The sequence below is a fragment of the Stegodyphus dumicola genome, chromosome 7, assembly GCF_044657685.1.
Source record: "Stegodyphus dumicola isolate Sdum_Otavi_A_Nest chromosome 7, ASM4465768v1".
Lineage (NCBI taxonomy): Eukaryota > Metazoa > Arthropoda > Arachnida > Araneae > Eresidae > Stegodyphus > Stegodyphus dumicola.
Genome location: NC_140774.1, coordinates 54921189 through 55065367, shown reverse-complemented (window position 1 = coordinate 55065367; position 144179 = coordinate 54921189). Strand labels below are relative to the sequence as shown.

The window sequence follows — 144179 nt, the reverse complement described above, 5'->3', positions numbered from 1 at the left end:
GTGCATTCATTTCATAACGAACCCGTACGCACGCAACAATACATAACGGCAATCGAAAATACTTAAATTTAGTAAAAAATAAAACCTAATTTCCAACATTCATTTATTGAGATAATCTAATAAACATACAATAACTGCAATATTTAAAAAAACGCGAATTACACAGTGTTTTGAAGAATAGATACCAAATGAAAAGTAATAAAACTGCAATTTGCAATCAAAAAAATTATTTAGTGTTTTTTTAATATTACACAATTAAATATCACATAATTATAGATTACAATATTTTATAGAAATGCTAATGTTTCTTTAACACTATTTTTTCGATCATAAATTTCATACACTGTTTAAAATCATTAAACTTTTCTGCATACTATACAAAAGACAACATAGTATAGAATGCGCATTATTATTAATTTTAATGTATTGCTTCTTGCTGTTACATATATCTAATTCATCTTCAACAGTCATATTAAGTACTGGTACCAGTCCAATAATTTCTTTGTATTTTGAAAATAATGAACATACCATAACAGCTTGAATTGTTGTTGCTTCTGCACTGATTGCATTTGCAGCAAAACCGGAAAGTGCTTTACCGTTGTATGTTATTTTTGGTTTTATATGAATTAATTCTGAGAACAAACATTTCAATATGAAAGCAATAATCCATTAATATGCATGATATACGATATAGCACTTAGGACATTATAACCGAGCCACAAACCACCATATAACTTTTTAATCACCCGCAACACATAAAACACCAAAACAGAACACAATTTCACGAATGTTATATTCACGATTAACATTGTAGCTTATTGCATTCAATATTTTTTAAATGATGTGTCCAAAATTTTGGTGTCTTCTTGTACAGCACATATTCACAAACAAAATAAGCAAAAATTGCACACTCTCACGATGATTTTTCCACAGTTCAAAGGCTTCCAAACAGAAGCTCACAGCAATGCAAATTCACTTGCTCCTTCAGCAATAGAAGTAAATAGATAGGGACAGAACAATGAGAAGATTCACAGTGCGTTCTTTAATTGACAGTGATATTGATATTTACTTTTAATATAAGCAATATTATTTATATCAGTCATTGCTTGATTCAATTTCATACATGAAGTCAGTCTTTTCGAATGCCTTATAGATTGCACCTTTACCAAATTACTTGAAAGAATTGCTGGAATCTTTCCGTTCCGTTTACCGTGCTCGACACTCAGCTAGAAAGTCTAGCTTTCAAGTAAGTGCGCAGTTAAATTTTTCGAACTTGAACTTGGAATTTGGCAGTTAGCCAAAGCGCGCAAAACCTCGAGACGTTCGTTTATATAAGCATCCAGTAAAGTAAATAATGTACATGGAATGTCACCGGTTGAAGAGCAACGTACAGTTTCTCTAATTTTTATGCAAACATTTATTAGTAATTTATCAACTCAATTTTGTTGTTTTCCATGAAAAGTGTTAATAGTTCTTTCTCTTTTTCCATTAATTTTTCAGTTCTGTCACCATATTAATTCAAATAAATTCGTCCTTACTTCAAAAATAATAATAAATAAGTCTTTCAGTAGTGAAGTAATTGCTAACATGTGATTTGCATTGATTTCGGAAACACAATTTTTTTAATATATAAAATACATAACTTAATAACTTACTTTATAGATTAGTTTCATTTTTAAATATTTTGTTATAATATTTATAAAAAATATTTAAGTATTCATTATTTTAACAAAATGTTAAACAATAATTTAGCACGCATTTTTAGTACTAATTAAATTTAATAATTCAAAAGTATTTATATTAAATTTATATTTCATTAGATGAATCTACCTTAGATTAATATATTTAGATGAAATAAAGTAATAAAACATTGCAAAGTAAATCCTTTGCGGACTTCAGATTCTTAAAAGGGCAGATTTAGTCTCTTTTCATTCTAAAAAGAACGTTGATGAATTATGAGAAAATTGCTAAAACGACCACGTCTAAAAGCGATCATATCATGAGGTTTCAGCGACGTCGTCAAATTGCGAAGATGCAACGGCAAATACTTTGCTCCGTCGCAACGTTGTAAAGACGTCGTAGAAGTTACCACGACCACTTTGCAACCTCTCGGATCAGTTTGCAACGTCGTGTGCTACTTGGGATGTCGGCTTTTTTAACAAATCCCAGTTCTGCGTACGACGCATAATGGACGCATCCTAATGGGAAGGCATCGTGAAGAAGGAATGCTGCCGTTTGTATTCATCATCGTTCTGCGAGCTCAGCATCTTGCGTGCTGGTATGTGGTGTCATTGTGTAAACATCCCATTCAACCTCATGTTCACATAGCCTGTAATTTGGACAGCTGCCATTGCATTTTTCGCGTGTATTCTGTGCCCTATCATCGAGACTTTCGTGACGCTATCTTTCAGTGGATGGAGCGCTAGAGCACTAGAACTTGCCGGTGATTCTATAGGTAATGCTTCGCGGCAGTACCATACCTATCAGACGCACAGTCGGGCGGCACTAGAAGCTGGCCTAACGCAGGATCGTGTTTTGCCCGTGCCTTGACATTCCTCGAAACAGAGGGCCAGGACGTTCTCCAGATCTCTCAAACACCGAGAACATCTGGTTATGAGTTGCCGAGAAACTGGTGCTCCACTAAATGCCAACCACTGCGGTTGATGTATTTCTGACATAGAGTTGAAGCCGCATAGTATCTATATCTGTTACCCAAGTCAGAGGTTCTCAATCAGTGGGAGATGCCCTAGTTCCAGCGAAGGAATGCGTCTAGCCTTTTATTTTCCTGTTAAGTATTTAGTTTTAATTTATGAACAAAAAATCTACTTTTATTCATGTTTTGGTATTTATCAACATTTCCGATACCTTTTCTTGTTTAATTTATAAAGCACCTTAAAAAATAATCTGAATTAAAATAAATGTGTATGTATTTTTCGAGTCTGAAAAAGGAGAGAGGGAAATAATCGTCTAGCTATGGTAAAAGGGTACATGGGGCCAAAAAAGGTTGAAAACCGCTGATCAAAGCTAAGCTCAGCTCGATGTCCAGCCCGTTGTTGTTGCCAGAGGTGGAAACTCTGTGCACTAAACTCTGCACGCTGTGTACCTCCAAACAGCTTGCAAATTTAATCATCCCGTTATACTCCCATTTTGCTGAGAGTATTTACAATGAATAAGATTCAGGTATTTTTTTCCTTCCCTGGTTTAGCAATTTTAATGGCCAGCACAGCATGTTCCCTCCCCTTCATTCGGAACGATTTACATTCCGAATAACCATTCCTACCATGAATTTGATCGTAACAAATTTGGAATTTGTTCGTTACAAAGTTATTTACTCATTTACACATATCTCCTAACAATGTTCATGAAATAAGAGCTATCAATACTATAAAATAAACAATTAGAAGTGCTAAAAAAATAAATTATGCATTGAAAGTTTTAAATGCAGTATATTATAAATAAAAAATTATAATGAAAGAAAAAAATTACTGCTGTACAGTAAATGCCTTGGATTTCCGTCTTTGAGGCATGTACGAATGAAGTGAAGAGGTGTGGTTTCGTGTATTTAATTATGGCAAAGCACATTAGGGCTATCTGCCTAAGGGGAGGGATGTCTTCGTGGATGACTTTCTAAGGGAAACTGGCTCGTATACACGTTACACATGCGGAAAACCACGAAAACACCCATGCAGCCAGTTCGTTCGCGGGATTCGAACCTCAATGGATGACGCTACTTACATGCGTGAGTGTGAGCCAAAGTCTAACTCGCCCTCTGAAGACTCATCGACAAGCAAAGGGAACATTTGTGATGAGAAAACTGCATGAGAGATGCAGGAGTTACATATTATATGGGACTGCAACACCGATTTATGAAGTATCTTTTACAAAAAAATAAATGTCTGAGCATGTTTCTTTTTCTTTTGCTGTAAATAAAACGAATAGCACTCTGTGGCATCATTCATAACGGTTTCTTTATTTTTTTCTATGAACAAATTTCATTCTTTGAGAACAGCTTTTTTTCGTATCGTATAAAGTTCGTAAAGTGGGGAGCGTATGCACATGGAAATTAGAAAACGCGTTTTCTTCTAAGCTTTGAGTACTAGCAATATTTTTGTGTTTTAATTATTAACAGAATAACTTTTTTAACATTAGAATGTTCGAACGGTGTTTATTTTATCCATGTCAGCAAAGATAGAAATGGATATCACACCCTTGTTCGCCGAATTAGTGAAACTAGTAGCTGAGCTAGAATTCAATGCATTTTCTTAAAATATCCTGTAATTTGACGAATGGCTTTAAGAAAACTGATACTGCCATCATAGTTTACAAAAAGGAAACTGAAGTAATTACAGCATTTTAGTGTTATTCTTTTCATTACTCTTGAACGAAATTTACCTCATTATTATTTTGAGCTCTCAGATCATTTCACGCAATGCGCTTGAAGTCGATTCACATGAATGATAAAATAAGTGGAAGTTGTGCCATTGCTCGGCACTTCCTTTGTACTGCTTCAGCGATTGCTCAGAATACCATAAGTCTCAAATTTCGTAAATTTTAGCAACGTTATCTTTAGCAATATTTCTCACACTTCAAAAATTAATAGCATTATATTAGAGCACAGTTTTCAATTGGTTGACCGTGTATCACTCCAGTTTAATTTAATATTAATTAATAACAAAATTCGTATTTCTCGATACCCAATAGGCCATTTAAGATAATGTGAAGGGGACGTAAATACCTATGTATTATCTCATGATTTATTCCAGCAATTTCCAAATACGGTGTAAAGTGTCCGTGATCTAAATCGGTGGGAAGTGCAAATTTTTCGTAAGAAATTTGACTGTATTTCGTCACGTTTTTATGATTATAAACAATGTTTAGTAAACTATATCCAGTATTTCCTTTAAGTCTAATAATGCTCAATGAGAAATCTGCTATTTCCGTTCTAGTATTATCAACATTGATTTTATCAGAATTTAATGCTCTAAAGCTAGTTTAATAAATAGAGAGTTAAAGTGTCCCATCATTTGGATAAAAATAATTCATCAAAAAAGTTCTTTGGTTCAAACTTTTCTAAGTTAAGCCGAGGCTTTGGGTGCTTCTGTTTAGTAATATAGTTGTTAGAGAGTGAGATCCGTCGAAAGAATGATGGACTGTAGTCAATTATAAAACTTTATTCATCAGTGGAAAGGCTACAGAGGCCTTAAGGATCAGAGCTGTATGCTTTTGCTAGCACTGATGGCTATTACAAAAGATGGCATAGGAGCCCAAAGGATCAACCGCTCTGCTCGCGGAGCGCGTGATGAATATTAAAAGAAAGCTAAGCCGGAAAATTGAAAATACAAGAGCGCGTGCATATAACATTTAATAAATATCTCTTTTTGATTTCTAGAAAGTACTAGAAAATTCTCGCTCGCGATTTTAAAATCTTATAAAAGAAGGAAAACCTCTCAGTTCGTTATAGTTACTTTGTTTGTTGTTGTTTAGAAAACTGCTCTTGTTGACTGTAGCGAATTAGCTTTATTTAACTGTTTTGAATTAAGTTATCTTAAACGTTTGAGTAGTTAAAAGATAACTGTTGTGAGATATTGTAATACTGTACGAATATTTTAGGAAATTTAAGCATAATTATTGTAAAAATAATAAATTAGTTCATTTTTCATCGGACTTGTGTATTCATTTCGTAACGAACCCGCACGCACGCAACAATATAATACTATTAAAATGAGAATATCCATTACGACATAGTGCATTCTGAGATATAATAAAATAAAATAAAATAAACATTCATACAGTTACAAAATTGATGATATCTAATATAATATGATTCTACATTAATGAGGTTCATCAAATAAACATAAGTATTATTATTCAATAGGTAGCAGACATATTTTAGATATTCATCTTTCAAACGTGCTGGTACGAGTTCTAACCATAACTACTCTGACCTTTCCATCAGGCCCCGTTATAACTTCTTGTATACGGCATGTAGCCCATTTACAAGGAGGCAGAATATCTTCCTTCAGTAAAGCAAGGGTACCAGGTTTTACGTTTGGCTTGGCAAATTGCCAGTTATTGCGCTGCTGCAAATGGTTAACGAAGTCTCGATGCCACTTTTTTCAAACTGACTGAACCATCTTAGTAGTTTTTTGCCAACGAGACAGCCTATTTTCTTTTAGAGGCAATACATCAGGTTTTAAATACATCAGGAAAACTTAACAATGTTTGCAAATTTGAATGACTGTATTAAAACTTACAAGGCTAAAGAACAACATGTAAAAGTTGTTTTTGTAACCATTGAAAATCATTTAGCAATGCCAGCAAAGAATTTTAAAAAGTACTTTCTTGCTGACGATAAACTGATATCAAGTGGGTGAGGGATCCGTTTCAAAATACTCCCGAAGGACTCTCAATTGAAGAGGAAGAAACCTTCATTAGACTTTACGGCAAGCGGCGAAACCAAAAGACAATTTAGTAATAAATTACTCTTTGAATTTTGGGCAGGAGTGGATGATGAGTTTTCTGCACTAAAAACAAGGGCATTTCGCATACTACTACCATTTTCAACATCTTACCTTTGTGAAACTGGATTTTCTGCGGTGGCTTCTTTGAAGACAAAATATAGATCTCAGCTAAATATAGAAAAAAAAAATGAGAGTGTCTATTTCTAATATTAAACCCTCCTTCGAAAAACTTTGCTCTGCAAGACAGGCCCAAGGAAGTCCCTAATAATTATTAAATTTGTTTCTAATTTAGTAAGTTGTTTTAATTTAATTAGTTAATTATTAAATATGTCGAAATGTATTTTGTTTTGTATGTGTGTGTGCGTTCTTTCCTTTCAGTCACGTAATCAATTTTTTTAAATAACATTTTCTCTTGGGTATGCTCGCGCCCACCTAGGGAGGCGCGCCCCACAGTTTGAGAATCACTGAGCTAGTTGATGTAAGGTTCTGGTTGCCTAATAAGGAGCACACGCGATTCCATATGTTACAGTCTTATGCGCGTAACATTTGCTAGGTTCATTTATGCCTGTCTTCCACAGAATTCTTTGGAGATCAAGTTGAAAAGGATCGATTTCAATTTGGCGATACATCTTTTCAATGTCCGCAGTAAATGCATATACATGCTTTCTAAAACGCAGCATAATTGAAAATAAATCATCTCGGATTGTGTCACTTTTTAGTAAAATGTCATTTAATGAACGTCCATTTGTGGTTTTACAGCTAGCATTACAAAACCCCCGAAATTTAGTGCTACTCTTTTCCGGTTTATAAACCCCAGTAATAGGCCGCCTCAGTTTCAGTTTCAATTTCCGTTATGTGATTTAGCTGTTTGTATTCGTTCATAAATTCTGTATACAGCTTCTTCATTTGTGGTTGGCATTCCAGACGATTCCATAAGTGATCTAAGTGTTTTGACGGGATTTCCTTAGAGCTTCCAACAGTTATATTTTCTTCATCATCAGTTTTTACAGGTATCTTTACTACGTAACGTCCATCCGATTTTTTGCTATGGGTTTTTGCGTAATGTTCTTCGCAGAATTGCAGTTCCTTACTAGGCGGAGATTTATTATCTTCTATGCTTTCCACTTCCCAAAATTGTTTCACCGTTTCATTTAACGACTCTTGTTGTCAGATAACAGTATTGCTTTGGTGAAACGATACCTTTAGTTTTTAATGCACCCGAAACTATGTATCTGAAAACTGTTTCGTAGAAAAGCAATCCGATATCTTCGGATCGAATTTTTCCCGTCTCTAGAAATCCAAAAAATAGCTCGGCACCTATTAATACGTCTATTTTTTTAGGTTGAAAAATATTGAGGATCAGACAATTTTATTTATTTTGGAATAACATTATTTGAAATCATTAGAGGTTTTGAAGGAGTGATATCCGTAGTTTTGGGGACAATGAAAAAATCCAAATTCCATTCAGATGTGTGTTCTTTATTTGATATTTTAGCACTTATTTTTTACTTTATGTTTATAATTGTTTCGTTTATTCCAGAGATTGGTGCCTAAGTTCTCTGTTTTGGTAAACCCAATGCATTAGCGCATGATGCAGAAATAAAGTTGGCTTGCAAAGCGGAATCCAAAACACTACTGCACGTGCACAGGTTCCAGTATCGCGAATGTAAACGACAGCTGTACTTAGTACTTAGTGGTTTCAGTAGAAACGATCAATGAGCTTTGTCCGGGAGAACTCTGAAACTGAGAAGATTCACATCTCTGTCCCTTTGATAAATTAGGATAGTTCAAAACAGTTCTGCCGAGTCAAACGGAGCACTTCGTCACGATCACGATTTATGCAATAATACAACACCCAGAGTCCTCCTCCTTAACAACTTTCTTGCTAAATTTTAAACACAAACATTTCTAAATCTTGTAAACTAACACTTTTAACTAACCCTGACCTATAAATTGAGACTCTGCAAAATTTTCTTCGTCTCAGTCAAACAAAGGTTATGCATTTCTAAATAGAGCTTGCATAGGGTACTTCGAAATTTTAAACACACTGTAAAAAAAAAACCTCGAAGTTTACAGACAAAAGTCTTGTATAGTTACAGAAATGCGAACAATTACGAAGGAAATACCTGTAACGAACACAGAACCAAACGAAACTGTAAACTCTACAGGAATTTTTCAAGAAGTTTTGCTTGGATTTTGTCCGTAGCGTGTGATCACGTGGCTTAAAACGGCTGAGAGAGAAGAACCAATCAGGAAGAAGGTGGAAAAACAGCGTCTTAGCGGGAGAGTTCAACGATAATCGCCATGTTAGCCATTATTTTTGCTATGGTCGAGGTAAGTTCGAAATAGTGTTTGACGTGTATTTTACTAATTTTATGTAATGTATTTGTTATGTTCTTTACACTATCTATAATTAAATTCTTTTAATGTTTAGCTTATAATTCTAATGCTCCTAAATAAACCTGTGTTGAATTATTGTTAGAGTTCAAATCACAGAGCTTGTGTTCCATTTAGTAAAATAACAACTTTTATTCGTTACATCTGCAGGTCTCTGCAGTTAAACTGCTCATATTTATAAACAGAAACAAATTTGTTAATATGTTAGTTTAAAAACAAATAAGCTTAATATTAATGTTCTATCTATAGTCTAATAATTTCTCATGTTAAATATTTATGTATCTTTTAAAACATATCGCGTTAGAATATTCATATTTTTCATTTTGTTGACAGATGTAACATTATTATTCCATACATATTATCATTAATCCCAGCGTGAACTGCTTTAGAATATTTTTCAGAGCATTATTACACTATGTATGTTATTATTAATCTCAACGAAAAAGAAAAAATAAATGTAATATATTTAAAAAATTCGACAAAATAACTTAACATACATTAAAAATGGAATATCATTTCATTAATACATGCGATAAGTTAGCCTTAAAAGATTATATAGTCGTATAGCAATTACATATTTGTAAAAGTATTCAATGTATATTATTTTTTGTGTTAAAGATAGTTTTAATCCAGGACAGTCTTTACCAACTTATAAAGCATCTATTAAGTTACATTATAACCAACATTTACAAAAGGCAATCGAAATGCCGTGACTTTGACATATTTTTAACTCATGATGTAACATACTAGGAACATAAAGAAAAAAAAATTCTATTTTTTCCTTTATGCTTGTTGAAAAGTAAAATATTAATAAAATGGTACAACATTCATTCTAGTACTTACAATGTAAATTTACATATAAATTTACTATAAATTTTGGTGAAAAGTTCATTATAAAATGCATTTGCTAATATTTAATAGTTATAGCATTCAATATCAAATCATGGAAATATTAGTAATGATACGTCAGTTGCATATATTAATTTCAATACTCAGCTCAATGCCAAATTTCTTCTATGTCTGAGATAACACGTATTTTTTGAGAATAATTCTTTTGTCATCTTTTCATTTAAAAATCTCTTTGAGATATATTTTAATGTGAATTATTTTCAAAATTATTCTCATTAGAATGAATGTTGTTCTCTTCATTATGTTTGAAACTGCCGTTACGCTAAAAAATATATTCAGAAAACTATTTATTGCTGAATGTTTAAAATAAGTTCTACTGCTCCTTTTTGACAAAGAGTATCCATTTGAATTGCAGTTGGTTTTAATTAATCGTTGGTTGTATTTTTAAGAACTACTTGATAAAATTCAACAAATTAGTTCAATCTATGAGTTCATCTGAAAAACCTAAAATTTTTATTCCAATTCTGTCATGTGTATATATTTCAAGAATGAAAAAGAATTACAAATTCACTATCCAACAATACTGAGTAATATGTTGTTGATATAGCCAAACTTAAAATGACCCATTTTAAAACCAGATTAAATAAATCATCGCGTATTTTCAGTCATCGAATTTCTTTGGCGTTAAAAGTGTCATAGATTTAGTAAATCCAAGGGTCAAGGTAAGCTCAAATATTTTTTTTCATAGTTCATATTTGCTAAGTTATAAATTTTGCTGATGCAAAAGTTATGTAACTTATGCAAACATATGCTTAGAGTATTTGAACTACTGTTGAAAAATCACTGGAATTTAAAATGTAATTGACAGTATGCCTCAAAGCTTGTTTTGGTAAAAGCATATTTATGGGTGCCCCTTGGCAAAATTTGGCGATTTTTGGCAGTACATGGATACCGAGTTTGTGCAATTCTTTGACCATGTTATTTTGGCTTGTGTAGCGATGATTTGTGTGCCAAAAACCGCCGCTACACGAAGACAAGAGATTGCACATACTCGGTATCCATGTACACATCGACCTATTTTCACTTAAAAAAAATCTGTGAATTGTACAAACTTGGCATCGCGCACTCCCTTGACTTTATCCATGTACACATCGACCTATTTTTACTTAAGAAAACATCAGAGAATTGCACAAACTTGCGCTCCCTTGATAATACAGGGAGCACCCTTCAATATACTCTAACTGCTGTTTTTCATAAATTAAAACATTTTAGGCATTTAAGATATCTTCCTGTAAGTTACAACTAAATGAATGACTCTTAAGCATAAAAATTTGAAATTTTTAAGAGTAGAAGGAGTTATACACTTTTTAAATAACAGTGTCAGAAAAATATACTTTTTAAAATATGTAAACCATTGTTTGAAGTATAGAAAAACCTTCCTTAGCAACTATACCTCTTTAAGTGACTATGTCAAGTATTCTGGTGATACAAACATTGATGTTAATTATCACTGAGAATCATGCTTTGTGAAGTAACCACCTCCGTTAAATATCAAAATTGTACAAAATTATGGAAGGTTATAGAGTGGTTTTACTGTATACTTAAAGTATATCATATCACTGTTAGATATTGATGATGTAAAAGATATTATCTAATCATAAATATTTCAAGCATTAAATAGCTTAGTGTAAGTCAATAAGTTTTCAGATTCTGACTTTGTACCCTGTCTTTCACTATGTAATTTTTTTCTAGCAACTGTGTTAAGTACCAGTAAGTAAGTTTCTGTCTTAAATACCACTTAATGTAATCAGGTATCATCTGTTCTGTCTGTAAAACTTAATCGTAATAAGTGAACAAATGAATATCTGTAAAACTAAAGATGACACTCTATGTAAAAAATACAAGTATTAAAATGTCTATGAGAGGAACATTTAAAATATTAAATCCACGATCAATTTTTGCGACATCTAAGATAGAAAATACCCAAACTGACTGGTTAATTCAGAGGATGAATGCATGTAACATCATTATTTATGTGTTTGTTAATTGTGTAAGTATTGAAGTTCATGCATTAATTGTTGATAACTATATTATTGGCCTTATATATATATACTTGCATTTCAAAATTTTGTATATTTTGCCAGTGAGCTAAGTATTAAATGCTGTTACGTATAAGTTCATATTATGTGGAAAAGTAGTTTTTGATCTAACACTTTCTGAGAATTTTTTAATGTTGATCATCAAGCTTAAAGCATACGGCTGAAATTACCAGTATTAACCATAATTTAATTATTCTCCTGTTTCAGCGTTTCTCAAACTTTTTTCGAATAGAGATTATGTGAATTATCATAATTTGTGAATCACCTTGCTGCTGTTCCCTCCGAAAGCAATTTTTTAGCATATATTACTACTAGTACACTTATATTTTTAATATATAATTAAAATCCGTTATATTTCATAATTAAGTCCATTGAAGAAAAGTTATATTTCTAATATTTCAAGATTATTAATGAGAAGGATGATTTGTAATTCTTGCATGGCTCTTCTATATTTGGATATATGATGGTAAGACCACAGTCTTAGTGGATATATGATAGTATATTTGGATATATGGTGGTAAGTACCACAGTTATAGTGCTTTAAATCCATCTTTTACTGCTAAGACTGAGTGGGAAGTCTGTAAGTAGGGTAACCAATAATAAATTTCATAAAATGTCTATCTTACGAGAAAAGGTGATAGATGATTGTCATATGTAACTTTTTAAACTCTGAGATTTTTCAACTAAATTTTTTTGTCTCCTTTGGAAACTTCGGAGGACCATGAGCGCAAGCTGTATGATCCACAGATTGAGAAGTGCTACCTTAATACATTTCAATTTCTAGAGAAATTAATCTTAAAAAAAAATCTGATCATTATTAAAACTACTTTACAGATTTATTTTATATTACAAATAAATATAGTAAATATCTAATAAACCTCAAATTATTTTCTGCAAAAGGAATTATTTAAATTTGTACTGCTTTTTAAAGCATGTATCTGCCTGTAACAAAATACATAAATATTCATTAAATTATTTATAGATGTATTTGAAATGAAGAATTTATTCATTTATGAACAACTGTGAAGAAATCTAATTATTAAATGTATCTAATTTATAATGATTATAAATGTTATCTAAATATATAATAACCTTAATATTGAATTGTAAACATAAATTGAAATCCTGTTCACAAATACGTTATAAAACTATTTAAGCAAGAATTGTTCGTACTGGAAAGCAATCTGTTAAAAGTCATTGTAAAGCAAATGCTATGAGATGCGCACTTAAGAAAGTAATAAAGAGTTTTGGAATATGTAAGAAAGTAATAAAGAGTTTTGGGAGAAGACTCTTCACTTAAGAAAGTAATAAAGAGATTTGGAATTATTGAAATTAATGATAAAAAAAATCTGATAAGTATAATTAAAATAATTATTCCCCTTACATTTTATAATAACTCAGTTACAAGTTTTAAATAATACTTTAAAAAAATCCTTATTTTATTCCCTTTCAGAAATGTTCAGAGAAAGTTAAGTACTGTTTAAAGTATTTCGCTAATTTCTAATAATTCTCTAATTTAAAATGGACCGAATAGAGCATTAATTATAAATTGACTTATATTTTTCGATTTAAAAGATGCCTCAGAAGCCAAAAAATCATTTCGTATTTAAGAAAGTATTTTAGGAAGAAGCTCTATAAATAGAAAAGAAATAATGCATAATTTTAATATTAATAATGCAATAAACTTTGATCTTAATTTTTGTACCTTAACCGAATAAAATCGAATTACCTTAATTTTTTCTAATGTATTTAACGAAAACGTGGGAAAATATTTCATTCAAGTTAAACCATTCTGAGAAAACTGTTCTGCGAAAAGTATAGCATTTAATTCCATTCAGAATGAAATGTTGTTTAAAAATATGTTGTTTTCATATACTGTTAAAAATACTGTTAAAAATATGTTGTTTCATATACTTAGGACTCTGAAGTGTTGTAGAAAAAGAAAATATATACATTTATATGTATATTTACGACGTAATTACAAAATATTTACATCCGATCGCGTCAAAACCCATTGAACTTAATGGTAAATGACCCAATGTTTTGGTCACCACGTACCGATCGCCGGTGCTTCAGCAGAGCAGGGTACGGGAGAAACTTGTTTAGGGCTATTGGCATCGTACTTCCTACCTCCATGTCCATAACAGCTGATCCAAGAGCCCCCAGTGAAGGTACACAACAGTTTTTCGAGCCCACGGGAAAAAGTTAAAAAGGCCAGGTGAGTCTTTTGGTTATGTTAGTTATGGTTATAGCTGACCACCCAACGCGCGGCCCGATTGATTTATCCAGTTGAGAAAAAAAATCATGTTTTGTTTACGATTCCAGGACATCGACTCATATTTTTTCCCAGGTTTTGGGTACAACTTCCACCAGCGAAGATTTGGAAACTGCGTAAAGTATCGGTTTCATCTTCCCCCGAAGATTATTTTGCAAATCGTATGAAGTATCGGTTTCATCTTCACCCGAAGATAACAGATAAAAATTTTCATTTAATAAACAATTAATTTAATAAGAAGATAACAGATTTTCGCTTAATAAGCAATATAAAAGTCTAACTATAACGTCGTTAATAATTTAATAATGTGGAATGGAATGTGTCGTTAAAAACGAAACAGAGTCATATATAAAGTATAATAAGCTCTAGATGCTTCCTCTTAGAAATGTTGCACTGTAAGAATTTATAATGTCTTACATTGTTTAAATAATTGATTTTATTTGAATTTCCTGCGTTTTAATTCAACGTTCTAATTGAAGTTTAATTTTGATTTCATTGGAAGTCAACACAAGCAAAATTTCGTTTCTGTTCTGAACGAAAATTGTTTACATGGCAAAATGTTATTTTTATTCCGATTGATCTATGTTTCCGTTGTGCATAATTCTTTTAGTATTTTTATAACTGTATTGCTATCAATGAATGAGTTGTGTATTTTGTTTTATTTTATTTTATGAATAATATTAACGGATACTTTTTTTTCCTCTTTGAGAATAGAAATGATTAAAAAGTGAAAAGGGTTTTATCTAGTATATTATTTAAACCGTGCCACTAATGTTTTGTTTTTATGCAATAAGAATACTTCTTTTGAATTAATATTTTAGTTGCCGTTATTCTGAAAAGGCATTCTAAAAATTGCTGCATTTTCGAATTGTGTATTTATCAAATTGTAAATTATTATTTCGTAATATTGGAGAAAAACTTATACATCTAATTGTGTTTTCAAAGAGAACTACAGTTGAAAATTAGTTTCTTAGAACATTTGGAATTTGGTAGACATCACAAGCATTACTAATAAAGGATTTATCAAAGTTAAGTTCTATTTTGGGGATTTTATGTTCACTAAATTTGTGTATTTTATTGTCCATTGGCAAGTGTACCAATCCTTGTAAAATGTAAGTTTCGTTTTCGAAGTAATCTCAGATTAATGATTTTGTTTGATGCTGTTTTCAAATATTATGTAATTGTTAAGGATAATTAAGAAATTCATAAAATTTTTGAACATATAATTTTTTTTCCAAACAAATATTGAACTTTTCAACGAACATTGAAAGTACGATAATATGGCATTTTAAGGACTAACCGGAAAAAATGGTTATGTTGGTTTATGTGGTGCCTCCGCTACGTTTCAACGAGCTATGGACATTATTCTTCGGCCAGTGCTTAGAAAATCCACTTTCATCTATTTAGATGACATTATATTTACCAGTAATACGATAGATCCGTCAATTTGGCTGAAGTCTTTACACTTTTACAAGAGGCTGTTTTAAAAGTGAATCCTAACAAGTGTAAATTCGAGGCAAAGGAATTGAAATATTTAGGATATAAAATTTTCGCTAAAAGTATTGAAACCAATTACTAAAAAATTATCGCCATTAAAAACTACCTCCACCAAATGCCGCGAAAAAACTTGCATCATTTCTCGGAATGAGCATTACAGCTCCTTAAAATTTTGCACATATATAGCTGATCAGCTCCTAACACCAAAACGAAAAAGAGCAAAATTTTGTTTGTTGGCGGAAGCCAATACTACTTTTAACCCTTTAACGGTTTGACCCGGATTATCTCGTTCTTTTATGCAGGTCTCTTAACGGTTCGTTACGGATTATTGTAAGTTTAAATGTACCCTCGAAAACGGATCTTCCCATGTTTTTGTATTAGCGAAAAAATACGCCAAAAACGACTAGCCCCTATTTTTGTACGTCTTCCAACCCCTATTGCTTAAGGGGACAAGGGTCCACTCAACCCCTGACGACAATGGGTAATGGCTGTCATTATCGCGGGGAGAAGTCTTCTTGGTGTTTTGAGATAAAGGCCTTACACTGACTCTAAGGAAACAAATTTATTACCAGTTACAAAGTGAATGTATATATAAAAGGAATTAAGAATTTTCGTTTTAGAACAATTATTGAATAAAATAAACAAGTTTTTACAAAATAAACTTTTATTTATGACTCATAAAATTATTAATGAATTGAAATGAGAAAAATAATGTATTATATAATTACTTACGTGATTAAATAATTCTCTTTAAAAAAATTTCGACAAATTTATATCACGAATAACAAACGTGCGGTTCTCTTCATAAATTTATAAATCTTATACTTTTGACAATGCGATTCGATATTTGATCTCGTTATTTAAGAATCTATTATTCTTCTTATAAAACTGTACAGGAATTTTTCAAAGGGGCTCTTATTCCCATTATATACGAAACCCTTTATTTTTCACTCTTTACAATAATTTCCGTACTTCGGAATACAGAGACCAACTACTTGTGGTCTGAACGTAAGAATATAAAAATATTTAACTAAACTCTAACTTAACTTTGGAATAATAAACAAGGGCCTACGTGGAAGATTGGCCTTATATTAACAAGAAGCCGTATGTGGTACAGAGAACTGTTAACACTACAATACGTTTAAAAATTATCACGAGGATTAAACCTCTGGCCTGGAAGGCAGCCAGCAACTGATTAAAACTGCTAAGGTAAGCGGCCTGCTTCGACTAACTCCTTCCTCTCTCTTGCTTGGTAAAAAGCCACAACTTAAGTACTTGGCGTTCGCCAGACAAATTTGCATAAATAAGTTAAAGCTTTTAATTCTGGCCGGAAGTAGAAAATAAAAAGTGATAGTAAAGATTTAAAATAAAAATAAACGTTAGTAAAACTTAAGATCCTTACATACTTCCCGCCAGAGTTAATTAGTTTGAAACTGAAGTCTAAAATGACCTTGTTGAAAACTTTTAGCTCTAGAATCTAACGCTAGGCCAATCTTTTACAAACATTTCTCACTAGAAACTAGAAATTTAAAAAAAAAAAAATTTGTTTTTACCATATCAGCTCCATGGACAACCAATTTTTCATCTGTACTGCATCTAAACAGGAGCTTTTATTCAAATCTGGTTCCTTCCAGAGATCTGGAAGGAAAACTAGTTTAATGAAATGTTACACAATGAAATGGCAAGTCACATAAATATTTATATTTCTCTTAACATTCTTATTTCATTCATGACTTTATTTTAATTATCTCTCCCCGTGCTCTCTGACATGTGTTGTAATAGAACACCAAACACGAATGTGTTTATGTATACGTGTTCAACACTGCCTCCTACAATCAAAACACTAACGTGTTAAAATTCAACATAACAAGACCTCGTAACACACCCTATCTTCAACTCTAAACCCTGAGGTACTATTCTGAAAGTGGCTAACTCTGAAGTGTAGCGTCAGAGAGCCTAACTACATTCATTCAACCTTTAACACATATTCGCCATAATTTGGTCTTTTTACAGTCACACGAATAAGTTTAAAATTTTTTGACATTACTTTCACTTTTACCATATCACAGTATTTCTTAACATTTAAAATAACAGTTCACATTGTATATAAGAACATATTAACATGCTGTTAATTTTACGCATTTTAAAAACATACATTAGTAGTACATTGTTAAATTCTATTCTTTTCCAAGCAAGTGCCAATTCTTCTACATTGAAATACTGCATTTCAAAAGTCTTTCAGACTAAAACTTCTTTCTTGCCAGAATGTTTTAAATAAAATTTATCCCATAACTTTTACAATATTTAAGTATTTACACATTCCTATTATACATCAACTTTAGTTTTACGCGCGAGTAATTGAAAAACATAATACCAAAATCGGTAACAACTCATTTCTCGCCTTTTTGGCGATAAAGGTAGACCTCACATGAGGTAAAACTTCTTGAAATCTGCCACTTGCAGTAAGAATGAAAGATTAACTTAAGTTTGCAAAGTAACATAAAATTTTACTTATCTTTGTGATATTCGGACATTCTTTTCTGAGGCCAGTCCTGGAAGGTAGCGCCGATTCTAGTTTGATTTATCCTCCTTCTTGTGCGGGCTCGCCTCTGCCTGTGGTCATGGCCGTTTGATGGCAGCTGGTCTTGGCGGAACCGGGACACTTCTTTCGCGTTCCTGCTTGGACCACGTTGCTGGCCGTTCAAATTTTCCTTGTACCTTTTCCTCCGCCGCTGGTGGCCCTTCCGCAGTTCGGCGACATTTGCTGCGGAGAGTCCTGTCCGATGAATAGATCTTCCGTTTGCGAGCCGGGTTATAGTTGCCGTTATTTCTCCTGGCTTTCTTTGCATTCGTCGTACTTCTCCCTTCTTCATTCTGGGGGTGTTCGCGAGCTCTCTTTTCTGGACGGTGGAACGGCTTCTTTTTCTTGTTACCTTCAATTTTCCAGCGGGGAAACTTTCTTTTCAATTGCTCCTGCCTCCTAATGCCTTGCCCTTGTACTTGTCGTTGTTCCACCTCTGGAGCTTGTGCCTGCCGTGCTGGATCCTGCAAAAGATCTTTGAAAATTTGCATTTTATTACGATCATAGTAGGGTTTTATTTGATCAATGTTTGCGGAGCATGTTTCACCATTCCTGGTTTTTAACACCACTACAGCGTGAGTTATTTTTTCTATGACATATGGTCCTTCAAATCGTGGAAAAAATTTGGCGGTTTTATCTTCTGGTGCTGAAGAAAGTGAATGCTTAATTTTTAACACTTCATTCCCTACTTTATAAGTTACTCCCCGTCGTTTCAAATCATAATAAAGTTTTTGTTTTCTCTGTGCTACTTCAGTATTCTTTTTTGCTAGTTCAATTAATTTTTCTATATCACCCATTTTAAATTCTGGGGCTCTTTGTTGCACATAAAATAATTTATCTAACGGCGTTATAATCTTTCTGCCTAAAAATAACTCAGCAGGAGTTTTGCCCGTTGTATCATGTTTTGCGGTCCTAAGGGCGAAAGCAAATTCATTGACATAGTTATCCCAGCTTTTATGAAAATTTTTAACATAACTACGGATAATTTTCACTCTATTTCTATTGACCCGTTCCGCTATATTTGATTGCGGCCGATACGGGACCATTTTTAAATGACGTATGCCCAGTTTTTGGCACATGTCTTCAAATACATTACTTACAAATTGAGGACCATTATCCGATATAACTTTTAGGGGCGCCCCGTATTTTAAAATATATTTATTTAAAATAGAATCAGTAACTAATTTCGTGGAGGCTCGTTTTAAGGGAACGAGCGGAAATTAATATAATTAACTGCTTGACATGTTGGGCAGGACTGGACATACGCCCTTGTTAACTTTTGCAGTTCAGGAAAATAGACTGCCTCGCGTACGCGGTGGATAGTTTTTCGAATACCAGCATGAGAAGCTAAAGGGCTGTCATGGAGCTCCTGCAGGATATTTAATCTAAGACTAGCTGGGATAACAGGTCGAAATTCGTTGTTGGAATTTGTAGTTTTTGTAAAAAATAATAGACCATCTATTAGTTCGTAATGTGCCGCCCTATTTCTTATCGCCACAATATCTTGATGGCTAAAATTTTCAGGATCCTTTAAATACTCATAAATGCTTCCAAACTCAGGATCCTTACCCAGTTCGGTTATTACAGTTTCTCGGGAATTTATTGTACATGCTGTGAGCATTGCCACCTTTACAATATTACCTTCTTCATCTATTTTAATTCTGGATAGGGCATCTGCTACGATATTTTCCTTTCCGACGGTATGCTTGATTACCAGATTATATTCTTTAAGCTTGAGTGCCCATCTTATTAACCCTGGGGATACGTTTTTCCCTGAGTACAATCTAGTTACCGCCGCATGATCAGAGTACGCTGTTATTGGCGCGTTTCCAAAATAGACTCGGAACTTTTGCACTGCTAACAGAACTGCAAGTGCCTCTCTCTCGGTCGCGGAATAGTTTCTTTGTGTTTGATTTAAAGTTCGGCTAAAAAATGCCACGGGCTGCTGATTTTGCGAAAGTACCGCTCCTACCGCATAATCGGAAGCATCCGCTGAAATTTCTAAATTCTCATCCTTTTCAGGAAATTTCAACACAGGGGCTTGCATTAATGCTTGCTTAAATTTTTCGAACGCACTATTGGCTTCGGCCGTCCACGAGAATCTTGCCCTTTTTCCTTTTTAATTTTAACAATGGTTCAGCAACAGCTGCAAAATCTTTTATAAAGGACCTATAATATGAACAATGTCCTAGAAAAGAAGAGAGCTTCTTCGCCGTGTTTGGAGTCGGATACTTTTGTACAGCGATTATTTTTGATTCGTCTGTCTCGATTCCTTTCTGAGATATTTTGTAACCTAAATATTTTAATTCAGGGGCTGCAAATTTGCACTTTTCGACATTAACTTTTAGACCGGCCTCATTTAATAAAGAAAACATCTGTCTTAAATCCCGTACATGTTGGTCGAGATTATCACTAGTAATAATGGTATCGTCTAAATAGATAAATGTGGACTTTCCAAGAACAGGCCTTAACACAATGTCCATACATCGCTGAAATGTTGCCGGTGCCCCTGAAAGGCCAAACGGCATACGCAGGAATGCATAAGTGCCAGACTTGGTTATAAAAGCAGTCTTAGGCACGTCTTCCGGTCTAACCCCTATTTGAAAATAACCAGTCGTTAAGTCTAAAGTCGTCATGTATTTGGTAGACGTTATGTTCCTTAGAATTTCTTCAATAATAGGTAACGGATATACCGGATATTTAGTCATGGAGTTTAATTTACGATAGTCAATCGCAAAACGCCACCTTTTTGGATGTGTTACTGGATAGTCATTGTTTTTCTTACAGAAAACCACCGGGCTAGCATAACTACTTGAGATGGGCGTTATGATCTTTTTACGTAACATATCTCTAATGTGCCACTCTATAATTTTTTCTTTATTCTTATCATACCGGTATGGTTAGTGGCGAACTGGCAGTGAATCTCCGGTGTCGATACTATGGTTAGTAACTTGAGTAAATCCTGGAATATCACTAAATAACGAAGCAAATTCACTTATCACTTGTCGGATTTTTTGTTGCTCTTCCTTAGGCAGGTGGTCAAGGTTTAACATCGGCGGTTCAGCCTTTTCTTCTCGAACTGGTTTCATCGTCAGCTTAAGGGACGCTTCATTAAAATCCAGCGTTGCTTGTGCCTCTGAAAGAAAATCTATTCCTAAGATAATAGGTGCTTGCAGATTCTTTACTATGAAAAACATAACCTTTACTTGTTCGTCCTTGATACGGACGTATAGCGGTAATTTACCTATGCACTTACATCTTTCTCCTTGCGCAGCTAACACTGTCTTATTATCCGAATTATATATGCGATATTTACGAAAATACTTCCTAAAAAAATCTTCTGAATAGGACTGGAACACTGCGCGCCTGTATCCAGGAGTGCGGTGGCTGGGATATTATTCACCAACACTTCAATCTTCGGAAGAGTCAAATTTTTCACCATTACTGTATTTAACTTGAAGGAAGAGGGGTTTTCTTGGCCTTCGGATTTTCGCACCCTCCCGTCAGCAGAAATCCGTTTTATTTTAAATCATTTTTCATTTCCATGCTTTCCTTCTTTTTCCACTGGCCTTGAGACTTTTTTCCTGGATTGCTATTGAACTGTCGACGTTCGCCAGCTGTTTTTGAATGCTCGGGTTTCCTTGCCCACTGATTCGCTTTGCTTCCGTAGCCGTGTGCTTGACTTTGCTGTGGTCTTGGCGCACCAAATTGGTTTCGTTGTTGATATTGGCGTCTTCTCTCAATGTCCGCCGTTCTTCTACTTTCAAACTGGATTGCTAGCTGAAATAACTTTTCCAGAGTAGTCGGATTCCTTAATTCAATAAAGTCTTGCACTTGGGGAAGTAACCTCGGCAAAATCACTTGAATTATCTCAGGATCCGGACGGTTTCCATACAAGAGTTTGAAGACGTGAATTTTTCTTAAAATAAAGCTTGAGAGATTTTCGATTCTTTGCTGATATATGCTGAAAAGTTCCGTTTCTAATTTCGCACGATCCCTTACGACAGGGAAGGCTTTTAGTAGGGCAGTCTTGAAATTTTCGTAAGTATAGGTGGGACTTCCTGCTTGACCCAAAAGACTTCTGCCTATACATTTGAACCAGTTAAGCGCTTGGCCCCTCAAAGCGCTGGTAGCTAAGGTAACTTTCTGAAACTCGTGCACGTGGTAGAGCATGAAGTGGTCATCCACTTTTTCCAAAAAACTGGTTACCGGTGAGTTTCCATTAAATGTTGCTTCTGGTTTCATCGAAGCGCGCATGGTCTGGACGATGTAACCAAATCCTTCCAGGGCGGCAGCTGGCATTTCTGCATTCTGAGCCGCTTCTGCAGGCAGCACAGGTTCTTCTTGAAACTCGGCCATGGTTATTCTTCTTCGTCGGGCGCCACTATCAGGTTCAGTGTTCCTCCTTACTTGCTTGGGGAACATTCAATGACCTGTCTCGGAACAGGGAGCTTACTAAAGCTATGTTCAATAAATGTGGAAAGTAGACAAGATACACAGGAAGGGTATACGAAAACCTTTATTTTTCTCTCTTTACAATAATTTCTTACTTCGGAATACAGAGATCAACTACTTGTGGTCTGAACGTAAGAATATAAAAATATTTAACTAAACTCTAACTTAACTTTGGAATAATAAACAAGGGCCTACGTGGAAGATTGGCTTTATATTAACAGGAAGCCGTATGTAGTACAGAGAACTGTTAACACTACAATACGTTTAAAAATTATCACGAGGATTAAACCTCTGGCCTGGAAGGCAACCAGCAACTGAGTAAAACTGCTAAGGTAAGCGGCCTGCTTCAACTAACTTCTTCCTCTCTCTCGCTTGGCAAAAAGCCACAACTTAAGTACTTGGCGTTCGCCAGACAAATTTTGCATAAATAAGTTAACGCTTTTAATTATGGCCGGAAGTAGAAAATAAGAAGTGATAGTAAAGATTTAAAATAAAAATAAACGTTAGTAAAACTTAAGATCCTTACAACCGTACTGGTGAAATGTCTCTCCAAGTTATATTTTACACTCACCATTATACTTCAGTTGCATAAGCATGCACTTTTTACCATGTAATAAATCAGGGCTTTTTAAAGTTTTTTGATTGACACTTTTGATTTTATGGTGGTTAGAGATGAAAATGTCTCTCACTAATATGTTGCAGAAAAAGGTAAAAGTTTATGGCAGTTTCAGAAATTGTTGGAAATCTTTTGCAATTGCTAGCAAAAAATCTTCTGAAGACTTCGTATTAAAGATAAAGTTTCAATCCCGAATTATTTGATAAATCAGCAAGTTCTTCTTGTGATTTTAATGGCAAATGAGTAATATTTTCCACATTAATTCTAAATAGTTTCACAATCCATATTAGTTCTTTGACACTAAAATTTGAAGGGAAATATTTCTTAAAGTTTTTTTCAAGACATCGAAGATGTTCTTTTATCATTTTTTTCAAAAAATCAAAAAGTCATCTTTTCAATCAAAAAGTCATCTTTTTGATTTATCTATTTCATCATTTTCATTTAAAAATTCAGTTGTTGCGACAAACATTTCTAACAAACCCTTTTCCATCATAGTTTTCCATATGGTCATTTTCTTAATAAAGCATCAATTTTTAATTTGAATATGACTATGTTGCAACCTTTTCTTGAAACGACAAATTTAGATCATTTAGTTTTTTAAATATGTCACTCAAATAACGCAGCTTTTGTAGCCATAACTTGTTATGAATTAAATTCGCAAAATCAGATTTTTGTTCAGTTAGAAAGAGAACTTTATGCATTGCCTTATCTTTATCTATTTTCAGATACATTGTGTAAAAATATTTGGTAATTGTAAAATTATTGGAATAAGTTAAAGGATTATCAAAAACTGCTAAAATGTTTTGCCGACCTCCAATGGGGGTCGCGACCAACAGTTTAAGAAAATAATTTTAAGTTATAAATGAAATTGTTTTTCCCACTCAACATTAAAATATCTCGTCAGCTTCTTAAAATTTTAAAATTGTTTTGCAGGCACCAGTTTGTTGGTCCATGCTCTAGATTATAATTTGACTCAAATTCTAGAATGAACCATTTTCAATGGGAATATCTGTCGTAATGTTGTTTATGCTTTTCAGTATATTTAAATAAAATTTTCATTTATAAGAAGAGATATGATTATTTGATTTTGGAAAAATCATAATAAACATTGTTTTATAATTAGGGAGGCATCTAGCAATAGAATGTAGGAACTGCAGAGATTGCATTGGACAGCAAATTGACAACCTAGTATCAACCCTGTATAAAACACATAATGAATCTGCTAAATTGACTACCTATGGGTTCATCAAAAATTCTGCAATAGACACTTTTAGTTTTGAGTTTTCTTCAAATTAAGAAGCATATATATTCAGTTATAAAATGTTTAAACATCTTGTTTAAATGAAAATTCTGTTTCTGTGTACAAACAAGCATAAGCCCTTTTTGTTTATTGTATTATTGTTTGTACAACAACAGCTTATTTTTTAATCATTTATTTTCCAAAAATTATCAGTTTTTCTGTCTGTATGGGTATTGTGATCAAAAACATTCATTTACCCACAGTCACTTAGCTTTAATTCCATTTATTGTATCTGACACATTCATTACTTTAAAAACTTTAAATAGAATCTATGGTGTAGCTTAATCAAAAACAAAAGAGAAAAAAATGGGGAAAAATTAGATAAAAACTGAAACATAGGAACACAACCAAAATATATAAGCCCATTTTTTTATCTATTTCTTTGATGTGAATTTTATTATAACAAATGAGTAGCTAATATTCGTTGATAAAATATTTGATTTTACTATTTGCCAATATTCAAATAGCATTTTCTGCATTTATATTTTGTATTCGCATCCTTTTTTCAGTTTCATAATTAATACTTATTTTCTCATTTCGTAGACACCATACACTGCTCAGGAGTGGCAAGCCATAGAAGAAGCTTTTGCTGAAAAGTGGAACCTGCCACACTGTGTTGGTGCCATCGATGGAAAACACGTTATGATAAAAGCACCAGCAGGTGGTGGCAGCACTTTTTACAATTATAAATTTCAACAGCATTGTGCTGATGGCATCAGTTGATGCAGATTATAAATTTACATTTATTGATGTTGGATGTAATGGACGAATATCAGACGGAGGAGTTTTTGCCCAAACAAGTTTATTTTCGATGCTAGACAATAACTTGCTTGATCTGCCCAGCCCAACACCTTTGATTCCAGGTAGTGAGCCTGTGAATTATTTTATGGTTGCAGATGAGGCGTTTCCTTTGAAATGTTATCTGATGAGGCCATATCCTGGTAAAAATATCTCTCCTCAGCAAAGGATTTTCAATTATCGACTGTCCAGGGCAAGGCGTGTTGTTGAAAATGCATTCGGGATATTATCAAATAGACTTCGTATCTTGATGCAACCAATACAGCTGCCTCCTGCGACAGTTGATAAAATTGTTTCTGTATGTTGCTGTTTGCATAACTTTCTACGAGAAAGACCGTCCAGGCAATTGTATACACCAAGAGAACTAATCGATCATGAAGATGAGGACTTTAATTTTATACCTGGATCGTGGCGAAATGAGGAATCGCTAAGTAAGATGAAATCCCTGTGTAAACAAAATGGTTATAACACAGGGTCTGAAGCAAGGCTAATGCGAGAAAAAATTTGTGATATGTAAATAATGAAGGAAAAGTTGCATGGCAAGATAAATATATAAAATATTATTAATTTCTCAATATATGTTATTCAATTTATGTTCCCTGATTTCTCAATATATGTTATAATAAAAGATAAAGAAATAAAGATTATTTATAAGTATTTTTATTTTATGTTACAAAATAATGTGGTAAGTAATAAATATATCTAAGTTTCTTATTTATTCTGTGTTGTTCATGGAATCTAATACATTTTGTTCTGTCTGTGCATCTGTGAGAATTTGGTATATTTTATATTTTGTGTCTGTGAGGAGTTGAGGGTCACGGATTAGACTTAGTTCGGAACCAACAAAGGAACAGAACTGTGTAAATGTATTTGGAGTAGTGTTTTTTGATTTTAATATTGTAGAAATTTCTTCAAGTGTTGTTGTGGCTGCTGTGTAAATGTGATCGTGTTTCTGTTTTTTGTTTGAAGTTGTAGTGTTTGATGTGTGTCTTTTTAGCTGTGGTAGTGTTTGTGTATGACATAGTTCTCTCTGTGTCTCTTCAGTGTCTTCAAAATCGTTGATGTCAAACATCTCCTCAGAATGTCTGGTAACTTCTGCACTTCTTTCTTGTGTACTAGTATCATTAAAATCCTGAAAATTAAAATAACACTTTAATTTTTACTATTACAGCTATCATTCATTCACATATAACAAATCATGGTTAACAAGCTATGGGAAAACATGCAGAAATAAATATTTATAAGGATAATGAATATATTTCCTAAGCTTGATTTTTCAAGAGATATCAAAGTTGAATAATCAAATATCTTGAATAAGAATACGAAAAAACCTCGTAATTCTGCTGTCTAAGTTGTAGCGTATTTGGTATCAATAAAAACATGCAATACATATATTTAAAAGAAAATATATAAGAAGTTAATGCTTATGTTTAAGTATGTTAAAAGTAACAAAATATTGACTAACTTATGTCTGATTTAGCTGTGAATATAAGTTTATCATTGAAAATGGTATATATATATATATACAAACTGAGAAGAAAGCAAAGCTAATAATTACTACAGTAAAAAGAAATAATTTGAGTGTTTTAAAAGAACAGTATCTGTGCATGTACATCCCATATTTTTATAACTTTTCAATGTGAAGCGGGGTTGGACTTCATTTACTTGTAAAATCTTGAACAATATGAGTAAGATTTTGATAGTAATAATTACTTAAAATGCAATAAGAATTCATGTTTCTCTATTAATATTTTAAAATTAGAGGTAGTCACATATTATCTCAACCACCTTAATAAAAATTGCCATACTCTGCACATAAAAATTTCACAGGCAACCTTGTTCATAAAAATCCTTCAGTCAAGCAATGTTTCAATTGTTTATTTTTGTTGTATTTGGAATTCTAATGATTTTGACAGACATCGTAATTTTTTTTGGGAGTTGGGAACCTTTAACTTACTTTTAAAATATCACTTGTGGAATCTGCCAGCAATGGAAGAAACTGCAGTAAAAATTCTGCAGAATATAGTATTTTGTCACAAAACCGTTAACGCAAACAGCGATAAGATGTAAACAGTTGATGTGCAGTACAAGTTTATGCAATTTAATGGTTTTTTAAGTGAAAACAGATCACTGTGTACATGGAGAAAAGAATAACGCTAAAAGTTAGAGAAGTATTTTGCAAATTCATAAGTGTTTTATTTTTTAGTACTTAACATATTAGCGTAACCACCTCAAGTTTGGCAAATTTTTATAAATGAAAAAGAATGAGGGTAATGTTGCTTGACTGAAGGAATGTTTATGAGCATGGTTGCCTAAAGTATTGTTATGCTCATGGTCGACAGATTTTAGCACATTCTGGAAATTTAAAAGAGCTTGTACTAAAGTGCTTGTGATAACATGTAAGAACCTATTTTTTAATGTATCATATAATTTTTACTTAATAATTAAAATTCATATTTAGATTTCTTTTTTCGGTAGGTCAATAATACTTTGCTGACTTACTATCAGATATTTGGGAATGGTTTTTTTTAAAAAAAGTCATAAAAACCACTAACTTGTACCAGTAAGTAATTCTTACCTTTACATTTATAAAGACCACCAAATATGTGACAAGGTGGTTGTGTTAATACATGAGTACCAAAATAGACTTACGAAGAGAAATTTAAGTACCTTAACTCTCATTTCAAAATAAATTACATATGCTTTTCTGGATGTTAGACTAATTGATTAAGACAACGCAATTCAAGGACTATCTGCCTATAGAGAGGGATGCTTCATAGAAGAATTTTTAGGGAAAAATGGCTCGTATCCATGTTCTGCATAGGAAAAAACAAAAACCAACCTTACAGTCAGCTTATTTGCTGGCATTCGAACACTGGTCAAATTACCAGTTATTTAGCAGTTTTACTGCTCAGCTATTTTGGAAATTATCAATAGAATATCATTCATTGGAAAAAAGATTAAGTATTCATATAAATTCAAAATATAACTTCTACTAACTCTGACACTTCTGATTTTAGAAATTAAGCCCTGATCCTATCCACTTTTACCTATACTTTAATGGGTATTGCACCTATACTTTAATGGGAAATGGGATTATTTTCAAGTAAATGAGCTTAAGAATAGTCTTTAAATATAAAGATTTCATTTAAGAAATTAAATAGCACACATAGTTGTAAAAAGATAAATAAAATAATACTTTTGTACTGAAGTTATATAGAAATTGCTGTGAGTGTGAACTTTTGCAGATGACCCATCTGCTGCATGAGCTTGAAGATTTGGCTAATATAATTTACACAGCTAAGTATGTATAACAATATTATTTTATTTATCACAAAAACTGTTAAAGTTTTGCCTATATTAAAAACAATTCTATCAATTTTCAAATAGTAAAGGGAAATTATTTACTTTATAAGCCAAATTATATAAATTTAAAAAGTAATCACTTACCAAAGAAGTCACAGCATTCCTTAAGGACACGACATCACTTAAAAATTGTAACGATGTGTAAAACTGCCATGCCGATTTGTACTGCATTGCAGTGCTTGCACCAGATGTATAGTTTTTTTTTCTCTTTATGTTTCTCTTTTGTAAATTGAGTACGCAGATTACTCCATTTTTTTTTAAATTTCATTTTCTGGAACGCATATTTGTGTGCTTAAGTCCTGAAATGTTAAAATAACCATGCTTCAGGAAAAGTAAATAACTACTGTGCTTTAAATGATAACCTTTACTATTAAATAAATAGACAATAATGTTATGAAAACCGCAACAATATGAGTAAAAAGTACTAATAAAGAATAAAGATTACTATAGTAGAAAGGAATAGTGTAATTTCAATACAAAAATTTCAAATAAGAAATATAAATATGCAAAATCTTAAAATAGCATATCATACTGAATATTAAAAAATACTATCGGTATAGTTTAATAACTAATACAGTTCTGAAAACTGTAATCATACTGCTATATCAGTTAATCAGCTAATAAAATTGAGCAATATTATATTAAATTGAGCTGTAATTTGTTTAACCAACATAAAATAATTTTCATCACGAATAAAAAAATATTTGATGATAAAGTAACGGGAAGATAACTTACCAAAATAAGGGAATCCTTTAACTTTTTATTTTTATAATTTATGTTATTTGTGTCCCACGACACAGCATGGTCTCTATAAAAATCAATCAATTGAAAAATTTGATTTTCGCTCCAACGAAAAAGCGCCATGTTTCCAAAATGAGAGAGAAAAGCACGTGATCTCTGGAAGCAATCTAATTGGCTAGACTCGCCGATTTTATCGTCGGCTAGTGAGCGGTGAACACTAGCTCTGAAATCGTCGCAGAGAACATGACAGATTTTTAGCGCATGCGCACATCCTGAAAATTGTTCCTCTGCGAGAAAGTCGGCCGATAAAATCGGTACGTGTAGACGGGCCTTTACAACTCTCTCTTCTTGAATGCTTAACAGACGGAAAACGAATAGGGGGAAGAAATGTTTTTGCTCTAGGCAAAACCATTTTGAGACACCCTGAGTCTTAGATGCAAGCCCGTTTTGAGGACAAAAGTGAAAACTTTTGTGAGACATTTTGGTCTGTTTTTGCCGTCAAAGTGAAAACCGGCAATGGGTTAAACAGTTAAAAGCAGCTTTAATTTCAGCACCAGTACTAAGGTTCCTGAACCAGAAGGTCAGCTTGAAATAACTGCAGATTTATCAGACTTTGCCGTAGGAGCCGCCTTATCTCAAGCGGGGAAATCAGTGGCCTTCTTCAGTAAAACTTTGAATCCTACCCAGAGGAATTATACAGTTACTGAACGTGAAACACTAGCTGTCTTACTGGCCGTACAAAAATTCCGTGTATATTTCGGGAACCAGCCCGTAACAGTCTGCATTGACCATGCTGCTCTTCATGCACCATGCTTACTCCGATAAAAACTTGACACCTCGATGGATAAGGTGGGCAAGGAGCTGCAGGTATGTAATTTGGTACTGAACCATTTATCTGGTTAAGAAAATGTTGTCGCTGATTCTCTTTCTCGCGTTAAATTAGACGAACAGAGGAATCAAATTAAATGCACAATGTTAACTTCAAAAATCTTAAACGCTCGAGATATCTCTGAACTAAAAACGGATCTAGAATTTAAAAACATCTATGCTTATCTATAGGATCCAGATAACTCTGAGCATCCAGATTTAACAGCCATGAGAACTAGAGCTGCCCATTATGAAATCATCGATAATGTCTTATTTTTCTCAAAAGTTTCTAATGAAAATAAGGAGCAAGCGTCCCAACGAGTTTGAGACTTAGCATCTTGCAAGAATTACACGATGCACCGATTTTCGGACTTCTCGGTATTGCGAAAACAGTTAAACGTGTACAAGAGGCTATATTCTTTCCAAAATTTTAAGAAATTGTTAAAGAGTATGTCAAGTCCTGTCATGTCTACCAAATAGTTAATGATGTTAATTACCGACTGGCTGGATACCTACGTAGCATTAAGGCTAATTTCTCCAATGAATTGCTCTGAGTCGATCTCTTAGGACTTTATCTGAAAAGTGACACGGTTCCTTACTTGTAATTGTGGATTATTTTAGCAAATGGGTAGAAATAACTCCCCTGAAAAGGGCTTCCGGCAAAATAGTAGCAGATTCCCTTTTAAATAAATTTATTTTAAAACATGGTACACCATTAAAAATTGTATCAAAATATAAAGAATATATATGAAGAATCAAATAAACCCGAAGACGCGTCCCTTCTTATCACTTGGCAAATATAGCATACTGTGTTAATCTTTAACTGTTGGTACGAAGTTAGCAACCTTTGGCAAAATATTTATTTCACGATAATTATAAAGACACATTATAGCTTACTTCATAATCAAAAGAGAAAATTTGTGGCTAACAATCATGTAATTCAATGTTACACAACAAATTGAAGGTTCATCACCTCCTGATATGAGAAATAGCCAAATGTTTTATCGAAATTGCAAAAATGTTAACGGCTGGAACTTTTGCTGAAAACGTTTTGACATTTAAATTTCCAAAAACATTGTTCATAAACATTTTTCCTAATTAGGTTAGACAAACCATCATTATGTCGAACTGCGGTGCTTAACCACCAGGGTGCCTGGGCGCCATAGCCCTACCCCTCATCGAATAACATGATAAAAGTTTCGAATTATGAGAAATATAACTGAATGGGCTAAATAATTAAATGAGCAAGAATTTAAATTCATAATTGCTAATAGTTAAATACAAATCTAAGAAGTTTATAAATCGATGTTACGTCATTGCATCACAAGATTGTCTTCTCTTACGTTTCAAAACAACCAACTAAATATTTACAAAAGCCTAAATACAAAACCATCATTTATAAATAAACGTTACCGTCATCTTTTCTAGTAATATATCTGAAATTAGCTGTATAATAAATAATCTTACTCATGGAATGCCCGCACTTTGTTTTACAGGAAGCATTAATCCGGCTAATCTCTACACAGGCAGTCTATTTTTTAATTTCCTAGGTTTAGGAGAGCAAAAATTTCATTTTGTGTATATGTCTATATGCTTTCGTGATAGTTTAGACAGTAAATTGTGTTTAAGTGAATGTGTCAATGTGTTTAAAAATAATTGTTAAAGAACCCGCGGTCGAAAACTTAATTTTGATTTTGACTTTAGAATTTAGTACAAGTAATATGGCAGTATTCGTTAAACTCGCTCCTATGTTACGGTTTTTGTTTACATTTGACATACATAAAAGTGGATTGAAGTTGGTTGAATCGTTGAGAGTTGATTACGCAATGTTTATAGTAAATTAAATCTAAAAATTTGCATCTAGTTTCCTAGTGAGAGAGGTATATTTGTTCATTACCGTCTGACACCATGCAGATATACAAAAAATATTTTCATTTTAGCTTTCTGCTTGCAAGATGTGATGATCCATTTGCGCTGCTTTATACCACGCTAATAATTTAATAAAACGGTTTTTTGATTTCAGTTAAGAATATTTCGGCTTCTGCATACAATGTTTTCGTTCTTAATTATGGTTTATTTTTTACTGCATAAAATATACCTTTAATAGATAAGAATTAATTTGTAGACTTTACGGGCCTTATTCAAATAATATGCATAAATTTGAATAAAAGTTAACAGTTGAATAATACAAATTTTTTATTATGTCACGAGTAACTTTACCCTTTCCAACTTTCTTAATTAATCAACAAAATTTCAATCATGGGCCATATAAATTAGAGAGATCATATGTGTTGCTAGTTGTCCTTCATCAATCTAAATAATTTTATGAGCACGTCTTCTAGAAAAATCTGAATCAAATCTTATTTGCAGATCATTATGTCGTCAAAATTACAGCAGCTGAAAACAAAAGGTTTAGCAGAATATCGTAAAAGGACTGGTGTAGTTGAAAATGTTGAATCCTGCTTTTCTCGACAGTTGAAGGAATCTTCTTTGCATCCACGGATAATTAAGCAAGCACGTAAAAGTGGCATGTTGAATCTTTCAAATCGGGGAATTGCAGAATGTAAGTTCAACTGAGTTTTTTATATAGTGGGAAGAATTTTTATAAATGCATATAAATTTTGAAGTAATCAAATATTTTAAATCTACATCTTTTTATAAATAGTGAATTAGACAGTACATTCTAAAAATGTGTAATATATGTATATTAAATATATGGTTCTCAAAGTTTGTGCACATAGTAGGCTTTAATGTAGTATATAGTTTCACTTAGTTCTTATGATTACAGAGGTAAGATAGTATTTGATTAAAAAAATAACAAAAAACAAAAACAAAAAAACTTCAATGTTTGATCTAATTTTAAGGATTTGGACCTAGAATTTGATCAGTCAATAAGCAAACCTTTAGTTCATTCATTTACTTTAGTAAAAATATATTTATGCCGTAAATTGGCGATTTTTGCACGAAAAATTGCTGCTACACAAAGCCAAAATAACAAGTCAAAGAATTGCACAAACTCGGTATCCCTGTACACATCGACCTATTTTCACTTAAAAAAAATCAGAGAATTGCACAAACTTGGCATTGTGCACTCCCTTGATTTTGTCCATGTCTATAAATCGATCTATTTTCACTTAAAAAGTCAAAGGAGCAGCCAACAAAAAATATGTAATCTCAGTAAACTACATTTAAAATCAGACAATCAAACAACATAAAAAAGGAAATTCATTTTAGCACTACATAAAGGAAATATCCACTTACCTTATTTAGAAATTTCTCTGCCTTCAGTCAAACAAAATTCTATAACAGCATCCAAAAACTTCCTAAAATTATCTGAAACTAGAATCTGTATACTGGCGTTGCAACATAAATTCACAAAGATAAAGAGTAAAAATTATCCTAAGGTGTTTGATAATACGCATTTCCTTCCAACTTATAATGGCTACTAAGTAAACCTTCATTTATACATTAGTCAATCAATGTTCTTTTCCCCTTTCGTTCCAAATCATACAGAAACTCCAAATTAATCTTACGACATTCGGCCATTTTACAATCTAAATCACAAAACAGCAACGTACTTCCTAATCAACACACACCACAAGCCCTTACAAATCTTTTCTCATCATTCAAACTCATCTCACAACCAATTATGTCATAATAGGGTTTCCATAACATTCTGCTACTCAGGTTACCATAAAGGAAACAACTTCGCAATAATACAAGGGGCAACCTTAAATCTACTCTAAGCTTTATTTTTAGCATTATAAGTAAATCACTATTTTTGATTTAGTTCTGATTTGGAACATTTCTTGAACTAATCTTCAAATAGCTGTGCTGTGATTTTTGGAAGGATTTGTTAACCTACCAAAATACTGCTGGTTGATCCTTCTTGTTATTTATTATGATGTATAAATTAATGAGACTTATATTATAAATTAATGATTATATTATATTATTATAAATTAATGATTATATTATTATATATTATAAATTAATGAGACTCATCTGCACACTTGCACTCACATAAAACAAGTGGATTTTCATAATTTGTCTTCTGTTTCTTTTGATTGTATGTAATTAAAGCACGGCTAATAAAAAGCTATTGTATAAACTACACATAAGGATGTGTACATATACAGGCATATAAGCAGAATATTTAGGTCTTTAAAGAAGTGTGATTTTGTGTCTGTCTTCATCAAAATACACTGAATTTTTTCTTAAGCCTCAGTATCAGTTCTGAATTTAGATTTTAACTGATTCTGAGAAATAAGTCTTTTCAGTGTGAATTTTATATTCTAGGTATATATGTGTAATTTAACATGTATATTGGATAAATTTCTTAATTTAAAATGAAGCTCAAAATTTTCAGAAGTATTAAACTGTTACACGTTAATTCAGAAGTCAAACAACAAACATGTTAATATTGTGATTTTCATATTTATTGAAGTAAACATATTGCTATTATTAATTGAAAATTGAGTAAATATAATCTCTTTAAAATTGATATTTTACTTTTTAGTGCCTGATGTTGTGTGGAATATTAATAGTTTGACAGCTGAAGAATCTAAATCTCTGTCATTATCTTTGGATTCAAGTGATGATGAACGGTGGTGGGAGTATGTGGATCTCACAAAACTAGTTTTAGCTTCTAATACTTTGAAGTCAATATCTCCTGAGATCTCAAACTATCCTGCTCTTCAGATTCTCGATGTATGTTTTAATTTCTTTGTATTATTAATAGTGATATCATTTAGATAATTTCAGTATGGTAGTTCAGTTTAGTATTTTCTTAAAATGGCATTTTATTAGAAACCAAGAAAATAGTATTTAAGATGACTCAAACTGATGAATGTTTAATGTACTGTGTCATATATTTTATTAAATATACTTAGATGCTAGTTTCTTTGCAAGTAAAATAAATGAATAATATTTTTGTAGCCACTTAAGTAAATAGCATACAATATCTTGCTGTTGTAAAGTTAGAATTACAAATCTTCCAGAAATCTTCTTTATATGATGTTTATAATATGAGCTATATAACATGATTTCAATATCAGTGATTAAATATTTATCATATTTTATAAAAACTTCAGTTTGTTTCAGTAATTGTGCAGAAACGCTGATGTTAAAAATTATTGGAAAATTGGAATAGTAGATAGAAAATAATGTTTCTAGACTTTAGCTCATTTAGTTAATAAAAAATTTTCAAAGTAGAAATTTTGTATTATAAATATGATGTTGCTTTTATTTTATTTGTTTGGCATATGCTGGAAGATAAGATATATTTCATATATCTGAAATACTTTTTGTAAATTTAATGAAGGTGTCATGTATATGTGAGTTTGTTGAAGTTACAAAATTGTAATATATGTTTTATCCCATTTCATCTGATCTGCTAAGTATATTAAATATTCATCTGCCGACTTCATTATTGAATATTTAATTGCTATTTATTAGGTTTTAAGTAACTTGCTGCAGTACTGCTTAAGCACTTTAAGATGGCTTTTAGTTCCATGTTATGTTATCGTGTGTAACTATTTGGGTAAAAGTATAGTTTAGGATGCCCCTTGGCGATTTTTGGCGGTACATGGATACCGATTTTGTGCAATTCTTTGACTTGTTATTTTGGATTGCGAAGCGGCGATTTTTGCGCCAAACATCGCCACTTCACAAAGCCAAAATAACAAGATAAACAATTGCACAAACTCAGTATCCATGTACACATCCACTTATTTTCACTTAAAAAAAAAAATCCCCGAATTGCACAAAAATGGAATTGCGCACTCCTTTGACTTTATCCATGTACACGTGGACCTAGTTTCACTTAAAAAAAAAATCCCCAAATTGCACAAAAATGGCATTGTGCACTCTTTTAACTTTATCCATGTACACATCAACCTATTTTTACTTTAAAAAAATCCCAGAATTGCACAAACTTGCATTGCACACTCCCTTTACTTTGTCCATGTACACATTTTCACTTAAAGTCAAAGGAGCACCAAATTCTAAAATATAGGCAAACAAAAAATACATAATCTCAGTAAAATAAATTTTAAACCAAACAATAAATAACATAAAAAAGAAGAACATGTTATACATTTAAGCACTACCGAAAGCAAATATTCACTTACCATGATTTTCGAGCTCGCTTCGTAACCCATAGCCACGTAAAAATCAAAATCTCAATCATACTCAAATGACATTTTTTCAAACCAGGTATTCTTTCTGATCGAACACTTCACATAGTGACCATCTAAACCTTTCTTCCTACAAGCCCATTCAAATCCATCTAAACGGTTTTTACGTTCGACTAGACGCATATCCTTCCTACATACAGGACACTTATAATGGCTACTAAGTAAACCTTCATTTACACACCTGTCAATTAAAGCTCTTTTCCCCTTTCACTCCAAATCGTACACAAAATTCGAATTAATCGTACTACATTCAGCCATTCTACAGTCTAAAGAATCAAACCAGCACACACCACAAAAACGCTTACAAAACATCCCATGATTCGAAATTTTCCAGAATCATGCACCCGATTATGTCACAATAAGGTTTCCATAACATTCAACTACTCAGGCTACCATAAATGAAGCAACAACTTGGTGATAAATCAAAGAACAACTTTGCCATAATACAAGGGGTACCTTAAAGTCTACTCTACCCTCTATTTGTATGATTTAAAAAAAAAAAAAAAAAAAAAGCTTTAATCTGTATATCTTTAGACAGTCTGTATTTTTATATGTATTTCAAATGTATACGTATTTTTTTTTTTAGTTTACTTTCATAATGTGATTTGCTATGTTCTGTTACATGTGTGTTGTATTTTTATGCAGTTTAACAGTGAATTTTATACTTTATTTATCATAATAATATATATAAATATTATTATGATGCATATACATATATGCAGTATGTAATATGTATATATATATATATCTACAGTATATAATATGTATATATGGAGTATATAATATATACATATTATATACCGCATAGATAAAAGGATGATGTTTGAAAACAGTCATAGATATGCCACATAATAATGCCACATAATTTTTATTTCTTGATAAAGTAATTCTTTAGATGCAATATCTGATTCTGATCATTTTGGGTGCAATATGCAGCCCACAATTTTGAAAGTTTAGCCCATATCCAGATGATTGAGAAACAAGTGGTGTTTGTTGTTACCAAGAGCAAAGAAAAGAGGCTATACATTTAGAGACAAAGTTTTAGTTCTCAAAGAAGTGATTGGCTATAGCAAGCTTGCATTACTATGCATTATGTAAGATGTCATAACACAAATTAATTTTGAAATGACACAGTCCAGAAAAAGTTATTATAAACAATTATTATTTTTAGAATGGTGGAGAGATACCCAAATTAAAAAGAAGAATTAATGTGCTAATTTAAGTTATAATTTTGATTAAAATGTTTTTTATCTTACACACTTGTACACATACAGTCAAAAGTTGTTAATCCGGACTTGTCGGGACTTCAGCGATTCCGGATTATTGATTTTTCCGGATTATAGATCATGAGTTTAAATCTGGTAAGATGGCATGCAGAAATTATAAAATTAAAAATATGAAACCGTAATTTATGAAATAAAGAACAATTATGATCTAAAGGGTATCAAAATTTACAAAAAGAAAAAGCTTAATATTTATTTGTTTACTTTATTAAACATTTCTTTCAATGTAAGTTGTTTAAGTTGCTTCATTTCATGTGATAATACTTTCTCTTTAATTCTATTAAACAGACATAATTTCTTGTTTAGTTACAAAGTTTCGCTGTTCAAGTCCTATAATTGCTGTGTCGAGAATACCGACTAATTTGTCAATCGAAATTTTTTCGTTTTCAATAACCTTTGCGTCACTTTCTTTACTATCTGAAGCGAATTATAATGACGAACTTGATTTAATTCATATCAAAGATGGAGTACATCGAGATGAAATACTACATTTAGTAAGGAATTATAAGCCAAATAAAATAAAATCATCTGCCCTGAAGATGAGGATGGTGCTGACAGATCAACTTCCAATTCATTGCGCGCCGCGTTGTTTCTCTCCCCCCGCAGAGCAACATATTTCGGATTGATTAGATAATCAAAGGAAAAAGCCTTTATCCATTTTTTGCAGCAATTCCACTTTCTGTTTAATGGACTTCGAAACATACTTTCGCTTTGTAGATCCTTTACATATTAGTAAATATATATCGGAAATTCTATTTGACATAATCGAAAGTTCAAGCTTACTTTTATAAAATTGCTCTAACAGTCTGCAAAAAATAATAAGCCGGATCCAATTCGAAGATTAAGGAACAACGCAATCTGTAACATTAACTGAATTAGATAATTTTAGCTTAGCTTATACCGTCCGTTATACATTAAAAGCACACGCGTAAACGTATTATGCGCATGCGCACACGCATATTCGCAGCCGTAAAGGTCTTACGCGCACGCGTAAACGCCTATGCACATGTGTCAACGTGACGCATGCTAAAAATGTTTGTAGCTTTGAGGTCCGGATTATAGATCATTCCGGATTATGGGTGTCCGAATTAATGACTTTTGACTGTATATATATATATATATATATGTAAAGTATAAAAAATGTGATGGCTTTGCTCTTCGCAAACACACAACATTCAATTAATTTTCTGCAATTTAGTATCTTCCCCCTAGACCAGTACCTTCTAGAATTTGCTAGCCTATTACGTAAGCGCTACTTTAAATAACGAATGAGCGCCATTTTCATCAGAAGCTTCTCTTTCCCTGTGCTGTTAGAACCTATGCTGCTTCTCTTCTCATCTTTCTTTGTTAGAATGTTATGACGCAAAAAGTCAAAATTTAATCGTACTTAGTAACTCATTATTGAATATGTAATTTGGAGAACTTCGTCAAAAAAGGAAATTGATCTGCTATTTGAATTAAATAATTATGTGCAATTAAAAGTGAAATTCCTCTGTGTGTCGTCATTGGATATCCTCTGTACCACTCTGCAAAAAGCCATGCTTGAACTTTGGTGCCAAGCTTCACCACAACTGCTAAAATATCACAGTTATTTATTTATTCGGCAGGGTTTTCTGTGCGGAAAAAAGCTCCGTGGGATTAATTTAATGCGTTTAACTTTTCATTGTCTACAGTGGGTAAGGACATTGCATAATGCGTTTAACTTTTCATCATCTACAGTGGGTCAAGGACATTGCATAGAGTGTCAAATCATCTGCAGACAGAATTCTTCTGTGCTTCATTGTCTTTCCTCAGCTCCGAAATTATGCGTTTTTCAAGTGTGAAGTGTTTTGATTAGTGAAAATTCTTCAACAAAGTGTATTGCAATTAATTTTGGTGTAATGTGAAAAATTTTTTAGTGTTGATTTCATATTCAAAATTGGTATGAATACAAGATCCAAAACGACAATGTCAACTAACACAGAAGCAAGAGCCACTGTCGACGCTGCAAAATTTCAATTTCCTATTTTTGATGGATCAAAAAGTAGCTTTCCTATTGATAAATACATTCTGCTGTTTGAACAAAAATGTACTAAATAAAAATATGCAAGATAAAGTTAAACCCTTCTTCTTTGTGGACTGTTTAAGAAGAGCAAAGCCATTGTATTTTTTATATTTTATATCTTTACCTTCTAGAATTTGCTATCCTATTATGTAACCACTACTATAAATAACGAAAAAATTTTACGCACCGTTTTGCAACAGAAGCTTCTCTTTCCCTATGCTGTTAGGACCTATGCTGCTACGCTTCTCATCTTTCTTTGTTAGAATGTTATGGTGCAGAAAGTCAAAATTTAAACATACTTAGTAAAATTATTGAATATGTAATTTAAAGAACTTTGTCGAAAAAGGAAATTGATTTGCTATTTGAATTAAATAAATGTGTGCAATTAAAAGTTAAATTCCTCTGTGTGTTGTCATTGGATATCCTCTTTACCACTCTGCAAAAAGCCATGCCCGAACTTTGATGCCAAGCTTCACCACGACTGCTAAAATATGTGTGTGTGTGATATTTCTTAATATATATATATATTTTAACAAACAAGTATATACGAAAAAAAGCTAATTTAAAGTTAAAATAATGTGCAAACATATAAAAGATTTAGTTTTCGAACTAGTTTACAATATCATTTAAATTCAGATAGCATTAAAAAACTGGGAATTTAAATGCTATTGCTAATTATTTCACTAAAATGAATTAAAATTGAACTATTGTATTAAACTATTTAAATTAATTAAACTAAATTATTTAGAGAGCTAGTTCCAAATGAAAACAAAACTATTAGAATTTGAAAATTGTATTTAAAATTTATAATGAAAAGAGAAACAAACCAGGTAATTAGCACTAAAGCTGCTAAGTACAAACAAAATTTTTTCAAAAGAATTGAATAAATACAATATATATATGTGTGTGTGTGTGTGTGTGTGTAATATAAGGTTTAGCATCCTTTTAATAATGAAAATTTATCCATACAAAATACTACTGCCAATTTTACTAATTATGATTTTTTTCAGTTGCACGACAACTGCCTATCAGATTTACCTGATACAATCAGTGAGCTGCGTAATCTCACAAAATTAAATTTAAGGTATTTTGTTATTATTTTGTTAAATTTTGCATAACATTTTCGGTAACTGAAATAAGATGTTAATGTATTTTTATGTAAAGTCAAGTCTGGAATAACTGTTTTTATTTTTCATTTATTGTGATTTTACACAATATGAATTTCAGATGCTTTTCTTTAATTAAGTATATGCATAATATACAAGGTGTGGCTATTAATTTTCAGAACTGCTCTAATAAAACCAGAACAGATGATGTGAAAAACGTAACCTTTTAATATGTTTCGAAGTAATCCCCATCTGCCATAACACACTTTTGTGCTCGACTGTGTAAGTTGTGGAAACAATTTTTAAAGTCCTCTTTCGGAAGGCTCTTCAATGTCACGTCACGTTCTTCTTGATGTCTTCAACATCCACAAAGCATGTTCCTTTGATCACAGTTTTGAGTTTGGGAAAGTTCGATCATACTCTCCTGACTTGGTTCTCGCAGACTTCTTTCCTACTCTCCTGACAGGTGTCTGCCAATGACATCTCGGCAAAATCATCTCGGGCAAAAACATCGCAGTTCTAAATCATCGTGGTACAAATTATTGTCACCTAAAACAAAGCGGTTCAAAAACTTTGCAGTTTCGAAATATCGTCATCGAAAATATCGCGGTAAAAAATAAAGTATCGACAAATCATCGCAGGACGATAACATCGCAGACCTGCTTTTTTATGGCTTTAATAATTGTAAATGGATATTCCCATAATGATTTGTAAATGCAAGATGGAAAGAAAGACAATTTTTACTTTCATATTTCTTATTAACTAATAAATTTTTGCTGAAAAAAGTAAGAAGGAAACTTAATACTTAAGAATAAACTGAAGCAGAACAAGAAATAATTTTCATTATAAGAGTATTAGATTGACAAAAGTAAAGAAAATAATCTCATAATTAGCAATTTTTTATAAATAAGGACATGCAGTTACGTAGCTTCCTTTTTCTAAACTTTTTTAGATTATACTTTTAATGAAAAATTACCAGTAAAAACTTTATAAAAAATGATTTATTAATGACCTTTGTTAGTTAACTATGTCAGTTTAAAATTCTATTAAGTGGTATAAGTTGCCTTAATTTTCTATGCTTAAATTTATTTCTTACATTTTCAGAAAAATTTATTAGTTAATAAAAAATATGAAAGTAACGATTATCCTTCTTTCCATCTCGCGCTCACAAATCATTATGAAAATATCCATTTACAATTATTAAAGCCTGAGAAAAGCATGTCTGCGATGTTATCGACATGCGATGATTTGTAGATACTTTTTTTTACCACAATATTTTCGACGACGACATTTTTAAACTGCGAAATTTTTGAGCCGCTTTATTTTGGATGACGATATTTTGTCTCGCGATGTTTTAGAACTGTGATGTTTTCTCCCACGATGTTTTGTGTCACGACGTTTTCGCCTTGCATTGTTTTCTCTGCAACGTTTTCATCCGCTATGTTTTTGCCACGATGTTTTCGGCTGTAACCCTCCTGACATGGTCCCCACAGACTTTTTTTTTCCCAAACTCAAAACTGTGATCAAAGGAGCACGCTTTGTGGATGTTTAAGATATCAAGAAGAACGTGACGTCGACATTGAAGAGCCTTTTGAAAGAGGACTTTAAACGTTGTTTCCATAACTAATACAGCTAAGCACAGAAGTGTGTTATGGCAGATGGGGATTACTTCGAAACATATTAAAAGGTTATGTTTTTCATATCATCTGTTCTGGTGTTATTGGAGGAGTCCTGGAAATTAATAGCCACACCTTGTATTTTAAAGAACAATATGTGCATCCAAGATGTACAATTTATTGATTGATTAAAAGATATTTATTGCTAATCATTATTCTTTATAATAACATGAGTGACATATTTATTGGGAGTTATTTTTAGCAGTGTAAGATAGTTTCACTTAAAATATGTTAAATCAAAAGTTGTCGTTAAAATTTTTTTGAAATTAAAATTCTTGATCCCTTCATATAAGAGCACCAGTTTAGTTTACAAAATAGAAGAGGCCCCCCATGAGTTATTGAGGTTCAATATTTAAAGATTTTACTTATTAAAAATGAAACAAGGAGACAACGTGAAAGTAGAAAATTATGTTAAAACCATTAAAATAAGTAAATGACATTATAATGACAAGTGTGTTTGCATGCGTGTACGTGTAAATTATTATTTTTTAATAATTGTTACTGAAATCACAGTATTATAGTAGAATTTATGTATTGCTATATATAAGTGGAATAACCAATCTTTTAATTTTCATCAGTTAAATTATCACTTACAATCCAGTTGAAGTTTCAAGTGATATATTTTTATTAAAACAAATTTATTGGTCACTTCAGAAATAGCTACAAAACTTATAACTGTATGAATTTATTTTTGCAACAGTAAACTCAAAATATCCTGTAATTGAGGCATAAACTGTAAAAATGTTAAGGCTTATATCTTAGTGTACTGTCATTTAAATATATAACCAAATTTTGTAAAGAAATTAAATTTCACCCCATTCCTACTCTTAAGTTACCATTATTTACTCTAATTTTAATATTCTGTGGGGGCAACTTTTGTTAACATAAAAGAGTCAACCTCCATTTATTGCTATAGAAAAAATTCAAAAGTGAAACTAAGATTATTTAAATAAGATCTTGCTGTTGTGATTTATTAAATGAATGGAATAAACATTGTAGTATTTTGATATTTCTAACCTTATTTTTATACTGTATTTTATGGCATTTTTTTGTATTTTTTTGGTATATATTTGTTTTTACTCTTTTAAAGTCGTAACCAGTTTGAATGTATACCAGAATGTGTGTTTCAACTGAAGTCACTGAAAATACTTCATGCCCAGTATAATAAACTCCATTTTTTAAGTGATGATATTGGAAGCTTGTCATTTCTTGAAGAATTGGTAAAGTAGAAAATCATAGTTTCTTTTAATGTACCCAAATGACTGTAGAGTTTAACTGTATTTAGCTAATTCCTGCATGTCAATAGGCTTTGTTTCTGTAAGTGTGCATGTGTATATATATTTATGCAGCTATTATATACATATATAGAGAGAGTACAAAGTCCGAGATCTGAATTCGTCGGGACTTCACCGATTCCGAATTTGGGATTTTTCTAGTTATTAGGTCATTAGTTTAAATCTAGAAAGATGGCATGAAGAAATTATAAAATTAAAAATATGAAATCGTGATTTATGAAATAATGAAGCATTTATGATCTAAAGAGTATCAAAATTTACCAAAAATAATAATAATAATATTAATTGTTTACTTTATTAAACATTTTCTAACTTGTCAATCAAAATTTTTTCAGTAACTTCTATCAGTAGAACTATTTTGTGTATCTAGAACCATATAACAGATTTCGTCATCCATTGACTGATGATTGAGGAGCATTGTTATGACAATGAAACACTTCTTTTATATCATTTTCATTTATAACCACACTTCTTTGCAAAATCCGTTAATTGGAAAATTTTAGCTTTGGTTTGCGATATCCAAAAACCTTTAAAATTCGCAGCTGTCATCATAAAGTTTAACTTGTGCACTGAGACAATTAAGCCTGAATTATATTAGTTTTGTTATTTATTATATTTATGCACATATTTAAGGCTTATCTGAGTCCTGAATAAATAAATATACTTAAGGCTTATTGAGGGCCGGCGCATATATCTTACGCCTGGTATAGTCTCTGTGAGTCCTAAAATTCTGCCTCCCTCTGTATTCCCTTTATTCTACTACCCAATGCGGCCATACAAGCCCTGGTGCTGGTTCTGGGTTTGTGTGAATAACAAATCACTTATTCTTAATTCAAATAGCACTAAATATAATCTTTTGGCCTATGAGTATCATTAACAAAATCTATTTTTAGCATATAGCTATTGTATTTTAAGAAATTTATTTTCTAGTGCATTTCAAGAAAAAAAATTATTTTGTAAGACTGAAGTCAGTTTTGCATTTTTTAAAATTTTCTCATGGGTCAGATTTACAAAAGTCCATGCTTATGAAAGGACTTTTTGTAAATGATAAAATAATTAAATGAATAAAATATGGGAATGGAGAAGGTAAAGAGACCAATTTATTAATTTTCGTACATTTCTTTGTACTGAGTATTATTTTAGGTAACTAATGTATCACATTTGGCTATTTATTGCTGTTTTATTCTACAAAAGTTTACAAATTCATACAGAAGAAATAAAAATTAATTTTTGTAAATTTCCAGTAACGAATGAACCACTAAATGACTTAAGTAAAATTGTTTTTTTAGTGGATTCTATCCCGATGTTACAGGTCAATTTAATTAAACTAAAAAATCTGAAAGCTTTCAGATCTTATATTATGCCCAAAAAGGTGTTTTTTTAATGTTTTGTGTGTTACCTTATTAAATATCATGTTCTTCACATTTAAGCCACATAAAATTCAATTCAACAGCAATATCACAAAATATTTAAAAGCAGTATATCTTTGAAATTTTCATTACACAGTCTTGTGTGCTGGAGGTAAAAATGTTTTTTTCCCATACAGTGTTGCCATTGCTCGCTTTGAAATCGTTGAGTTTGTTAATCAAAAATTCATTAAAGTTTTACAAAATTTGAAATAGATAACAGATTCAAAATTCAGGCTTCTAAGTGTCCATGTTTGGTTGGAGGACTACATTATTAAAAATTTGATGGCTCTAGGTACCATTGTTTTTTTACAATATGAGAGACATGCAGGTACTTTGTTATTTAGTTTTTTTTAAATATAATACATGGTGATAATATTTGGTGGCAACAGTTTGAAAAGTGAATCAAAGCAGAAAGTGAAATGGCACAAAATGCTATTTTGAGACTAATAGCCCTTTGGATCTAATGCCCCTTTGAGCTATAAAAAAAAAAAAAAAAAAAAAAAAAAAAAATTAATGTGACCCAATGTTACAGTAAGTAAAACATTTTTAGCTTGAAAGCTGTGATGACACAGCACTAGTGTAAATAAGAGAAATGCTAAAAGCAGAGTGAAATAAAATCTATGACTATTGATTTAATCGATTTTGGAAAAGTGCCCAAGAACTATCTTGCACGTGGAGTAATGCCTTCGAGATGGGAAACTAGTGGCCCTTAAAGCAACTGACTCATATTGACACTGCACATGGAAAAGACTGCAAAAATCTATGTATCAACCCATTCACCAGAATCACCCATTCATTGGGTTGAATTATTGATGCTTGGTGGCCTAAGGCCCAGAATCAAATTTAACTAATTGTCTGAAATAAGCATGTGATGCATATTTACTTGGAAAGACAGTTCTAGGAGGGTTTAAGTGCTGTACATCACTATATTACACATTGTAATCATGCCGCAACTAGAAAACTGCCCCCACTCCCCCCTTTTTTTGTTGTTGTTATTGTTCTTTAGCTGTAAACTGTAAAAATAGATGCACATTTGTATCATTATCAAAATACTTTAATTCTAGAAGCTTCTTCAAAATTATGTGGCCAAGTTCAAAATAGCAGTCTGTAAAGTCAATGTGGGATAAAAGTGATTAAAAAGGGATGCGAGTGGAATATTTTTTTAAGCTGTAGCTTTTTACAAATGCTGCTTAAATGCTTAGAAGGCAATAAAAGTAAGGACATTTAAAAAGACAATACCACTTCTACGTTCATTGCATTAAGAAAGCTAGTTAAGGTATATTAATATTTATAGTTGCTATTCAGTGCTATATTGTCTTTTGAGTATGCTTCAGATATTTCCTTCTGTATGGATATAAGAGAAATTTTTATTGCAATACCTTATTTGTTAACACTGTTTATGAGTTTTGATATTTAATCTGTCTGGAAAGATGCTGATGAGGTGAAAAAAACTTGACATTAATTCTTTTTTATATTCTTCAAAGAATTTATAGCGATAAAATAGAACCTACTGATATTTTTAAGAAAATTAACATCACATAGGTGATTTTTTTGAGGAAATATTTTTATCAAAGACCATGTCACTGTAACCAGGCATTAAAATAAAGTGAAAGCTGTTTTTTATATAAAGAGGTATTATTAAGGGTTTGCAAAAATCATAACAAAATGCTTAGTTTAATGATTTGAAGCAATTATCAAAAACAGGTACTGGAAAGAAGTATTGAAAAAGAATAATTTATTCAGAAGCAAATAAAACATTTCAGATCAAGCTAAAATATATTGAACAGCGAGACATGTTGTTGCTTTGCAATCTTCTGATCTGAGAAGAGCTCATTAGGCAGTAAGATATTCGTTGGGTTCTTTCTCATATTTCTTAATGCATGAGGACATTATGATGTAATTTTTATCCATAACCAGAAATGCTGTTTTGTCTGGTAATAAAGGTTATCTGAATTCTTTGTGCCTTAGAAAACATAGGATAATTAAATGTAACCACTTTTAGTCATTTATGAATGCACTGACATTAAATATATTCAGAAAGTGAACTATAGGTAACTGCTTCTTGAATTCCCAATCTTTTTTAATGCCTATAATAAGATTTGCAAGTTTGTTTCCTTTCCATGTCATTGAATTCATATATTTTTGTGTGTCAGTAATTCAGAATTTGTAGAAAATTTTGCAAAGATTTTTAATCTTTCTTTCAGGTTTAAAGTCTAAAGTCTACATAATTTCATAATTAATTAAGTCTGCATAATTTCATTATGTTAAATTATATTATTCATATTTTTCCTACTTTTATGCTATCTATTTTTTATGCTTTTTTTAGGATTTGTCCAACAATAATTTAAAAAGGCTTTCTCATTGTATTGGTTTCTTGTCAAGAGTTTCTAATTTAAATATTTCAAACAATGAGTTAACAACTTTGCCTGTTGAAATTGGTGACTTAACTGGTAATTTTTTTTTTCTTTTGGCCTAATGCAGAGCAATAGTATTGACATTTCAATAATTATAATATGAATGTTATTAATCTTGGTACTTACATATTATCCTGTCAACCATAAAAGTTGTCTATCATCAAATCATGAAATTTGGTAGAGGTTCTGTCAGAGTAATACCTATTGTTTCTACAGAATTCTGAAGAAACATAATTTATTTATTTAATAAACAATCAGTACTCAACCTGTTTTATTTTTGAATTTTATAAAAAAGCTTTCATAGATTTCTACTATTTTATTATCCCCTCTAGCCCCCCATTTTATTAAAAGCTCTTTGTGCTGTGAGTATAAATTTCATGCAGGTAATTATTTCATTATTGTTTTATTATTCTCTGAATATGTTCTACTGTTTTGTTGACTAAATTATGCTGAACATATTGTTCCTGTTAATCCACTGTTTTTTTGATAGCAGGATTGCATAACTTTGAAATAAATCCACTGCTTGTTATTCTGTAGAAAACAGATCCCTCATGGTTTTTTTTTTTTTTTTCAAAATGGAAGGAAAAAATACAACAATAGCAGTTAATTTATATACTTGTTTATAAAAACAAAAGGTGACTTATTCAGTCGAGCATATACCAGACAAAAGCGCAGATGTTATGAATGTGTTGTTATGTCCCACTTATCCATAACTGAGGATGAATTCCTGTTTGGTTACAGTTTTTGAATCAACAGGATAATACGTAAGTGCCTTAACCTATATTTAGCTTGTAAAGTTTTAACTATTATGGATATTATTAAAAAATTTCAAACATTATTATATGTAGCACTCAGAGTCTATATATGAGATTACAAAAATTGGGATGCATATTCTGGAATATAACGTAACAGGGTGGCTAAACTTCACGTCAGTAAGAGCTACATATTAAGATTCATGAAAGTTCAGATTCGGCAGCTAGATTTTCCAAAAACCACAAGTCTTTATTTACATAATTTTTAAAATAATGAAACAGATTTTGAATAGAAAGAAACACTTGTAGTAAATCAATGTGAATTTTACATTTTTATTTGGTTATACATTAGTGTATATTTCACTTTTCTTTAGCTTTATTTTAAAGAAAATTATTTGTATAATATACAAATTTGAAACTGTTGCTAAGATACAACTGAGCATACCTTTTTGAGACAGAAATCAAGCATTTTCTTCTGATTTATTTCCTGCCTCCTTTTTGTAATTGTTAGTCTTTTTTTTATAATTGAAGAATGGCCTTTATGAGTACAGTAATAAAAAAAAAACCTTTCTGGTTTAGTGAAGATTAAAGAACTAATTCTGAAAATTAGGTCCAGTGATTTTTCTTTATTTTTAATTTATAATCTGGAATGAATAAAATAGAGAGCATGGTCTGTGATGAAATTATTTTTTGAAAAAGGAAAAATATTTTTTAAATTAGCTTCCAGATCTTTCCAGATTTTTGTTTTTTCTTTCCCTTGCAGTTAACATGTCAACTAGCATATTGGGATCAAATTTAACATTAAATATGTTATTACATATGGCTGTATTTTAAATATCAATCCAACATATAAAACAGCTCATCACACATAAACAATGATAAATAGTAAAAAAGAGCAAACATTTATAAAGTAAGAATCAGAGTAAATGAACATGGGAACAAAAGTAAAAAGTTAAAATTTTAAACAACTAGGAAAGGAACATAAGAGATGTAGTTCTTTACAAGGAGTTTATGAGAACTCTGGCATTCTAATATAGTTCACTTATCTCACCACATTTCTGAGACTCTTTATCTAGTTCTAGGCATATAAGAAGAAGCTCTGTATTCATGATGCCCAAATTGCAAATTTGTCATATACTAGACAGAAAGATGCCAGTTTTACTAAAATGATGTGCCATGCAATCGTGACTTGTCTAGGCATATGGGTCTTCACTTGGTTTGCATTTGTTCATCTAATGCACTCTATGCAATGCTTTCGTTTTAATGAATATACCAACTGCTTGTTTCTTGATTTCAGTCGCAATTGATGGGTTGGAAGTTTAGCTTTGTCTAGCTGGAATTGGGGTAGTTTTCACCGTTCCTGTGATAATTCGAAGAGCTTTGTTTTGGGCTCTTTCCAAAGATTCAATCTTCCATATGACATAATTTTGTTTCATTGCAGTGTTAAAAATAAAGAACCCAAAAGTTCCTTATTGTCATGTCAGGCTCTTTTACTTTAGAATACAATAATGTGCTAGTCAGACTGTTCATAAAATTTGCTCGGTATGTAGACAAAGTGCTGCTTCTAATGACACACACAGTTTGGAAGGTGCTGTGTGAACTTTAAAGCATGGAAATTTGAACTTTGAAGGTGATGCTCATTCTGAATTACCATCCTCTTTAAACAATGACCTATTAAGAGAAGCTATTTCTGAAAATCTTTTTTATGTAATTGAGGAATTATCACATAGACTAAATCTTCTGACAAGGACAATATATGATCATTTGAAGAATACTGAGTATGTTTGCTACTATGATCTGTAAAATAACCCATACGTTAACAGAAGAGAATGTGCTTGCTTGAACTTTGGCAATGTGATTCTTTGTTAAAATGAAATAAAAGGCTCTTTTTTTTTTTTTTTTTTAAAGGCTTATTTTTGGAGATGAGAAGTGAATACTATACAATAATGTTACAAGAAAAATATCATGGAGTCCTGCTGTAGTAATATCATGAATGAGGCTGCATCTTAAAATGTATTATTTCTACAAAAGAATTGTGTATTATAAATTGTTGCCACTAAATCAGACAATAAATTTGGAAAATGCTGCTCCCAAATGACAGTTTAAAAGAAAAAATTGAAGCACTCAGAACTGACCAATCATTGAGGTGTTGTCTTCCAGTGTAACAGTGCTTGGTCCCATAATTTTGATAAATGTCACTTGTAGCTTTGATGTTTGTGTGACCATGCTCCATATTCACCAGACCTCATTCTCTCGAATTTACATTTTTTCAGGTCACTTCAAATTCTTTTTAGGGTCTGGAGTTACTTCTTTGAAGACTGTCAAGCAGCACTTTGATAACTTTTTTATGAATAGACCTAATGACTTTTAAAGGAAGAATTTTCTAGGTGCCGGAAAAATGACAAAAAGTCATAAACAGTATGACGCTTATGTGATTCAATGAAATTTTCTTCTGTTTCTGGATTGCATCATATGTATTTATCATTAAAAAATTGCAGAACTTTGCAGATAACCTAATAAGTAAATTAATTCATTGGATGTGAATTAAATTGTCAATTACATTTTATTTTCCTAGGAAATTGGACATTCGAATTCTCAGATCCCACAAAAAATCAAAATGATATTAAATTCCAAAGCTTAAATCTTAGCGCTTTCATCATTCCAGTCTAAAGAAATCATTGTACAATTTAATTCAAAACTTTGGAAAGATTAGTTTTATTGATGCCTAAATGCATTAAGAAAAAATTTGGTTGTTTTTCAATGTGATATTCAGCAAAATTTTCCTGAATTTTCAAGATGTTTACATGCTATGCTTTCTCAAAACCAACTGCCAAATCATTTTGATTATCCTAGACATATATAAATCTACTTCTAATAAATCCTGGATGTTTCAAGCATTTCATACCTGGTATATAAAGGCTGCTTTGTGCTCATAGCTTCCATTTTTTACTAACTGAACTGTTTAATCATGGTTAAATTTTGAACTGTTACTCAACATCTCATTATGTTGAGAAAATGAATTTCAAGATTCAGTTTTTTAATTATGTACTTCATTTACTAAGTTTAATTTGTATTATTTTATAAAGACAGAGCATGTCAAAACAAAAATTGAGCTAGATTTCTGCCATAGTGAAATAAATATATTTTTATTTGGATGACGGCAAAAATTCTGATCAGGCTGTGTCATCCATATTCAGGTGACGCTTATTTGAGTACTTACAAAATGAAAGGTAAAGTATGTATTTGAAAAAAAAAATTATTTTACTTCAGTTATTAAATACTTTCAGCATGTTAAAAAAGTTTTTCTAAAATATAGTATTTTTTATGTGCTTTGCTGTATAAATATATATATACTTTGTAAGGTATTTAAAAAAATGGATTTATGAAATAGCTCTTGAATGTTGGATAATAAATCTTTATTTCAAATTTAGGAAAAGAATGAAATAAAGTAATCTTTTAGACTATTATAATTTTAATCATGTCTTAGTAAAAATATACAAAACTTAAATTTTTACATGACCCTTTTGTAAAAAAAGTGTCAGTGAGAGAACAGTTTCCCATGCTTGACTTCCTGCCTTCTTCCTCAAAAAAATTAAATTCATACAAAATATCATTAATTAAAAAATTTAGGGACTGTATGCAAATACTGCTTTAGGCCAAGGATCAGCAAGCTTTTCTTAGAAAGTGCCAGATCTTAAGAAATTTTAGGGTTTGGCCCGTTAAAAAGTGATACTTTTACATAATGTTTATACACATTTTGCTGATACAAAAAAGAATAAAATACTTCCATTTATTAATCAATGTATTATAGAACAAATTAAATTTTGTGCTAGTGTGATGAATGTAATTTCTTTTTCTCAGATAATATTTCATCAATAGTGGGAAAACCTGCTTAATGAGCAGGTTGCAGTTGAATCAAAATTTATAAGTTCTATTCTAAAAAATATTTTACTCTGTTTAGAAAAGATGGATAGCAGTTTTAAAATTCCACCTTGTATGTGCTTCAACACAGCTTGCTGAACAGCAATGAAATTCAGCAAATAAAGCAACTTGCAACGTGAAAAAAATTATTATTTTCATAGTTTTTAATTATACAGCTGATTAAAGTCATATGAAGATAAAAATGGTCAAAATGGCTTCCTGCGAATTTTTGGAATCTGGGGGGGGGGGGTACCTCTCTCAAAACTCAACTCCCCGCCATTCCGGAGGAGATGATATTACAAACAGAAAGACACACACACAGATATTAATAGCATTAATACTGGAGTTCAAAGTTAACAGTACTTCCTATTATTAACATAGTTTGTGAATTATCATCATTAATAAGAATCTGTATTGCAACTTTATGTACTTCATTTTTGAAAATGTCCTTTCACAATGGTAAGTATTTCAAAATGCAGATATAAATCGCCATGCATATGATTTTAATTGGCCATATTTATCTTACAGGGGATATGTATAGAATTGAGTTAAATCTGTTTCTTTAAACTTCATTTTTTAGCATATCATCATTTTGCAGATTAGTTAATTAATTCTGTTTGAAGATGTGATAGGAGCTCCTTATTTATGCAACAAATTAGATTTTGAAATACGGAAATGTCTCTTGCACTAGTATTGAGATATCATAAACACTGTTGTAACTATACTTTAAGTTCAGAAAATATATTCACCACAAATTTTTTTAACAATGCATATTTTGCTAATATTTGAAACTTTTTACACTGTGAAAAATGATTTAATTTGTTTAATGTGATTTGTATTTCAAGCAAAGCAAATTTTCTGCAATTGGGGATGACAACTTTGCATTAAATTTGTTAAGGTATTCCGCACTGCCTATAGCAAATGGTAATTTCCGTAGAAATTAGCACTACAGTTGAAAAATGGTTAAAGTCTTTTTTTTTTTTACCCTTTTGTTTATTTTTCTATTTAGAAGAATAGTAATTTCCATTGAAATTAGCACTATAGTTGAAAAATGGTTAAAGTTGTTATTTTGACCTTTTGTTTATTTTTCTATTACAAAGTTACGTTTTTTAAAGAAATTTTAGGAGGATAAGGAACAACATCTTGATAATATAAATTTTACTAGGATATGTAATAATATATTCATCATGAAGCACTTATTTGAAAATTATAATTTTTGTAATTTTACTAAAAAGTATCATGTAACCAACAATTATTGTAGTCTAAAAACTTATTTAATTCATTTCTTAAATTGAAGCCATGGATCTCGTAATGATCGTATTTCTCAGGCTTTAGAAATATTCAGTTTACAGTGTTTTTGAAATGCTCTGTGTATTTACTAGTGAAATGTAGTAATGAGTACATGTCTTCTATTCATTTTTTTTTTTTTTTTTTTTTTTTTTTTTTAAAAAAAAAAGCTCTGAAGCTCCTTGATGTTTCTAAGAATAAGCTTAAATCATTACCAGAATCAATTGAAATGCTTCGACATTTGGAACAGCTTTATATTCAGCATAATAATATTGCTGCTTTTCCTCCTCTATGTAATTGTGTGTTGTTAAAAGTAAGTATTAAATACTGTAATATAAAAATGCAATTTTTTTTAATCTGTTACACAAAAATGTTTCAGATTTTTTATTGTTATTAGAGCTTTCAAATAATTTTCATGAAGAAAATATATTCTCAATTTATTTCTTTCTTTTTCCCCCCTTTTATTTATTTATTTATTTTTTATGGATATGATCCTGTTTTAAATGAATATTTTTTCTTTTTAATTTTGCTTTGAACATGCTTCCCTTCTTTTTTTAATAAATGTTATTTCTAATTTTTGAAAATTTTATATAATTGTTTGGTTTTAAGATTGCCATGATATGCTCTGTAAACTTTTACTTTAATCCTGCAGCACACACTTGCATTTGTAAAACATCAGCACTCACAAGTGTTAAGTATGTACCCCAAGTTAAATGTCTTAAAATGCACCCAAAACAAAAGTTTTGTGCCTATCAAACAAAAAGTTGCAAATAAAGTTTCATATCTATAAAAAAAATTATTTTTTAGGGGTTCATGTTGAATGGTGTCATAAATGAGTTCTTTATCATGTAATAATAATTTTGAGGTTTAAGTTATACACAGCCATAACTTATAATTTTAAGATTTTACAAAGCAGGTGTTTGATACAACCTAACAAGCTCATCACCTGTCCTTTACTGAAGTCTTTCTCTGTCTACTCACCAGAGGGCATCCTCATTCCTAGAGTGATTCTACCATAGTTTATATTATCAGAAGCGGTTACATTTTGGCATTTGGAATGGAAATAATAAGTAATTTTATATTAACTGGTACAGTTATATCAACTAACTTTCATTTTCTTTTTTCCTGAGATTTTTATGTTTATTCTTTGAAACACCTTTATAGCCTAAAAATAAATATTTGTGTATAAATTCATATTTTATTACATACAGAATGTTTTGGAAAAAATTATAATACTTTTTATATTTTATACTAAAAAAATCCGAGCTCGAGATAAAATTACTCCCACACCAATCAATGATCGCCACTTCCTCCCCCCCAAAAAAAAGAGGTAAGAAAGTGACTCATGAAATATTTTTCATTACAGCATCTGGAAAATAACTCTGAAAGCTTAAAGTGATAGTTAGTGGCACTAAATATTGTTTTCATGTTTTCCTTAAAAATTCTTTCCAGCTGGGCTAATCTCAGTATGTTTGTTCCTGAATGAGTAGTAAATTCATAAATTTGTATTATGAACATTTCTTAAGTTTTTAACTTCTCCTTAATTTTTAAATGTTAAAATGCTGTTAATCAATAATACACATTTATGATCTCATGTAATTTTTTCAGGAAATTCATGCAGGTTTTAATAATATTGATGTTCTTGGGGATGATTTTGTAGAAAGCGTCATTGGCATCAAGATTTTGGATTTGAGAGATAATAAAATTTCTCAACTACCTGATAACATTTGTTCCTTGCAAGCTCTCGAAAGATTAGATGTATCAAACAATAATTTGTCAAGGTAATTTTTATTTCAATAAGTGATATGAGTTCAACAACTTTTATCTGCATTTGAATGTTTAAAATGATTAAGAAAACATTCAGAATTGTTTTTAATAGCAGATTTCAATCAAATAAATTTCTCTGTCTCTCTTTCACCTCATTTTTCTATTTATTTCTTATTTTCTTTAATAATTTAAATGTCATTTTAATGAAGGTAAGTTTATGAAAATATAGACTAAAATAAGGAATTATACGAATTTATCTAATAAAAGCTGTTTAAATGCAGGTCTTCATGACAGATCTAAAATCTTACTCTGCCCAGAGGGTTCAATAATACATTACCAGTATGCCTAGTATGTCAAAAACCTTTCTCAAATGAAGCTGTGAATCCTTTGCATAAAAAGAAGTGACATTTTCATTTGAGGCAAGAACTCAAATGCAAATGCAAGAAGAAGTTTGTAAAACTGCTCACATTAGTGAATCTCTTTTTCAACAGTATTTAAACAAGATGATGCTGGGTTGCATTCTTCATATAATATTGCTTTACTGCTAGCAAGATCAGGGAAACCATATAGTACTGGGAAAGAACTAATTCTATCAGCCATAAAGGAGGTATTGTGGACTGTGCTACCTAAGTCACCAACTGTGAAAAAAATCCCTTTGAATAATAACACAGTCCTAAGAAGAATCAATGAGGGCGTTGAAAACTCTATGTTAATTTTGTAAAAATGTCTCATTTTTCAATACATTTTGATGAGTCAGTTTGCCAGGGGCTGAAATTTATTTCTTGCTTATATACATTTTATAAAAAATCAATAAATCTTCCAAGATTTTGGCTCAAAATTTACAGATTAAAGAAAAATATTTATTTCATAACTTCTTTTTTTTAATTCTCCTCATAAGATATTGTCAGTTTTTGGTGATGGTGCTGCAGTGATAGTTGGATGCTACTATAGTTTCTTGGTACCTTTGAAAGCAGAGGTACAAAATATATGCTTTGCACATTGGAAACATCTATAGTGAAAAATCTGAGTGAACATTTACATAACTCACTTTTTTTCATCTTAGAAATACTTCTTTGAATAACAGCTTGTTCAGAAAACTCTGTATTGTAAATGATTTGTTTAGAAAGCTCTGTATTGAAAATGATGAAAACTTCTGTCATCTGCTTCGTAATACAGAAGATTACTACTAAAGGAAGCATACCAATTCAGAAGCCAAACAACAAAAATCAGCGCTATATTTACAAAATTTTCACAGGACTAGTTTCGATGGTTTTACCGAACCACCATCTTCAGCTGCAAAACCGCAATTTTTAACCGCCAAATTAGTAATCTAATCATTATTTCCTATCTGGTTCATTTCCGGTTTTGCAGCTGAAGATGGTGGTTCGGTAAAACCATCGAAACTAGTCCTGTGAAAATTTTGTAAATATAGCACTGATTTTTGTTGTTTGGCTTCTAAATTGGTATTTGTTCGGCGTGTTAGTGATTGTCTTAATTAAAGGAAGCATGTTTGAGTAGTTTTCCAAGTTTTTTAACTCGGTACTAGAATTATTGGAAGATGAAGATAATGCTTTAAAAGCAGACTTCATAAATTCAAAGTCTGATGTAACTTATCCAACATAATTTTTGTTAATAAATTCAGTAACCTCAGAGGTCTCTAGGTCTCAGAGGCTCTTTTCTATAACCTTCTCAGAGGGGGCAACTTGAATTTAATTAAGGTGACCATACATTCCAAATTTCCCGGGACAGTCCTGCATTTTCAATTCCTGCCCCAATTTTTTACAACTCGTTTTTATTTTTTCTTTGTCCCAAATTTATACCATTTGTCCTGAGTAACCTGGAAAAACAGAAGTGTGAGAATATAAAAGTTTAAGTGTGTATATTTATTTAAGTGCTAAATGCATATGTTTATTTAAATACTAGCAATAATACTAAATGTTTTCGTGCCTTATGTTTTAAGAGCATTGCACGTTGATTTGGGAAAATGTTCATTTTTTTCAGTCTTAACTGATGCGTCCAATCACAAGGAAATAGAACTTTTTCCAATACTTGTTAGATTTATAGATTGGAGTTATGGAGTTACGGAGTTAGAATTTAAATCTTTTTTTGGTGAAACATCCAATATTGTCAGCAACTATTTAACTGTCAGCAACTATTATAAGGAGCTGATAGACTGAAGAAAATAATGCTTTTATTAAACTGAAACAAAACTTTAACCATGGTTTAATTGGAATCAAATGTGCAGTGCATATTATCCATAACACTCTAAGAATGTTAGCTAATGTTTTACTAGTTTATATAGAAATGATTATTTTTAAAATATACTTTAAATCTTATACTGTTAGAGTAGAAACATTGAAAAATTTCTGCAAACTTCATAGAAGCCGATTTATCAATGATACTAGGATATTCACAAACAAGATGGTTAGTATTACTTCCTGCCATTGAAAGAGTACTCAGTGTTTTTACCACCGAAGGCTTATTTTCAGTCTCCATTTAAATCCAGCAGCAGAAGCTTGGCTACATTTTATTATCACTCAGGCTTCAATATTTCATAAAGTAATTATTACAAAAAATGAAAATCAAACTTTGTCTGTATTTGATGTAATTGCTTCAGTGGATGCTCTGAAGACTTCACTATTGAGCAAGATAGAGGATAACTTTATTCCAATATATGTTAAAAAAAACTTGAAGAGAATGGAGATATGTCACAATATAAAGTTATTGAACTTCGAGATGCTATTGTTTCATTTATCAGACTGTTCTTACTTAATTGGAGAAAAGACAAAAATAAGTATTTCAGAAGATGGAAATGTACAGCTGGATCTTGAATGCAGTAAACCGCATCGAAATCGGATCTTGAAGTCAAGTTCAAATAGCCTTTTTGTTAATTAATAAAAGTAGTAAGTCATAAATTATTGGAAACTGATGTATATGAGGAATATGTTTATTTTAATTAATACATCGCTGAAGATAAAATATTGGAATGGTAAAAAAATAAGATGTGCCCAGTTCAGAGGTGGATGGAAATAACTGCATATTTTAATAAGAACAAGATTCCTTGTTCAAATGTTTTAAAACTGCCAGAGCTTTGCTTTTGTCTACCTGGCACTAATACTGCAACTAAGCGAGTATTTAGCATTACGAAACAGTTTTTGGACTAGCAGATAAGACAGAGCTTAAAGTGGACATTTTAAAGGATATGTTATTCACCAAAATGAATTTCGTTGAAAATTGCATGGTCTTTTATAAGATCAAAAAAGAAAAAGATGTTTTAAGAAATATTCATGCTTCAGAGAAAAATATAAGGCTACTTCATCGAAATAATTTAGAGAGTTACTAATTTATAATTTTGTTTAAAAATAAATACTGCATTTTGATTTATTCTTTATTTATTAAAAAATAAAATAAAAATGATATATTTTGGAGCATACTGTCTCCACCAAAATAACAATAAAATAATTTATTTGTAAAAAAGATATTTAAAAAATTATTAGTATAGCATCCTAAATTTTGAACTTCAAAATATTCTCACTTTAATTTAATAAACTCCCAAAATGTAATTTCTACATTTGTGGCAAAGTTCAGAATGCGTTGAATCAAGGTATCCATAAAAGAATTTATTTATGCCAGTGTAGTTCAGGTATGCATAATAGAAACTCATGACAGGGTAAACTCAGCCGTTTTCCAAATTCATAAACTGTGTGAAAATGATGAAAATGTATTTGAATATTACCAATATTTGAAAGTTCTAAAACTGGAATTTAAGAAACAATTTTCAAAATATTTTTTAAATGAAATGAAATAAAAAATAGATAAAAATGCTTTTCTAGTGTGCTTCCAATACTAGCCAGCCTTTCTCATTGAGCAGTTATCAAATAATTTGAGATTGATAAAGCAGTATAAAAAGGACCATTTTTTTAAAAGCATTATAAAAAGGATCACATTTTTAATTGAAGATTCTGTGAAATGTAAAATAGATTAATGTTTTTCTGTGTTTTATAATATATATATTTCATTCGGTTTCCAGACAAAAGCCCACTGAATGAAAGCGCACGCGACCACTAAAATAGGCCCACTATGATAATTGCCCTCGCGACAAATGCCCACAGCAATGAAAGTGCACATTGATAAAAGCCCACACTGATAAAAGCACACATTGATAAAAGCCCACATAGATATAAGCCCATGCTGATAAAAGCACACGCTGATAAATGCGGACATAATCAAAAAGGAGTTTTGATTTTTATTACTATAAAATGTATTTATAATTTTAATTATAATAAATGGAGTATTCAGATCTGAATTTTAATGTCTCAAATATATGTCTGTTTGTATATTTTATCACTATTTTATTTGTTTAATTTATTAGGTTGAAAACAAACTTTCTACTCTCTGATTGATTAGCTATAACATTTCGATGATAAATCTTAAATTGCAGTTTATTATTTATTTACTTATTTAACTTTGGTATGTGTATGTGAAAATGAAAAATATCATTGGGAAGTTTCTCATGTGCTATTTTAAGGTAATATGGCTGAGATTAAATATAATTATGTAATTATTAAAACTATTAACTTTTTAATTAAAAAACACTTGAATTTTATTTTCTTCCTTTTTAGTTTTTCCTTTAGTTCTTTTTTAGTTTGGTAATATTAAAACAGCTAAGGAAAACTTCACTAAGAGATATTTTATTCTTTACTTTAGACTGAGCTTATTATCAAAGTTTAAACATATTTCTCATTGAAAGCTTTTTTGAATGTAACAATTATAATTTGGCGATTTTCTAGAAATATTTTCTTTCAGATTTCTGAATAAATTAAAACTGTCAGAAAATGAACTCCAAGTGTAACCTCTTAATCTTTCAACTACAGCAATTTGGAATAGTGGTTTTAATTTCCATTTTATTTAATTATTTATTTTGGGGGGGGGAGGTATGGAACAACTCTTAGAAGTCTACAAATTTATATTTAGTCTACAAATTTAAGTAGTACAATCATCTCAATCTATAGTAATAAATATGTAGCATTTTATTAGAGTTTGTGAAGATTACAACGAACTATAACTACATGAATATATACAGTCATCAGATTCAAAGTTCATCATTTTTAGATGCTAAGTATACCTTTTATATAAATCCATCATTCATTATTGGCATTATGTATAGTAAAAGAAAATTAGTATTAATATTTCAAATTGCAATTTTTTTAATAATTTGTCTTGCATTTATTGTATATTTGTTCAAGATGTATGGATATCAGTTACAAAACATGAAAAATACACAGAAAGTAGCTAATCTTATATAACAGCTGATTGTGAAAGAAAAATTACAGTGCTCATAATTAAAGTTATAGTGTTTTTAAATCTTCCTATTGTAAATAGCCGTTTTCTAATTGACATTAGATTAATTCCATTATCCATTAGAAAATAATTATAGTGAAATTCTATCTATTGACAACGTTTCTAAGAGGTCCCCTTTTGAAAGAGACCTGCATTTTTTGTGAACATTAAGAAACATTGCAGTGAATATCACATTTCTAAGACCATCATATCTACAACCAAAATCCTTTAAAACCGTGAACGGTTGCGTTTAAAGAGGACTCACTATATTTTTAATAAAACATGTACATCTTCGTTATACACTTGCTACATTTTGATTTTCTGTCAAGGCAGAGGAACAAAGGTTCTATTTCTTTCGAAGTATGTGAAATTTAAAAAAATGGACACTAAGACAAAAATGGAATTAGATTCAAAAACAAACCTCTTGAACATGTCTGAAATTCATTCTTCTGCTCGGAATAAATTTATCTAAAGAAAATTTTTAATAAATATTAGAACTCAGAGGCTAAGTAAGGTCAAAGTAGTAAGGGTCATTTCGTCTGAATATATCTTTTCTTAATCATAAAGTGACTTTTCGAACAGTGAATGAAACGGAAAAGACAGAATAAGTGTGAACGGCAGCGGAAAAACGACACTATTTCGAACTCAGCACTAACGGACTAAGACAACGGACTAAGGCACTGAGCCAAGGAAAGGCATGCCTTCATGGAGGACGTTTTAAAGGAAACTCGCTCGTATGCATGTTACGCAAGGGGGAAAACCCACAAAAGTACCCATGCAGTCAGCCTTTCCATCAGGATTTGAACCTTGGACCGAGCTACCAGTGTTCAGCGTTTTTACCGCTTGGCTGCTGCTGAGCCTTGTGCCTACATGAAATTCTTATGAATTGGAAGGCTGATGCTTTCTTATTGTACAGCTTTTATTTTATTTTTTATTAATTTTTCTTCATCTAACTAATTATTTATTATTTTCGATATTTGAACTTTTTCTCAGATTTATTTTCAAAGGAATAATGTCTAGAAAGTTTTGTGAATCGAAAATAAATGAGAAAATAAATGAGAATAATGAGACTTTAGCAACTCAATATTTTGTCGATTGAGTTGTTAAAATATCAACACAACAATTTAAGTATTGTTGTATGGTTGTACTGATACTTTAGCAACTCATTTGTCAATACTGAGTAGCTAAAGTATAAGCACATCTATACAACGATATTTAAATGTAATTAGATTTAAATATCTTAGATGTATTTAAATGTCTTAGATGACATACGTTCTACCAATAAAAAAAAATGTTTTCATGTTTAGACTGTAATATATGTAAGTTGTTATGCATACTGCTTATCTCAACAAATGCTCAAAAATTTTTTCTGTTTTGAAATCAATAGAAATTTTTTTATGAAACTAACCCCAGTAAAATGTAGAATTTTATGTTTGAATGTTAGCTTCAAGAATAGAGCTAACAAACAAGTTTTGAGTTCACGGGAGCATTTCAAGTTCTAATCGTTCACGGGAGCATGCAAATTGTCACTGACCTTCTGTAAGATTGCTGACTTCTCACTTGTCAACAGAGTCTGCCGAGTGGTAAAGTCGTGGAACACTGGTAGTTCAGTCCGAGTTTTGACTCCCGCAGACGGGCTGTCTTCGAGGGCGTTTTCGTAGTTTTCCCCATGTGTAATTTGTATACGAGCCAGTTTTTCTTAGAAAGTCTTCCACAAAGGCATCCTTCTCCTCAGGCAGATAGCCCTCGAGGCTTTGCCATGCTCACATACACCAAACCAAACCAAACTCTCTAATCAACTTGATGTTCAGTAACAACAGAATAAGGATAAAGGTTGAAGCCTTTTATCCAAGAGAAGCATTTACAAGAGTACACCTTGTGCTTAACATATAGACCACTGCTTGTGGTTTTATGTTATATAGAAGTGAAGGGGCCACCTAATATTTACCTGAAGTAAGTAGACATTAGCTCTACACACTGACTAGAAAAACAACAACCTTCCGGCATCTTCAAATTATGATGAATTTGCGACTCCAAACTGCAAATTCTGCCACCGCCCGGGCATTCAATTTGATCAAGAAAAATTCATTACATTACATGATATATATAGCGATACATAGTTGTACAGGTGCATGTATTATGGCATTATTTATTGTAATGGGTACAGCCATCATGTTTCAGGACATTACATATTGCTGTACATAAAGGCGTGATGTAGATGACGTTTTTTTTAGGGCGTGTTTGCAAACATGATCTGTTTACATCAGTGTTTACTATCAAAATTAAGTTAGCACTATAAAATTGTTTACAAAGCTTACTTCATTCTGCATATTTATGCTTACTGCTTACATTTAAATATCGTTGTATAGATGTGCTTATACTTTAGCTACTCAGTATTGACGAATGAGTTGCTAAAGTATCAGTACAACCATACAACAATACTTAAATTGTTGTGTTGATATTTTAACAACTCAATCGACAAAATATTGAGTTGCTAAAGTATCAGCACAACTAATAAACTTAACATTCCAAGGTAATAAATTAAATAGATGAATTCAAGATTAGTCTAACAGGCTTTCTCAGACTATTAACTTGCTGGCACACTTAATGTAACGGCCGCAAATGGCTAACCCTTGACAGCAGATGTCGACGTAACCAATTCTCGCATTCCCTTTCAATCACAAAAGCTTCTCTTTAAATACTCTTAACTCATTTGCATCCTAAACATGTTTACTTACTAACTTATTTACATTCGTGTGAGGAAGCGGAAAGTAGAATTGACAGTACATTCTGAAGTAATACATAACAGGATAGTATTTTCTCCCTCCTTCCAGCATGCATTCGTGGTGTAATGGTTAGCATACTCAGCGCGTATTCGAGAAATGCGCTCGTCAAGTTAGAGTCCTGACGAGCGCATTTCTCATTTTTCATGTCTCCAGCATACTACAAAAAAACAAAAGTGGTGGATGATGATTCTTCTCCACCAAGATTTGACGACTGGGTACCCTAATACCCATTCGTCTTTAAAAGGGTTAGTATATAAGGTATTTACTTCCTCCTTCCAGAATGCCTTCATGGTGTAACAGTTAGTACAATTGGCTCGTATTCGAGAGATCAGACTCGAGTCATGAAGAAGGCATTACTTATTTTTCATGTCTCCCGCACAAAAAAAAAAGTGGCTAATGACTCTACAGTAAGAACCAAAGATCCGTAAAGTATAAAATTCTATATTTACATCAAGTTGGCTCAGTCTAGACCAGTGATTCTCAACAGATTTTTTCTCAAGTGCCCTTTTCACCATTGCTAAACGATCATTCAGTCTCTCCTTCTCAAAACTTGAAAAGTGTATATGCATTTGTTTAATTATCGATTATTTTTAATGTAAATTAAACAAGTATAAAACATGTTGGTAAATACCAAAATTTAAATAAAAGTGCTTTTTCATATTCATAAACTAAATCTAAATACTTAATATGTAAAGAAAAGGTTGACTAAATTACTCTCTGAACCTGTGAAATTCCCCTTAGGGTTATTCCTCCTGATTAAGGACCCATAGTCTAGACAGAATTAATTTTTAATAGTGACTGAATGTACAGATATTAATTTGCCATACTTCTCTTAACTTTTGTTATATAAAACTTCGTATTATGTGCATGTTTTTTGAAAATAAAGGTTAAGACACAAATTTAAAAAAAAAAAAAAAAAATATGTTTAAAACTTGATGTCGAATTCAAAAACGTTTATTTGGTAGCCAGACCTAATAAACCTAAGAAATCAAATTAAGTATACCTTACTTGTTCTTACTAACTTCTGCTTAATGAATTATTCTTAGGAAAGAATCTTAAAAATTGGGGAAACATTTCATGCTAGAAAACAAGATGTTAGAAACTTTTGAACTCATTCAATAAGGGAAAAAATTATTCAAATCGTAGCTCTATAATTAAGCATTTTTTCTACTTGATCGTCAACACACGAGGTTTATAAGAAATATCTCCTACAAGTTATGTGGCCACTATTTCTGTGTTGTCAGATTATGAAATTCGTATAGGGAAAACAATGCATTTCGAGGTGAAGAAAATGATCTTAATTTGATAGTTTTTCTAAATATTAAATTTTTACATGTGATGTGTTTCTGTTTCTTAATCTAGGTGAAATAATATTCAACATGTAATAACAGCATACAACTCGCAAAAGAAGTGTTCCAGTGAAATTCAGTTTCTAAATGCTGTTTAAATTTGCTTTATTGAAAGTTTTTATACATAAATAATTACGGTAAATTAAAATGAATTGTTTTTTAAGCGTTTACAGTTAATCGAGTAACATAATATTTTCTTTTTAATAAAAATTATTTTTAATGTGCAAGATTACTTTTCTTACAATGCTGAGCTCATGGTTCTTAAATCCTCTTGTTCTTGAGTTCAGAAACCTTCGTTATTAAAATTATGCGAATAGTTTAACTTTTATATGTTTTCATATTTTTCCTTTTAACTTTCATATGGTTGCGTTATCAAACATATGAAAGTTAAAATGAAAAATATTACTTTTACGTAAATTTTAATATATGTAATAATTTAATTTTTTAGAAATAGTTCAGTAGTTTTACTTTTAAACAATGGCTTTGCTTCAATATAACAGACATATTTAATTAGTTCATCAAAAAGTTGTTAGAAACACTATCGAATTAGGAACTGGCATATTTTTCCACTCTGCAGTTTTACTGCAAAAACAGTGAATTATCTCTTTAAAAATGGTTAAGAAATATTTAATACCTTTCGTTTTCCAGTTATTAAAATTTTTAAAATAATTGAAATTCTAATTAAATCCTTAGATAAAAAGTTATTCAAGAACTAGACTAAAGAAATGCAAGAAAGGGGTTAACTTCAGTGTCAAGCGAAATTTCAGATATTGTTATTTTCTAGTAACTAAAAAATTATTTAAAATCCTCTTTAATTTATTCCTGACCAACCTTTAATTGCTCTCCTGCACCCCTCCATTCTGAGGCCAATGGAGGTAAGAAAGGACTTCTTACCTCCATGGCTGAGGCCGTTCTTTGGCACCCCAGGTTCGATAGGGGATAAAGCAATTAAGCAAGGCTCTCCTCTCTTTAACTGCTTTTTCACACAGGTGGGGGCAAAAGAAAAGGAGCACAAAGCTTTCCCACCTGAATAGCTAGCAGCCAGTTAGAAAACTGCATGACAAAAGCCCACAAGACGAATGCCCACTTAAAAACAGCACACATTTTCAGGAAATCCAAAATAGCCATGACTTCCTGAAAAAATTTTTGAGTAATAATTATTATGATTGAAAATGAAATTTCAAGTGGGAATGAAATTAATTTATGTAAAATCCAAGTTGTCAAAATTTAACTAGATTATTTGAAACCATTAAAAGTGTTTGTGATAGTGCACACAAATGTTTTCTTAATCATAATAGAATACAGTACTTTTATTTTTTTCGTTGAAATGAAAGTTCAGCTTTAATTCTCCATGTTAAATTCATTATATGCAAAATTTTCTGCAGTGTTACATTATTCATAAATTATTCTCCGTATATGATGAAAATTTACATACATTTTATACTCCTTATAATTTTGTAGAATTAAAAATAGTAATGTGGCCAGTATTCCCTTTCACCTCCCTTTGTTGGACTTATATGAGGACACTTCCATTTGCCGCGTAAATATAAAAACAAAAATACACATACATGCATATGTTTTTAATTATATTATTTTGATTGACTCTCTGTTCTATATACATATAGGATTTTAATTAAGCTGGAGCCAAAAATGAAATGTGTTCCACTACTTATATTTATTGTTCAATTATTTTTTATTAATTGAATTTATTTTTTATTTTATCTTTATTCATGAATCTGCTTTGTGAAGCTGAAGAAAAAGGGGAAAAAATATTAATTTTAAACATAGCATATATATCGGTGTAGGCTTTTATCAGCGTGCGCTTATATCAATGTGAGCTTTCATCTTTGTGGGCTTTTATCAATGTGCGCTTTTATCAGTGTGGGTATTAGTCGCGTGATTAATAATTAATTGATTCCAATTATCCCAGTGGGATCTTTTTTGTGGGCTTTTGTCGCGTGCGCTCTCGTCCAGTGGGCTTTTGTCTGGTCACCGTTTCATTCATAACAAAATATTGTCATATTTCTTTAAATATATCCTTGTTTATTATGTGTCCGCTGTCATCAATTAATCTGGACTGGCATTAAAAAAAATCATTTGTGTTAATATTAAAGTTTGTGTGTGTGCTTAGGCACTAATCATTAACTTTAATATTAAGTTGCATTTTCATACATATTCATTATTAAATGTGATATTTTGATGGGTATAATATGTTATTTTAGTTGTGCTCATTCTACATTAATTTGTGGATCTTCTCATTATTCATTATTGTTTGGTTTGTTTTGATATATTTATGTCAATCAGCATTTTTAATATTGTTTTCTCAGTTTGCCTTACACTTTGGGTACACTTCCCCATCTCAAATTTCTTGCTATAGAAGGAAATCCAATGAGAAGTATCAGGAGAGATATTATGCAGGTGAGTAAATAAATTAAAATTTAATGCATATAAAAGTGTTTTCTGATTTCATGATTTTAGAAAATAAAAATATAAATGCTGTGTATGTGTAAACTTTGAATTTTGTTTATTATATCCTTGAGTTAAGGAATCGTACCTTTAATACTAAATGAACCAAAATTTAAAAACTGCCCAAATTTAATGATTTTAGCAAAAGTATTTAATTTTATTACATTAAATGTGTATTTTCATAAAATATTTTGTTGTAGAGGGGTACTGTCCAACTCTTAAGATGGTTACGCAGTCGTATTGAAGATCCATCCGCCGTAGGGAATTTATCGCGCCTGTCCATGTCTGAAATTGATAGTAGAAATATTAACAGTCCTTGTGAAGTTGATAAATATTCTTTGAAATCTACTAAAGCTTTGTCATTGAGGTTTGCAGAAGTGTTCTTTATTGTTCATAAATCAAATTAATATTTTGCATTGTGCAGTAAAATTATTTAAATTTCAAATACTCTTTTACTAGCAATAAAAATGTGAATACCATTCCAAAGCAAGTGATAGAAACAGCTACAGAATCAGGTGTCACTGTTGTTGACATAAGTAAAAACAGCATGGCTGAAGTTCCTGACTAGTAAGTTAGTTAAGTTTTATATTTAATCAGTATGATGGTAAAGTTCTTGAAAAAATTATATTATTTTAAACTATGATTTGTTATCGGCATACTATTTTTGCAATTTTTATTATATTAATGTTTTCAATCTGAAATCATTTAAAATTTATTTTCTTGCTCTTCATCTTTCCTTGTTGTGTCACAGACTTGTTATTCATGAGGTGCTTAACATTTTTGTTATAAATTTCTTTATTGTAATCTGTACAGATCATTTTTCTAAATCTTTTTACAGACAATGCAAGTTAACCAAAGTTTTGCAGAATTATATGTATTAACACTTTTATTTCCTAAAATGATTTTTGCCATAAAGTCATTTTGCAAAAGTTATTTTCATCATAATTTTCAATTAGTCTAAAAATTAAGTATAGTCCACTAACAAAAACTGTATATTAAATGGAATATACTCACACACACACATATATATATACGATCTTGAAAGAAACTGTCAATATTAATGATTTTAAATTTTAAATTTGTATTTCTGCAGTTCATCCATTTGGATGCAAGCTGGCTGGCATCGTGACAGAATTCAGTCATTAATAAAAAATTTTGTTAATCTTAAGTTGATAATAAATTTATCAAGATGCTCGAACAGTAAAGATTTCAACAATTTTTAGTTATATAACAGCTATAAGATAAAATTATATGCAGGCAATATCAAAATCATTCTGAAAAATCATTAACTATATTGTGAATTAAAGCATTAGTAAAAAACCATCTCTTCATACTTATGCATTTATCTGTATATTGATGTTCTGAATTTATCTATATTTTGATATTCTGTATGACCAGTTTATTCAATATATAAATGTTAACTGATCAGTCTTCTTGTAAATAGGCATGTTGTGTATGTGGCATGTAATTATTTTTGTTATTTTCTCCTTTTCTGTTAGCTTTGAAATGATTATTCCTCAGTTAACTGAACTGAATATGGGTTATAACAAACTGAGTAGTATTCCATCATTCATTGGGCTTGGAACTTATTTGCACTATTTGGACCTTCGGTACTATTTTACTATATTTTAACTGTAAGATTATTATTTATTATTGATCTTTTAATCACACCTAATATAATTTACTCAAGTAGAATATTTGCAAGAAGTTATATATTGATTTATTTGGAAAATTTCTCCAAAAGGTACATTTTATGTCAAAATATAGAGACTGCAATTAAAAACATAGTATATTAAATTTCTTATGTTGACAGTTGTTCATGTTTCAAATTATTTGAAATTGACCCTATAAAACTATATTTAAATTATGAAGCATCATCTATAGTATAGTAATAGAAACTTATGTATTATTAGGAAAAGAGGAAGGAAAAAGAAAAATCGGTTCTAAGAAAATGAGAGTACCTTCAACCATAGCAATGAATGTGTGATGTTTTGCCATATTAAAAGCCAGATTCATTTTGAAATACATTTCAACCTATTTTCTGTGCATTTTTGTGATTAAAAAGAGTTGAATCTGAATGTGCTTACCAAAAATTCTCATCTCTCTTATAGATGTTAGTATAATATAAAACCGGAACTGTAATATATTTTTTAAATTAGATACGTGTAAGATATCATTTTCATTATTTTTATCACATTTGTGATGCAAAATTACATTTTTTTAAAACTATTTATATGTTTTAATAAATTATTTAAGGTTTAAAGCAATGATGGGCCAACTCTGGCCCGCTGGAAGGTTCTATCTGGCCCAAGGATACAATTTCAATTTGCCGGTCTGAGACAAATTAAAAGAAATGTATATATATATATATATTATATCGACTCCTTTACTACTTTATTTAAATATTATTTTTTCTTCTTTTTTTTCAAAGGACTGATGATCTTTTTATTTTCTCTATTTTTGTTCTACAAATCATAAATCGACAGAAATAGCAAGCACAGACAGCTTTCAATCGGTAAAGTGAATTTTTCATGAATTTCAGCAAGGGCTTTTAATTTTAAAAGTGCCTATAACAAATACACTCATGTCCATAAATTAAGGAAAATGCAAAATCAGGCAAAGGAAGAGTTAGAAGCAAACCAAATTTGACTTATTTGTAAAGCTTATTTATTAAACAAAAGGTAAAGAGCAAACAAAGATGCTATATGTTTGATATTATTAAAAAATTGGCAATTTTTTCTCCCTGAAGCAAATTACAAAAAAAACCTATTTACAAAAAAACAATATTACATGGTTGGTATGATTGTTAATACATTGTATGTCTCCCAGACAATGCAATACAGTCCGTACAACGCCTAGGCATGCTGAGTATCAAATTATCGATCTGATCTTGGGGGATATTACACCACTCAAAAAGCAATGCTCTCCGAAGTTCCAGTAGACATGTAGGAGGAGGTTGACGGGCTGCAACTCGTCGGCCAAGCATGTCCCACACATGCTGTACTGGATTCAAGTCCGGTGAGAATGCTGGCCAGTCCATACAGGTGATATCCTCCGATTGAAGGCATTCGCGTACGATGTTTGCACAGTGAGGATGGGCGTTGTCATCCATAAACACAAATTGTCCACCCATGGTGCACCGAAACAAATGTACATGTTGTTCCAGAAGGACGTCCCGATAGATTTGGCTTGTCATGGTTCCAATTTGAATATTCAGGTCAGTTATGGAAGCCAGAATAATTTCACCCCAAACGAGCACTCCTGCACCACCGTAATGGTGTCATTCAATGATGTTTTCTTGGTGGTAACGGGTACCTGGAGCTCTCCATATGAAAGTCCGGCGAGAATCAGACTGCAAGCTAAACCTGGACTCGTCGGAAAACATCACGCAAGCCCACTGTCGCGGTGTCCACAATGCATGCTCTCTACTCCCGGCTAACCGCAGGCGACAGTGAGTTTCAGTAAGTGGAACGCATCTGACAGGTATACGAGCATATAGACCAATTTCCCTAAGCGTCTGTACACGGTCTGCCTTGAAATTGTCGTACCAGTGGCTGAAGAGAGCTGACGAGACAGGTCTGAGGCTGTGCTCCGCCTGTTTCTTTTTCTTTTTTCTTCTCCGCCTGTTTTTTTCTTCTGCCAAATACCGGTCCTCATTCGGCATTGTAACTCTGGGGCGGCCTGTGCCATAACGTCTACTCACATTACCATCATCTTGGAATCGTTGCCAAAGCCTAGAGATGACACTCTGGGCAATTCCAAGTTCGTCTGATACTTCCAGTTGGTACACCCACATTCCAGACGGCCGATAATTCTACCACGTAAAAAAATCATCCAAATGCGTCCTTTGTGTCATAACTATTCAGTTATTGCATTGAAATGCTTATAAAGCGCCTGCGAACAATTTTACTTCTTTGCCTGTATTCCTTATATATCACTCTCTTACACTCTCGTCATTGTGACGTACCATCTGTGTCATCTGGTTTCTTCCTGAAATTTGCGTATGATTCTTGAAAATGTGCGTAGTGATTTTACAAATGATATATTTATTTTAGAGTTCGATTTCCGCGTGACTCCGAATTATCCTTAATTTATGGACATGAGTGTATATGTAATATTATGACCGATGGAGAACCAAATATGACAGGGGGGAAAATCTGGATTTCTTGGCCTCTTTAATAAGAACTATCCTGGGAACAAAGTTGTTTTTTTACATTGTGTCAAGATGCTCTGTGTAAATCTGCATTCAGTATGAAACCTGTGCTTGATGCAGTGGTGAAGCTTGTAAATAATTCAATCTTGTGGGCTTATTCACAGGCAGTTTCAAGATTTTCTTCAGTCTGTGCAATCTGAATACTCTGGTGTACTGTATTATACAAAAGAAAGGTACTTAGTGCAAGGTGTGTTCTTGAGCGACTCTGACAGCTGAAAGACAACATTGTGTCATTCTTTCATTTTGAAACAGTGTTCTGTGGAGTGCAAAATTGTAGAAGATGCAGAATTGCTTTTGGACTTTGCATTTTTCACAAATCTTCTTTGGCATTAGAGCAACTTAAATGTCAACATTCAAGGGGAAAATCAATTTATTGACGATATCTGGGCCCATCTCAAAGCTTTTAAACTAAAACTTAATCTACTTGGTGGGCAGCTAGCTAAGAACAACTTGTCGCATTTCCTGAGGTTAAATTCAATACCTTCAGTAAATGAAGAGAAGCTTGAGAATTATGAAGCTGGCTTGAAAAAAACTGCATTTTGGATTCGAACACAGATTTCAGTGCCATTAAAACAGAATCAGATATCTTTACGATGCCTTTCAACATAAATTGTGAAGTAGTGAGGTCATATTTGCAGCTTGAATTAGCTGAGTTGCAATCTAACAATCATCTCAAGCAGTTGTTTCTAAATATGCCAAAGTTAGAGTTTCACAAATCATTATCAAAAGTAAATTTCCCAAATTTAATACCTCACGCCCAGAAAATCAGTGCTTTGTTTGCTTCATCTTATATATGTGAACAAGTGTTTTCAACTATGAATCTTAGAAAGAATTATTTCATAAGTAGACTTACAAATGAGCTTTTAGCCTCGTTCCTTAGAATTAATACATCTCACTTCGAAGCTCAATATAAGGAACTTTTAAAAATGAAATCGCAGTTTCATTCATCTCATTAGCGTATTTGAATTATAATACTTGTCTATTGTTTTTAAAATTTTTGAAAAATTTATCATGGCCCGCAAAACTCTTTTTTTTTTTTTTTTAAATATTTAGCCCGTGACCAAAAATGTTTGTGCATCCCTTTATTAAGGTATGAGTTTGTAACATTTCAGATTATGTATTTATGCATAAAAACTAAAAATTTGCCTTTATTGGCATAATCAAAAAGGATTGTATGTCAAAGTTTAGCATAATTTTTTTAATAAAATACTAAGAACATATAAAACAGCAAAAGAATAGTTCTTTGGCTTTAGTAATTATCAATCTTTCATTTTATTTTATTTATATGTACTCTAAATCTGAAGTAAAATGTGCATCAAGAAAAGAGATCAAAAAAAAAAAAAAAAAAAAAGAATATTAAATGAAAACCTACTCTAATGGCAAACTAATGTTACATATAATAGTAAAAATTTTATAAGCTTATTAATAAACTTAAAAAATGGCAAAATAATAGCTTGCCAGCAAATAATGATGAATAATGCAATCACTTATTAAATTCTATTATTATCTACACTAAATTAAATTGTAAGTAAAAAAAAGGGTCACGAAAATATGAGATTAACAAAATGAATAATAAATACAAAATCTGTTCTGAAGATTAGGAAAAATCATCCACTAAAACAGCATGTTGTTAAAAAGCAATGCAATTATAAAATAGCTTATAAGTGGAAAGTCTTATATCTTGAAAAAAATTTTTTATAATATATAAGGAAAATAAAGAATATTTAAAAGATAAATTATAATTTAAATTAGAAGCTTACATTAATTTCCCTTTTCTATTCTAAAAATAGTAATATCTTTCTGCACTGCCTCATTTCGAGACCAAACCATGTAATATGACTCTATATAATTCTGATGATGCAAATAGAACTAAAACTTAAACAGCCAATAATGATTTTACAACAGTATTAATTATCCAATCAAAATACATTGTGAACCAAAAATAACTCGGACTGAATAAAGATTTTATCCTGAACATAACGCACTTGCTTGCTACTCTTTGGCTTAGCCAGACTGCTGTCTGCTGCTTTCTTTCTTACTGCAAAGTTATCAAAAATATAAACATTTTTAAAATAGGCACAAATAATGTGCCAATTACTGAAAATAAAATGAAGATTTAATCTGCCTTGGCTTGCAGTTTTGCTATTCATTGTGGATTAGCAGTCTATGCAATCAAAATTCTTGCTCTTCATAACGGATTCAACCTTCTGTATTCTACACCATCAATATTGCAAAGCCCCTTTTTTTGTTACATATATAAAGTGCATAATGTAATATTGTGAATGTATTAAAATCTTCACTTGGAAATGTTTTCCGAATGCAGGTCACACGGTTTCTAAGCCAGATTATGAAGAAACATCTGCTGAAAATTGTAATGTTGCATATTTGGGGGGGGGGGGTGTAATGTAGAAAATTGCCTAACAAATACTCTTAGAACATTCTTGCTTTAAAAGGAATGAGAATTTTTTTATAATCTGTAATTTTTTTTTTAAATAATGCAGTTGTAAAAGAATTCAAGCATTTTTTTAATGCAGATATACAGTTGTAAAAGACTGCAAGCATTTTTTGAAAACTTGCCAAAAATCAGCAAATTGTGTTAATAAATCAAAATAAACTCCCCCCCCCCAAATTGTTCCGATAATGTAAACAAGGTGAAGATATATGCCAAAAATACATGGAAGAAAATTTCAGCATTTTACAGAGCCTGTTCACACATTTTTTAGACGATGTATATTGTATTCACAAAACTAAATTATATAAAATTCTTGTGTTTTAAATGTTCTATTTGACATCCCTTATTCGGAACTATCTTTCGACACCGCAATTTCCAGGGTAATAATGCCTCTTGAAGTGGCAGAAGGGGTATTCTATCCCATTCCTCCCAAACAGATTTCCAGAGTCCTGTTAGGGTTTTGGGACAGCGTTTGGATAATGCAGTTTTTAAAAGTTCAAAAGCACAAAAATCCATGGTGACACATCGGGAGATTTAATAGGGATATCAGTGAAGGGTATGGCCTTGATACCAGTTTTTTGTTCCATTTCTTTTAGGAAATTTACAGTGGATTTTGATGTGTGACTGCTAGCTTTGTCCTGATGGAGTCTCACAGCTTGATGGCACTGTGGGGAAAGGGATGGTATTTCATTCAGAAAAATTGGTGATAAAATATGTTCCTGATAGTATTTGGAGTTAATCTTGACATTTTTTTGCACTCTCTTTATTTTTATTAATTTGCCATTATAAGAAAAGCCAGCAACAATCATGAATGTACTTAAATTCCCCCCCCCCTTTTATGATAATAAATGATTCTTTTTTTTTTTTTTTTTTGTTACAATCGTTTAAATACACCCATGCTTCATCTATTGTGACAATTGTTTTTCATTTTCCTTTTGATAAGTGTTTCTCATATAGAATTCTGCAACGTGTCTTGCATTGAGCAATATGCTTTGGAAGAAGACGATGCACATTGCGTTTTTTTGCTTTCTTAAGATTTAAATCAATGCTTATCATTTTGTTTACAGTGGACACTGAGCATTTTAATGATTTTGCAACTGTCCTTTGACTAGGGGGATTTTCTTTTAACATTAAACAACGTACCTTTGCAATAGTCGAAGATGTCCATTTTTTCCTTGGATACTTGTTTGGAAGTGTCCCACTTAAGGCTCCAATTTGACATTTTTTTCCTTTCTTGTTGATGATATTACCTATTGACGCTTTAGATATCACAAAACCATAACTCTCACATCGTTTTTGGATAACGGAGTATGCATATTTCTCTTGGGAAAGAGCGTAAATGTAGCCTTTGAACCACTGCTTTGTTAAATTCGCCATTTTGAATAAAAACAAAACTTTCAAGCCACAGACGATAATTTTGACTTTTAAAAACATAGTACAATTGCAATTACTTCTTTTGCAGCAAATGATTTTTTATTACCACTTACCAAAATCATCTAAAAAATGTGCGAACAGCCTCCGTATAACGAAAAATATAAGTCAAATTTTGAAGAGATAGCTTCAGGGTGTGTATTTGCGTGTATTGCACTTGTCATAGCTCTGAGCCTGTCCATCTCTGTGCTGTAAAATGTATATGCACAGTCAAGTTTTCTAAGTTATTATTATTTGCGGCTGTTATATTAAAAACTAGCCCGTAAATTTCATTTTTTTTATTAATCTATATGTAATTTCTTCTGATTTCTTTTATGTTAAATAGCATTCACTGAAAGTTCTCCATTGTGCTTAGGTCTGTATCCAATACGTACATATCCAAAATTAAAGTCTAAAATATATGTTTTGCAGTTTCATTAAAACTTGTATTTAAAAATTGCATAATATATGCAATATTCATTAAGATCGCTCAGATGAAAAATATTTATATGCAGATGGTTAAAAACTGAATTGTATGCAAATTAAACAGTGTGCATCTCTCAGAAGAGCAAGATAGTCATTTTTTATTATATATGAACTGTTGTTTATGATTGTGTTTTGGATGTCAGATGCTATTTTTTCCCATTTTGTTTAATGAAGAATAATAAGTCACCTTGAAGTTGAATGGTCTCAAACTTAAGTTCTAAAGATTTAAATTTTCTATGTAGTATAGTGTCATAATTGTGGCAGCAATTTAAAGAGACTTTTCATATGCTAAGGAGGCATAACCAAAATTATCCAATAAGTAAGGGATTTTTTTATATTTTAATATCAAAGAAGAAAGGATATATATTGGCAAGCAACTAACTTCAGAGTTTTCTGCTTCAACAAATAGAAATATATCAAAGTAAACCAAACCATATATCACAGAGTGATTTTGGCCTGTTTGCTGGAGATCTGCAATTTTTCTTGTTCTCACTTATTCTTACCATACAATTTGCCTGAACTTTTTAAGGCATTATCATTGAAGATATTGAACTTCTGGCTTTTCTTCATTTTACCCATGATTAGAATTTGAGCTTGTGAAGTGCATTATCAGTTTATCTGGGATGAACCAAAATCATATTATCACCGGTCAGAATGAATCAAACAAGATTCCTGTAGAGGAAATAGTTTATTTATATGTTTCAGAATCATCTAATTTGCCTTTGCAATTATTTCAGAGAGACAATTTAAATGCTGTACACTATTAGGAGGAGGTCCTGCATCCGTATGCCAGGCTTCTTTGTAGAGTAATTGGTCTTAACTTCCTATTAACCAAATGTAGATGGGTGCAACATGCATTCCTTGTAATTATATTAAATAGAGTTCATTTCTCATCAACGAAAAACTAATGGATAATAAAACTTGTATGTATAGGGCTGCTCTTATTTGTGACTTCCTTAAAACTGAAGAGACATAAAGAATGGACTGACAAGCTAGATCTATAAACATAAATAATTTAAAGAATTCTTGAGATTACTTTCACCAAATAAATTATACAAATGCAGCTAAAATTCTTTTATTTAACCAGCAGCTGTCTAAAATTGGGGTTAATTAGACAATGTTTATAAATGATTTGATTAAAAGTATCCTTAAAGTTGTAAACCTCTATAAAAGTATTTTATTTTATATTCTTCTTGCATATACAAAAGTTTTTCCCATCTTCATTTTTGTACTTGTCATACTGTGTGTCCTGTTTATGCAAACAGTGTCTGTTTCTATTAATTTGTTTAACCCTTTTTTATTCATAGTTGTGTACATGCTTCCAGTTGTTAGTCATAATATTAACACCAATTTATGTATATTTATTTGTTTATAAAATTTTAGTATACCTCTTAAATTCATTTTAAATTAGACTAAGCATAGAGTTTATATTTTCCATCCAGAACAATAGCATGGCTGATTCTAATTTTCAAAATGATATCTGTAATAGTCATTCCCTTCCCCCACCCACCCAAAAAAAGAGATTGAAAATTTGTATTTATTTTTATGTTCATGTCATAAAAGTTTTTTTTTCTTTTTTTAACTTCTGTTATAATGCCGAATTTCAGAGATTTAATTATTAAATTATAAATTGCATTGGTATGCAAATGAATGTTTACTTACTTGTTTTTGTAGCTATATGGATATATGTAATTGAAATTACTGCAAAATCTTGTTTTATTTATTTGTAACTGGAGTATGCAAATTGTGCATTAAATTGTGTTCCTTTTTAATCTATTTATAGAGAATCAACTTAAATTTTCTTTTTTATATTTTTTACAATGATATGCCTATGATTAAAAAATGTTGTATGCTGATAAATTAAATACTTCGTTTTCCTTTTTCAGCTGTATAGAAGTTAATAACATATGACACTTATGAAGATTTTTTTCTTATCCTTTTAACATTAAACATGTTTCATTTTGCTCATATTTTTTACTAAGTAGCAGAATTGTATAAAAATGTAAGCAAATGATGTATGAGGGCTACTTCAATTATTATGTTTAATGAGGTACAATGCTACAGAACTTTGATAATTAAATTTTTGTTGATAATGTTTGAAATAAATATTTTTTCAGTTTGATTTTACTGAAGTTTGGTTATATGCAGTAATATGTATTTCAGATGTTTAGTTTTTTATTTTTATTTATTTATTTTATTAGTTTGTTAGTTCCCTCATGTGTTAGTGCTATCTATATAGCTAGTTTTATTTTCCTTCAAATTTGGGCCCTTGTTGCTCATAGTTTTTATGAAAAATATGCATCTTTATACTCTGCCATGTAAAACATTTTTATAGTTATATGGATATTTTAAAATTAATTGCATTTATAAATGTAGTTAGTTTTATTTCATTCTTTCAGGAATAATAGCTTGCAGAGTTTGCCAATGGAAATCTCTAATTTAGTTCTTTTAAGAGAAATTAATATTTGCTTCAACAGGTAATTTTTTTTCAGTTGTTATTCCTCTCCAGCAGGTTCTAGTTTTTAACACACAACAAAAAAGTTATTTTAAATTTTACTGTATTTTATACAAAATACTTTCCTTGAAGAAAGTGGACTAGGTAGAAAATAATAGTTTGTGTTTCTGAATTAAATTGAGTATTTTTATTTGAAATTGAAACCAAACAAATTTTTCAAATTTAGTTTGTATACATCAGTAAAATCCTTGTTTTGATTTTATTCAAATCGGCTTTCTGTACAATAAGAGTTTAATTAGTTCAATAATTATTTCATTTGAGCACCTAAAAGAGCTATATATTTTTATTTGTAAACAAAATGATGTTTTGGCAAAATAGAAAGCTGTTACTAGTGCACCTGATGTAACGTTTTCCTTTCAAATTATAATATGTGGCATACACATATATTCACTGCCAACTTTTGTTATATATAACTTTGTATTATTTTAAATAATGCAGAAAAGCTATACTTATAGTTATTAATTTAATAAAGCTTCAAAAACAATTTTTTAAAAAAAGGTTGATTTGTGATAGCTATTCTGACTTGTTTAAAATCTGTTTTTCATATATATTTTATTTATACTTTTTTCATCCGCACTGACTAGAATATTGCCTATCAGTATTAACAAAATGAGCCATTTAGAACCATTACACTCTGTTGCAGAAGTTTATAGACTCAACTATATTGTGTATGGAAGAATGGAAAGGAACTCAAACACCAAATAAAAATGTGTTTATTTACATCACATACGACTTACATTCCAATAAATATTCAACTAAAAATAAAAATTTGTATTTTAGAAAAAATAAAATCACAGAAGAATGTGCATCCCAAAAGTTTATAGAATATTAACATTTTAACAACTAATTATCAATTTCAAATTGCTTAATACTTCAAAGTCACCCCATTATTCCGTATGACATCAAATACATATTTTTCCGTCAATAGAACTAAGTTTTTTAATAACTGTGGTTCCATATTGTACTATGCACTCTCATAGGCTGCTTTTAAGGCATTCATGGAAGAAAACTGCCTTCCATTCTCATATACTGTTCGAGACATAATACCCTGCTCGATTGGGTTAAAATTGGAGCTCATTGTTGGCCAGTAAAGAATAGTGACATTTTTCATATCTAAGTAGTTGTTTGTAGCATTAGAGGTATGAATGTGAGCATTGGCATGCTGATACATCCAGTTCTGTCCTCCAGTGTATTCTACGAATGACGTAAGATGGTATCTTAGTGTTTTTAGGTGTTTGTGCCAACCATCTAGAAAGGTGAAACCCACTTGCCCATTGAAACCGAGAGCTGCCCATACCATAACAGGTCCACCTTCACTGTTACTACTGAAATCTCTTTTCGTAAGTCATGCCAGTAATATGAATAACTGTCAGGACCATTTAGATTGTACTTTTTTTTTTTTTTTTTTTCCCAACACTGAAAATTAGATAAATCCATTTGTCACCATATGCCATGTGGTTATGGACCCATTGTAATACCATTTCTGTGTGAAGCTTTTGAGAGCAGTAATGATTGAGCTATCCTTATGTGAATCATATAATCAGCTTCCTTGATTTGCCTATGAACAGCGTTTTTAGATATTTGAAATTCACAAGCCCTTGTAATTTTGTGAGCTGGTTTTTTCTGCTTCGAAGCCATTCTTTGTATTTGCCTATTGCTGTGACTATCCATTTCTCAGAGTCTTCTTGTATGTAGTTTTGGCTGATGTAGTATTTTATGAGATATTAAGTGATAAATCATGCTTATAGATCAATTCAGAAGTTTCAAAATTTCTTTCACAGATCTACCGTGCAATTTAAAGTTCAGAATCCTATTAGCTTCAACATCAGAAAGTTGCATAGATTTAGGGATACTTAAATGCAGTTCAAGTGATCTTTTTTCTTTTTTTAAATTTTAGGTTTGAATAAGCGCATTATCATATAGAAAAGCTCTTTTAAAATTTTAGGTGTGTATGAGGGCATTATCATATAGAAAAGCTCAAGTTCACCAGACGGGATTGTTGCTAACCGATTTGCATAAAATTAAAATTGTGTATAAACTTTTGGGACACATATTTTTTCTATATTTATTTCTTTTAAAAAGACAAGTTTGATATTTTTGTGAAATATTTACTCAAATGCATAGCACACGTCTTTTAAGTAAACATATTTTAATTGGATAATTTTATACATTTCTATTTTTTGAAACATGTAATTTACTTCAGTCTATAAACTTTTGGGACAGAATGTATATACTTCTTAAGTAATATCTTAATTCTGTCCTGTGTTAATATCATTTAGATATACCAAAGTAAAACATAAAATAAGGCAAATCAACAACCTTATATTTGACCTCTTATTTCATTGTCTAATTTCTAAATTAAAGCTAGAAATAAAAGAAATATATTCTTTGTCAGATGTACATGCTTTTATAGTATATCTGTAATTTTCAGCTTAGGTTGACTGCTAGTATAGTTGTGTGTATATGCACATGTACACTGTAATAACAGATGTGCTCTTGAGCTCCTAATTTTGTTAGTTTGCATACAAAATTGTGTAGGAAAGAGATGAAAATGCCATTGTACATCATTTCATAATGTGTTGGATTAAGCAATAAAAAGAGCCACCATGTGGCTCTTTTTATGCCACCATGTGGCTCTCAGGCCAGGTTTTGCCCACTTCTGCTCTAAACTGAGTTTGTATCTGTTTTTATTGACTTTAATAATTCACTAGTAATATTTGTAAAAATGCAATATAAAGTATATTTAAGATACTTTATAAGTTTTTTAGCATGGTGTTTTAATTGAAATCCTGTGTTAATATAATTATACAATAATATTATCAGTGATTTTGTTCAGTGATTTTGTTCCATTATTATATCTGCATTTATTGAGATTGCAATAATATGTTATTGCCACTCATTGAAGAAAGCAAGAAAAGAAATGATTTTGTACAAGATTAAAATTTTAAAATAAATCTGTTAAGTGCTCATAAATATATTTTTAAACTTATTAAAAGACTGGCTGAAAGGCTGCCAATATTTTGGTTTGATATTATATATTTTCTGGCCTCTTTTCTGTAATAAAAATTAAGCATAATATTTTTACAGATTTTGTTGTAGACTAGCCTAGCTTGATTTAGAAGGCATGTTAAATCACTCAAAAGTGTGCTTAAATTTTGCATTTTACTTATACACAAAAACAAATAATATTGTAAATGTGTATATTTGTATTATAATTGAAGGGCATTTAATACGTATTATGTTAAAAATGTTTTTCAGAACCTTTATCAGATTAGACATAATACTTGATTAGATTTTAAGCATAAATATAGATTGAAATTAAATAAAAAGTAAGCAATTATGTTGTTTTGTAATTTTTTCTAATTATTCTACCACAATTATTTATTAAATTCCTGAAGGTTAATAATTTAGGAACTTTATTATGTTTATTAATACTTTTGTTTCATTTTTCTATGAACTGAAGTAGTCTTCCCTTCCATGGCATAAATTGTTAAAATATATTATTTATGCTTGTAACTTAGCTGTGTTACAAAGTAATCACTAAACATATACTGCAAGAATTGAAACATAATTTTGAATGTAAGTGAGAATAAATGTAGTTTACCTAAGATTAATGAAAATGAAAGCTTATATATTGGCATTTTTAAACTCATTAATTTGTGTGTTTAGCAATGTTTAGTCACGAAATTATTCAGTAGCAACTGAATGCCATATATGTTTAGGGGAAAAAAAATATAAATATTTTATTTGTATTTTTAACATTTAAAAATGGGTATTTTTATATTCTGTAGATTCCAGTCTCTACCTACTAGTTTGTATCATTTGCAAAAATTAGAAATCATATTAGCATCTGATAACCAAATAAATGCCATTGATGTTTCTGGACTATCCAAACTCCCTGTACTTGCTGTGCTTGATCTTCATAATAACAGTATACAATCTGTTCCTCCAGAATTAGGAAATGTGACACAATTAAGGTTTGTGTTCACTTTTTATCATCTTTTGATTTATTTATTTATAATCAATCTCTCTGAGCTATCAAATTAGTTATCAGTAATTTTTCTGAATTTTTAGATGATGACAGTTTACTCCCATGCCTCTTTGTGTTTCCTGTGTTGCTTTATCACATCATATTAATCATGCATTGTAGTCCTGAATTATTGCAGGAAAGTCTAAAGAAGTTATTCTTTACTTTTTTCCTTTTGTGTGGGTATTAGGTAGGCAGATATATACAGACATGCAGTTTTACAATTGCATTTTTGTATTCTTCTGCCTAAAAACATTGAAAATGTTAAATATTTTCAAAAGATTAAAATCTTGCTTCACTTGATTCTGTCTTCAGCATAAAATTTGTAATATCATAATTTGTTTGCTGGAAATCAGATTAGGGTGTTATTGTTATGTTAAACAAATTATGATACTTCCCACTTATCAAAATTACTCAATTGACCAGAAAAATAAATTTTTTATAAGAAATCTAACTGACTTATTATAACCAATGCAACTCATGTGAAATATTTAGAACATTGTTCCATAAAGTGTTCATTCAGTACTAAAGCAAAATTTATTGAATTCACTAGTAATATTTGTAAAAATGAAATATAAAGTATATTTAAGATACTTTATAAGTTGTTTAGTATGGTGTTTTAATTGAAACCCTGTGTTAATATAATTATACAATAATATTATTTTTAGGTCTCTGCTTCTTGATGGAAATTTATTCCGCAATCCACGGCCGGCAATATTGGCCAAAGGAACTCCAGCTCTGTTAGAATTTTTGCAAAGTCGCATACCTCAAAACTGAAGCACTTTTACTCAAATTACAGAATATTGTTCATAGCAATTAGTACTTCTTCAAAGGAAAATTATTTTTTTTTTAGTATTCTTTGTCTGCCTTATTTTGATGTATGTTATTTATTTAAGTAATTATAGGTTAGATCCTTAATTTTTGATAACATTATGTTTTTAAATATTTGTTTTCGTGTTATTTTTGTTTAACATTTGAATCTGCCGTCATTATAAATGCTTTCTGTAGTTATTCTTAATACAGTTTCAAAATAGACACACATACATGTATAGTGCTTCTAAGTACTCATATAAACATTTGATCTGCTATTACTAAAAGTGTGTATACAGGAAAAACAATGTATATAATCTTAATTATTCTTAACATAATTAAATGTATTGTAATGCCTTTATTTTACCGTGTTATAAAAAATATTAAATATTTTTAAATTATGTATATTAAGGGTAATGAGACAAATGATCTTGATTTTGAGGAGAGCATGTAAAAGGCTGCAAATTACCTTAAAAGACTACAGGCACCCTACATGTATAAAATATAGGTAATACCCATGTATTTTTGGCCAAAATTCGAAGAACATTATTTTAATTTAATTTTATGTAAATTATACCTATTTATCACCTAGTAAAAAAAATTTTTAAATATTGATATAAATATATATATATATATGTATATATAATGAAAATAAAAATATTAATATTTATATAAAAGTATTTTTAAAATTTATGTTGAAAGTGATTGTATGTATATATTTAATTATCTGAGAACTGTAAGATCTTAGTGGTTTGAATCTTAGTTTTAAGGTATAATTCAAAAAATGGGATAGGTATGTTTATGAAGTAATAAATAGTATATATATAATATACATTGAAGAGCTATTACATTATGACCACCCTGTTAATAACATGTAGGACTGACTACCTTTAGCCCTCAAAATTGCCAGCATCAGGTACAGCATTGACTCCACAAGATGCTGATAAGTAGTCTGAGCTATCTGGTACCAAGTGCTCACCAACTGGTCCTGAAATTCACGCACATTGCGAGGGGGTAGCTTGGCAGCACAAATTTGGTTTTCCAGGTGGGACTACAAATGCTCTGTTGGATTAATGGCAGGTGAATTTGGAGGCCAAGACATGACTTGAAAGTCACTGGAATGTTCCTCGAACCACACTCTGACGATTCGACCCTTATTCACATGTGCTTTATCCTGTTGGTAAACACCATCACCCACAAGGATACTGTTGTCATGAATGGGTGAACCTTATCTGCAATAATATTCATGTAGTGCACAGACATCAGGGATTGTGGGGATTATGGGTCCTGGTGTGCACCATGAAAACATTGCCCAAACCATAATACCCCCACCACTGGCTTGTCTCTGTCCAACTGTGCATCCAGGAGCCACTGTTTTGTTTGGAAATCAGCATGTTAGCACACACCCGTTGATGTAATGGACCAGAAAATGTGATTTGTCAAACCATGCAACTTTCTTCCATTCTTCTAATGTCCAATCTCGATGTTTCTTGGCACACTGCAGACGCAGTTGGCAATGATGTGCAGGCTTTGGCCTCCGGCTGTGTAGGCCTATATACAGCAATGTACACAGCACAATGTGTTGAAAAATGCTCTCTGGGTTGCCACTATTGTAGCTGGTGGTGGTGGTTTCGGCTGTTGTAGGACTTCAGTCATGGCGAACAATGCGTAGCAATCTCGTGCTCTCCTCTGGAATCAGCGCGCCATTGACGACACACTGCTGGCTGTGGCTTGTCAATACACCACTTTTGATATGTGCTGACAAGAACTGCATGTGAACTGCCCACTAAATGTACCGTTTCTCATACTAACATTCCCAGTCACTGAGCCATAAAGATTTGATCTTTATCAAAGTCTGATAAATCATCTGCTTTTCCCATTATGTCACTAATCATGCTATGTTTGTAAAGACAATGCATAGCCACTCTATGTACTCCAACATCTGCCACACACGCATAGTGGTTTTGTTCCTGAGTGAGCCCATTGTTATAGATGGACAATGGTAAAAAAGTAATGGCCTTTTTGTGTGTGTATATATATCTATCTATCTTCGAGCTAAAAAGCAGTGTAAAGAGGGAAGCAAAATAAGTGTGCTATAGAAATAAAAAAAAGAATATTCACGTGCAGGGGTTAAAATAACTTTATCTCTACCTTTTTTTTCCTCCATTTCTTTCATAATTTCTTTCTTATCTTACAATTTTGTTTCAAAAGTTACACAAGTACATATATATCAGATACATACAGTAAATAAGTACATATAAGCCAATTTCATTATAAATGGAAATTTAATTAAGGAATTTGCAAAATTTTTAGTAATTTTTTTATGTAATAAATCAACAAATGCCTACATTTTTTTAATTTGGCTGGTTTGAAAATTTTTATCCTTCATCCAATTCAACTCAAAATTTCTTTAAAATTAAAATGTTTTCTTTTAATCAAAGTATTTCCTTCCCTTTAGTATAGTTTTCCTTTTAGTATACTTTTAACCAAAGTCTGTAGTATTAATTTTTAGGGATTTAAAATAAATATGTCAGTCAACTAGTAGAGACTAGATTTTTTGGATTATGAATTATAAAAAGTCAGTTGTGGTCTCACCAGGATTCAAACCGTGAATTTTCGTTTGATATTTTTAATAAGCATAAATAAAAAAATAAATACATAAATAAAATAATATTTGTTTTAACATAATATTTTGTTATAATATAAATAAAATAATAATATTTGTTAATTTAATATTTAAATTAACAATCAATGAATTGAACACTAACACAACAGGAGCATATGTAACTTAATTGACTAATTGACCAAATTCAAATAATGATGAGTTATTGCCCCACCGCATTTTACCTGGGGACAGCAGACATTTTAGTTCAGGCAGTGCTGTGATTAGCATGCATGGAAGAATGTGATAATTCTTTACACTACTTTTTTGAGGTCATAATACAATAAAAATATCAGCATTTTATTACTCATTAAATTGTAGATTTAAGTAAGCTTTTTATCTGTTTTATCTTTCTTGCTTCTTTATTTTAAAGTAAAAATTTTCTTGGATATTGAAAATTAAAAATTATCATTTATTATTATAACCTGAATTTGTTAAAAGTTGTTAAATGGAAAATTAAACTGTAATAGTTTTTGATTTTATCTTGTTCATTTATATTATGATATCCAATGTAAATGTACATTATTTGTTTTACATTATTTTTGTAAATTTTTTTATTTGTTGTGAAGTAAAAATTCTAAAGCTATTTATGAGATTTTGGAACTTTGTTTTTCATATTTTGTGTAGATTTTGTAATTTTTGTTGTTCATTTACTAAAATCATCATAAATTCATCTAATATTTAGCAAAATCCGTTTCGTCATTTCAGAATATTAACGAACTTTAGATTTTGCAAATTTTATAAAAGTATTAAAATTATGATGCAGAAAGAAATATAGATTGTCTGCTGTGGAAACCTTTATTTTTGTTTTAAATTAGTATTAAAAAGCTTTTTTTAATTCTTTAATACTTGAATGTATAACATGTATATAAAAAGCAATTGAAAACGGCTGTAGTCATTTTGGAAAAAGTAAAAAAAAAAAATAGCAAAAGATTAGTGGAACTTCGATATTGTTGTAATAATCGGTTCCCTGACAAAAGCCAAAATAAAAAATAAAAACGATATATTGCCCAAATATTCTCAGTGTTGAAACCGCACATTGATAAAAGCCCTTACTGGTATAAGCTCACATTAATATAAGCCTAAACTGATAAAAGCCCACATAATCAAAAGGATACAAGGTTTTTTATCTCAATAAAATATATTTATAGTTATAATTATAAAATATGGAGTATTCATATCTGAATTTTAATGTCTAAAAAATACGACTGTGAAGGGGTCGTTTTAGATAGAGTCATAGAAGAGTCCTGTATAGTGTAACAAGTATTTATTAACAGGTTTAAGTTACACACTGACATTACATTTAACTTTAAGAAAATTACAGAGCAAGAGTCTGATACAACCTATCAAGTGGGATGCTTGGCTTTACTGAAGTACTTCTCTGGCTACTCACCAGAGGGCAGCCTTGTTGTCACAGTTAGTCCAACAGTTTATGTTAAGGGATTGGTTACAAAACGTTGGGCGCTACTTTGTGAAGGGGTCATTTTAGATAGGGTCATAGAAAAGTCCTGTATAGTGTAACAAGTATTTATTAACAGGTTTAAGTTACACATGGACATTACATTTAACTTTAAGAAAATTACAGAGCAAGAGTCTGATTCAACCTATCAAGTGGGATGCTTGGCTTTTTCTGAAGTACTTTTCTGGCTACTCACCAGAGGGCAGCCTTTGTTGTCACAGTTAGTCCAACAGTTTATGTTAAAGGATTGGTTACACGACTGTATTTTATCACTACTTTATTTTATTAGGTAGCAAACAAACTTTCTGCTTTCTGATTAAATCATTATCTATAATGTTTCGATGATAAATCTGAAAATTAAGTTTGCTACAGTACAAAGTCCGAAATGTGATTCCGGGAGTCCGAATGGGAGTTTTCCAGGTATTAGATCATCAATTTAAATCTAGCAAGATGGCATGTAGAAATTATAAAATTAAAAATTTTAATTGTGATTTACTAAATAATGAAGTATTTAAGATCTAAAGGGTATCAAAATATAATACAAAAAAATGCTTAATATTTATTTGTTTATCTTATTAAACATTTCTTTCAACGTAAGTTGTGCAAGTTTCTTCGTTTTTACTATAGGTACCGGTATTTTTTGGATCTAGAACCATACTATAGATTTTGGTATTCATGAATTGATTGATGATTGAGAAGCATTGTCATCACAATCAAAAATTTCTTTTATATTCATCTTCTTTTATTACCGCTTCTCCACATTTCTTTACAAAATCCATTAATTGGAAAATTTCACCATTGTTTTGCGATATCCGAAAACCTTTATAGCAGCTATTATCATCAAATTTAGCTATTCTTCACTATACATATTTGGCTATGCATCATGAGCTTGGCGACTAACGATAAGTTGTTCCGTTAAATTTATTTTGCTTCTATCGCGTATTGAGACAATTAAGCCTGATTGTTATTTATAAATTTAGTTATTTATTATAGTTATGTCTGTTTCTTGCATATGCTTAAGGCTTATCAGAGTTCTAAATAAATAAATTCCCACCATATACTTAGCCTTATTGAGGGCCGTCACTAGATATCTTGCCGCCTGATACAGTCTCTGTGGGTCCTAAATTTTGCGACTCGATGCGACCGTAAGAGCTCTGGTGCTGGTTCTGGGTTTATGTGAATAACAAATGAGTTATTCTGAATTCAAATAGCCCTAAATGTAATCTTTAGGTCTATGAGTATCATCAACAAAATCTGGTTTTACCACATGGAAACAAATTTTTGGTAAATTCTTCCACGTCAACATTTTTTAGCACATTTAACTTAAATCTGTAATCATCGCTAAGCGTAATATCAACATAAAAAGGTTACCACAGTCCTTTATTATTCAGTTATTATTATAAAAAAATTGTTTAGGCATCGCTAAATGAGTCATTACTCAATTTGTTATGTTTTGATAAACATGTTAGGATGAAAGAAGAGTACAGTCAAAAGTCGTTAATCCGGACTCATCGGGACTTCGGCGATTCCGGATTATCGATTTTTCCGGATTATAGATCATCAGCTTAAATCTGGTAAGATGGCATGCAGAAATTATAAAATGAAAAATATGAAACCGTAATTTATGAAATAAAGAAAAGTTATGATCTAAAGGGTATCAAAATTTACAAAAAAAAAAAAAAAAAAAAAAAAAAAAAAAAAAAAAAAAAGCTTAATATTTATTTGTTTACTTTATTAAACATTTCTTTCAATGTAAGTTATTTAAGTTGCTTCGTTTTTTATGTGATAATACGTTCTCTTTAATTCTATAAACAGACATAATTTCTTGTTCAGTTACAAAGTTCTGCTGTTCCAAGTCCTATAATTGCTGTGTCTACCGACTAATTTATCAATCGAAATTTTTTCGTTTTCAGTAACCTCTGTCACTTTCTTCGCTATCGGAAGCGAATTATAATGACGAGGAATTTGATTTAAATCATATCAAAGACGGAGTACATCGAGATGAAATACTACATATAGTAAGGAATTATAAGCCAAATAAAATAAAAACATCTGCCCTGAAGATAAGGATAGTGCTGACAGATCAACTTCCAGTTCATTGCGCGCCGCGGCGTTAAAGATAAACAAAGTTTAGATAAACAAACGTTAAAGTTTAGATAAACAAAGGATATGCCTTTATCCATTTCTTGCAGCAATTCCACTTTTTGTTTAATGAACTTCGAAACATACTTTCGCATTGTAGATCCTTTACATATTACTAAATATATATCAGAAATTCTATTTGACATAATCGAAAGTTCAAGCTTACTTTTATAAAATTGCTCTAACACTCTGCAAAAAATAATAAGCCGGATCCAATTCGAAGATTAAGGAACAACGCAATCTGCAACATTAACTTAAATAGATAATTTTAGCTTAGCTTATACTGTCCGTTATAACTTCTTCATCAACATATTCTTATCTGGACATGGTCCTTTCCCCACGTACTACTTTGCACGAAATTTGAGCGAATCAGACAAGTGTGTATGTGGGGAAAAGGGAGACCCAGAGCACTATATTTTCAAGTGCCAGCTCACAAAAGAGCTCACAAAGGAAGGTCACAAATTACGCCTGAGTACATTAAATGCATGCTAACGATACCTCATTTACAACAAAAGGTTTCCTTGATTATGAAGAAACTTTTTGCATATAAAAGAGAAGACATATGTCAAGATGCTACCGCATCTGTATAAATACCTCTTATTCTACAACTTGCAAAAATAATGCAAGATTTCAGAAATATTGCAAGTGTCTGAAACAGGCTAAATATGGTATAAATAGTTTTTATAAAATAGTTACATTAAGAATTTGGACTGTATTAGTGTAATAATTAAATCATTAATTCAAAAATAATGTAAATAATATACGACTCTATTAGATATATTAGTGTAAATGTAAGTATTATGTGATTTTCTAATGTATATTTTCTGTATTTATGATACATTAATTTACAAAAATAATAATGTAAGACTTCAGTGCTGATGCATTTGTGTGTAACAAGTTAAAAAAAAATGAAAGGAAATGTATTAATAAGAGAATTCGCCTTAGTAATTCAACTAAGTATGATAAAATGCACAAAAAAAAAATCTTCAATTAGCTCCTTAAAATGATGTGTATTTTAATTCGATGTAACTAGATATACTAATGTAAATATATTGTTTGTATGAAATACAATGTACAATGAAAGTTTGTATGTATGTTCGAAGTAATTATGTTATTTCAATCTGCCATAATCCAACTTTTGTTGATAGGTTAATTTCTTTGCAATAATTGTATACTATGTCTTTGTAATTGTATATTCAATACGTAAGTCTAATATTAATGTAAAATTACTATGTAAATGTCTTGGTAGGCTAGCATCCGATGCGGGCCAACTAAAAGCCCAGCGGGGTACAGTAGTGCGGCGGAGCAACACCTGTAAAAGTCACTGACGAAGTTCTGGTGCTCCGTCCACTTCCCTGTCCCTGTCCCTGTCCGTTATACATTAAACGCGCACTCGTAAACGTATTTTGCGCACCCGCACAAGCATATTCGCAGCCATAAAGGTAATGCAAGAAGTCGCTTTGACGCGCATGCGTCAAAGCGACGCATGCGCAGAAAGTTTGTAGCTTTGAGGTCCGAATTAACGACTTTTGACTGTATAATAAATAATGATTCCCCAGGTTGGTGTCAGATCAACGATGTGTGTATGTGGAATGTTTTAGTTTGAGATGTATGCCAAGCAGATATGTAGCAACGGAGCCAAATTACTGATCGTACAAATGTATGCTTAAAAGATTGTTTCGGTACTTACGTATTAACGCCACTGCAGCTGCAGATTTGGCTGTTTTTAAGTGCTGCCAATCTACACCTAACATTTTTGCGACTAATCATGATTTAAAACACTTTATTTAAAATCAAAGTAGTCAATTGGATTTCGGTGGAAAATGGGCCGATATAGAGTTTAACATAGATTCAAAACAGTCTCTATTTTCTTTGACCTGATGCTGTCACTATATGAACTTTGCTAAATAAGATTCTAAATGATGTCTCGCTCTCTCCCTACGTCTCTTGTTCCTCCATTTAGCACTGCCCCACGTTTTCTCAACTGTTTGTGTATGAACTCCTGTTATCAAGATCAATAAAATTGTATTTATGATTAACTTTAGCATGTAGAAATCCTTCTTTTTCTATTCCATTTGTTTGTTAACCTTTCCAACTGTCAGAATAAATTGTGCTACCACCTGCAATGTATTCAATAAATTTTATTAGGAAGGGTAGAGCCAATTCTATTAGGAAGAGTGACAACAAACGAATCTTTTGTTTCTCTACATATACCACCAAACACCCATTATTCGGGTAATACTCAATCACAATTATTTTTATGCTTAAACAAACTTTCGTCAATTTCCACAGTGCAATCTAGTCTACTTGCCTTCTTGATTGGTTCATTCTCCATATCCAATACACATTATTAACGCATGTAATTGTTCCAGTCTATAACGGTTTCATCCGATAAATCAAGTTGCTTTTTACAAAATTTAATCGACATCAGCTCCTCACACCAGCAGTATATGAATCTCAAAGCTGAACAAAATGGAACTCTGCTTCCTTCAAACCAGTTGTCTTTTCCAAGTCTCATTTGCTGATCACACTGTCTTAAATTACATTTCCAAAACGTATGTTTACCAAAATAAAGTTTCATATCATGCGAATTGGTACATTTTCGTGTTTTTCGGAAAATATTTCGCTCCTGAAAAAATAAAATTGCATCTTCTTTTGTGTTTAGCAAATCCCAAAGATGCATTTTCGTAGCACTAAAAAATGGCTTCAAAAATCAGCAAACAAAAGTTAACTGCGTGTGAAGAACAGCATTGCTCTTTATTGGCGCATCAGCACAACTTCTGCTGCGGTGACGTTAATACGTAAGTACTGATTTCTTCAATAACAATGTATTTTATTTAGTGTCGAAGTGAAATTAAGAATCGGGACTCTGCAGATGTTTTATTATGCGCGGAGAGGAGAATCAAATGCGCGTGTGGAAAGCCTGTGAGAAAACGTTGGTGGTGGTTTTGAGGTCTGGATTTTAGATCATTGCGGATAATGGACGTCCGGATTTCGGACTTTGTACTGTATTTATTTATTTAATTGTAGTATGTGAAGATGAAAAATATCATTGTAAAGTTCCTCACATGCTATTTTTAACATTATATACCTGAGATTAAATATAATTAGGTTTCATTATTTAAAAAAGGGGAGAAATCGTATCTACTCAAAGAACAGGAAAAAAAATATTTTACAGCTATGACAGGATATTGTAAGCCTCTCTTAGTTCTTGAACTAAAATGTTTAGTAACTTCTTGGTCTTTGATATGCTGACTAAAAGTTGCATTTCCTTTATATAAATGTTATTTGGAATAAAATTAGACGCCTATGAAGAAATGTATAAAAGAAATCATTAATCTCCATCATCAAAAATTTCTTTTATTTCATAGAGAGATTTTTATCTCTCTTATTTTCATTTCATTTCTCAATGTGACATTGTAGAGAGAGAGGTTATAAGCTTGTGTGAAAGTGCACATTTGCCTGCGGCGCTGCATCTTCGAATTACTAGTATATACTATAAAAATACATGGTAATACTTCGAATTAATATCGAGTTTTAACGAAAGTTTTCCACCACCGCAAATATCGTCTGTGCAAACAGTTCGTGTTGGCGTGTTTCGTCATATTTTATAAACGATTCTTTCAAAGAAATGGACTTGCTTTAGAACACTGTGTTATGAAAATTGAAAAAAAAAAAAAAAAAAAAAAAAAAAAAAAAAAAAAAAAAAAATCGTTATTATTAAGTGCTAGGTGTTTAAAATGGAACTATCACGCTACCAGGTTAAAATCATCATTTATTTCCAGTTCTGTTGCAAAAAGTCAGCTACAGAATGTCACCAAATACAGCTTTATCATCTGAAATTTCTATCTGTTTTTACTACTGCCATTTTGAGTGTGAATTAGCATTTTGCAGGAATATTTTTGGCGATTCCCTGACGAATACGGTTATCTTTTGAATGGGTTCATGGATTATAATTTGTTCGTATTTCTAATATAAATGGTGGGAAACTCGAGTTTCTGAGCTCGTGAAATATAAGCATTTCGAAATTATTTCATTTTTTCTAATGAAGAGCTCCTAAACAACTTTTTGCTTTTGGGGATGTGAATTCCTTTATTAAACGTTCCTAAATTTGGCGACTTATTAACATTTTGGGCGATTTTATGATTAGTTTCAATAGAAACTTTTTAATTCCGAGTTCTGAGAATTTTTCGACGATTTTTTTTTTTTTTTTTTTTAAACATTGCAACAATGATAAATTTCATTATAATACTGGTAATATATTGGGGGGAAAATAACATTAAAATAAAATATTTTTATTTTTCGCTGTCATGTTATAAAGTTCAATTTTGGCCACTTATTATACAGTATTTTGATTCTGAAAAATAAATAAGGTATGCTTAATTTACAAAACAGTTCTCAGCAGAAGCAAAATAACTATGTAGTTAATTAAAAATGCCTTCTTTTTATATATTTCATGGTAAGAGTTTTTCCCATGTAATTGTCTCAGAATATTCAAAATTCTCATAATATGCATTAGTTTTCTCTATAAAATTAATTTTACACTTTTTCCCTCTGATTTTTCTTTCCAAAATATTTCTTGCTTTTTGCTGTTACATAATTGGTAGGAGTAATTTTTCATTAGAATTTTAGTCATTGCAGCTTGGAAAGTTTAGAAGGATATGAAGGCAAGATTTATATACCCACGATTCTAGAAGATTCCAGATAAACGTGACTAAAAATGTCTCCACGGTTTTAACATGTAATGGATGTATTTTACAGAAAGAAAGGCTTGATCGCTAAGATTTTAGAAAATTTTTCAGCTGATAAATTGCTTTACCTTTTCCATGTGAATGGTATCTGCACAAAACATTCGCAGTGGTAATAAGACATTTGTTTACTTATTAATGTAATAGACTATTTTGGGGCTGGAACTGCCTTTTCATGTAATTCTGGAGTTAGAAACCTCAATCAGTCTATCAGTTAGTAGTTTCTTAGCAATAATAGATCTAACTGGCATTTCACTGTAAAGTAAAAACATGTGAAAGGTTATTTTCTAACTTTTAAAGCGAACTTTGAGTGTATACTCTATAATTGTCTTTAGATTTATCATTATCTTCATAAACTATTACTACATTCATAAAAGTGAATCATGGCGTGTTCGCCTTGGAGACTGCCCTCAGTTTGCTTACTACCAAGAGCCAGAGCTTTATTAACCATTAAGGAAAATAACCCGTGCTTAGGGCATCAAGGAAAGGGGGCGTCATACAAAGATACTCAATGATTCCAGAAGGCACCACAAAAATTTTCATTGCCAGTTTCATCATGGCATGTATGGTGCAGCTAAATCATGAGCGAGGGAGAAGAAATGGGATAGACACTTACGTAAATTTATGTAAGAGCATCACAATGTTTAAGTGCTAGGTCCTGTAAAATTCAGTCCGTCCTTGCCAAGAGACTTAATTTGATCTTTAATGCCATTTCAGTCAGCTGAAAAATTAGGTATAAAAATTGAAGGTAATTTTTTTGGGCGCAATTGAATTCTTTGGAATGTATAGTATCACGATCATCATTCCTAAGTATAAAAATTTTTTTTATTTGATTTAAGAAATTTTTTCAGGCTACTGATTGTCCTTTTATATTACGTGAGATATTCCGTTCCATTTTCTTAATGTTTAATTTCTCATTTGTTTGTCTTTATCTTAGATTCAACTGATACTCAAAATTTGTCACGGAAATTGCCTGTATCGGACCAGGTCAACCAGCTCTAGTTAGTTATTTCTCAGTTATGTTAATAGACTAGCAACTTCATCATCGTTATGTTATTTTGATTTTCTTGAAAAATGTTATGGATGCTATATATGAAATTTTTTCTGTAATACTGGGTTTGGTTTATTTAATTATAGCCAGGCACGCTACAGCTCTCTACCCAAGAGAAGGCTGCCTTCGTGGAGGACTTTCTAAGAAAAACTAGCTCGTATCCGCATTACACACTGGGAAAACCACTCAAATGCCATTCTGCCAGCCCCATACCCCTGGAATCGAAATCAGGTCGAACTCCCAGTGTTCAGCGACTTCACCGCTCAGCTGCTGGTGGTCCTCGCTCTAATACTTTCTATGCTTAGTTGCTAATGTATTCAGGGTGTGAATTAGGTATTCCTTAGTACAGTCCGCATGTGGATTCATTCTGAAATTTGTATTCATGATGTAACAGTAAATCTTATGGAAAATGAAGTTTTTAAGTGCATTAAGGAAAGTCGCACCACACCATGTTTTTATGAAGTAGTGGCTTCCCTAACTAACATTGAACATGTTAGCTTGGTGTTAGGAAGACATATCCAAAAATCTTTTAAGACATGTCCAAAAACAGAAATATTAAATGAGAAATCCACTGCTTTAATGTCCAAAAGCGTCTATCCAAAAATTCTTTTAAGATATATCCAAAAACAGAAATACTAAATGAGAAATCCACTGCTTTAATGTCCAGACAACACTGCAGTTTCAGGGATGACATGTGTGATCTCCTTTATAGCATACAAAAGACGAAAAACGGTTGTCTAGTGAACATTCTTGTGGAAGGAAGGGAAATCTATTTTTCGCCTGCGTTGATGCTAATTGATTCCAAATCATTCCATCATTTTTTCATCATTTTTCAATCCATCATTTTTCAAGAACGTCGCAAAATCCGTTGTTTCTCATTGTTATGAGTAAGGTTATTCGGTAACTGATCAGAATAATGATGACTTTTAGAAGTTCTAGACGCACGACAAACTGATGAATTTAATCATAGCTAAAATTTTTCCACAATAGAATTATTTAAAAGAAAATCTGTAATTTAATGCTTTTCTGTTCCTAATTATGCTACCGTACACGTATACGCGGATTGAAAAATTCATGCAAGTTCTTTGAAAGTTTCCTGAATTTTAGATTTAGAATTTTGGGAAACACATTGCTTACGTTTTAGATGCATGTTTATGAGATAGTTGAATTCCTTTTCTTTCCTAAATGACTTTTGTCTTATTCTAAATTATTAAACTTCTATTCTAGTTATTTGGGGCACATCTAAATCGCTGCTTTCAGATGTGCAAGAAATAATAAGAGGCGTATAATGGAAAATATTTTTGAGCTTATGAAAGAATCTAGAAGTTTTTGAAACGGACAAAAAAATTATCCTGAAAATTTCGTTAAATTTACATGAAATTCTATTCCAAGACCAAATATGTAAATAAATTATTCTAAATAGTAAATCTTTCAGAGACTTGGAAGAGATTATGGTAAGCTAAGCTCGAAAGTAAGAGCAAGTTGGGACAAATTCTTGTGGCTGTTGGGATGAGCCTTTATGGACTTGGGACGTGCCTCTATGGCACCGTTTAGAGCAAAGCGTCAGCATAATATTTTTTTTTTTTTTTAGTCCAAAGGGATTTGAATCCCGAAGGACTATTAGTTTCGTTTTGGCATTTTGCGTCGGACTCATAAATGTCGGTTCACTTTTCAAACTGTTGCCACAAAATGTTAGAGTCCTGCATTATATTTGAAGAAATTAAATAATGAAAAATCTGCATAAATGTATTGTGATAAAACAACGGTACATAGAGTCATCGAATTTTGAATAACGTAATCCTCCAACGAATATGAGCATGTGGAAGACCAAATTTGAAATTTGTTTTATGATTGATTTCCTATTTTTTAAAACTTTGACGAATTTTTGATTAACAAACTCAAGGATTTTAAAGCGAGCAATGGCAACGTTGCGCAGAAAAAACATTTTTATCTCCAGCGCGTGAGTCTCTGTATCGGAAATTCTAAAGATATGCTCGTTTGAAAACTATTTTGCGATATTGCTGTTGCACTGGATCTTATGGTTTAAGTGCGAGGAACATGATATTTAATAAAGAAAGGTAACACACAAAATGTTAAAAAACGCCCCTTTGGACGTAATTTAAAATCTGAAACATTTCAGATTTTTTTTTTATTTTTATTTTTATTTTTATTTTTTTTTTTTTTTTTAGTAATCAGAGTAGCACCTTATAATAAACGCTTTGTGAAGTTGCTGCCGCCTTTATACTAGATCACCAGTGTGAAATTTTCTGCTGTGGGATTACCTTACCTCTCTTGCTTAAATATGGTGGCACCTCTATAGAAAGTGACACTAGAAAAGTTTTCTTTGTGTACTTGGAGTGACCCTTTTGGAGACCAAATTCTACTATTTTCCAGTCATCTTTGATAACTATTTTTTATCTCTTTAACCACTCCAAGGCAAAATTTTATATCAGATTTGTTATAATTTTTACTTAAGTACCCATGGGAATTTTATGACAAGATAAGATCAAAAAACATACGATGTGGCACTTCCAAAACTATAGAGCAGTTGGAATGACAGAAAAATTCTGAGCAAGCTCAAATTCTACGACTGGAAAGAATTCCCGATAATATGTTCGAGACAACCAGCCTGTCCTATGGTATAATTATACGTTTAGATGTAAACAATTTTTTCTATAAAATCCCCCCAAATCCAAGTTTTTTCATTAATAATTCAAAAATTAATTAAACGTTACTTTTGAGAAATATACTGAGCATTTTTAAATGGTAGACGACGGGGAATGTCGTTATTATCGCCAAAGGTCTTTTAGAATACTTTGTGCGGATCTGAAATAAATTTTACATTGTTCGTTTAATTAAATGGATTTTTCCTTATGCGAAGTGAGGAAGATTCTAACAAATTCGGATGATTGGGATCCTTTCTTAATTTCCAATATAAATAAAAGTAATTGCAAAATAAGATTTTATTTTTCTAAATGAAGCAAATCTTAACAATAAAGTAGAAATAAACGTTATTTTTTTCATATTTTGTTCATACTTGGAAATTTTTTCCCTAATCTTTCTAACTGCATATTATTTGATAATAAGTCTAAAAAATACCTTAAAAGCCCCTGTTTGCTTTGCCGTAATCGAAAGAAATCTACTTAATTCAGAAACTTATCCAGAAATAATTTCGTACTTAACTCAGAAAACGAACCTTTAGCTGAGCAATTTGAAATCAATAACGTTAAACACTATTTGTTAGCTGTTACCCAGCATGCGTTGCAATGTTACTTAAAGGGAAGAATTATTTTTAATTTATTAACTGTTTTACTAATTACGTGTAAATTAAACTAATTACTTGTAAAATTAAATATTTTACGTTTTGCTGAACGATAATGGACATTAAAATATTTTAATTTGTGCAGTGGCAACACATTTCTCTTAAATAGCAGAGTTTGTTTATTAAATTCGAGGTTTCCCGACTGGAAAGAATTTTTTTATATCGCCGAGTTTTCTGATTAAATTTGAAACATAGTGTTACTTTTTTTTTTTTTTTTTTTCTTTCTTCTTCTGACACCAGTTGTTGCGTTATTTCCTTCCTTCACGTTCGTATGGGCTTTGTGTAGATTTGGAGTGAATAACAACGACACTTTATGAAGTATCGAAACACGCTTTATTTGCCAGTATTGTCAGGACAGCTCCAAAACACATTTTACAGTCGTCGAAGATTTACTATAAACACGCTGACACGATCAGCGACACAGCCTTTAGGTTATCAGGCTTTCACGGTGGAGACAGTCCCTGCAAAGCACCAGAGTACAGCTCCCGACTCTGCTTGGTCGTTCTCGGAACTCCACGTACTCTCGAGACTCTCCACGCTACAACTCGCGATGCACTCGACGACACACAGAGCACAGCTCCTGACTCTCGGTTCAGTCGTTTCCGGAGCTCAACACGCTCTCACGACGATGCACTAACTGCGATGCTCTACAAGACTCTTTCGGTACACTCGACGCCCCACTCGGCACTCGCTGGCCAGCTGTCAACGCGATCGCTTCCGCAGGGATTGACTCGCTAGACAAGACACACTCACTCGATGAGAGACGCACACTCTCAATGATTCTCTCGCGCTATATGCGAGGCACACACACTAACTGACTGCGGACCAGCAGGGTTTATATAGCTTTTGGCTTGTGTTGGAGAACATTCTGGCTAAACCGGCTAAGGAAAGGATGCCTTCAAGGAAGACTTTCTAAGAGAACTGGCTTATATACACATGAACTGGCTTACGTACTTATTTACACAAGGCGAAAACCACGAAAATATCCATGCAGCCAGCCCGTTTGCCCAGATTCGAACCCTAGAACGAACTATCAGCGATTTTATACTTGGCCACTGGTGGGCCGATGAACATTAAACGGGCTAGCTTTGACTAGTGTAATATTGACTTTTATTACGCTATTTAATAAATACAAATAATTATTCCTAAAACATTAAAAATCTGAAAATTATTAGATAATAATCTTTTAATTGCAGAAGTTTAAACAAACTATTTTCTAGGTACGGTCCCTTTTAAAAGAATGGAAAACAATTTTTTCCTTCATCGACTTGCCTACAGTTTTTTTACTTTTCATACAGCATATCATTTAATCATAATGCAAATAATTGCACATAAACAATTTAAAGATAGCAATTAAACTAAGAAGAATAAAGCTTTAAAGAAGTGAATTAGTTGAATTATGTTTTATTATTTTTGCATTACTCTTGTTTGTTATTATGTAATTATGTTTTATTATTTTTGCATTACTCTTGTTTGTTATTATGTAATTATGTTTTATTATTTTTGCATTACTCTTGTTTGTTAATATGTAATTATGTTTTATTATTTTTGCATTACTCTTGTTTGTTATTATGTAATTATGTTTTATTATTTTTGCGTTACTCTTGTTTGTTATTATGTAATTATGTTTTATTATTCCTGTATTATAACTATAAACAAGTGTTACCAGAGACAAAAATCACAGATTCTAATGGCGCAAAAGTTTAATTTTAATTAATGCAGTGGTTGCGCTTGATAATGGTATCAAACTACTTGCTTAATTTAATTCTTAAATCACCTCGTTCAAAAATATTCGAGCCATTTTTTTAAATTTTTTATTCCCCTTTCTGGAGTAAATTATTGACATGATTAAAGTCTGCTTTCACTAGGTAAGAAGAGGGACAAGTCGATAATGCTCGCTCGGTAACAACATTTATATTTTGTGACGGTAACAACATTTATATTATTTTACAACATTTATTTTGTGACATTTTTGTTGCATGACAATTTTAAATTCCGAAAATTAACGTATCAATGTATTTTTAATAAGACTTCTGCTTGAATATCCTTTTCCAATGTAATCAACTCTTCTTGCAACATAATACCAAGATCAGAGCAGCTTAGCGGTTTATGGTAGCACATTCAAATTTTCATTGTCTTGGAAGTGAACATTAAAATATTCTTTTGAACTTTGCAAGGGGCTTGTATATAGCAGTGCATCTTCTGAAGAAAATACAATTTTTTTCAAATAGCGGACAATCACATTAAATTGTCAAAGTAATGAAGTTCTTTCTGGTTCAGTGTCGATGTAAACAAGTTTTTAGAAAAAAAAAACTGAAGATAATCATTCCAGTTTTAGTGGGATTTAAGTCTCTTCCTTGTAATTAGTTTTAAATGGTATTGAACAATGAATATATATCGGCCAAGTAGAATGTATGTTTTCCGAATTTTATTAATTGTGTCGCCATAGGCTTAAAAATTATCACACTATTAAAAATACCTACAAAATGGTGCAAAAAGCTATCCTTAGTGAGTCAGCGTACCTCCGTCAGAAGAAGCAAATCGTTTCCCTGCATTTTACTTTCTTATATTGCAACTATTGCATACAAAATTTATGTATTTAAAAATATATTAAATAACTATTGAATATTTTTTAATGAAGTGTATATGTATTTTATATGGTATCTTCCTTTCTACATGATATCGCTTTATATCATTGAACCAGAGGAAAACATGGCCTAGTCCTAGAAGGTTCTGAGACCTCCCTTTCAAGGTTTAATCCATGCCTCCGGGACCATACTGAGAGGGCGCCACCCCTCCCGGTGGCTGAAGAGGGAAAACCTCCCTCATAATTTTGGATTCATCTAGGCAGAGACCGACGGGCGACAATCACGAAGAGATCCTCAGGGCCGATCTCCACCCAGACTACTCATTTACTAGTTCAGTTCCCACGAAAGGGGTCACCACTCCCTCCCGCAATACTCCAATTCTACAGACCTTTGATAAATAACGAGATCATACGTCCCTCTGCACCGACCGAGAGAAGCCAATCTCCCTCAGACGGCCATCACATCGAGCATGTAACGTCCCCACCACCAAAGACACGGACACGGCAGTACCAATACGGTCCCTGCCAAGCCTGAACCTACCACCGAATAAATCATGGTTCTAGTCAATGTGAAGACTGATTATTTGCTCTACAGGCCGAAACTGTCTAGACACAAGTCTAGCCAGTGGTCTAGAAGAACCCCAGGTCTCCTCCCATAAATGGTCGGTTCCGGAAATTCCATCTAGTCGAACCACAGAGTTAGTTGTTCAGCATCCGTTAGCCTATGCCAGCCAGCCTATATCTAACCTTTGCCAGCATAGTTTCCAGCGGGCGTTTCCACGAGGAGGTCGATGCTGAACTGAGGGAGACGAAAACAGGAAAACCTGTCTCCATCCCTCAACACCTGCCCTTTGAACAAACGCTGGGTCTCCTGCCTTTCCGCAGTGCTTACGACGGTCTCCCGCGCACGGTTCTATCGACCCTCAGGGTTCAATACCGAACCCATTGGAAACCCCTGAAGTAAAATAATTATTTTCTGAATATAATTCCCTCAATTTATCTGATTTTAATTTGACTACCTCCCCTTTCTGTCTTAAAAATACTAACTGCTTGTAAGAAATCTCTCTAAATTGTACCATTTTCAAATTCCATGTCATTTAATTCGTATAAAATGCTAATGATGCAGACATTTGCATAAACACTGTTCAGCGATTAAGATTTCAAATGGAACTGATACTTTTTATTAACTATATTGAGAACCATAACTCAAATTACTCTGAACTGAGCTTTCATCTTAGATATGTCACATTCCTGTTCTTGCTGAATGTCCTGTCACATATCGTAGTCCACTCTACATCATCAACGTATTGTCATAGAATGTAGCTTTCAGGTTTGATGTGGTCTTTATCTGGTTTCGAAATCAATATAATTTTGCCTTTTCCCATTGAGATGGAAAGTAATGTAATATACGAGTATGACGCAACCTTCCTGACCGATAATAATTGGTCTTATGGTAAACGCAACACACCCAACACAGATAATTAAAATACAATTAAAAGATTAAAATAAAAAATCAACACTGTTCAGCGATACACAGATAAAAAATCAAAACACAGATTAAAACAAAAATACAGTTAAAAACATCAAACTAAAATCCCTAGTAAATTGAGATGGAATGTAAGAGTTGCAGAGGCATACGTTGATAAGTGAGGAGTATATGCAGATGACGTTCTTAGGAAGATTTCTTATAGTAGTATTTGAAATACCATCGATTTCAGTGGCTTTGCTGATTTTTAACTTCTTGATTAATTCAATAATTTCAGTGGGCTTGTTACGAGCCGTAGGCGACTTCAGCCAGTCGCGAACATGGAGTAATACATTAAGCTCAAAGCTGTTGTCCAAGGGCAGGAGTTAGTAGTGAACGGACTTTTCAGGTGATTTGCAAACATTATCTTTTGTAGGTTGGAGGTTCCGATTTGACTATCGCTAATGAGAGGGCGATTATAAGAGGAAGCACTTTTAAAGTTCTTCATTGTTGCCCAGAATGAACCTTCCCTAGAATCCATATTCTCTATTCTATCTTTTCGTAAGTCCAGCTTATGTGTCTTAATTGAGTTTTAATTTCTCTATTCAGTTTATTAATTTCTCTTTTGATGGCTGATTTCTCAAGTGAGGTGAGCGAAGCGCTTCTTGTGAAGCTTTTTACGTTAGCGTAATGCGGAGGAGGAAGCTTACAAATTCTATATGAAGTTCTGACTTTTTCAGATGCTTGATTTAACGCATCATGAACACTGCTGGTAAGAGTAGTAGTTGTCTTCTCAAATTCATAGAGAAATTTAAGTTCTTGAAATTCAGGATTGGACTTGAGGATTGTCCTTCATGAGATTTTGGAAGATTCTTCACTCGGTAATAATTTTCAGGCCAAAAAGATTATATCTTGGAATACCCAGAACAGCAAATACTGGCAAATGATCGGAGCTGAACTTATACTTAACATACAAGGCAAGTAGACTGGAAGTTGTTGCAAGCAAGATATCCAGCATATCTCACTGTTCTAGATTACTAGATCTATAAGTAAATTCATGCGACGCATGAATTGCAGTTGAATAACCACCGCGATAACTGTGTCTATCACACCGATAGGAACGATAATTGGGTATGCAAAGCCTATGTCCAAGGAAGGCATGAGCTTCACTGATGATCCCTATATCTATGTTATGTTCATTAAAGAAGATTTTTAGCTCCAGCACTCTTCTACGGAGGCCCTAGGCATTTCAGATCATGACACGAATGGGAGCATAGTTTAGTGTGTAATTTTGCATTAATTAAAGAGCTGGTATTCACCTGCTGATCATTGGGTTTATATGTCATAATTTGGTTAGGAGGGGAACTTTTGAGTTTCGAACTTTCGAGACGAGGTTTGAGAGACTTTTCAGCACTTGTTTGGCTTCAGTCAGCGTCTCTGGGAAAAGTCCACTGGAAAGAACACTGGCATAAGATTTACTTGAGTTAAATCTGTATAAGACTTGGCTTTCGGAATATTTCTTGACTTGAGAGATTTCTCACCCCCTCCTAAAATTTAAGGTGTGATTTTTGCTGCAGTTGGCACAGGTCGGAGGTCCTTTTTGCGCTTTTGACACTAGTAAGAATCATGACCTTTTCCATAGAGTACACAGCGTGGTTGAAAGTGGCAGTGGCTGTGGGTGTGATGGAACCCTTGACAGCGATAGCACTGTAAGGGCCCAGCACGTCCTTTGTGTGCTTCTACTTTTATTTTCATCTGAAGCAAGTATCTGATATGGTAAATTTCCTTAGAGCGGTCGGTTCTTGGAAGAGTGACAAGAAATAACGGAAGTTTGGTTATCTTGCCGTTACATCACGTGATGGTTTGTCTAGCTGTCTCCACCTAGAGCGCAGATTTAAGTAGCTCGTTTTATATATCCTCATGCAGGATATAACATGGTTATGAATTACAATTTATCCTTTTTTGCTCTCTGGAAACGGATATGAGTTGAAATATATTCCTTCGGCATTTGTCGATAAATGATTGCATTGGTTATTGATTTGAGGTTTTTGCTTCCATATCAGATATTTTGAGATGGAAAGTGTTGTTGACTGAAACTCGTTTCAAAAGTAGTTTCCTGAGATCGTACTAAGTGTAGCGTTCGTCTTTAGCTATTACAGGCGGGACTCTTGGATTCCTGCCTGCAGTGCGCGTCTCCATGGGTACAATTCTGTCTTTCTGTTACACGAGGCGAACGACCACTGATTGGTAGACTGAGCTGCTCTAAGGAGCTTTTACAGAAATCAGAGGATTAGCTAGAAAATTTTACGGACGTCTTAGAGAACTGATATCTATGTTAACTAAGGGAATTAAATTTTGAATAACATCACATATTTCTCCTTGGCTTCCTAAAAAAATGAGAGCCACCTACCTAGTTTCAAATGTTGGTAGAAAGATTTCGAAGATAAAAAATGAAAAAATAAGAATCTTTCGACCCCATATTGAGGGGATGGATAATTTTAGATAATTTAATATTAAAATTGACTTTTACGATATGTTCTATTATAAAATTGTGAGAAGTTCCGGAAAAAATTCTTTAAGGCTTTGTATATAACGACGCTATTCTGTATTGCTAGATTTTTAAGAGATTACAGAACAAATTGCTTAAAGCAGCGACGGCTGCATAAAAGAAATATTAAGCAAATACAGCTTGTTATTTATATTTATTAATTATGTACTTTCTTAGCTTCTCGTTTCCTTTTTTGATCTGCATGTTAATACTTGATTACGCATAGCAAAAAAAATTAGATTGTAAGGATCTTAAGTTTTACTAACGTTTATTTTATTTTAAATCTTTGCTATCAATTCTTATTTTCTACTTCCGGCCAGAATTAAAAGCTTTAACTTATTTATGCAAATTTGTCTTGCGAACGCCAAGTACTTAAGTTGTGGCTTTTTGAAGCTTTAACTTATTTATGCAAATTTGTCTTGCGAACGCCAAGTACTTAAGTTGTGGCTTTTTGCCAAGCAAGAGAGAGAGGAAGGAGTTAGTAGAAGCAGGCCGCTTGCCTTAGCAGTTTTACTCGGTTGCTGGTTGCCTTCAAGGCCAGAGATTTAATCCTCTTCATAATTTTAAACGTATCGTAGTGTTAACAGTTCTCTGTACTACATACGGCCTTTCTGTTAATATACGACCAATCTTCAAGTAGACCCTTGTTTATTAACCCAAAGTTAGTTTAGTTAGAATTTAGTTAATATTTTTATATTCTTACGTTCAGACCACAAGTGGTTGGTCTCTGTATTCCGAAGTCCGGAAATCATTGTAAAGAGAGAAAAATAAAGGTTTTCGTATACCCTTCCTGTGTATCTTGTCTACTTCCCACATTTATTGAACATAGCTTTAGTAAGCTCCCTGTTCCGAGTCAGGTCATTGAATGTTCCCCAAGCAAGTAAGGAGGAAAACTGAACCTGATAGTGGCGCCCGACGAAGAAGAATAACCATGGCCGAGTTTCAAGAAGAACCTGTGCTGCCTGCAGAAGCGGCTCAGAATCCAGAAATGCCAGCTGCCGCCCTGGAAGGATTTGGTTACATCGTCCAGACCATGCGCGCTTCTATGAAACCAGAAGCAACATTTAATGGAAACTCACCGGTAACCAGTTTTTTTGGAAAAATTGGAGGACCAATTCATGATGCATCCCGTGCACGAGTTCCAGAAAGTCACCTTAGCTACCAGCGCTTTGAGGGGCCAAGCGATTAATTGGTTCAAATGTATAGGCAGAAGTCTCTTGGGTCAAGCAGGAAGTCCCACCTATACTTACGAAAATTTCAAGACTGCCCGAGTAAAAGCCTTCCCTGTCGTAAGGGATCGTGCGAAATTAGAAACGGAACTTTTCAGCATATATCAGCAAAGAATCGAAAATCTTTCCACCTTTATTTTAAGAAAAATTCACGTCTTCAAACTCTTGTATGGAAACCGTCCGGATCCTGAGATAATTCAAGTGATTTTGCCGACGTTACTTCCCCAAGTACAAGACTTTATTGAATTAAGGAATCCGACTACACTGGAAAAGTTATTTGAGCTAGCAATACAGTTTGAAAGTAGAAGAACGGCAGACATTGAAAGAAGACGCCAATATGAGCAACGAAGCCAATTTGGTGCGCCAAGACCACAGCAAAGTCAAGCACACGGCTACGGAAGCAAAGCGAATCAGTGGGCAAGGAAACCCGAGCATCCAAAAACAGCCGGCGAACGTCGACAGTTCAATAGCAATCCAGGAAAAAAGTCTGAAGGCCGGTGGAAAAAGAAGGAAAGCATGGAAAGGAAAAACAAGATTTAAACTAAAACGGATTTCTGCTGACGGGAGGGTGCGGAAATCCGAAGGCCAAGAAAACCCCTCTTCCTTTAAGTTAAATACAGTAATGGTGAAAAATTTGACTTCCAAAGATTGAAGTGTTGGTGAATAACATCCCAGCCACCGCACTCGCGCAGTGTTCCTGTGTGGCAGAAGATTTTTTCAGGAAATATTTTCGGAAATACCGCATATATAATTCGGATAATACGACAGTGTTAGGTGCGCAGGGAGAAAGATGTAAGTGCATAGGTAAATTACCGCTATACGTTCGTATCAAGGGCGAACAAGTAAAGATTATGTTTTTTATAGTAAAGAATCTGCAAGCACATATCATCTTAGGAATAGATTTTCTTTCAGAGGCAGAAGCAACACTGGATTTTAACGAAGCGTCCCTTAAGCTGACGATGAAACCGGTTCGAAAAGAGAAAACAGAACCACCAATGTTAAACCTTGACCACCTGCCTAAGGAAGAGCAACAAAAAATCCGACAAGTGATAAGTGAATTTGCTTCGTTATTTAGTGATATTCCAGGATTTACTCAAGTTACTGACCATAGTATCGACACCGGAGATTCACTGCCAGTTCGCCACTAACCATACCGGTATGATAAGAATAAAGAAAAAATTATAGAGTGGCACATTAGAGATATGTTACGTAAAAAGATCATAACGCCCATCTCAAGTAGTTATGCTAGCCCGGTGGTTTTCTGTAAGAAAAACAATGACTATCCAGTAACACATCCAAAAAGGTGGCGTTTTGCGATTGACTATCGTAAATTAAACTCCATGACTAAATATCCGGTATATCCGTTACCTATTATTGAAGAAATTCTAAGGAACATAACGTCTACCAAATACATGACGACTTTAGACTTAACGACTGGTTATTTTCAAATAGGGGTTAGACCGGAAGACGTGCCTAAGACTGCTTTTATAACCAAGTCTGGCACTTATGCATTTTTGCGTATGCCGTTTGGCCTTTCAGGGGCACCGGCAATATTTCAGCGATGTATGGACATTGTGCTAAGGCCTGTTCTTGGAAAGTCCACATTTATCTATTTAGACGATGTCATTATTACTAGTGATAATCTGGACCAACATGTACAGGATTTAAGACAGGTGTTTTCATTACTAAATGAGGCCGGTCTAAAAGTTAATGTCGAAAAGTGAAAATTTGCAGCCCCTGAATTAAAATACTTAGGTTACAAAATATCTCAGAAAGGAATCGAGACGGACGAATCAAAAATAATCGCTGTGCAAAAGTATCCGCCGCCAAAACGGCGAAGAAGCTCTCTTCTTTTCTAAGACTTTGTTCATATTATAGGTCCTTTATAAAAGATTTTGCAGCTATTGCTGAACCATTGTTAAAATTAAAAAGGAAAAAGGGCAAGATTCTCGTGGACGGCCGAAGCCAATAGTGCGTTCGAAAAATTTAAGCAAACATTAATGCAAGCCCCTGTGTTGAAATTTCCTGAAAAGGATGAGAATTTAGAAATTTCAGCGGATGCTTCCGATTATGCGGTAGGAGCGGTACTTTCGCAAAATCAGCAGCCCGTGGCATTTTTTAGCCGAACTTTAAATCAAACACAAAGAAATTATTCCGCGACCGAGAGAGAGGCACTTGCAGTTCTGTTAGCAGTGCAAAAGTTCCGAGTCTATTTTGGAAACGCGCCAATAACAGTGTATTCTGATCATGCGGCGGTAACTAGATTGTACTCAGGGAAAAACTTATCCCGAAGGTTAATAAGATGGGCACTCAAGTTACAAGAGTATAATCTGGTAATCAAGCACACCCCCGGAAAGGAAAATATCGTAGCAGATGCCCTATCCAGAATAAAAATAGATGAAGATGGTAATACTGTAAAGGTGGCAATGCTCACAGCATGTACAATAAATTCCCGAGAAACTGTAATAACCGAACTGGGTAAGGATCCTGAGTTTAGAAACATTTATGAGTATTTAAAGGATCCTGAAAATTTTAGCCACCAAGATATTGTGGCGATAAGAAATAGGGCGGCCCATTACGAACTAATAGATGGTCTATTATTTTATACAAAAACTACAAATTCCAACAACGAATTTCGACCTGTTATCCCAGCTAGTCTTATATTAAATATCCTGCAGGACTTACACGACAGCCCATTAGCTTCTCATGCTGGTATTCGAAAAACTATCCACCGCGTACGCGAGGCAGTCTATTTTCCTGAACTGCAAAAGTTAACAAGGGCGTATGTCCAGTCCTGCCCAACATGTCAAGCAGTTAATTATATTAATTTCCGCCCGGCCGGGTTTCTAAATAGTATTAAATCCGAATTTCCTAATGAAATAATTGGCATCGATTTATTGGGCCCTTTCCCAAAAAGTCAGTTAAATAAAAGTCGCTATCTCCTTGTTATGGTTGATCATTTTAGTAAGTGGACCGAAATTGTTCCCTTAAAACGAGCCTCCACGAAATTAGTTACTGATTCTATTTTAAATAAATATATTTTAAAATACGGGGCGCCCCTAAAAGTTATATCGGATAATGGTCCTCAATTTGTAAGTAATGTATTTGAAGACATGTGCCAAAAACTGGGCATACGTCATTTAAAAATGGTCCCGTATCGGCCGCAATCAAATATAGCGGAACGGGTCAATAGAAATATAGTGAAAATTATCCGTAGTTATGTTAAAAATTCTCATAAAAGCTGGGATAACTATGTCGATGAATTTGCTTTCGCCCTTAGGACCGCAAAACATGATACAACGGGCAAAACTCCTGCTGAGTTATTTTTAGGCAGAAAGATTATAACGCCGTTAGATAAATTATTTTATGTGCAACAAAGAGCCCCAGAATTTAAAATGGGTGATATAGAAAAATTAATTAAAGAAGCAAAAAAGAATACTGAAGTGCACAGAGAAAACAAAAACTTTATTATGATTTGAAACGACGGGAAGTAACTTATAAAGTAGGGGATGAAGTGTTAAAAATTAAGCATTCACTTTCTTCAGCACCAGAAGATAAAACCGCCAAATTTTTTCCACTATTTGAAGGACCATATGTCATAGAAAAAATAACTCACGCTGTAGTGGTGTTAAAAGCCAGGAATGGTGAAACATGCTCCGCAAACATTGATCAAATTAAACCCTACTATGATCGTAATAAAATGCAAATTTTCAAAGATCTTTTGCAGGATCCAGCACGGCAGGCACAAGCTCCAGAGGTGGAACAACGACAAGTACAAGGGCAAGGCATTAGGAGGCAGGAGCAATTGAAAAGAAAGTTTCCCCGCTGGAAAATTGAAGGTAACAAGAAAAAGAAGCCGTTCCACCGTCCAGAAAAGAGAGCTCGCGAACACCCCCAGAATGAAGAAGGGAGAAGTACGACGAATGCAAAGAAAGCCAGGAGAAATAACGGCAACTATAACCCGGCTCCCAAACGGAAGATCTACCCATTGGACAGGACTCTACGCAGCAAATGTCGACGAATTGCGGAAGGAACACCAGCGGCGGAGGCAAAGATACAAGGAAAATTTGAACGGCCAGCAACGAGATCCAAGCAGGAACGAGAGAGAAGTGTCCCGGTTCCGCCAAGACCAGCGGCCATCAAACGGCCAAGACCACAGGCAGAGGCGAAAAAGAAGGTCTTCAAAGGTGACCGAACTGGAGGGAAAAGAAAGTTCATAGAGGAAGGAACTGAAGGGCGAGCCCGCACAAGAAGGAAGATAAACCAAAAGCTAATCTTTGCTACCTTCCAGGACTGGGCAGAAAAAAGAATGTCCGAATATCACAAAGATAAGTAAAATTTTATGTTACTTTGCAACCTTAAGTTAATCTTTCGTTCTTACTGCAAGTGGCAGAATTCAAGACGTTTTACCTCATGTGAGGTCTACCTTTACCGCCAAAAAGGCGAGAAATGAGTTGTTACCTATTTTGGTATTATGTTTTTCAATTACTCGAGAGTAAAACTAAAATCAATATATAATAGGAAGGAGTAAATACTTGAATATTGTAAAAGTTTTTGTATAAAATTTTATTTAAAAGATTCTGGCAAGAAAGAAGTTTTAGTCTGAAAGACTTTTGAAATGTAGTATTTCAATGTAGAAGAATTGGCACTTGCTTGGAAAAGAATAGAAGTTAACAATGTACTACTAATGTATGTTTTAAAATGCGTAAAATTAACGGCATGTTAATATGTTCTTATATACAATGTGAACTGTTATGTTAAACGTTAAGAAATACTGTGATATGTTAAAAGTGAAAGTAATGCCAAAAATTTTTAACTTATTCGTGTGACTGTAAAAAGAGAAAATTATTGTGAATATGTGTTAAAGGTTGAATGAATGTAGTTAGGCTCTCTGACGGTACACTTCAGAGTTAGCCACTTTCAGAATAGTACCTCAGGGTTTAGAGATGAATAGAAGGTGTGTTACGAGGTCTTGTTATGTTGAATTTTAACACGTTAGTGTTTTGATTGCAGGCGGTAGTGTTGAACACTTGTACATAAACACATTCGTGTTTGGTGTTTTCTTTTACAACACATGTCAGAGAGCACCGGGAGAGATAATTAAATAAAGTCATGAATGAAATAAGAATGTTAAGAGAAATATAAATATTCATGTTACTTGCCATTTCATTGTGTAACATTTCATTAAACTAGTTTTCCTTCCAGATCTCTGGAAGGAACCAGATTTGAATAAAAGCTCCTGTTTAGATGCAGTACAGATGAAAAATTGGTTGTCCATGGAGCTGATATTGTAAAAACAAATTTTTTTTTTTTTTAAATTTCTAGTTTCTAGTGAGAAATGTTTGTAAAAGATTGGCCTCGCGTTAGATTCTAGAGCTAAAAGTTTTCAACAAGGTCATTTTAGACTTCAGTTTCAAACTAATTAACTCTGGCGGGAAGTATGTAAGGATCTTAAGTTTTACTAACGTTTATTTTATTTTAAATCTTTACTATCACTTCTTATTTACTACTTCCGGCCAGAATTAAAAGCTTTAACTTATTTATGCAAATTTGTCTTGCGAACGCCAAGTACTTAAGTTGTGGCTTTTTGCCAAGCAAGAGAGAGAGGAAGGAGTTAGTAGAAGCAGGCCGATTGCCTTAGCAGTTTTACTCGGTTGCTGGTTGCATTCAAGGCCAGAGATTTAATCCTCTTGATAATTTTAAACGAATCCTAGTGTTAACAGTTCTCTGTACTACATACGGCCTTTCTGTTAATATACGGCCAATCTTCAAGTAGACCCTTGTTTATTAACCCAAAGTTAGTTTAGTTAGAATTTAGTTAATATTTTTATATTCTTACGTTCAGACCACAAGTGGTTGGTCTCTGTATTCCGAAGTCCGGAAATCATTGTAAAGAGAGAAAAATAAAGGTTTCGTATACCCTTCCTGTGTATCTTGTCTACTTCCCACATTTATTGAACATAGCTTTAGTAAGCTCCCTGTTCCGAGTCAGGTCATTGAATGTTCCCCAAGTAAGTAAGGAGGAACACTGAACCTGATAAGATAAGTTGTTCAGTTGAAGAGAATTTCAATTATTAACCAGCACATAGGATGTAAAGAAGAATACTGTACAGTTTCAAACTGGGTTTTGGGGATGGCTACTTAAACAACTCAAATTTTAACAAAGGATTTCAGAAAACAAAAGTCTAATTTAATGTGCAATAAAGTCTCTAAATACTGGCCTGAAGTCGAATTTCGGTGATATCGCAAGCTTCAAATGAATATATTCAATAGTTCTCATCGTAATTTTAAACCAAGAATCTTTTGATTTAAATACTATAGAAAATTATTAACATGAAAACACTCTTAAAATTCTCAAGTTCTGCATTACTGAAAAAGGAAATGTATTTCAGCTATCATATTATACGATATCATGGTATTATCATATCATTATATTATACATTATCATATTATACGATATCATAGTATAATAATACGAGGGTTGGGGCAAAAGTCATAGCAACTATTTTTTTCTTATTAGATATGTGAACGGATCACAAAACGTATATGTGTCGTGTGGAAGTTGTGCAGGCATAATATGTATGCAGAACAACAGATGACTCTGTGATAGCTGGCTCTGTGGTAGCGAGGGCTCTGAAATCAGTCAGTTGGTGAGTGTCTTGCGAGATGGAAGTAACCCGTGTTGAGCAGCGCGCTTATATCAAAATAGCCGTTCTCCGAGGGATAAATGTGATGGAATGTCACAGTGAATTAGTAGAAGCCCTTGGAAATAATGCCCTACCATATCGTACCGTAGCACGGTGGGTAGGAAAGTTTCAGCAAGGATGTCTGTCAACCAGTGTTGAGCAACGTTCGGGACGACCGGTGATTGTGCGGACCGACTTGGCAAGTGCCGTCATCGAGTATTTCATGGATGAAGAGAGACGATGAACGTTACTGGAGTTAAAGAGGGCAAGTAGCATCGAGAAACGCACCGTCCACAGGATATTGCGTAATGAGTTACAGCTATGACTCTGTGATAGCTGGCTCTGTGGTAGCGAGGGCTCTGAAATCAGTCAGTTGGTGAGTGTCTTGCGAGATGGAAGTAACCCGTGTTGAGCAGCGCGCTTATATCAAAATAGCCGTTCTCCGAGGGATAAATGTGATGGAATGTCACAGTGAATTAGTAGAAGCCCTTGGAAATAATGCCCTACCATATCGTACCGTAGCACGGTGGGTAGGAAAGTTTCAGCAAGGATGTCTGTCAACCAGTGTTGAGCAACGTTCGGGACGACCGGTGATTGTGCGGACCGACTTGGCAAGTGCCGTCATCGAGTATTTCATGGATGAAGAGAGACGATGAACGTTACTGGAGTTAAAGAGGGCAAGTAGCATCGAGAAACGCACCGTCCACAGGATATTGCGTAATGAGTTACAGCTATGCAAAATCGCTTCGCGGTAAGTACCGCATGCACTGACGGAAGTTCAAAGGTGGTTGCGCTATGCAATATGCTCCGACCACTTTACCTGCTGGCAAAAGGACGGCGATCAATTCTTGTCACGAATAATCGCCATCGATGAATTTTGGGCCAGGACATACGAACCAGAACTGAAACGTCAGTCCGCGGAGTGGCGACATCCTAGATCACCAAGGCAGCAGAAGGTCCGTCAGAATCCTTCCCCAATCAAATTGATGGTGATCGTCGCGTATGAAGTCAGGGGTGTCATTGTTTGCCACTTTGTTCCTCATGGCAGAACAGTGACCGCACAGAACTACAGGGACTTCCTGGTGCGACAGGTACGATGTGGCGTTCGGGATAAACGTCCAGATCTTGTGGACAATGCAATAATTCTGCACGACAATCAAAACAAAAAAATATAAAATAAAGCAATGTGTACGACAGCTACTCCGACGTTGGGGATGGGAAGAACTGGAACACCCAGCTTACTCTCCTGACCTTTCGCCCAGTGAATTTGATCTCATTTCCAAGATTAAGGAACCAATACGTGGTAGGCGGTTTGCAACGCGAGAGGACATTGCTAATGATTTGCGCCAACAGATGACCTGATTCACACATGGTGCGGCAAATGCTGAGGCTGATGATATTCAGCGCCTTCCACATCTTTGGCAGCGTGTGGTGACAACAGCAGGGGACTACATTGAGGGTCTTTAGGCCCAGGTTTGTCATGCCAACTTTATGTGTATTGTGTTATCATTCTTTTGCACGGTGAAGGCCATATTGCTCCGTATACTACAGTAATAAATTCGTGTGTTACGATATTTCAGTGCTCATTGTCCACACATGTAGTTAAGACCTTGCCCTTTCGTCTGTATATGTCACATTTTTCAACCGGACTGGTATCTTCAAGAAAAAAAATAGTTGCCATTACTTTAGCCCCAAACTATGTATGTTTGATTCTGAAAAAAAAAAGAAAGAAAGAAAGCAATTACAAACATAAATACATTATTTGAGATTCTAATAGCCTTGGCGAACGGGCATGGACCTTTCCCCCATGAGCTAGTTTTCCTCAGAAAATCTTCCATAAAGGCATCGTTCCCCAGCTCTCGAATGCTCCTTTATAATCACTCGAACCAAACTCATTGTTGCGTTGAATCTACCGGAATATTATTTCATTCAGTCGTTCTCGCCTTTAAATTAAACCTGACTCCATTCTATAACACTTAAAAATAAATATTTTAAATAAACAATTACATTTTTCTTGCTTAAGAAAGCCAAACTTTATTTACTTACACACTTAAGGAAATCAAACATATTCTAATCTTTCTTACTGTTGCCAAACTGCAAAAACAAGATCGGTCTAAAAAAGAACACAACGGCTGTTGAATATCGTTAACAGATATAAATCATAGAGCTCACAGCATAGTCCCACCTTTTGATTTTCTTAAAATGGTCTATGAAAATCAAAACATTAAATAAAAATAAAAATTTAAACTTTCTACTCAATAGATTTGCATAGTACTCAATGTTCTCACAATATAAGTTAAATAATAATACAGAACATATACTTAAAAAGTTCACTTATAATGAGAAGGTTTGACAATTTTTCTGCCACATCCAATTTTTAGCTCAAAATCAGTTTCTTTAAAGTAACTGTCCCTTTTAACATTTTCCGATTTATGAGGAATTTTCCTTTTATGAGAAACAGTTTGCACAAAATTTCTTGTACAGACAACTCTCCCTTCATTATATTCTCAGAATTTTTACAGTTATTGCAGAAATGTAATATCCAGGCTATTAGTCGCAAAATCTTTGAATACTTGGAAAATCGTCGTAAGTACCATCGCTCGTCTGACACAGAAGTGTTAACTAAAACTGTTTCTAACTTTTTTTGCTCTTCATAAACTTCTTCACTGTTAGTTTGAATCTGAGATTTGGGGCAGTTGTCTTCGGATTGCTTTAGCCACTCTCGTCCCTCTCACCATTTCGATGTAAGGAGAAATTTTGGATAACAATTTCTGGATGGGAAATCTGCTGGATTATGACTGCCAGGAATATGTTTCCATGAATCCACTGAAGTGATACTTCGAATTTCCTTAACTCTATTTTTAACGAAGTAAGTACTCCAATTGTTAAGTACTCCAATTATCTTCATTCTTAATTCAAAACAAAGCGGTTGAAGAATCTGTCCGACATGTGGTTGGGACTTCTGTCAAATTCATTTCTTTTCTAATGTAGGATCTAATGCAGGCTCCTACACAACAGGCTAATAATTCCAATCTGGGAATTGTTGCTTTCGCCAAGGGAGCAACTCTGCTCTTAGCTTGAATTAAATGACTTCATCACGGTTTTCTTTACGAAGAAATACAACTGCGCTGTAAGCAGATTCACTAGCATCTACAGAAGTGTGAAGATTTAATCCATCTCAGGAACCATCACAATCAACATATCTTGGAATTTTAATTTGCGATAATGAATGAATAAATGAAGCCATATCTTCTTTTCCTTCAACTCTCTTTCCCATAATCCTCTTTTTTTTTTAGTCCCGGAATTTTCCACAAATAATAGACTGATCTTGAGCTTCTATCTTACAGGAAAATGTATTGTTTAAGGATTCAATGTCAAGTTCATACTGACGATGCTCCTTCATCTCTGTCGTTAATCCTCCAAAAAGTGTGTGAATCAAAAACCTGTTACCTTTTGGTTCCATACCCATCTCTTCCACAGTTGTTTTCAAGTCTTCAATATGTATGAATATTAGGAACTACTATCGATGAGTACCCGTACTATTTTTCTTTATTTCCTGATTTCAATCTAACCTGTAACGTCTGAAGTAGAACTTCACCAAAGTAACAATGATTTGACAAGCTGTTATAGCTTGGTTTTGATTCTTCAGATTTAAGAGAATTATTCCTTCATTTGTTAGTTTTCAGCTCTGGACACATTAAAACCAAATGTTTTTTTCCCACAAAGAGTACAGTCGGTCACAAAAGTATTCGAACACCGGTACCCTATCAGAAAATGACAAGATGGCGTTTTTTTTCCCTCTTTCTCTCTGTGTGTCGTGTTATTCCATCCTAGGTTTTCTTCCCCCCCCATCTCGGAAAAAACTGGAAAAAAATTGGTTACGATCTCTTTTTGAATGGGGAGATGCCATTTTGAGAAAAAGCTGACGACCCTATCTTGGAGAATGAACATGACCGCTCTACACACCCTTTCACTCTCTCTCTCTCTCTCTGAATTGGGAAGCCATTTTGGGAAAAAAGCAGACGACCCTATCTTGGAGAATGGAAATGAACGCCTCTCCCTCTCTCTTTGAAATGGAAAGCCATTTTAGGACCCTCTATTCTTGGGGAGGGAGAAAACTGAAGTCTGCACTTCGCTGTCTCTGAAAAGCGGACCCTCTTCTTCTGATCTTGAAGAACTGGAAATGAACGCTCTACACGATCTCTCTTTGAATTCAGAAGGTATTTTGGGACCTTCTAATGTTGGAAAACTGAAATGAACGCTCTACGCATTTTCTCTCTCTCTCTCTTTGAGATGAGTAGCCATTTTGGAGGATTCTCCACCACCATCCTAACCTTGGAAACCTGAAATGAACGCTCTACACCTTCTCTCTCTCTCTCTCTCTTTCTCTGAAATGGGTAGTCATTTGAAAACTCCCTAACTTTGGAAAAAACAGAAATGAACGCTCTACACCATCTCTCTTTGAAAATGGAGGGGTGTCATTTTGAGACCTCCCTCCCCTAAACTTGGAAAAAAAAACTGAAATGAACGCTCTACACTTTCTCTCTTTGGACATGGGTAGCCCTTTGGGGACCCTCTCCTCTTGGTAGGAAAAAAAAAGAACTGAAGTGAAGGCTCTACACAATCTCTCTTGGAATGGGATCCATATTTCGGGAAACGTGGATCACCTCATGCTGGAAAACTGAAGTGAACCACCAAGATTGGACTCTATATAATATTTTTTTTTAATTGACATCATGACCCTCCTCCAATTTGTTATTAAAAAAATTTTTTTTTGTTTTGGTTTTTATCCCATTTCCGATGTGATTTCAGAAATGCAATTCCATAACAGTTCAATTTCATTCGAGGTTAAATGATCTAAACAGTCTTTGACCCACCCATCCGTATGATTATTTTCTTCTCCTTCCTGTTGCACCAAATTTTGTAAGTCCATATAATCATTCCATACGGGAAGGGCTGGATCCTCACAAGGCGGTCTTGAAACACTTGGAGTCTCTTTGGGATGAGTGGAGGGATCTAGGATGTCTGGACCCGGCTGCGCTTCTACCTCCATGATTTCTGGACCCGTTGGAACTTGTTTACCCGGCTGAAATTCTGCCTCTACGATTTCTGGACCCGTTGGAACTTGTGAACCCGGCTGTGATTCTGCCTCCATGATTTCTGGACCCGTTGGAAATATCTTGTGGACCCGGCTGACATTCTACCTCTACGATGTCGGGACTTTTTGAAGCTTGTGGACCCGTCTGACATTCTACCTCTACGATGTCGGGACAGGTTGGAGAAGAAGAAGAAGAGGATATTGGAAGAGGTTCTGTCTGTGAGGAGTCCAAAAGAGGTTGCCTGTTTGAACAAGTCGGGGAAGAAGAAGAAGAAGAAGCTTCTGGATTCTGAAGCGGATCTTGCACGCCAGGTAGGTTCCGGTAAGTCGACCGTTTTTTAAGAGGTAATTTTTTTTCTTCCTCCTCATCTTCAATTGTGATGACTTCAATTTCATTCCGTTGCCGGGTCGATTTTGTTTCGGGCCATGACGACGGTTTGGTCCAGCTCCTCTTATCATCTAAGGAAGGGATGGGTAAAGGTGGCGGAGGGTTTTCTTCTTCTTTTTCTTGAAACATCATCGGCGATTGGAAAGAAATCTCCTCTTTCAATTGTTTCCAAAGCGAGTACGAGCACCGATCGACGAGAAAGAGACTCTTCTGGGTTGTGACGATGAGATATTGCGTTTTCGGGGGAATGACATAGTTTTGAAAAGGTCTTAGAATATATTTCTTATATTTCATCCTGTCGCTGACTTTAAAACTTCTTTCCTTCAGATTGGGGGACGATGATTCGTAATAGGCGAGAGGAGCGGCTGTAGTTTGAACAATATGAACTTCGTCCTCAGCCGTCGTTCTCACTCCAAACGTAAAATATCGTTTCGTGAGAAAAATATTCTTCCACCGAAAATTCGTGCGCGGATCCGTATATCGCCGGTCTGTTTGAATGGGCCGTCTCAAAGCTCGATCCATCCGATTCCAAGAGAAGGGAGATTCCTCTTTCGTTTGTTGCGATTCGAATAAATTTCTGTATATATTCTGAACGAGCAGGTTGGAGGATTCGACATCTTGGTTGAAAGAAACGCTTGATGAGGTGGTAAATGCGGAATAAATGTCGCACAATGACACGCCAAAAAGATTTTCAAGTTGGAGATTTGCTTTAGCGTCTTCAAATCCTCCCCGTTCGAAATCCGTTGAGTTGGAAAAACGTTTAATAGCGACATGGCTCCCAATGGAAAAGAAATGATCTCGCCCAGTACTCTCGCCTTTTTATATATCTATATAGACACACACAGACACACATAGAGGCTCTATGACGTCCGTTTTATTTGTTTTTTTTTGTTTCTCTCTCTCTTCTTTCCAAGAAATCTTATCTCCATGACCTCTTTTTCTTTTCTTAAAAAGATGAATGTGTGTGGGAATGAGGAAGTGAAAGTAATAATTTAATAAACAAAAAATTATCCAACCATGACCTTCTTTTTTTTTTCAAAGTCACCCTTTGCAATCCAAGGACGTCCAGAGATAGAGGAAGCAGGGAGAGAGGAGGAGGGAAGGGAAGGTCACACTCTCTTTCTCTCTATAAATAAAAGGGGATAGCCCCAAAGTCGTATTTTTGTCCAAGTGGATCATGAGGAGGCATCCCCAGCTCACTACGTGTATTCCTTTCAAATATAAATATGTTGATCCTTCCTTTTATATCATCCAAGGAGTTGTTTACTTGAAAGCCTCCGATTTTTCAAAATGTGCGGGTTATCATACCGTGGGGAGTTATCAAAAGATGCGGGACGAATTTTTATCCGACGAAAACGTGTTGATGGCTCGTGACATTCCACCTTTGGATGCACAAATTTTGTTAATGAAACGAGCCAAATATTTTTACACGTCCCACTTTCTAACCGTCTCGCAAATGAATAGGATTATGGATCGTCTTGAGAAGACAAAAGGGATTCTCGTTCATTTTAGTGAATGGTTGCACAAATGTCTGCACGAACCTCTCTCGATCGAGAAGACTGGGAAGAATACCTATTATATTCTTCTCGAGGATTCTCCTCCTTCGTCTCATCTTAAGGAGGCCACGACTTTTGAAAAAATCCTCGAGCAAGAAAAAATAGAATGGTGGAATAACTACCCCATCACTCTCCCCGAGCATCAAGAGGAGCCTGTTCAGAAGAAAAAGAAAAAACCTTTCCAAAAGCCTATCCTCATCCTCCTCCATAATGATGGGGATGAGGAGAAGCCTGTTCAGATTCCTCTTCGTTTGTCAAAACCCGTCGAGGATGAAAAACCTCTCCCTTTCTCAAGACCCCTTGAGGAAGAGAGACCCCTCGAGAAGGAGAGATCTCTCCCATTGTCAAACCTCCTCGAAGATGAAAAACCTCTCCCTTTCTCAAGACCCCTCGAGAAGGAGGGACCTCTTCCTTTATCAAACCCCCTCGAAGATGAAAAACCTCTCCATTTATCAAGACCCCTCGAAAATGAGAGACCTCTCGATTTGTCAAAACCCCTCGAGGATAAGGGAACCAAAACTTCTCTCTCTTTCGAAGAGGAGGGACCTCTCAATTTGTCAAGACCCCTCGAGGATAAGGGAACCAAAACTTCTCTCTCTTTCGAAGAGGAGTGACCTCTCAATTTGTCAAGACCCCTCGAGAATAAGGGAACCGAAAATCCTCTCCCTTTCTCAAGACTTCTCGAGGAGGAGGAGGAGGAGAGACCGCTCCATGTCTCAAGACAGGACCCCCCTCTATCTCTTGAGGATCCGAGGGAAACGATTCCTATTGAAAAACCATCTATCGACGATCCCCAGAAAAGGTCTTCGGAGGAGATTAGACTTCCATGTAGAAAACGAATCTGCCACAATCATCATCATCATAATAATAATAATAGTATACCCCCTTCTCAACAACAGAATCCTACAACATTTGCAGATAAATGCATTCAAACCAATCCCTTTATAGTAATCCTTTTGATTGGAGAACCCGTGCATTAGCCTCGATAAAAAAAATGAGATTCTAGACTGTTTCTATGACCAGAATGTTAAGCCAATAGATAGGTCTAGCTCAGAATTTTTCTTTTTAAAAGAAAATAAATAAATAATCCAAAGACTATTTGTAAATATAAATGGTAAAGTCTCGAGTCAGCTGGAAAAAAATTTTCAGAGCTGAGAAAAATTCTCCAACTCAAAAAAAAAAAAAAAAAAAAAAAAAAAAAAAAACACCTTTTTGTTAATTTTTATCATGTCTTAGACATGATAAAAATTAACGACCCCCTTCCCTTTTCGTCTGGGAATGTTGTCTCACACTTTTGAAAAACAAATCGTGATTCATTCATGGAATGATTGCCATTAGCGAAAGGATGAGTCATGGTCTATTTTTAGAAAGGGTGAGACATCCTTCCCAGACAAAAAGGGAGGGTCATTAATTTTTATCATGTCTAAGACATGATAAAAATTAACCAAAAGTTTTTTTTTTTTTTTTTCATTAGAGAATTTTATTTCAGCTCTGAGAAATTTTTTTTTTTCTCCCAGCCGATTCGAGACTTTACCCATTTGTTTTTAAGAATGATTTCTCCCTGATCTATTATTTCAAAATTCCAAGTTTCGCTTCAGAACCATCTCTGCTGTTGAAGAAGTAACATGATATATGTATTTTTTTTAACGAGTTCTGTCAAGATTGAATTGTGCAGGATCGACCTTGCGAATTTCTTCTCTGTGTCTTTAAATAATAATGATACCGAACCGCTTTTTATAGAGCGCAATGGAAAAAACCTTTTGTATGGTTAGGACAATTCATGTGTTCGATCCCATTGTATTTGAGAATCTCTTGTGTCGATCCCGAAATGCAATAAATGGATCTTTGCAACCATTTCTCTAAAAACCGCCGTTTCATTTCTCCTCGCACCCAAATCATGGAAAAGGGTTCCGTCAACATCGTTAACACCCATGGAAAATAACTGTACGGAATTTCTCCTTCGTACCACGACAAGCCGTGATAATAATCACTCGCCCACACAGCGGTTCGTTTTTCTTTCTCGGTGAGCATTTGCCATGGAAACGGGGGTTTAAAAACAAATACCCCTCGAGAAGTACCGTCCAATGTGACGTAAGCCAATTCTTTCACAATAAAGGCTCCTTGAGAATCGTAGAAACCTTCAAAGTCGAGCACGAGTTCCATGTTTTTTATTTCTTTTTCTTTCCAAGGTGACCTTTATTATTATTATGATGGATGTGTATTGAGATACGCACGATATTATTCAAAAAACAAATATATATACGAATGTGACCTTTCCCAGAATTCATACGACCTGTCACGTGCAACCTTCTCTCTATATATATAAAAGAGGAGACGGCGAGAGAACGCTATCCATTTTTTCCTTCAGGACACACAGCGAGAGAGAGAGAGAGAGAGAGATAATTTTGTTTTCTTTTTTTCCTCAGTTGAAGAAGATGGACATTTTGAGTGCCAAACCTCTCAAAGATTCCTACATTGTTCTGGACATGGAATACTTTCATTGTTATGATCCAAAGACGGGAGATATATGTTTCATCTTGAAAGAACTGGGCTACATCACTTGTGATTTAACCTTATGCGGATCCATGATTTTTCTCCCTCCTGTCCATTACGATGACTTATCGTCCCGCAATCAAGCTGTGATCAACCAGACTACAAATAACCGACACGGCCTGCAATGGACCGAGGGTCGTCTTTCCTACGAGCATCTTCCTACGATCCTGAAAATGCTGACCGAAAATGTGGAGGTGATCTACGTCAATGGATACGATAAAGCCGAATTTTTCAGCAAGCTCTGCCAGCGATCCGTTTACGAGTTTTACATGCCAGGGAAAACCGAGTGGCGGAACAAGTCGAAATGCACGCGACACCAATATTTCCAAAAGATGATTCATTGTGCCGAGAACAAGGTGAGAAATTTTCGATACCATTTGATGGAGGGTAGTTACGTTTTCCGGAAATTACATTGTTACCCCTCCGAAAGCAAAGCTGTCGAAGACAAAGAGGAGGCGGAAGAATCTCCCCAGGAGAACTCGTGCGACGATGAGGAGGAGGAGGAGGAGGATGAACTTTCTAATAATAATAATAATAATAATAATAATAAATGTCTAAGTTGGGATGCTTTAGAGACCCAAGAATATTGGTCTCAACCCTTATCTCACCTAGATCTGAAAGAGGATCCTCAAGTGTACTCTTTGTGGTCCTCTTCTAAAATTTGGTCTTGGAGAGAACCCTTGAATATTCATGAATGAAATGGTATGTAAATCCCTAGAGAAAAAAAATAAAAAAAAAAAGTTCCTTTTTTTTGTAATATGTTGATTTCTTTCCAATCCCATTTCTTTTCCATAACTCCACCCCCAATCGACGAGAAGAAGAAGAATTTTCCAAGTTACACAAGACGTAGAAAGATTTCACAAGGATTTATAAATCACACTCTCCCACATGATATATGTATAGAGAGAAAAAGACCCTTTGTTCTCTAGCCAATACGTCAAGACTTCCCTAAACTAAGAGAGACCATAAGTACCGAGGACACCTTAGCAGAGCAAGTGGAAAGACTTTCAAAGAGATTAGAAGAGTTAAGACGGGATAGATTTACAGTTCCGCCGACTAAAGAGGAAACTATCATCGATTTCAACAAACCGCTGTACTTTCATCCCCTACCCCAAAGAATGAGTCGAATGGACTCGCCGTTGAACAGTTCCAATGAGAAACAAAATGTCACTTATTTGAATAGTCAATTTCAACACATGAATATTTCATAAGTATTTTTTTGTTTTTTTTTTCCCTAAAGCGTAGGGAGATCGGATCAGTAGTTTTTCCCTTTTCATCGTCGAAAAAGATTGGGAGGAAAAATCTTTCTCAGCTCTCTCAGAAAAATTTTTCACCCTTAAAAAAAAAAAAAAAAAAAAAAAAAAAAAAAAAAAAAAAAAACTTTTTGTTAATTTTTGTCATGTCTTAGACATGATAAAAATTAACTCTACCCCCCTTTTGTCTGGGAATGTTGTCTCACACTTTCTAAAAATAGACCATCACTCCTCCTTTCCTAAAGAATAGAATTCCAAGAATGGGATCTGGTCTATTTTTAGAAACGGTGAGAACCTATTCCCAGACAAAAGGCGGGTAGAGTTAATTTTTATCATGTCTAAAGTTCAGGGTCCATCCATCTTCTTATGTGAAACGGTGACCCTGACGAGATCGAGATAAACAAGTCCTGTGAGTTGTTTTGTAATCTTGACGCGATCCAAGAAAGACTTTTTATTTTTTTTTGAAATAGGCGGGGGGAGAGAGAAAATGTTCTCACGACCCTCAGATATCTTTTCATAAATATATTTTTTATCAAAGTGTTTCTTTCATTCCGATCCTTTTAAGAGGTTGGAATGACCCTGACATTTAGATGGGGTCGCGATCCCGACAGATGTCGCGCGAGTATAAAAGTGTGTGTCCTCCGCAAGATTTCTTCAGAGAACAGAAGAAGACGTGAACTGAGCTGGTAAGTCCCTTTGGTCCTATGAATATGGTTATCTATAAAATCGATTTGATTCTTAGTTTTTTTTAATAATCATAATAATCATAACTTCATTTAAAAAGAACTCTCTTTTTAACCCTTTGAAAAGAAAAATGTCTCTTTCAAGACGACGACTCTAAAACGTTTTATTGTTTTTTTTTCCTTTCTAGATTTTCCCTGTTATACATATATACCTTTTCGATTCTTTTTTTGCTCCTGTTTATGGGAGACATCACCGTATTCATCGCCATGGCGTGTTCAGAAAACTTTATCGTGCTCGATCTAGAGGGTTTCCAGTCCTACAACCACAAGAAGGGTGAATTTACCTACGTTTTAAAAGAATTGGGCTATGCGACAAAAGATTTTTTGTCCGTGGGATCGTTGACGTTTGCTCCTCCTCACCCCTTCCACCAACTGAGTGAAAAAAACCAAAAGACGAATGCCTGGCTGACGAGAAACCGGCACGGACTTCGTTGGAACGAGGGTCATATTCCCTACAACCATTTAGGACGTATTCTCCAATCGCTCACTCACAGCTTCTCCACGATTTATGTGGTGGGATGCCAGAAAGCTAAATTCTTTGCTAAAGCCTTGGATTATCAAAAACCCGTGACGGAAATTTATGTGCCAGATGGAATCATTTGGAAGTATCGAGAAAAATGTGCCCGACATCATCAAAGGAGGAAATATTTCCATTGTGCCGAAAACAAAGTGCGCAACTATCGATGGCATATTACGGAAGGAGATTTTCATATCAATCACGTCTATCCAGACGGAACGGAGAAAGAGGAGAGGATCCAGGAGGAAGCAGACAATCCTTTGCAAGCTTTTGATAAGGCCTACGATCAGTTAGAGAAGGATCCTTCCCCAAAAGCGTACGATAACCTCATCCAGAAATGGGATAATCTGTCCTGTTTCCAAGTGATGGAACATCCGGATGAGCATACGCCTTTAACCCATCAACGAGCCCGCCTCTCGGAACGAAATGCTTCGAAAACGGTCGCGTTGTCAGACAACAAACCCCTCCAAAAAAAATCGCTTTCGTTTTCTGAAATCTCTCTAAGATGGCCCAGCCTAAGGCAGTATGTTTGCTTCCCCTTAGTGTGATGGATAAGCCATAAAATTGCCTCCCCGCTATTGAATGCCAAGAAGAAGTTGTTCCGTTTAGTTTCGTCTCCCCCATCTTTCTTTGTACTAGTAGCCTGTAGACTTGTTTCTTTTAACATGTGACTGCCGAATTTTCCGAAATCTTTTTAGAATTTTAGCTTCCAAGCTTGTGAACATTCAATTATTCGACATGTTTTATTGGGCAGTATTTTAAGAAAGATCATTATTTATTTTGTTACACAATTTTTTTACTATTTACTTATCTATTTTATTTAGTTTTAGTAAACCAATTTATTTTGGGAAATTAAATTTTAATCCATTCTTTTACCGACTCAGTTTTCATCACATTATAAGTCCATACATATTTACGATGAGAGTACAATATTTATCAGAAATTTTTGGAAAATTTCGCATATGCATTTATATTTTAGCGTTGAATTTTTTCCACAAGTTGTTCGTTTACTGTCGAGCTCATCTTCGTCTTTTCAGCGTGGAATTGGCAAGCATAATCTTCATAATATTTTTCGGGATTTTATAGCAATTTCTAGAATTTTGGCGGTTTTCTACAAATATTTTGGTAAGTTTAGCTATTATACAGTTGCTACTAATGTAGAATTTAAAGCCAAAAATGTATTCCTTCGTTGATTTGAGAGATCGCATTTCGAATTTAAACGGAAGTTTAAATGAATTTGATACAATCTTACCACAGACTAGAAAGAATTATTTCTCTGTGTTGGATGGATTTTTCTCACTTTTCTGCATTTGATACATTAAATGCATAAAGCAGACACTCACAAATAGAATTTAAATACATTTATTTAAATAAATTTCTCTTTTCATTTAAAATTTGTCATTATTAGCACCTCCCGCAGTTTTATGCAATCATAGGATTTTCTGAATTCTATTAGGTCGTTAACATAATTTCAAGGCCTAATAGAAAAGTGATAATATGGAAAGACTATGTCTTGAGTACCAATAGCCAAGTATTTGTAATTAAATAAAATAATATTGAATACCAGTCGCTTTTTTATTTATTTTTAGTCATATAACAAAAGATAAACAAGAATACTATTACATCTAAGAATTATTTAGTAAATTATTTTGCTAATGTTTTATGAATGAGGAAACACGGTAAAAATGTTTTAATGATTGAATTCACCGTTAAAAATCAAACAAACCCCAAAATTCCTTTTTCCCATAACTTCGTAAAATGTTTTGATTAAATATGATTTGAATGAGTTTTCCAATTCTGTTTTGAGTGATATAAATATTATTAAATTAGGATATAAATATTAGGATATAAATTATTATTAGTAATAATTTTTGTATTATAACTTAGCAGAATATCGTTTATCGTTAAAAATTATATCTAAAAGAATTAAATTTTGAAAAAGAATAAAAAATATAATTAACTTTTCCATTTTCTCCTCTATGCATCTATTTATATAAAAAAGGAATCTGGCTAGGGAATTTACGACTTGTATATGAACTAAAAATTGGTATCTTGACAAAACTTGTCAGAGCATAAAAAGCTTACATTCTGTGATATTAGTGTATTAATCATACTTCTGTATCCGTAAATGCAGTTTATAATTACCAGCATAAGTATCATAATGGATTTTATTAAAACGACAAAACTGAATGCATGATCCTAGCATTATCAAAGTACGGCTTTTTATGCCGTTAAGAATTGCTTGGTTCGTAACCAACACGAGTTTTATTTTTGAAATGTTATTCCAAATAAAACAGGAAGCGTTAAACTATATGCATTTTAAACAGTTTTACTTTTTTTTGGAAGGGAACCTGACTTCCGCAGGCTTACTGACACTAAGGTCTCGAAAGACTATTTCTAGTCAATAGAGTTTTTTCATTCATTTTTTTCATTCATTTTCATTCTTATCTAGAGCTATCTTTTTTTCTAACCATTGTAAACTACAGATATAGTGGGAAAAAATTCTCATTTTACATAATTTTCGGATAATTACATTTTACGTTAAATAATTTTAGATTTTGATTAACGCAATCGATGAATATGGCAGAATAATAGTTTGTTGTAAACATTGTAAAGTTTTCAAGTAAACCAAACCAAAGATTATTAAATTAGTCTTATAATGTTTACTGTTTGGTTTTCAGTGTTCTGAATTTGCATTTAAAAAAACATAATTTAAATAATCTTTCTTTACGCTAGTCGCTTTTAAAATGTTTACCTATGTAAACACTTACTAATGTTTAATGTAGCAACTTTGTATGTACTTAACGAAAGACTTAGAGGAATTTATAAAGAAAACTAGTTCACACGGAAAAAATCACGAAATCTTCCCTACAGCCAACGTATTGACCAGAAACCAAAACCAGGTCAAAAAATACTTATGATCATCTCTTTTATCCACATAGCCATTGGTAAACTTTTCAAACTTATACTTGTTCTTATTGCAGTTATAAACAGAAATGTGAACACTCAGATACTGCGCTTGTTAAAGTTAGTACAGTCTGCGGCTGATTCTATATCTGCCGAGGTGTTTTCGAAAAAAACTTGAAAGATTATGTTACCTGCTGAGTCATCGAAATATTATATATTTGTTTATTGAAACTGAAAATTTTATAATTTTCTATAAAACTGCAATGGAATTATTGCATTGAGTAATCTTCAGTGTGATGTAATTAGTGTCCTAAATATAAAAGTATGGAAAAATCAAATTGGAAATTACAGCAAATCAGTCCCTAGAAATATGCTATGCCTGTATTAATCTAGTAGCAATCAATTATTCATGAACATTATAGTATGCATGCCATATAACAATTTGTCAGCAGTACAGGAAACAATTTCGATATGCGTGCCTTTTCTTTTAATAGTTTTTCTCTCGTTATTTTTAAGATAAACATATAACTTGAAATAGTTTTTCTTCCTCCAGCTTTCACTTATTTATTTCTTAAAATATCTCCACTAAAATCAGAGTGATATTATTAACGATTTTTCTTTATTATATAAATATAAAATTTATCCTTTATAATATAAATAATTGAAATGCTTAAATTTGACATTCTAATAAATATTTTATAGTAACTCTCTGAAAAATTTAGCTTCTTTTAAAATGTATGAAAATGAATTAAATCGTGTATTTTTTCCAGTCTTAATGATAATAGAATTTTAGAATCATCAGTTATATATCCGTATTGATTATGAGAAATTATCTCATTCTTCTTTGAGCTGGAAATTGCTCAATGGAGCTTCTTCCAGCTAGAATTTGAACTCGGGGTGTAAGTGATAGTAGATCGGACTATCAGTCGGAATGCCTGTGGTTCGTATTCCGCTGATAGGATAACGGATTTTTCGTGTTTTTTTTTTTTTTTCTCTCATAAAAACGTTATGTCTCTTCAATGGCACCCCAACGAAAACATGTCAGACGATAATTCGTTAACACATGAATTATTCCGACAGTGCCTCGTGCTTCTTCTCTCTCGCCCTTTAAATGAAAACAAATAATAAGGAATTATGCCATTCTCACTATCTTGTTATAAATGGAAGTCCTTCCAGCTAGAATTTGGAAGACCTCCTTATTAGAAGCACAAAGAGGGCACTGCTGAATTTTCTCATTTCTTGCTTCGAAAAAAATCCAATGTATCTGCATGGTATCTTTCTATTTGTGCAGCATTCGAAATTATTCCGCTTTCGCAAATTTTTCAAATTTACTTTTTCTTGTATCGTTATTCCATTTGTCGTATATTGATAGGTGAAACAATGCAGATTTCTGTCTATTTTCTTAAGTTTTTGTATCGGCAGGAAAATATACTGTCACACTTAAAATTGGTTTTAATGCTGAAAATGATTTGATTGTTTGGTTCTATTTTTCCTTTTTCTTACTTTAAAGATTTATTTTTCTTCCATATACTTATTTATTTATTACATTTTAATCTAATAGTCTCCCAAAAACTAAAGCGATAAAAAAGTTCTTTGATTCCAAGATAAAAGAAACTTTCATTATGCTTTGAATTTCTTCAGCAATCTTTCACCAGTAGGATTTATTTTCTTCTTTCACCTACTGATACTATGTGATTCTATATATGTAATATATCTGATTATGTATGTGTGTGAGTGTATCTAAAGGTTTAATTGATATATATATATATGTCATCAATGATATATATATGCATTCATATTTTAGCATATGTATATATTATAATGCATATATATATATATATATTGCATTTTATAATTTCATTACACAAAAATTTTATACCTTAGGGAGTATATCTTTTATAGTAGATTTTGGGAATGCTTGAATTTTGAGTGAAAAGGAAAGTCAAGATTTCTACTACTTTACCCCGTTCAGTGCTCTCTCTTTTACTGAGGAATTAACATCATAGGAGGGCTGTTTTTGCCCAAAGGTTCGGCCTTTGTGGGAACGGTTAGGGGAAACCGGAAAAGCAAGAAATAATTTTTCATTCATGAATTGACATCTTCAAGAAGCATTGACTCTCAGTGAGTAAAAGACAAACATCTGGAAAGATGTATTTAAGCATAAAATGGTTTTCGATTCCAAATAACATTAATTTAGAGATATTTTTGTGGATGCAATATATAATATTGAGATAAAAGTATAAAAGTAAGTAAAAGAGGGCGATGTAGGGTGATTTCATTGTTCGACTGTTCGATACACTATTCGACTATGTTAGAGAAAGGCCTCAAACATAGTACTGTCGGCCCTGTGTTTAGATTTGCTAAATTTACTAAAGCACACGATATCTATCTACCAAGATAAAGGTATTCTACTTCCGACGAGCTTTCTAAGAAACACTTACACGCATTTAGTTTACATGTTGAGAAAAATCATAAAAATTCCATGCAGTTGATCTATTTCGTCGCTGAAAATAGAAGCCAAGAAGAATCGATAGTGTTCTCTGGCTTCAGGCACCTAGATTTCTCACTTTGAATTTGGAACTAGAAATATAATTACAAATGTCTCTACTAGGGAAGATCAAAATTCATTATTTTTTCACACATGTAAAATCTGGATAAATACGTTTTCTCGTTTATAAATTACAGAAGATTTTTCAATAATTCCTGATATTTTAAAGGAAACTTTTGATGTATTTGTTTCCTGTAACAGGTCTAAATAATCATTCATTAAAGCCACACTAATTTTAACGATCTGAAAATTAACAAATGAGTTGAACTCTTTCATAATTATAATAAAAAACTTAATTTGGGTTTAAGATTACCTCAGAAGTGATTTTTTTTTTTTTTATTTCTTAATTTAGATGCCTTACAATCCAACAGTTATTTCCCCTATTCAACTACGGCCATATTAGTGGCCGGTAAATACTGGTAGTTCGATTTACACCCTGACGAACGAATACGATGGCTGAATGGTATTTTTCCATGTTTTTCCCTATATATAACATGAATATGAGACTTTTCTCGTTAAAAAGTCCTCTACGAAGGCATCTCTTTCCTTAAAAGCAGATAGTCCTCGTGTGTTTTGCTGTATTCAAGTAATCCTTACCTTCAAATTACGGCACCTGTCACACTAAATCAAGATTAAAGGTTTCTAAACAAGATTTTTAATCGGCCTGCGGTGCCCAAGCGCTAAAACCGCTGAGTACTGGTAATCCTACATAAGTTCAAATCCTGGTGAACACGCTTGTTCGGTGAAAGTTTTCTACGTTCAATGTGAAAGAAATCTAGTTTTCCTCAGAAAGTCCTCCCTGATAGTTCCCGTCCTCTTGCGCAGATGCCAATTCCATTAAATTTTCTGCATTAAACACAATTGTAATTCTTTCTTTTTAAAGAAATCTCAGGGGAAATAATTGTAAACATCAGATTCAGTGCGATTATGAATTATTATTTTAAAGTAGTTAAAATTTTGAGTGGGAAAAGCATTTTTAATACGCTCATAAACAACCCCTCCTCTAAACTGGCATCAAACTGTGTCGATTTCTAAAACAATCTATATAAATACGTTTCCAAAAAATTCTGCTAAAATATTAAAAGTTGTATTTGTAGAGCATTTATTAGTTAGATTTGTGACTACCTACTGAACTTTTGGTTTTTGTAACCTATAAGGTATTTTCTCCCGCCTTCTTCGTGGTGTAATGGTCAGCACGCACGGCGTGTATTCGAGAGGTTGGTGGTTCGAGTGCCGGCGAAGGCATTGCTCCTATTTCACATGTCCTGCTTCGAAATAACCTAATGTTTCTATAGTGGCACCCAAACCAAAAATAGGTGGTGGATGATGATTCTCCGCCGCAAGGATTTGGCGATTCGGTCCCCTAATCCCCAGTCGCCCTTTAAAAGGGGGAGTATATACGGTATTTTCTCCCGCCCGTTTTAGCATGCATTCGTGGTCTCAGTACGCTCGGCGCGCATTCGAGAAGTCCGTGGTTCGCGTCCCGGGTAAGGCATTGCTCATTTTTCATGTCTCTTGCTGTTAAAAAAAAATGTAATGTCTCTAAAATCCTTCCATTCATAAGAATAGTAATAAAGTCATGAAGCATAGGGGGTAGGGGGGAAAAAGGAATTTTAAAGAAAAGATTATTTTTACAAAATGACTCAAAATTTCTTGAGACAGTATAAGTAGTTATATAACTCAAATAATTAAATATTTGACCTCTTAATTTTACCAGTATTTCTGTATAGAAATAAAACATTATTAAATATCTTTAATGAGTATCATAGATAGTGGAGCACATCGAGTGAGCTTCACAATATTTTCAAAAGCAGCCACTTTGACAAATGAACAGAACTGTCGGGAATCGCTTATGAATGTCACTTACACGTTTCATAATGCCAAGAATGTTATAAAAATAACGGTTATGCTATATCAACAACTTACCGATCTTTCCAAAGTGCTTAAAAATAGAGCTGTTCCAAAAATTGTATTCAGTTCATTCACGGTGTTTAATCAAAAGCTCGTCGTCGATTTTTGAACTGCTTATCGATAAGCTATTGAATTCAGATTTTGTACAATTACGTTTACGGATGATAATAATTCGATTTAGAGTTTTTAAAATTTAATGTCGAAGAAATTTTTTGCGCATATTTCCATGTATGAATAAACTAAAATTCTTAAATTTTTAAGTTTGCATCATTTTACAGAGCGTAAAATAGCTTTTGAAATAAAATTTGCATGAAATTTGTAACCTAATTTCTGATTTGGGGGCGAATTTTGTTTTAAATTTATATATTTTTTCGATTATTTGAGGTAAAAGGATACTTGGAAGTAAAAGACTGAACCAAAAGTAATAATAATAATAATAATAATGATTTATCGCATAGATTAATGGTAATAAGAGATTACTTAATAGCTTCTTTGCTAAATTCCTGTACAGTTTTATAAGAAGAATCATAGGCTCTTAAATTACGAAATCAAATAATTGAATCGCATTGTCAGATGTATAATATTTATAAATTTATCAAGACAGCCTCACGTTTTTATTATTCGTGATATAAATTTGTAGAAGAATTTTTTAAAGAGAATTATTTAATCTCGTATTCCCATTAAATTACACGATACATTATTTTTAAAACAAAGGGTGTTAGCCGAGAAGGTCTATTAACTTCATTTTTTCATTTTCCGTTGAAAACTATGTCAGTTCACTTTTCAAACTGTTGCTACCACATATTACAGCCCTGTATTATATTTAAAGAAATTAAATAATGGTTTTGGTTTATTAGATTACGGCAGAGCACTCGAGGGCTATCTGCCTTGAAATTAAATAATGAATAATCTGCATAAATATATGTATGTTTCTCGCATTGTGATAAAACAACGGCACCTAGACCCATCCAATTTTAAATAACGTACATTTCCACCCGAATATGGGCATCTCGAAGCCGAGATTTGGAATTTGTTTTATTATATGTTTCCTATTTCGTAAAACTTCAATGAATTTTTTATTAAGAATGAAATGAATGTATGAAAATAATAATATAAAAAATTATCTTCAACGGGCGAGACTGTGTATCGTAAATTCTAAAGATATGCTCATTTAAAATTTATTTTGCGGTATTGATGTTTAACTGAAGTTTTATGGTTTAAGTGCGAAGAACATGATATTTAAAAATAAAGGTAACCCACAAACCGTTAAAAAACGCCCTTTGGGCGTAATGTAAAATCTGAAAGATTTGCATTCTCAGATTTTTATGTTTGCATTTATTACTTTTATTTTTCTCGTTTTAATTCATTAATGCTCTTATAGGTAAACGTTCATTTTGTAAAAAATTCTATTTTTTATTCAATAACTGCTCTAAAACAGAAATTCTTAAATCCCTTTATATATGCATCCACTTTGTAACTGGTAATAAATTTGCTTCTTTAGAGTCAGTGTAAGGCCTTTATCCGAAAACATCAAGGAGATTTCTCCCCACGCTAATGACAGCCATTACCCATTGTCGTCAGGATTGCATGAACCCTTGTCCCCTTAGGCATTGGGGGTTGGAAGACATACAAAAATACGGGCTAGTCCTTTTTGGCGTGTTTTTTCGATAATACAAAAACACGGGACTGTCCGTTTTCGAGGGTACATTTAAACTAACAATAATCCGTAACGAACCGTTAAGAGACCTGCATAAAAGAACGAGAAAATCCGGGTGAAACCGTTAATGGGTTAAACTTGATGGGCTCTTCTACTTCTTCTTTGTCGTCAACTTCCTCCAATAACTCGAGGAACACGGAGGGTTGGGGAGACATACCTGAAAATATTCCCCATTACGATCCAGCAGCCTGTTGGAACGAACCTTCCAAAGAATCTCATGAGACCTCAAAAATATCTTCAGAGGATCCAAAGACAAAATCCACTGAGTGTTGGGACGATGAACGGACAACACATGCTCCAAAATCTACTGAGACTATGTCCACTGAGTGTTGGGACAATGAACGGACGACCCATGCTCCAAAATCTACTGAGACTATGTCCACTGAGTGTTGGGACGATGAAACCGAAAAGACGACAGAGAAATGGGATGACCGTTCTCAAAAGTATTTGAATTGATATATACATAAACTCAGGAGGAAAAAAAAAGAAAAGATTTTTAGAAATAAGTAGGGAAAGGTTCTCCGCTTTCCCTATATTTATGGAAATGGACTAAGAAGAGAGAGAGAGAGAGAGAGACGAATCAGGAGACCAAAAAAAAAGGGGTCTTAGAAGGAATGAGTGCAAATGCATTCGATTCCTTCCGAGACCTATTTTTTTTGGGGTCCCTCTCTCATCCAATCTTGGAAAAGAACTTTGTCATATTTTTCTAGGTCCATTCAAAAAGAAATGAATCTATCCATAAATTTTCTTAAAAGAAAAAAAAACAAAAAGATCCTTTACCTCTTGACGGTCCAAAGTCGAGAATCTTGTAAAAAGTCATCCACTCTCCATCCAGTCAAGCTTCTCTGTAGAAAATCTAGTAGGTACATCTGCATTCTTGAACACCCGGCAGTTATTATTGGACGCGAAACGTCTAATGCTGAAATAGTTAACAGTGAGCCCATTCTTAAAGAAACGGGGATGTTTTATTCATCCAATCGAGTGCGGAAAAATTTCTGAGAGCCGGAGAAAAATTTCTCTGGCTGAAAAAAAAAAAAAAAAAAAAAAAAAAAAAAAAAAAAAAAACCTTTTAGTCTGAAAATTGATGTCTTCAAATTTTCAGACTAAAAAGGGGGGTAATTTATTTTTCAGAAACTTTTCCCAGCCGATTCGATGTGAATAAAACTTTACTGTTTGTTAAGAATGTTATTTAATGGATCGATTTCAACCTATCGAGTTTCGCTTGAGTTCCGGCCGTGCTGTGGGCCCACCTGGATACAAGTTTTCCCCTTTTGGAATAGAATAAAACTTTACTGTTTGTTAAGAATGTTATTTAATGGATCGATTTCAACCTATCGAGTTTCGCTTGAGTTCCGGCCGTGCTGTGGGCCCACCTGGATACAAGTTTTCCCCTTTTGGAATAGAATAAAACTTTACTGTTTTTTAAGAATGTTATTTAATGGATCGATTTCAACCTATCGAGTTTCGCTTGAGTTCCGGCCGTGCTGTGGGCCCACCTGGATACAAGTTTTTCCATTTTGGAATAGAATTTCCGTCAAGGTAGGCTACTTTTCCTCTTTTTGCATTTTTCATGTCATTTCATTTGTATTACGATATACTAAAAACGGGCGTTCGAACTGATTTCTAGGCTATTTCTGTACAAATGGAGCTCGATCCAAGAAAGAAATGATGTCTTTTTTTTATTTTGTGGACTGCCAATTTGTATTGGAATATACTGAAAACGGGTGTTTGAGTCGGTTTTCAGTATATTTCAATACAAATAGAGCTCGATCCAAGAAAGAAATGATGTCTTTTTTTTATGTTGTGGACAGCCAATTTTGTATTGGAATATACTGAAAACGGGCGTTCACGTCGGTTTTCAGTATATTTCAATACAAATGGAGCTCGATCCAAGAAAGAAATGATGTCTTTTTTTTATTTTGTGGACAGCCAATTTTGTATTGGAATATACTGAAAACGGGCGTTCACGTTGGTTTTCAGTATATTTCAATACAAATGGAGCTGGATCCAAGAAAGAAATGATGTCTTTTTTTTATTTTGTGGAATGCCCTATTTGTATTGGAATATACTGAAAACGGGCGTTCACGTCGGTTTTCAGTATATTCCAATACAAATGGAGCTCGATCCAAGAAAAAAATGATGTCTTTTTTTTATTTTGTGGACAGCCAATTTTGTATTGGAATATACTGAAAACGGGCGTTCGAGTCGGTTTTCAGTATATTTCAATACAAATGGAGCTCCATCCAAGAAAAAAATGATGTCTTTTTTTATGTTGTGGACAGCCAATTTTGTAATGGAGTATACTGAAAACGGGAGTTCGAGTCCGTTTTCAGTATATTCTAATACAAATGGAGCTCCATCCAAGAAAAAAATGATGTCTTTTTTTTATGTTGTGAACTGCCCTATTTTGTATTGGAATATACTGAAAACGGGCGTTCGAGTCGGTTTTCAGTATATTCCAATACAAATGAAGCTCTATCCAAGAAAAAAATGATGTCTTTTTTATGTTGTGGACAATGAATTTTGTATTGGAATATACTAAAAACGGGCGTTCGAGTCCTTTTTCCGACTATTTCTACACACATTCCACTATATTAAAATGACGTTATGGTTGAGTCCAAACAGAGTCGGCCCCGGACAGAGTCGTGTCCGGACAAAATCGACCCCTCTTTTCTTTGAATTCTATTCTTTAAAAGGATGAGTCATGGTCTATTTTTAGAAAGTGGGAGACAACATTCCCAGACAAAAGGGGGGGTGAGTTAATTTTTAGCATGTCTAGAAGACATGATAAAAATTAACAAAAAGTTTTTTTTTTTTTTTTTTTTTTTTTTTTTTTTTTAACATCTCAGAATTTTTTTCTGAGCTCTGAGAAATTTTTCCTAGCCGATCCCATTTCGTTTTTCGACTTTCACTTTCAACTCTTCACTTTTCCTATCCACTGTCGTTGGAATTGTGTTCACTGGAGGCTATTTCTTTTTTTGAAATCTCGCTTTTAGTTTTCTCTGAGATTCTTTAGAAATGGCTATACAAATTTCACCATCTATATAGAAATGATGTCCAAACAAAGTCGTCCCCGGACCATCTTGATCACCGAATATGTATAGAAATAGTCTGAAAATGGGCTTGAGGGCCGGTTTCTGGACGATTCATCTACAAATTCGGCCGCATCCAGAAAAACAAAATTACATAGTTTCTTTTTGGGTGGACAGGAGATGATAAATTTCTTTTCTCTCTCTTTCCCAATATTGGAGGAGAGAGTGGCCCAAAAAATGGGTCTCGGAAGGAATCGAATGCATTTTGAAATGCACTCATTCCTTCCAAGACCCATTTTTTTGGTCTCCTGATTCAACTCTCCAGTCTATGGAATAGGGAAAGCGGAGAACGTTTCCCCTTCTTTAAGCGACTGGAGACCATATCGCATCATCATCATCATCATCACCATCATCCTCTTTCTGATACTTTTCAACGAAGGCTTGATGTCTCTGGATGATTTTGGGGGAGATGATGGATCCCGAATTGAGTGATGAAAAAGAGAGGACTCTTTTTCCTTTCTTGTTCGTCTTGCACAGTCTCTCGGAGGGTGATATACGTTTCCCCGTCCTCCTCAATTTTCGTCAGAGGTCTCATGAATATTTTACACATCCAAGGGAAGAGCGACTTGTTATGCAGGGATTTCGAAGCGACGAAGGCCGCTTCATTCGAAGTGAGGACAATCTGGTTCGGTTGACCCCATTCTTTGGAGTAGTTGTCCAAATCGCCTAGTCGAAGAAAATGGTGTCGATTAGGAAAAAAGACTTGGAGAACACTCGTCGTATGCGAGACGTTCGTAGGCAAGAGAGTCAAGATATCTTTGGCATTCCAGTACAGGAATCCTAGATCCACATACGCGTGCACGTAATAGTCATCGTTATATTCCAGTTTGAGCAGCATGGCTTTTGTATTTTTTTTTCCGTTCTCAAGGCGAAACACTCGTCTGATATGAACAAGAGCTCGCTGGCGATCCGTTTATATAGACTCCTCAGAGAGAGAGAGAGAGAGAGGGAGAGGGGAGGATGAACAAGGTTGATGAATTCTAAAATAAAAAAATGATAAAACATGAGTGTTTGTGAAGGTCATAGAGAGATGATTATAAAGTTGTTTTATTTTTTATTTTCTCAAAAGGAAAAACCAAAAGGGGCCCATTCCATACGACATGGCCTTTGAGAAGGTGACGGGGTCATGTGTCTACAAAGTTGATAAACTCTAGAATAAAAAAAAGCTTTCATCACGTAGCTTTCGAGAAGAAAATGACAGGGGTCTCTAGGAGAAGGTCATAGGTAGTATACAAAGGATGGTTGTTTTTTTTTCTTTCGTTCCTCTCAATCCCATGACCTTTGAGAAGGTGACGGGGTGTCCTTTAGGAAAAAAATAGAAGGTCATAGAGAGAGAGAGAGAGAGAGAGAGAGAGAGATAGACAAAGTTGATTTTTTTTCTATAAGTCAACCGTCACGTCGCCCATCACGTGGTCTTCTCGTATATATAGAGAGGCGAGTGGAAGACAGACTCTATTTCCCAGAGAGAGAGACTGCTGTGCGTATCCATATTTCTACTCAAGATGATGATCCGCGTCTTATATAATGAGTTTGTGAGCATTCGCTGTTATGTGGATGACGGAAGATTGTTTTGGAACGCTACAGACATTTTGCCTCTGATTCATACTTCCAGTAAAAGAACCTCGGACATTCTCTCCGTGTTTTTCGACGAACACCACGTCTTCAGGAAAATAAAAGATCTTGAGAGTCTCGGCAGTTCTCAAGAGGGATATGTCCTCTCCAGCGAAGAAATGTTACATCTGGCCGAAAATAATCCTAAAAATAATCAGCTTCTGGCCTGGGTGTATAGCATTTTAACTCAGCCGCTGGTTCGAGTTGTACCCAATCAACCCGTTTACCGACTGCTCTATCCGGGGGAGAAATTTCCCTTCATCACCCTCTTTAATCTGGGAGTGCGCTACATACCGCCTCATCCAGGCATGACGGATTCTTCTACTTATCCTAAACAATATGCCAGCGCTTATTGCCAGACAGACCCCCGTCAAGAAAAGATCGTCGAGACTCAAACGGATCCTCTGGTGGTCTCTTTAAATGTCACTAAAGTTATCACCTTCTAAAAAAAACAACCACCACCACCCCCAAAAAAATTTGCTCCTCCTCCAAATTTTTTTTTATCTTCTCGAAAGAAAAAAAAAGAAACTTTTCCATCTAGCCTCTTTCTTTCAATCCCTCTTAAGAGAGAGAGGGAGGAGAAAAGAAAGAGTTCTGAGGAGGCAAAAGAAATGGGTCTGGAAGGAAACGGGTGCATTGCGAGAAAAAGAGGGTTCTCTTTTTTTTGTCGAAATGCACCCGTTTCCTTCCAGACCCATTTTTTTTATCACTTCTTCAAACCAATCTTGGAAAGGTGGGGATACAATAAATTGTGCGTAAAGTCCATTTCGATCAAGACTGGATTTTTTTTTGAAAAGAAAACATAATGTTATATATAGATAGCTAAATCTTTATCATGATATTCTTTAAGAATTTCTTAGCCAATTGTCAAAGAAGGGGACTATAATTGAAGAATTTATGAATTTGGGAACATGTCACCCATGGCAAATCTAAAATCTTGGAAGTGGATACTGGAAAGCCCCGCTCTGATTATAATTCTGAGTTCTAGCATGGGACATTTTTTAGATCAATAAGCTAAACTATTTTTCTAGTCTCATATTCTCTCGTGACTAGGGTTTCAGATTTGGGTAGAGAGAGACACTGTTCTGAACAGAATCCTTTTACTGACTCATCCTTTTAAAGAATAGAATTCCCCGAAAAGACTGTGTTCTGGTCTATTTTTAGAAACGGTGAGACAACATACCCAGACAAAAGGGGGATGAGTTAATTTTTATCATGTCTAGAAGACATGATAAAAATTAACAAAAAGTTTTTTTTTTTTTTTTTTTTTTTTTTTTTTTACATCTCACAATTTTTTTCTGAGCTCTGAAAATATTTTGCCAGCCGATCTCATTTCGTTTTTCGACTTTCACTTTCAACTCTTCTCTTTTCTATAAAAGCATTCCACATTTTCCCTCTCCCTCTCTCTCTCTCTCTCTCTGAGGAGTCTATGTAAACTGATCGCTAGTGAGCTCTTGTTCATGTCAGACGAGTGTTTCGCCTTGAGAACGGAAAAAAAAATACAAAAGCCATGCTGCTCAAACTGGAATATAACGATGACTATTACGTGCACGCGTATGTGGATCTAGGATTCCTGTACTGGAATGCCAAAGATATCTTGACTCGCTTGCCTACGAACGTCTCGCATACGACGAGTGTTCTCCAAGTCTTTTTTCCTAATCGACACCATTTTCTTCGACTAGGCGATTTGGACAACTACTCCAAAGAATGGGGTCAACCGAACCAGATTGTCCTCACTTCGAATGAAGCGGCCTTCGTCGCTTCGAAATCCCTGCATAACAAGTCGCTCTTCCCTTGGATGTGTAAAATATTCATGAGACCTCTGACGAAAATTGAGGAGGACGGGGAAACGTATATCACCCTCCGAGAGACTGTGCAAGACGAACAAGAAAGGAAAAAGAGTCCTCTCTTTTTCATCACTCAATTCGGGATCCATCATCTCCCCCAAAATCATCCAGAGACATCAAGCCTTCGTTGAAAAGTATCAGAAAGAGGATGATGGTGATGATGATGATGATGATGCGATATGGTCTCCAGTCGCTTAAAGAAGGGGAAACGTTCTCCGCTTTCCCTATTCCATAGACTGGAGAGTTGAATCAGGAGACCAAAAAAATGGGTCTTGGAAGGAATGAGTGCATTTCAAAATGCATTCGATTCCTTCCGAGACCCATTTTTTGGGCCACTCTCTCCTCCAATATTGGGAAAGAGAGAGAAAAGAAATTTATCATCTCCTGTCCACCCAAAAAGAAACTATGTAATTTTGTTTTTCTGGATGCGGCCGAATTTGTAGATGAATCGTCCAGAAACCGGCCCTCAAGCCCATTTTCAGACTATTTCTATACATATTCGGTGATCAAGATGGTCCGGGGACGACTTTGTTTGGACATCATTTCTATATAGATGGTGAAATTTGTATAGCCATTTCTAAAGAATCTCAGAGAAAACTAAAAGCGAGATTTCAAAAAAAGAAATAGCCTCCAGTGAACACAATTCCAACGACAGTGGATAGGAAAAGTGAAGAGTTGAAAGTGAAAGTCGAAAAACGAAATGGGATCGGCTAGGAAAAATTTCTCAGAGCTCAGAAAAAAATTCTGAGATGTTAAAAAAAAAAAAAAAAAAAAAAAAAAAAAAAAAAAAAAAAAACTTTTTGTTAATTTTTATCATGTCTTCTAGACATGATAAAAATTAACTCACCCCCCCCTTTTGTCTGGGAATGTTGTCTCCCACTTTCTAAAAATAGACCATGACTCATCCTTTTAAAGAATAGAATTCAAAGAAAAGAGGGGTCGATTTTGTCCGGACACGACTCTGTCCGGGGCCGACTCTGTTTGGACTCAACCATAACGTCATTTTAATATAGTGGAATGTGTGTAGAAATAGTCGGAAAAAGGACTCGAACGCCCGTTTTCAGTATATTCCAATACAAAATTGATTGTCCACAACATAAAAAAAGACATCATTTTTTTCTTGGATAGAGCTCCATTTGTATTGGAATATACTGAAAACCGACTCGAACGCCCGTTTTCAGTATACTCCAATACAAAATTGGCTGTCCACAACATAAAAAAAAGACATCATTTTTTTCTTGGATGGAGCTCCATTTGTATTGAAATATACTGAAAACCGACTCGAACGCCCGTTTTCAGTATATTCCAATACAAAATTGGCTGTCCACAAAATAAAAAAAAGACATCATTTTTTTCTTGGATCGAGCTCCATTTGTATTGGAATATAGTGAAAACCGACGTGAACGCCCGTTTTCAGTATATTCCAATACAAAATTGGCAGTCCACAAAATAAAAAAAAGACATCATTTTTTTCTTGGATCGAGCTCCATTTGTATTGGAATATACTGAAAACCGATGTGAACGCCCGTTTTCAGTATATTCCAATACAAAATTGGCAATCCACAAAATAAAAAAAAGACATCATTTTTTTCTTGGATCGAGCTCTACTTGTATTGGAATATACTGAAAACCGACGTGAACACCCGTTTTCAGTATATTCCAATACAAATAGGGCAGTCCACAAAATAAAAAAAAAGTCATCATTTCTTTCTTGGATCGAGCTCTATTTGTATTGAAATATACTGAAAACCGACTCAAACACCCGTTTTTAGTATATTCCAATACAAATTGGCAGTCCACAAAATAAAAGAAAGACATCATTTCTTCCTTGGATCGAGCTCCATTTGTATAGAAATAGCCTAGAAATCAGTTCGAACGCCCGTTTTTAGTATATTGTAATACAAATGAAATGACATGAAAAATGCAAAAAGAGGAAAAGTAGCCTACCTTGACGGAAATTCTATTCCAAAATGGAAAAACTTGTATCCAGGTGGGCCCACAGCACGGCCGGAACTCAAGCGAAACTCGATAGGTTGAAATCGATCCATTAAATAACATTCTTAAAAAACAGTAGAGTTTTATTCTATTCCAAAAGGGGAAAACTTGTATCCAGGTGGGCCCACAGCACGGCCGGAACTCAAGCGAAACTCGATAGGTTGAAATCGATCCATTAAATAACATTCTTAACAAACAGTAAAGTTTTATTCTATTCCAAAAGGGGAAAACTTGCATCCAGGTGGGCCCACAGCACGGCCGGAACTCAAGCGAAACTCGATAGGTTGAAATCGATCCATTAAATAACATTCTTAACAAACAGTAAAGTTTTATTCACATCGAATCGGCTGGGAAAAGTTTCTGAAAAATAAATTACCCCCCTTTTTAGTCTGAAAATTTGAAAATTGATGTCTTTAATTTTTGAAAAATTGAAGACATCAATTTTCAGACTAAAAGGGGGGTATTTTTTTTTTTTTTTTTCAGCTAGAGAAATTTTTTTCCGGCTCTCAGAAATTTTTCCGCACTCGACTGGATGAATAAAACATCCCCGTTTCTTTAAGAATGGGCTCACTGTTAACTATTGCAGCATTAGACGTTTCGCGTCCAATAATAACTGCCGGGTGTTCAAGAATGCAGATGTACCTACTAGATTTTCTACAGAGAAGCTTGACTGGATGGAGAGTGGATGACTGTTTACAAGATTCTCGACTTTGGACCGTCAAGAGGTAAAGGATCTTTTTGTTTTTTTTTCTTTTAAGAAAATTTATGGATAGATTCATTTCTTTTTGAATGGACCTAAAAAATAGGACAAAGTTCTTTTCCAAGATTGGATGAGAGAGGGACCCAAAAAAAAATAGGTCTCGGAAGGAATCGAATGCATTTGCACTTATTCCTTCCAAGACCTATTTTTTTGGTCTCCTGATTCGTCTCTCTCTCTCTCTCTCTTCTTAGTCCATTTCCATAAATATAGGGAAAGCGGAGAACCTTTCCCTACTTATTTCTAAAAATCTTTTCTTTTTTTTTTTCCTCCTGAGTTTATGTATATATCAATTCAAATACTTTTGAGAACGGTCATCCCAATTCTCTGTCGTCTTTTCGGTTTCATCGTCCCAACACTCAGTGGACATAGTCTCAGTAGATTTTGGAGCATGGGTCGTCCGTTCATTGTCCCAACACTCAGTGGACATAGTCTCAGTAGATTTTGGAGCATGAGTTGTCCGTTCATCGTCCCAACACT

The 144179-nt window shown here is 33.1% G+C and overlaps 1 protein-coding gene across 2 annotated transcripts; it reads left to right on the top strand.

Moving 5' to 3' along the window:
• Positions 1-32024: 32024 nt before the first annotated feature.
• LOC118199369 (leucine-rich repeat-containing protein 40-like) lies at positions 32025-86564 on the top strand. 2 transcript variants are annotated; one of them, XM_035371210.2, is made up of 15 exons: positions 32025-32182; positions 32673-32865; positions 34822-35012; positions 40837-40910; positions 43699-43828; positions 47639-47762; positions 53857-53999; positions 55295-55467; positions 67256-67346; positions 67595-67761; positions 67854-67961; positions 68894-69004; positions 78355-78432; positions 82262-82447; positions 83166-86564. In XM_035371210.2, exons 2-15 carry the CDS (start codon positions 32679-32681, stop codon positions 83272-83274), a joined length of 1872 nt encoding a protein of 623 aa, XP_035227101.1. In that variant the 5' UTR covers positions 32025-32182; positions 32673-32678; the 3' UTR covers positions 83275-86564. The 2 variants fall into 2 exon arrangements, 1 of the variants encoding a protein (XP_035227101.1); XR_004759929.2 differs by lacking the exon at positions 83166-86564 and having other exon boundaries at positions 68894-69028; positions 82262-82321.
• Positions 86565-144179: the final 57615 nt, after the last annotated feature.

What these genes read in the sequence shown, in the direction of transcription:
- LOC118199369 (XM_035371210.2), top strand. Translation starts at nt 32,679, where the DNA reads ATGTCGTCAAAATTACAGCAGCTGAAAACAAAAGGTTTAGCAGAATAT. An exon ending in CTCACAAAATTAAATTTAAG is followed by an intron (nt 40,911 to 43,698) that starts GTATTTTGTTAT and finishes ACTCTTTTAAAG; the next exon opens with TCGTAACCAGTTTGAATGTA. An exon ending in TTGCACTATTTGGACCTTCG is followed by an intron (nt 69,005 to 78,354) that starts GTACTATTTTAC and finishes TCATTCTTTCAG; the next exon opens with GAATAATAGCTTGCAGAGTT.